Below are 131099 nucleotides of genomic sequence, written 5' to 3' on the forward strand. Positions count from 1 at the left end.
TATGATATATGCAGTTGAAATGAAAGTCACTTTCTTCTCTGATATATAAGAACACAATGACACATAATAAATACTAATATCTTTCTAAACTAATGAGGTTTTGAATTGGCATAGGTAACTAAGTGAATGGATTAATAAAATAGTGTTTATCGTTTCATATATATATATCCATGTATGTACGTATGTATGTATGTATGTATGTATGTGGGTGTGTGTTAGTGTGTACAAATGCATGTATGAGTTAGTGTACGTGTTTGATATTGTTCGATGCATTACTGTACCAACAACGCAAACAGTAGGGAAAGAATCAAATCAACATAATAACTATTTCTTAATTAGATCTTGACAATATACTATTATTATTATTATTATTATTATTATTAGTAGTAGTAGTAGTAGTAGTAGTAGTAGCACTAATCATAGTAATAAATATAATTATGATATTTGTTTATGATGTTTCACATTATTATTTATAATACCTAATTGATGAAGATAAATAATAGTAATGTGTTTAAATGTAAATCTGTCGTTTTAATGAAGTCACTAATAAGGGAGTAAGGGGGGATAGCGGGTGGATAAAATCAGAGAAATTCTACTGAAGAACTAGTTAAATTCAATGGGTGCATTTGAGGAGGTTGTATTTGAGGGAGGAGGGGGGCAGGGTGGAACAGACTAGTAAAAGACGATGATGATGATGATGATGATGAAGAAAATAAAAGTAAAAAAAGAGATGTATATATTTTTTAAACCGAGAAAAAAAGTGTATTATTATTATTATCATAAGAAAAATCTATAGTTCCTATGCACTGTATTTCAATACAATGTCCTGAATATCTCTCACTCTCGCTTTCGCTCTCTCTTTCCACACACACACACACACACACAGACACATAAACAATAATGGAAGAAATGGAAAACAGCCTATAAACCATAAATGACATGGTCGTAATTATTTTTGTTCACAAATTATATTCTATTGCAACTGGATTATGTTTGTTTGTTTGTTTGTTTTTTTGCTTTTTCTCTGTATACATTTAAATTATTTGTCAACAATATAACATCAAGTGTACTAAATAATGAATATACCTAATTAAATATACATTTATGAACTGGTGGTGGTGGTGGGGTGATAGATCTAACCATTTATTTCTTTTGAAAGATATGAGGTTTTTTTTACTAGAATGTTGAATGAATACACATCATAAAAATAAAATATAAGTCAGTAGTTAAGGCTACTTTCGTTGTTGTTGTTGTTTATCAGTATAGGAGTTGTGGAGATGATTAAGTTTTTGATTGAGATCATGAACCGATTGATGTTAGACCACGGTTGGAAACCTAGAAGCATTGGGCGGCCATTTCGTCTTATTGTGGGACTTCTCAACAATGCGCATCTACGATTCCGCTCGCAGGATTGAAACCCAGGACCCGTCGGTCTCGTGAGCGAACTGATTGGATTTGTAAACTAGAAATAGAAATATTCACTAGTATTAATGTTAATAATAACAGTTTTTTCTTTACGAAAGTCAAAATCATTTGCTAGATATTCACTCACTAAGCTAAATGTACCTGGACAAGATATGCCAATCACTTAATTGGTTTTCCACTTTGTTATAATATTTCATATTCAGGACATTATAGTAATATGAGAAATTTCGAAACAAATAATCTTATTTACTTACTTACTTACTTACTTAATTAATTAATTAATTAATTAATTAATTAATTAATTACTTACTTACTTACTTACTTACTTACTTACTTACTTACTTACTGTTATCCCTCGTGGAGTAACATAGGCCGCCCACTAGCATTCTCCATCCAAATTTATCCTGGGCAATCCTTTCCAGTTGTTTCCATTCATTACTTATCCTTTTCTTGCTATATAAAAGAATCGCCAACCAGAAACAAATAATCACCCTCCAATAAATAACCTTTTTACGATATGCACAACCGTGTGGAGTTTTATTGTCTGAGCATGACCAAATCATCCAGTTTAAAGAGAACAAAACTCCATCAGGCTAATTATACAAATAAACTAGTTTCTAACTAACTTCCATACTGATCGAAATTGTTTCTATCAATTCTCAGCATAAGTACTAGTTTAAGTGAATCAGTTCTTTCGATGTGAGGTGTTTGAATTCAATTCATAGTGTAGTGGACGACAACACCAGTGGAGACAATCGAATGTATGTGAATAAAACAATACAGAATCATTTAGTAAAATCCGAGAACCATAAATTAATTACCTCATTTGCTAAATGACAGTCAATCGTCTGAGACTTTATTGTTCTTTAATTTCCACACTAATCATTCTTTGTTCTCGTTCTTTTCAATCTTCTTAACCTTCTACCGCCATACATTTCACTTTCGACTGATGATACATACTACTTATATCTGTTGACATCAGTAGCATATACCACAATATGAGTTGATTAGTAACAATTTAGGGCTACTAACGTAGTAATAAACTTAATTGAAGATAGTATTTTGATATTCTTTTAATTACATTTTTGTTTACAAAAGAACAGTTTGTATCATTTTGTAAATCTCTTCTATTTAATCAAGATATTATTAAGCTTACCTAATATCAGTCAGTCAGTCAGTCAACTACAACGTAGGACTAGGCACATACATGCATCAGTCCAAGTTGCCATACCTCACTAGCACAGCAAGATGAACACCGGATTCATAGAAGTAGTCAATTAAATGGTGGTAATGTATAAAAGAAAGATTCCATATAAGGATATAGTACAGGAAGAAAGAATTAGTTCGTAGAAAGAAATATATAAAGCGATTTTAATCTCTTAGTTTAAGGGAAGACAAAGAGTGTGTACACACGCTCAAGCTATTGTGATCGATTCTGAACCATGTCATGCATAGTCTTTAACCATTGGTTACGATAGTCGGATAGACTGCAACCAAGTAGTCTGCATCTATCAACATAGCTAAGACCAGAATTTAGTGACTTCAAGCATTGATGCCACGTTTTGGTTTGGCCAACCCTAACTTTCTTTCAACCGTCCCCAACACTTAATGTAAATAAGATATATATATATACCACGTTAAGTAGCAATTAGAAGTGTGAAGAGAAGTCAATAAATTTATGATATTTTTCAAGTCTAGAATTTATTGTGTTTTGTAAGTCAATGTGAACATGTTCCAGAAAGTCTTAGAACAAAGGAAAGAAAGACTCTGAACAGTGCAATCACCAAACATCTCCTTGATACAGGACATCAGGTAGATACCTTACAATCCTTTAAGGTGATTAATAAGCAGCCAAACTCCAGTCTTCTGAAGTTTGCTGAAACCATTGCTATCAGGCGTCAAAAACCTGACCTATGTATTCAAAAGGAGACGGTGTTTAATCTTTTCTTACCCTGGTGACAAATAGTCCTTCACTGCACTTTAAAATTTTTTTCTTTTTTCTGTTGCATTTATTACATCATTGATTCTATTTTTTCAATTATCTTTCAACTGAACTCTACTCACTATGTTCCTATCAATGTTTATTCATTATGTAATCAATTGTTTCTAACCCACTTTTGAACTGTTGTCACAATTAATGTTGTAGAATATTCTTTCATATTAGGTATATATTTACAATATTCAGTAAGCAATTTAAACCCATTATGTAATTATGATGATTTTTAAATATCACAGGTTGTAAGCAGCTGACGAGACCCAGACGAAATAAAAATGAATTCATGCTATACTGGTAGAATGTTTGTTCTTGCTTTTTTCAATATGATCAATTCTGTTGTTTGTTTTTTTTAGTTAGAAGTACTCTGAACTAATCATGTGACATAAGAAAACTATCTAAATAATATTTTCTTTTTCCATATTTTTCTTTCTGTTCCCCTGGCTGTTTATCATTCCTACCGGGATTTTTTTTGCAACTGAGTCTATGTGAGTGCGTGTGTGTGCGTATGTATGTATGCATGTATGTATGTGTGTGCTTGAATATATACCTACTCATAAGATTTCATTATGTATTTTGATCATGCAAGATGGTGATAATTCTTTATAATATACATGAAGGCTCATCAACAGTAGATATAATAATAATTGACTGCAATACAATCACTAAATTGTAAGTTGTATCATTCCCACCATCATTATATGCATTACTTTCAAAAAAGTCATCCACATCCAATGTAGTCTAAAACATAACTACATACATACATACACACACAGACAGAGAGAGAAAGCAATGTATACGATCAACAAAACTGAATGGGGTTAACGAGTAGTACAAAATATATAAAGGTTTAAAAGAAAATACAAGCGACAGAAAACTATAGGTGTATAATAACAATAATCATAACTCAAAAAGGAATAAGGAACAATATTAGTCAAAAGACACTTAGGAACAATTGGTTATTGTTGTTGTTGTTGGCGGCAGTGGCGGTGGTGGTGGTGATGGTGGTTGAAATAAGACATGATTATGAAAACAAGAGAATGAATGAAGAATATGTGTATATAGCTTGATGAGAAGTAAAACTATGATTCTATCAATGTATAAGTATATACATATGTATATAGGTATATGACCAGATGAAAAATAGTCACGAACATAAAATTTAGACAAAACAAATATACACATTGAATAATCGAATATTAAAATCAAGATAATAAACTATAATAGGTAATCTACCGACAATTTAGAACCTATAACGAGTGAAGTTCAATTGTATGTGTTGTAAGGCAGTTACTCATAGAAGACAATAATGACTTACTTACTTACTTACGCCTGTTACTCCTTGTGAAGGAGCATAGGCCAATCACCAGTATTCTCCATCCAACCCTGTCCTGGGCAATGCTTCCCAGCTCCTTCCAGTTGTTATTCATCCTTTTCATATCTGCTTATATTATCCAACGTAATGTGTTCTTAGGCCTTCCTCTTTTCCGCTTCCCTTCAGGATTCCAAGTTAGGGCTTGCCTCGTGATGTAGTTTGATGATTTGCGTAATGTATATCCTATTCATTTCCATCGTCTTTTCCTAACTTCTTCAGCTGAAAGTTGGTTTGTTCTCTCCCAGGGAAGGTTGTTGCAAGACAATAGTGAACGGTTACACAATATTGTGGATTGATTGAAGTTAGACGTTAACACCGTTGGATGCCTATAGGTTGAGTGTTCACATACACGAGACCGAAGGTCATGGATTCGAATCACTTTAGTACATGATCATAGATGTTCACTGCTGAAGAGTTCTAAACTAGAACGAAATAGCCATCCAGTACTTCCAAGTGTTTCATGGTGTTCTAGCTTAAATCAACTCACGAATTCAACCATTAAATAATATTTAGTTTAGGGGTTGTGGAGATTGTTAAGTTTTTGATTGAGATCATGAACCGATTGATGTTAGACCACCATTGAAACTTGCAAGCTCTGGACGGCCGTTTCGTCCTATCGTGGGACTCCTCAGTAGTGCTCATCCACGATTCGAACCCAGGACCTATCAGTCTCTCGCGCAAACGCTTAAACTACTGGACCACTGAGCCAGCACCCAATGGTGTTAATGTCTAACCTCAACCAATTCACGAAGTTGCGCAACCATCTTCCATTCTACTGAGGTAGACACCTGTTTCTACCCGACACAGATGAGCTCCACTGGTCACGGCTCCTCACTAGAATTTTCTCACGAAGCTAGTCATTAGTGAACACATGGTAATTATCAGTTTAGGGATAGATTTAGATATTCAAATAAAATCAATCTTTCTATTTCTATATTATGTATATAATTTCTAAAAGATAATAAATGTTATTGTTTCGTGTTTGAAATTCTTAAACCTCATACTTAATTTGTCAAATGAAAATAATATTCCCAAAAGATATGGATACAACAACATCAACTTTTGTATCCCCGAATTCTTCATCAACCAGTAGTTGCCCATTTACACGTACACATACACACAATTCTGACTCAAACAAGATATATATATAGATATATGCACAGATATAACAAAATCTATTTTAAATACAGTCATGTTACAATTGTATGTTTGTTGTAGTAAACTGTTGTTTCATTTAATAAACAATGATTATAATTTATTATTATTATTAGCAATAGTGATAATGAATGATAACCATTTCGTTCCCCCCTCTCACCCCCTCACCCCCCCGAGTAAGTACATTTATGAACGATGTGTTATATAATTTGTATCTAAGAGAATAGAACAAACTATAATATTTATAAAGTGTGCTAGTGTTAGTTCATTTTATAATCTTGGATTATGTAATGATGATAAGATTAAATTAAATATTTAGAAAATGTATTATGTATTTACAATCGAATATGGATAGTGACAAACAGTGGAATCCAAATGATGTGTTTCGTTCTAGCATAGGACTCCTCAGCGGTGCACATTCACGATCCCGCTTCCGGTGAGATTCGAACCCAGGACCTATCAGTGGAGGCGCACTGCTGAGGAGTCTCACAATAGGACGAAACGGCCGTCCAGTACTCCCAGGATTTCCATCATGGTCTAGCTTCAATTGAGAATGTCTACATTTCGAAAAAATAATGTTGTTTCATCAAAGTTGTAATCATATTAGACGAATACTTATCTGTTTACCTTCATTCATGTTCATCTGTATACTAACCACGAGACATAAAACACTATTCATATTCAAACATAATTCATTGTTTAGACAGCAGTAATATTACACTTACATATTCATACATGGAATAGATACATCCGACTGAGTGAACCTGTGATTGTTTGTATTTGTACACTTGTGTGTGTGGGGGAGAGAGAAAGAGAATGAGTGAAAGAGGGAAACAGACCACCCATAATTGATATTCCCTATAATACATGTATCTCTTTGTTTATACATTACGAAACAGTATACTGTTTTCTCTTTTTTTTTCTCTTTTTGTTTCACTAATAGATTAATCTATTTACCTAATTCTATCTTTGACATATTCACTATTGTTCATCTAACCGATTCTAAATAAGAGAAAGGATTGGTCAATGTGATGACAATTAAATATAATTCTGGGTATTTGTTTCTTTGTATTTAAGCTTTTTTTTTTATAGTGTATGTTATTGTGTGTGGTCTTTAATACAAGTAAGTAATTATTTCTAACCTAAAGATATTTTACATTGTGCTTTGTGTTTCCCATAAGGTAACATTGATAGATAAGCGTAAACAAATAGATTACAGAAATGTTTATGCACATACAAACAAACGAAACAACGAAGGTAGATAGCGACAGATTGTATCTCCTTTCTTCTTCTTCTTCTTCTTCTTTGTTGTTGTTGTTTCTATTATTGTTATTATCAGAAGTAGTTGTGTAGTCATATTCCTACTATTATCATTCTTATTATGACTAAACTATACCTTCATCCCTAAACAATCAGTCAGTCAGTCAGTCAATCAATCCATTGAATGATTAAATATAAAAATACAACAAAGCTAAATTGTATGTATGTGTGGTTCTCTTTTAGTTGAAATGTGTTCATGATAAGAAACAATATTATGAATGTTTTTAATGATGATTATCATTGTAAATTGGTCTTTAGTTTGAATGAATTGAATTATCGACAATTTTCTTCTTCTTCTTCTTTTTATGTGGATAATTAAGATGAGAGTTATCTAAGTAAATATATTTTAAGATTAGATGGTGGTTGGAGGTAGTCAACAGGAAACCCTGGACCCAAGTTTCGCGCTACTTGGCACTCGTCAGTAAGGTGTACTTGTAATCTTGAGGGAACTGGTGCTCCCTGGCTGATTCGGTCTCGTGTCACCCAGCTTCACAGTCAGAGACGTTACCACTGAGCTATCCGAGCCGCGACCGACCTCCTGTAGGACTGAGATGTAATCACAATTGATTGATCACTGGGTGGCGATCAATGTCATGTGTCATAGTAGCCACATTGCAACATGATCGATAGCATTCGATCTGCACTAATAAGGACTAGACACGCATGACACTGATCGCCATCCAGTGATCAATCAATTATGAAATATATTTTAGTAATTTTAATAGTTGAGATCATGAGTTCATTGGAGGTAGACCATCATGGAAAATATGGATGTACTGGATGACCGTTTCGTCCTATTGTAGGACTTCCTAGCAATGTGTATCCATGATCTCAACTCACGAGATTCGAACCTATCGGTCTCAAATGCAAACGCTTAATCTCTAAACCACTTAGCTACCCCGCATCCAACGGTGTTAATGTCTGACTTTAACTAATCCACGAAATTGAGCGACACCCCCACCATTGTTTTTAGTGAGTTACTATCTCACAGCAGACTCGGTTTAACTCCACTGTTCACGGCTACTCACTAGAACTCCAGTAAATACCTCTTAATGCCAGTCACTAGTGAGCATATGTTGATTAAAATCACAAGAGATTTTGTGGATATTATATTATTTTTAATTGTTGAGATCCTGAGTTAATCGAAGCTAGACCATCATGTAAAACATGAGAGTAGTGGATGGCCGTTTTTTTCCTACTATGGGACGTAGTGCGTATACATGATCCCACCTCATAAGATTCAAATCCAAGACATATGATTATCTAAGTTTTCGATAATGATCTAGTTCCAATGGACTAATGATCTCAACTATTAAAATGACTATAATATTAAAAAAGAAAACAAACAAAGAAATTCTGGTGAAAAGTTTGATTTTCATTGATTTTTTTGTTCTATTGTTATTTGATTTGAACAATAACTGATACACACATATTCATTACACTGATGATAACAATAATAGTAGATTGGTTGAAGTTAGACATTAACACCGTTGGATGCCTGCTCAGTAGTCTAGTCGGTTGAGCGCCCGGCGCGAGACTGATATGTCCTTGGTTTGAATCCCGTGGGGTGCGGGATCGTGGATGCACACCACTGAGGAGTCCCATACTAGGACGAAACAGCCATCCAGTGTTTCCAGGTTTTCCATAGTGGTCTAATTTGAATTGACTCATGATTTAAACAAGTGAAATAATAGTAATATTAAATATGGATTTGTATAATCTACATTGGTTCCCTTTGTATATGATTAGGAAACTATAATGTTATATATGATTAACATGATAACTACTACTATATACATATTGTATATATATCTAACTCTCTCTCTCTTACTCCAATCTAATCTTTTGTATGGTTTATGCATAAAGCATAAAGTGTGCAGGTCACGTGTCCATGTCTACTAATCAGAACAAATATATAATCTTTAAAGGGTTTGTTTGTTGTTTTAATGATATATCATTGTTTATTATGAATACGCTATGTGTACAGAATTATGTTCAACATTCATCCCCATCTATATCCAATTGAAGAAACTAAAACAAACAATAGCAACAAGTATCCATTATTGATTGAGGTCAATCTACACAAATGATAATAATAACAATGCGAACAATTATTATTATTATTATTATTATTATTATTAGTAGTAGTAGTAGTAGTAGTAGTAGTAGTAGTCGTTGTAGTAGTAGTAGTAGTAGTAATTGGGCCCTGATATCAAATTAAGGTTTTTTTTATATTTTAGTGCAAAGGTTAATCATATTTATGTAATTGAATCATTTATCCATTTCTTTCTTTTGTTTGTTTAAATATACCACTCTCTTTCCCTCATTTCATTGTTCTTATTTGCTATCAGTTATAGACAGGTTGTTATATGAATGTGTGCAGGGTAAATTTGCACACTGGAAATAAAAAGTATTGATGAAAGGGAGAAATGGAGAGAGAGAGGGGGGTAGTGTAAAAGATGGTTGTGTTTATCACACACTATGTATCTATGTACACATGAATTTTCCTTTATTTTCTTTTAATTTTTTTTTGTGATGTCTGTCTACTGGTATTAGAGAAATAGAAACTTTTGTGTTTGATTTATACTCGTGTGTATGTGCTGTTTTATCGTTGGTTAATTCGTTATAAAAAGTGCAATTTGTTATACTCTCTAATTTCTAGTGTTGTGGTTAATTTCTTCTTCTTCTTCTTCTTCTAATGAATGATATGGTTTTTGTTAACTTATACAGTAGTTTATTCTCTAAACATTGACCTTGTAGATAAATCAGTCAAAGGGATGAAGTAATAAGAATATGAAAGTATAGAATGAATGAATGAATGGTCTATGAATGTGTATAAACTAAATGAAACCAATCTAATTTCACAATTATTCATGATTATTATCAACATTAGATTTCACTGGTGCTTCTTGTTGTTGCTGCTGTCGTTGTTGTTGTTGTTGTTCTAGAGGAATCAAATAGGTGTGTCCTCTTTGAACTATATTCATTATCCATAAGGATAACACTAGTTATCACATTACACCAGCTAGTTTATAATGTCTATTCATATGTATTATTATCATTATAGTTGATACAATGACAAGCATAATGAATCATAACAATACGAATAAATAGAACAATTAACATTCAATTGTTTCAAACTGTTTAAGAAAAAAACAAGTAAGTTACATGTTTATTTATTCTATTTTATATGAATGAAATAATCAGTCTAAACGAGATCATTTTTTGTATTGAATGATCATTTTGTCTATGGATGGATCAAAATTAAATATGGATACTATTGGATTCCAGTTGATTCAGTGGTTTAGAGGTTAAGTGTTCACACGCACGCGCGCGAAGATCTTATGTTTGAATCCCATGTGCAGAGTAGTAGATGAGCATTGTTAAGAAGTATCATACTAGGATTGAATGGTCGTCCATGATGGTCTAGCGTCAATGGATTCATGATCTTAACTATTGAAATAAGTTTTTGTTTTCATTTTAAATCAGTAATTCATTAGTTGTTTTTCATTCCTTACACCTCTTGTAATTATGTTAAATAAAAAAAATGAATTTAGTGTATGATTCAGTCAACGAATTACTTTCATTAGTTATAACATTTCTAATCTTACAACATTAGTAAATTGTTTACTGAACGGCTGTTTTGTCTCAGTATAGGACTCTTCAATAGTGCGCACCTATGATCCTGGGTTCGCCCCCCCCATGTGAGGGATTATGGATGAGTACTGTTGAGAATTTTCACAGTAGGACGAAATGTTTATCCAATGTTTCCAGGTTCTCAATAGTGTCCTAACATTAATCTATCCATGATACTTGCGTTAGTTACCAACTAAACGTATACAATATAAATATGCTTAAATTCTCATTTCTAGTAACATCTGATAATTTCAACAGATTGATGTTTAGGATTGTAATTGATCAGTCTCTATTACTGGCATATATGTATCCTGTACAGATTGCCTTGATATAGGATGAAAACACACATCCTGGATTCTATTACTAGCCATTATCCATTTTTACTTATAACATTATCATTATTAAAGTACTAATTTTAAGGTGACTAAATAGTTAATCAGATCAATTAAGTACTTAGAATCATAGTTACCCTTACACAAATAATCCTTGTTCGTTACTCCGAAGGTTTTAATTCCCGTTCATCTTGAACATCAGTCGTTGCTTCAGTTTAATTATGATCGATTTGTAAGAATAGTTATTAATTGTATTCAAAACAGACTCAAATATATCAGTTTGTTACTATGCAATTAATATAAGTATTCTTTCTTATTCAAACCTTACTCATCTGATCATCTTTAACATCATTACATAATATCATTCCTTTTAGATAGTAACAAATAGTTAGATTACTTTAATAATTGAATTCATGAGTCATTTGGAGCTAGACCATCATGAGGAACCTGAAAGCATTGGACGACTGTTTCATCATAATATAGGACTCCTCAGCAGTGTTCATCTACGATCCCGCCCAGCGGGATTTGAACCTTGGACCTATTAGTCTCGCACGTAAACGCTTAATCTCTAGATTACTATTATCAAATGTATATATGGTATGGATGATGTATGAATTTTATACTTATCTTGAACTAGACTTAAATGGAAATAATAACGAATAAAACTATCATTATGGAGTTGTGGAGATTATTAAGTTTTTGATTAAGATCATGAACCGATTGATGTTAGACCATCAATGAAAACCTTGAAACATTGGACGGTTGTAACCAGTGGAGCTAATCTGTGTTAGGTAGAGATAGGTATTTACCTCACACTGTGGATTGGTTGAAGTTAGAGATTAACACTATTGGATGCCGGCAGACTTAATGGTCTAGAGGTTAAGTGTTTATGTATGAGACCAAAGATTCTGAGTTTGAACCCCATATTTAAGATTATGGATAAACACTATTAAGGAGTCCCGTACTTGGATGAAACAGCCGTTCAATACTTTCGTATTTTCAATAGTAGTCTTACATTGACCTCAATCAAGAATAAAACTTTTAAATGAGATTAAGATAAACCTTTTTATGAATTCATTTTGATTCTTTGATATTTCTCTTATTATTCATTAATTGAATTGAACACATAGTTACATATATATTGAATAGATAATAAAAGAGAATTACAGATAGATACACTTAGGAGTTATTATGATTCCTTTGAACTCCTTTTAATAGTGACAACCATTGAGTAGAGAATCAATCAAACATATTACTTTGTATGTCTGCAATACAAGTATGTATGTGTGTATAGGTATTGAGACTAATGAATGAGGCTTATTTTGGTTCCACTTACTAGACTAGTCTCCAGGTTGTATCTTGTCATTTCTTCAGCAATTTCGATGACTCTCCCAGTCTGCCATATTATATAAGCATTCCATGTACTTCAATTAATGGTCGCTCTGGTTGTTAGAATGGGGTTGGGGCTTTTGAGTTCCGAGGGAACTCGGCTCTTTTTATCAGATGTCATAATTCTTCTGAATAAAAATCTAACATTCAGGGTAGAGTTTAAATGGTTTGAATTATTTTTTCTGGTTAATGCTGTTTTAGCTAGATAGTTTTCTACGGGATGGATTCGCTAACCCCATAACCAACCCTTCTCCTTTACTCAGGCTTCGAACCGGTATTAGTCCTAGAGGGGCTCCAGGCGGAGTTACTAGAATATTCTACCACTAATATCATTCATTTACTCCTTATTCGTTTATTATGTATACCATCCATATAATTCATTTTTCTTTTCACTTCATGGTTTATCATTTATGTTTTTTCATAACTAACATTGATTACCAACTATTAGTTACTTACGCCTGTTACTCCTCGTAGAGGAGCATAGGCCGCTCATCAGCATTCTCCATCCAACCCTGTCCTGGGAAATCGTTTCCAGCTCTTTCCAGTTTTTATTCATCCTTTTCATATCTGCTTCTATTTCCCAACGTAATGTGTTATTTGTCCTATGTATTACAAACTATGGGTGATTACTATTATTATTTAATAAGAAATCATAATTGTAAAACAAAACCGCCCTGAGTGTGACATAATCAATAGTTTTAATGTTTCGCCCAACAATCTGGTTCAAGCTTCTTCAAGAAGATTATTCTTAGATATAGTTTGTTCTCATTGATCATTGTATCATCATAACATAAAGCATAGATACATAGGTATATACAATATGATCAAATCATGTATAGTAGATATTGTTTAGTTTGTTTAAAGCTAGTTCATCTAAAGTAAATATTAAAAACAAAAAAACACCATCGTAGAATGGGGTGGGTGGGTGGGTGGTGATAGAAAGAAAACAAGAAAAGAGAAAAAAAGGGGGGTTTCTGAAAAAAAAGAAGATAAATCCGATCGAAATATTACAAAGAGAATAGGGGTAATTTAAACTTCTCAAATCACCCTACCAAACTTAGAAACAAACAAACAAACATTAGAATAAGGTTGATTATTGTTTACTTATTTATCCCTTTTATAAAACGGATGTTATACATTGACTGTATTATGTATTTAACCATGAGTTTAAAGTTATAGTAAAACACTATAGATTGAAATGAATGAGATCACTTATTTACCTTTCCTGTTCCCCCCCCATCCCAAAAGGATGAAAACCGGAATAAATAAGATAATCGAAAAAAAACTCAGTTGTCTTATCAATTTACTTTACCCAATACAACAAATATATGTGAAATAGTTGTTTAGTTGACTCTTTTATGGCGAATAATAATTCATCTATAAGGTCATTTATATCGCCGATCAGCATTCTTCAACACATTCACATTGTACTGGGCCTTCCTTTCTAGTTCTATCCAATTTTTATTCATTCTTCTCATGTCTGTTTTCATTTTTCAGTGAAATGTGTTCTTTGGTCTTTTTCTTTTACTTCAGCCTTGTGGATTCCAAGTGAAGGCTTGTCTTGTGACACCTAAAGCCCCTTTGGGGCTACTGCCGGTCCTAAGCGCGGACAAAAGAGGAAGGTTGGGCATAGAGTTAGCAACCCAATCCTTTAGAAAACTAACTCGCGAGAAAAACGCTAACGAGAAAAATAAGTATATACATATATACCATCGAAAACCTGGAAGTACTAGATAGCTGTTTTGTCATAGTATGAATCTCTTCAGTAGAGCTCGTTTATGATCTTCAGACAAAGGGAATCAAACCCAGAACCTTCGATTTGGCGCGCGAATGCTTACTCTTCACGATAATGCACGACCATTTTCCATTGCTTTGGGGGAGTAACTACCTCACACCCGACACGGCTTATATATACATATATTTCTGGTTAGCGTTTTTTTAGCGAGTTAGTGTTCTACGGGCTGAGGTCGCTAACCCCATGCCCAACCCTCCTCCTTTATCCGGGATTGGGACTAGCAGTAGCCCCCGGAGGGACTCCAGGCGGAGTTATATATATCATCAGGTCAAATGAATATTTGCTTTTTAGCGAAATAAACAATTTTCAAGTCCTTTAAATAGCTACTGTTTAAAATGTTTACCAAAGATGCACCAAAGAACTAATGAGCTTTAAGAATAACTCAACATATTCTAAGATTACACTTGTATTACTCATACTGTTATGAACGAGAAGATAGATGGGGACAATCAATGTATATCCATATAAAATTACATTCAATACTTTATCTGCAAATTCTCTATTTCATCGTTCCTACATTCCTATAACAATTACTCTCTGTACCCATTCTCGTCGATTTGATCTTTCTGTTAGGTGTTATATACTACTTATACTTGTTCATATAAGAAGTGCACATTACATTACTACTAGGTGATAACCTCTTATAATCAACAAACTTTTGGGCTTAGTTTCAATATGTAACTCATTGACTTGATTTAAACACGTATGGGAAAGCTGAGAAATTCTTTGATTCATTGGAAGGTTGTCTATGAATAGAAGTAATACAATTGATGAAACTGTATAACATTTTCAAAAGTTATCAAGGTTTTTCTCGAATTATTTAGTGAGATAAAAAAAAAACAAATATATATAGTTGTCTAGGGATTAGGTGTTTACGCGAGAGACCGAATGTCCTGGGTTCGAATCCCGCGAGCAAGATCATGGATGCACATTGTTAAGAAGTTCCATACTAGGACAAAACGATCGTCTAGTGCCTCCAGGTTTTCAATAATGACCTATCATTTTCCGATTCATCATCTTAATCAAGAATATATGTGTGTATGAATATATGAGTAATCTAAATGTGAGTACTTCTTTTTACCTCACACCTGTTACATATGAATAATTAATTATAAATAACAAAATGCCAATGAAATGATCCATCTTATTATAGTTTGTTTTTGTTGTTGAAAAGAAGCATCGGTGAGACTATAATTTATGGACGATCTTTGAACCGACGCTAGACTGACCTTGAGGGTGTTCACCTAATAACTAGTACCAAACGAGGATTATTAACCAATGTGAGGTATTAGAATTATGATTTACAATTAATGGTTAAGGCTAGGAATTAGATTTTGGGTTTTCGTGACGAACTGACATCAGCTATAATGCTGAAAAGCTATTTAGCCAAACGGATAAGTGAATTTCGCGCTAAGATCTGAAATCTGTTATCTTCAATCTGATTGGTTTGTCCATAAATTATAGTCTCCCCGAAGTCAAACTGAAGATCTGTAGTTTTTTATAAAAAAAGTACTGGTTATATTTTGAACCATTTGATCAGTTGTCAGCAGTTGTTTCTCTCCTCTCAATAAAATAGTTCACTGTCCGACATCATGAACTTTAACACTGTTGTAGTGAAGGTGAACACAAATGGGGACAATGGATTATATTTAGTACAAAATTAACGAGTCACATGATAAACCATACTTCAATACTTCATTTGTAATGTGTTCATTCATTGTCTTAGACTTCATTGTTCCTGCATTTTCATATCCATTACTTTCTGTTCCCGTTCTCTCCTCTTCGATCTTCCCAACCATCTGCTGTCAGTCATCCTATTACTGATTGGTATTATATACTACTTATGTCGACATAAGTAGTACACACACCACACTATCACCGTGATAAAACTTCGGAAAATATAATTTTTCAATTGAATGTTATTGTAAATTCTAAATCTAGTCTTTTCAGTTTGATGAATCATTTGTCAGTCAACACTGATATTCATATACAAATGGAAATTTCAATAGGTCCAGCATATGATTTAATTTTTGTTTATAATACTCAGCAGTCTACATTCATTAGTCGCTTTACAAATGTACCTGTTAAATCAAAAGATAGCAACAATAGATTGTCTTGGTTGAATTAGACCATATGTAACTAGGCTATAATAGTGGTAAAGCTCTTATATGATCTATCTCTCTAATCCAGTTATTGATTAGTTAACTGGTATTGTCAGTAAAATCAATGACCCTCTATTTACCAACTTACACATCAACCAATAAAGAACAACTTATAACAGAAAGGGTTTTGTGGATATTATGGTAGTTTCAAAGGTTGAAATCATGAGTCAGTTGAAGCTAGATCACCTTGGAAAACCTGGAAGCACTGGACGGGATTGTGGATGTGTATTGCTGATGAACTCACAATAGGACGAAGCAGTCACCAAGTGCTTCCAGGTTTTCCATGATGATCTAGCTTCAATTGATTCATGATCTCAACCATTGAAACAACTTATAAGTTAACTCTTTTGATCCTCAATTTTCTTCTAACATAATGGCTATTCAGAAGACTAAAATAGATAGTACATCAATTCTAATGTTGTATTTAATTTACTCATGATCTGATCACATATTAACATAATTAAGAAATTACAAATAACGGCATAACTATACCATAAAAGAAAAAGAACTCAATAATAGATCCGTAGTCAATGAACAATAATTTAGGGAAAGTACAATGTATAACAATAGGTTATAGAGACAGAGGAATACAAACAACAACTTCAGATAGAACATTTCTGAAAATCCAACCTTTTGCCAAATCGAAGGTTCTGGGTTTGATTCCCTTTGTCCGGAGATCATAAATTCGCTCTACTGAAGAGATTTATACTATGACAAAACAGCTGTCTAGTACTTCCAACCTTTCTAACACTCATCCTATCTCTTTATCAACTTTGGAAGTTATCCGGTATACTTATTCGATTAAATTGTAATGATCTATATATTATATATTGATGAATGGAACTTCTATATGTCATTTTCGTGCATACACAACTGAGTTATTCAGATTCTCATTACATAGAAGTATATATAAATAGATCATAATATACACTTGCATAATCATTTTTTGAATAATTTAGTTAACAGTATGCGTATGATGTGCGGCCTATGCTCAATTAGGAGTACACAGGCGTAAGTAAGTAAGTAAGTAAGTAAGTAAGTAAGTAATACGTATGATGTGTTCTACTGATGTCGACCGATATAAGTAGTATGTATCATCAATCAAAAGTGAAATACCTGACAACAGATGGCTGAAAAATCTAAGAGAACAGAACAAGAACAAAGAGTGATTGATAATGAAAATGAAAGAACAACATAGTCTAAGACAATTGATGATTATTTTGCAAATGAAGTAATTCATTTATGGTTCTCGGATTTGACTAAGTGATTCTGTATTGTTGTATTCATATACATTTGGTTATCTTCACCCTTGTTCTCGTTCAAAAATATACGGACTATTGAATATAAGAGAATAAAACTGACAATCTATTTAATTTTACTATTCACTTTATTGTATAAATAGAAATTAAAAGTAATTTATAAACAAAGATGGATAGGGGATAATAATGGAATCCAGTTTGACGCACGTTTCATCCTGTTTAAGACTCATCAGCTAGATGTACTTGTATCTCACAGTTGATATTCACTCCGGAACTCGAACCCAGTGCCATTTGCTTCAAACGCCATCACGTTATCCACTCAGCTACTGAATCCTAATAACCATTTGTTTGTGTAATGAGATGAAGTATAAATTCACTTGGTATCATTTTACTTGAATCTTCCCATTGATATTCAACACTGCAATTGATCAGTCTCTTATTGGCATATATGCATCTTTTACAGATTGCCTCGATATTGTCTTAAGTCGAAAGTATTATAAGCTTCAAGTAAACAATAACAAATGAATTTCAAAGTATTCTTGATCGAGATCATGAACCGATTAACGTTAGATCACTATTGAATATCTAGAAGTACTGATTGACCATTTCGTCCTATTGTGAGACCCCTCATCAGTGCGTATCAAAAATCTCGCTCACGAGATTCAAATCTAGGGCTTTCAGTCTCTCACGTGAACTCTAAAGAGTCCCACAATAAGACGAAACGACCATCCAATGCTTACATATTTCCAATGATCTCCATTAAAGAAAACAACAACAATAATAATAATAATAATCATAACTCTATACTGATAAAATTAATCTGTTTATGACTGAATTTCATATTACATTTTGATTAAGATCATGAACCAGCATTGAAAACCTGTAAGCACTGGATGGCTGTTTCGTCCTATTGTGGGACTTCTCAGCCGTGCGCATCCACAATCGCGCTCGCTGGATTCAAACCCAGGGCAATCAACACCAATCAATTCACGATCTCATCTTCCATTGTACTGAGGTAGATATCTGTATCTACCCGACACGGATTAGCTCCAATTTGAACATCAATCGATTCATGATCTCAATCAAAATTTAACAATCTCCACAACCCCTATACTGATCCTATTAGATTATCTTACCTTATTTTATCAAATAAATTATAGAGATTATTTCGAATCATTTCAAATTAAACAATTTCTTTTTCATTAGTAACCATAATATTTATTCTGAATGAAAAAAACAAACAAACAAACAAACAAACAAACATAGGATAAGTATTACGTAATTTCAGATTGTTACATTCAGATAAATTGTACTATAAACGGCCTGGTAACTAAATATATATATATTTAGTTACCAGGCCGTTTATATATATATAAGAGTACATTATTCATAAATGTAGGGAGATTAGTTATCCAATAATATACATATGATTGGTTGATTAGTATTGTTTAAATGAACAGTAGTATTATCATTGAAATTGATTTTATATTACCATTACCACTGAAATAAATCTCAAAATGGATAGACTATTAGAAGTACATTCGTTTAATCATTCGGTAATCTTTCCATCTATACATATACCTACACATATGCATGAATGCTTATGCAACAACAACAAAAAAAACAATCATAGAATTTATCCTGAAAATTGACCGACAACTTGATGTATATAAGCGGTATCATTTCTAATTGACAGCGGTAAAACTAATGATATTCATATATTATTATTAATATTGTTTTGATCGTCAATATACTACTTAAATTTCATAATTATCAGTAGTGGATATCACTATATATATATATATAGAGAGAGAGAGAGAGAGAATAAAAATAATATTTGATGCCTGTCATGAAATGAATTTACTTAGTGGTGGATTGTTTTTTCGTATTCGTCGTCGTTGTCGTCGTCGACGTCGTCATTGTTGTTGTTGTTGAACGCACAAAGGCATCGCATTTATTCTTTATCATTATGATTATTATAAATAGTTGGGAAAGTGATTTTTGTTTATGGTTTATTTTAATTATTATTTATACAGTGTGTACAACGGTGAAAACGTTTATGAATTGATTTCTTCATATTTTCTGACAATAATATTACTGATATTTTACATAAGTAGTTTATTGTCTATAAAGTAAATTATTTCGGAATTTTTGTTTAGAAACTTTGTATTACTCTAATATCAATCAATTGTAGTCCTAAATAAAAATGAGAAGATTCAAGTAAAACGATACCAAGTGGACTTAAAACTTCAATCCATTGCACAAGCAAGTGGTTGTCATGATTCAGTAGCTAAATGGACAACACTATGATGTTTGAAGTGAATGATATTGGGTCCGAGTACAAGAGTGAGCATCAATTCTGAGATGTAGGTACATCGAGTTGACGAAGCTTAAATAGGAAGAAATGCATGTCCTGGATTCCACTGCCAGCCACTATCCATCTTTGCTTACACTAATATATTCATAAATATTTAAGTATTTTCTATCTGCGATATGATACGATCTCTGAATATAATTCAGATAAATAAATTATATCTTTTATGTTGGTGGAAATTGAGGATTTTCTTTTAGTTTTAATATAAATTTCGACTGAAAGTTCTGGATTGGTTGAGGTTAGACATTAACACTATTGGATTCCGGCCGGCTCAATGGTTTAGAGTTTAAGTGCATGAGACTGACAGGTCCTGAGTCGGAATCGCTCGGCGCGGGATCGTAGATGCACACTGTTGAGGAGTCCCATCCTAGGACGAAACAGTCAACTCTGTCCTCCGCCTTCTTTTCTACTTTTATCCAATTGTTCCTCATTCTTCTTAATATCCGTCTTCATTTCTCTGTGTAATATTTTCTTTGCTCTTCCTCATCTCCTTTGACCTTCAGGATTCCATGTGGGAGCTTGTCTATTGACGCAGTTGTATGCTTTCCTCATTGTATATCCTATCCAATTACAGTTCTTCTTCCTGATTTCTTCCTCCGCACAGCAATCTGGTTTGTTCTCTCACACAGTACGTTGTTGATGATAGTGTAGTGTCTGGCAAACAAATCTGAATTATTTTGTGTAGAAATCTGTTAATAAATACTTGTACCTTCTGCATGATGGCTTTTGTAGTTCTTCAAGTTTCCGCCTCATGCAGTAGAACTGTCTTGACATTTGCATTGAAAATTGTGACTTTGATGTTGGTTCACAGTTGTTTTGATTTGCAGATGTTCTTCAGTTTTAGATATGCTGCTCTTGCTATGCCGATCCACGCCTTCATATCTGTATCAGATCCACCGTGTTCATCAATGATGCTGCTCAGATATGTAAACGTTTTTACATCTTCCAAATCCTCTCCATCAAGTGTGATTCAATTGTTGCATGCTGTATTCAACGATTACATCAGTGAATATGCAACTTGAGTGTATTTATTAAATTATAAATCTAACGTGTCATTAATGAATTAAACTGTTTAATGTAGTAAACTGAATACATTTTGAGAAGCGTAAAACAAGTCTAGCTTGAAGAAGAATACCAATCGTTGACATTTATTAAATACCTATTTAATAAGACAGGAAATAGAAACTTGCCAATTGTGATTAGATGATAAGGGAAACTAGATGAAGGGGGACTGCAGTTGTTATGAGTTACTTTAGACATATCTGATAAAATGATGGAAATGTTTCATTGACACTTAACTATAATCAAGATTATCGAATAAGAAAGAGATTTTTCGTATTCACAATTGATTGTTCACTGGATGGTGATCAATGTCATGTGTGTCAAGTCATTCTTAGTGCAGATGGAATCCTGTCGACCAGGTTGCAATGTGGCTACAATTTTAGGTGACTCGACATTGCGTGCACTATGTTGAAATAAGATGGTGGTTGGAGGTAGTCAACAGGAAACCCTGTACCCGGGTTTCGTGCTATTTGTCACTCATCAGCAATGTGTACTATAATCTTGAGAGGACTGGTGCTCCCTGACGGATTCGATCCCGTATCACCCAACTTCACAGTCAGAGACGTTACCATTGGGTTATCCAGGCCGTCACCGACCTCCTGTAGGACTGAGATGTATTCACACTTCTACACTCATTTACCTGTTGAAACTGGTCTCCAAATGTTTAGAAAATAAACTTTAAAAGATTGTATGCAAACTTCAGACTCTAATGGAAAATAGTGTTTTAGGAGACGAACAAAAACATTTTGTTCTATCTAATAGTCACCAGTGAATGCAAAATGGCGGAATGTTAACAAAACCTAGGAGTCGTAATCTTAGCGATTGTATTAAATATTGAACACAATGGAAAAAGTTAGTTTAAGGAAGAATGTCAGATATGAATTGGAATTGATAAGATTATGGTTGGAAATAGTCAACATGATTTCCTGTCAACAAGGTTCCTTGCTGACAAGTGCTAAATAGCATGAAACCCGGGTCCAGGATTTCTTGTCAACTACCTTCAACCACTATCTTTATAAAAGGATGATTTGATCATTCTTTGTTAATCAATACTTTGCTTTCATTCTTACTTACTCCTGGAGCCCCTCTTGGTACTACTGGCGGTCACAAACCTGGATAGAAGAGGAGGATTGATTATGGGGTTAGCGACTCTATCTCGTAGAAAACTAACTAGCTAAAACAGTATTAACCAGGGGAAAATATAGTTCAAACCATCTAAACTCTACCCTGAAAGTTAGAAGGTCTTGATTTAGAAGAATTATGGCACCTCATAATGAAAGCCTAGTTCGTTCGGAAGCTCCTTCTAACAACCATAGCAACCATTCATTTAAGTACATGAAATCCTCGTTGTTAATCAATATTATTATTAATTAATGTACCTGATTATAAATTCACTTGGTATTGTTTGGCTTGTATCTTCCCATTGAGTTTTAAGACCTCAATTTATCAGTCTCTTATTGGCATATGTGCATACTGTGCTTTGCCTCGATATTGCCTTAATTCACAAGCTTTATAGTGGCTAGCATTGGAATCTAGTTTGAAGCGCATCATTTCGTCCTATTTGGAACTCGTCAGTTAGATGTACCTACATCTTAGAGTTGATATCCACTCTGGGACTCGAACCCAGTACCGTTTGCTTCAAACATCATCTCGTTATCCACTTAGCTATTGAGTCTTGATAGCCACTTGCTTTTGCTAACGAGTCCCAAATAGAACGAAACGCTCGTCCTGGATTCCACTGCTAGTCACTAACCATCATTGCTTAGAAGTACCTGATTATAGTTATGAATTCAAGAAATATTCACACATTTCCATAGATATATACTTACATATATATATATATCTATATGAACATGCGAACAAAGCTTAGGTATATTAACGGAATTTGTTTTAGTACAGAAAAGATAGTATTCTAAGTACAAATGATGAATATACTGTGTACATTTTAGTAAAAAAAAAAAGAAAAGAACTAAGGTATGTATGGAATAGATTTGTATAAACTATGAATTGACAAGAACTTGTCTTTTGTTATAATAATAATAAGAAGGTTTCTCTTCAGTTCGTTTTTTTGGAGAGACATTGGTTATTCTATAAATAAATCTCCTACAATCCTTTCTTTCTTTCTTTCTCTTTCTCCCTCTCCCTCTCTCTCTTACTCTATCTCCCTATCTCTCTCTCTCTCACACACACACTCACCCTCTCTCTCTCTCTTTATGTATGTGTTTTGTTTGCACAGTATTGTTACTCGTAGTATTAAAATTTGGCATTTATATTAAAATGAAAAGAGATGAATTGTTTTCAGTAAGAAGGAATTCGTTTTCGGTATTCTGTTCTATCTATCTACCTACCTACCTACCTATCTATCTATCTATCTATCTATCTATCTATCTATCTATCTATCTATCTATCTATCTATCTATCTATCTATCTATCTATCTATCTATCTATCTATCTATCTATCTATCTATCTATCTATCTATCTATCTATCTATCTATCTATCTATCTATCTATCTATCTATCTATCTATCTATCTATCTATCTATCTATTCATCTATCCAGTTAACCATCTATCTCTATACATTCACGATCCTACAACAAAAGGATTCGAACCCAAGATATATCAGTCTCGCATGCAAACACTTAATCTCCAGATCACTGGTGTTAATGTCTAATTTTAGCCAGTTCGCAATATAGCACCACTATCCACCCTTATCTTCAGTGAGTGGGATCGTGGATTCATACTGCTAAGGAGTCTCATGCTAAAACGAAAGAAAGTCTATTACTTCCAGGTTTTCCATGATAGTCTAACTTTAATCGACTCATGAATTCAACTATTAAATCACTACAATCATCACAACCCCCCCTGTTTTTTAAAAAAAATTCTACTACTATTATTTTCATCAAGTAGTTTTCAATAATTTATTCCTATTATCTATACGAATTACCATTATTGTTAATTTCTATGCATTAACTAAATTCTTTTTCAACGGTTAAGATCATGGGTCAGTTGAAGCTAGACCGCCATGGGAAACCTGGAAGAACTGGACGGCCGTTTCGTCCTATTGTGGGACTCCTCAGTAGTAGTCTGGTGGTCTAGTGGTTAAGTGCTCGCGCGCGAAACCAGTAGGTCCTGGGTTCGAATCTCGTAGGCGGCGAGGTCGTAGATGCGCACTGCTGAGGAGTCTCACAGTAGGATGAAACGACTGTCCAGTGCTTCCAGGTTTTCCATGGTGGTCTAGCTTCAACTGACTCATGATCTTAACCATTGAAATTACTATAATATCCATAAAACCCATCTGATATTAAATTCTTTTTACTAATTGTTCAGCTATCCAATACATGTGCAATAGACTATACACAATATCAGCTCCTATCAGTCTGTCATTCATTAAATTTAAAACAGTGATTAACGATTATATAATTTATAAAGTAATTCATCATGAAAGCTGATCCATCATACATAGATCTTCTTTCACCATGTCCTATTTATCCTAATCCAATGTTAGCATTTAGTTCAAATATACAAAATTCAGGAAATTTATTTTCATCAGATATTTATAAAGATTTAAAACCAATTAGTTGTAATGGAGTTACCATAACAACAACAGCAACACAACCACCCCCACCCCCACTACCTCCACTACCATCCCTAACAACAACAACAACAAATTGTACATCAGTACTTGGTGAAATAACAACATCATCGACATATACATCATGTTTTCCTACTGGCTACTATTCGTCTTCTAATTCCTCCTTAATCTCATCAGTAGAGATATCGGCAACACCGGTAACATTCAATAATGATACATCATCAATAATTATGATAAAAATTTTTTATTTATTAGAAACTATATGTCGATCGAAACATTTAATATACGAAGAAAAATTAAAAATTCTTATGAATATAGCTGAATATGTAATAAAATTTTATGAATATTTAACAAATTCAAGTATCAATGATCCAGTTTCAGTAAGTTTCATTGTTGTATTGTTTGTTTGAATCTTTGCATTAATGTTCAAGATTATGATTGGTCAGTCTTTTATTGATATATGTGCATCCTGTATAGATTGCCTCGATATTGCTAGTGGGTGGCCTATGCTCCTCCACGAGGATAGTGGTTAACAACAATCGAATCCATGACACGCGACACTTCTTTCTACCTGGGGCTCATCAGCTGGATGTATCTACATCTCAGAGTTGATGTTCATTTCGAGACTTAAACCCAATACCGTTCAATTCAAATATAGGTACATCCGGCTGATGAGCTCCAGATAGAAAGAAGTGTCGCGCGCCCTGGATTTGATTGTTGTTAACCACTATCCTCGTGAAGGAGCATAGGCCGCCTACGAACAATATCGAGGCAATCCCGTTATCCACTGATCTACTGAGTTCTGATAGCCACTTGCTTGTGCAATAGGATGAAGTTTAAACTCATTTGGTATTCTTTACTTGAATCTTTCCATTGTAGTTTAGGAGTGAAATTGACCAGTCTCTTGTTGGCGTATATGTATCCTGTGTGGATTGTCTCGACATTGTCTTAGCTCACAAGCATCCTAAGCAAAGATGAATAGTTGCTAGCAGTAGAATTCAGATTGACAGACGAAACTTCTTCCTATTTGTGACTTGTCAGTTGGATGTGCCTGTATCCCAGAGTTGATGTTCACTTCGGGACTCGAACCCAATACCGTTAGCTTCATTATATGTTATAATTCTCCTAACAGCTCGTATTATTGAATCATTTCTATAAGCAAAAAATATTCATATGTTTTTAACAACAACAAAAAAGAAACAGTTCTACTGTGAATGAATTTTCTCAACGCCGATTGGAACGGTTGATAATGTTATCAACGGGCACACGACTTTCGTGACCTTAAATATGACTCCAATCATAATGTATGATGATTTGTCATCAAAATATACATCCCAGTTATCCTTGTATATAATCATCGAATTAAATCACATTAGAAAATGACAGAATTAAACAAGTCAAATAATAGAATGAAGTTTGAATACGTATGTTTCATATACTCATTCATGTGAATAGACAATCAGGAAAATGAAGCGAAACGTAAAGGGTGAATCGAAACAGATCGGAGAAGGCATGTAAGCCAACTCCATTTAACCAAGAGTGAATTGATATTTATAGTCAAGCAAAAACAAGTTACAGACACATGATGAATAGGATAAGTAATTAACATATGCGATCATATAACGAAATAGTCAAGATTAATAAGTGAATAAGTGACGGGGTAAAAACATGGCTTCAGAAGAATGAATAGATTGGTCTATATAGAGGCTAGAATAACCTCATATAACTTCATATGTGAATTTCCATCATTTATCCTTCATATTCTATATGATTCTTCCAATTCACGATTCCTTTCTATTTCCTTTTCTATTCTCTTTAACTCGATCTTCTTAACCTTCTGCTGCAAGGTTTTCCACTTCTGCTTGGTGTTGCACACTACTTATGTCTGTCGATATAAGTAGCGTACACCGCACTCATCCCCTTTTTAAACGGTAGCTCTTACGATTGTTCTGCTCGATGTGCCACCTTCTTTTCTGCAGTCTGTGCCACTCTCCATGTCGAAATGTCGAATTCGCTGACCTCCATAGCAATGACGACCTACCGGGTCATCTAAATACGATGTCCTTCGAGCAGATGTACGTTTCTCCCTCCTCTCTCCATCGACAACAATCGCTACAACCAACACCAATCCACCAGAACATTCTACTTGATGTCACTTCCTCCACAACAAATAGCGCCTCCTCTTGACCACAATGCTAGTTAGTTAGTAACAATAATAACTCGGAGTACACCATAGCCTTATCGGTACTCCACTGTAATTATTCGATGTTTTTTGTAAAACTAATAGTAAGTCTTCTACACCTCATAGACGGGCTAAAGTAGTTGCGTTTTCAATATCATTTTGAATCACCTGATATTTACACATATCAGAATCACTGATTTAATCCAATGATTTCATTGATCTGTATATCATTATGTTTTACCTAATCAACTTACATACACTTACTAAATTTACAATTTTCTTTGTAGCAGGATCATGAAACTCCACTGAATCTGACACAACCAAAACTATTGAATAAAGAGACAAATATCAATGTATCTCCTTTGTTTACATCATCTCAAACATCATCCTCATCATCATCATCATCATCTTCTTCGTCCATCCTTTATCATTTCAATCAACAGAATTCCCCTGATCAATCAGTGAAACCTGATAAACAATCAATTTCATTATCAACACCAAATAATAATACTTCAACTAATTTAGTAATTCCAATACCACAGCCTATACCTTGGTTACAAAAATCAGATCAATTATCAAATGGATCAAATAGCACTTCAAATAATAATAATAATAGTAGTAGTAATGTGACATTTCCTGAAACGAATTTAACTTCATCATTGAATTGGTTATCAACATTATCAGATGGTAAAGAATTACCAAATTGGTTATTAGAACAGATTACACCAACTAATGAAAAGGTAGGTATATAGGGAAAGTTAATCACTATACTCTATAAGTATATCATTTTTCCATTAATATCTATATCAATACTATTTGTCAGAAGGGGGTTTTGTGGAGATCTTCATAATTTAATAGTTGAATTCATGAATTAATTAAATCGAGATCATCATGAAAAACTTGCAAGCACTGGATAGTCGTTTCGTCCTAGTATGGGACTTCTCAGCGGTGGGCGTTTACGACCTCATTCATGGGACTTGAACCCAGGACCTGTTGGTCTTGAACGAAAACGCTTAACCCCTAAACCATTGAGAAGACATTCGATGGTGTTCATGTCTAATTTCAACCAATTTACTTATTGATCATACCATCTAGATACCTTGCTGAATTATACTGTCAATAGATATCTTTCACTGATTATCCTTACACTCCATGATTCCGCTCATGGGATTTGAAACCGTCCGTTCAGTACTTTCCAGGTTTTCAATGATGATCTAGCTTAACTTGTCTCATTAATTCAACTATTAAAAATTATCAGTGTGATTCTATTGAGAAGCCATGACCAGTGGAGTTAATCCGTGTCAAGTAGGGATAGGTATCTACCTCAGTACAATGGAAGATGGTCGCGCAATTTCACGGATTGGTTGAGGTCGGATATTAACACCTTTGAATGTGGGCGAGCTCAGTGGTCTAGAGGATAAGCATTCACACCCGAAACCGAAGGCCCTTGTTTGGAATCCCGCGAGCGAGATCGTGGATGCGCACTGCTGACGAGTCCCACAATGGTACGAAACGTCTGTCCAGTGCTTCCAGGTTTTCAATGATAGTCTAACATCAATCGGTTCATGATGTCAATCAAAAATATTAAAAAATTATTACAATCTCCACAAACACCACCCACCCACCCACCTTCATCTCAATTTATTTTTAATTTACTCTAGTTACTTCAATTGTACTTAATTACTTACGCCTGTTACTCCTCGTGAAGAAGCATAGGCCACTCACCAGCATTATTCATACAACCCTGTCCTGGGCAATCCTTTCCAGCTCCTTCCAGTTGTTATTCATCCTTTTCATATCTGCTTATACTATTAGACGCAATGTGTTCTTTGGCCTTCCACTTTTTCGCTTCCCTTCAGGATTCCAAGTTAAGGCTTGCCTCATGATGCAGTTTGACGATTTGCGTAATGTATGTCCTATCCATTCCCACCGTCTTTTCCTAATTTCCTCTTCAGTTAGAATCTGGTTTGTTCTCTCCCACAGAAGGCTATTGCTGATGGTATCCGGCCAATGGATGTTGGGTATCTTGCGTAGACAACTATTCATAAGTACTTGTACATTCTTCATGACGGTTGTAGTAGTTCTCCAAGTTTCAGCTCCATACAGTAGAACTGTCTTGACGTTCGTATTGAAGATTCTGACTTTAATATTGGTTGAAAGTTGTTTTGAGTTCCATATGTTCTTCAATTGTAGGAATGCTGTCCTTGCTTTGCCAATCCTTACCTTTACGTCTGCATCTGAACCTCCTTGTTCATCGATGATGCTTCCCAGGTATGTGAAGGATTCTACATCTTCCAGAGTTTCGCCATCAAGAGTGATTGGATTGCTGTTTTCCGCTTTGAATTTGAGGACCTTAGTTTTCCCCTCGTGTATGCTGAGGCCTACTGATGCAGAGACTGCTGCTACACTGGCTGTCTTTGTCTGCATCTGTTCGTGTGTATGCGATAGGAGGGCTAGGTCATCTGCGAAGTCCAAATCGTCTAATTGATTCTGAGCTGTCCATTGTATTCCGTGTTTTCCTTCAGATGTCGAGGTCTTCATAATCCAGTCGACCACCAGAAGAAAGAGGAATGGATCGAGTAGACAGCCTTGTCTGATTCTGGTCCTTACTTGAAATGCATCTGTTATCTGTCCTACATGCATGACTTTGCACTGTAGTCCGTCGTATGAGTTCCGGATAATATTGACAATCTTCCCAGGAACTCCGTAGTGTCGAAGAAGTTTCCATAACGTCCTCCTATCTACACTGTCAAATGCCTTTCCATAATCAATGAAGTTGATGCATAGTGATGAGTTCCACTCAACTGATTGTTCGACGATGATCCGTAGTGTTGCAATTTGGTCTGTACACGACCGATCCTTACGGAATCCAGCTTGATGATCTCGAAGCTGGGCGTCTACTTCATCTTTCATCCTGTTCAGCAACACTCTGTCGAAGACCTTCCCTGGTATTGACAGTAGTGTAATGCCTCTGTAGTTTTCACATTTGCTCAGATCTCCTTTCTTTGGAATCTTGACGAGGTGCCCTTCTTTCCAGTTCATCGGCACTTGTTCCTCCTCCCAAATCTTTTTGAATAAAAGGTAAAGCATGCTTGTGGCTATTTCGACGTCTGATTTCAGTGCTTCAGCAGGTATGTTGTCGGGTCCCGCTGCTTTCCCGGTCTTGATTTGTCTGACGGCCATTCTAATTTCTTCCGTAGTTGGTGGATTGACATCTATAGGAAGATCTATGTGTGCTGCTTCGATGTTCGGTGGATTCTTTGGAGCCGGCCTATTCAGGAGCTCTTCGAAGTATTCTACCCATCTGTTACGCTGTTGTTGAATTTCAGTGATTGGCTTGCCTTCTTTGTCTTTGACCGGCCTCTCCGGTTTACTGTATTTCCCTGATAGTTTCTTCGTTGTATCGTAAAGCTGTTTCATATTTCCTTCTCTAGCAGCTTTTTCTGCCGCCGTTGCTAGTTCTTCCACGTATTTCTTCTTATCGGCTCTAATGCTCCTCTTCATTTGCTTGTTTGTTTCTGTGTATTCAGCTTGTGCTTGGACTTTTTCTGCTCGTGTTCGGGTGTTATTAATTGCTGTCTTCTTGTTCTTCCTTTCTTTGATCTTGTTCAGAGTTTCTATAGAGATCCATTCCTTATGATGGTGTTTCTTTAGGCCCAGAACCTCTTGACACGTTGAAGTTAATGCTTCTTTGATACTTTTCCAGTTGTCATCCACAGTAGTTTCTTCTTCCTTCAGTAGATCCTATAAGGCTTGGAACCTGTTGTTGAGAGCTATCTTGAATTCATTGAGTCTGTCAGTATCTCGAAGGAATGCTGTATTGAACCTTTGTATTGCTGTTTGTCCACTTGTCCAGTTCCTTTTTAGCTTCAGTTTTAAATTGGCCACAACTAGGTGATGATCAGAATCTATGTCAGCTCCTCTCCTGGTTCTCACATCTTCCATTGTCTTTCGGAACATTTTACTGATGCAAATATGATCTATTTGGTTCTCTGCAGTGTGGTCCGGTGAGATCCTTGTAGCTTTGTGTATACGTTTGTGTAGAAATATTGTGCTGCCTATGATCAATTTGTTGAATGCACATAGATTTGCAAATCTTTCCCCATTTTCGTTTCTCTCTCCCAGTCCACGTCGCCCCATGATATCTTCATATCCGGTGTTGTCTATTCCGACTTTGGCATTTAGATCTCCCATTAGAATGGTGAGGTCCTTTCTTGGGCATTTCTCAATGATTGACTGCAGCCGCTCGTAGAATTGATCTTTAATTTCGTCGTTGCTATCATTGGTGGGTGCATAACATTGGGTAATACTCATTAAGATCCCCTCCTTCTTTGTTTTGAATGATGCTTTGATGATTCTGGATCCGTGAGATTCCCATCCTACAAGTGCATTTCGTGCTACTTTGGACAGCATTAGAGCGACTCTCTGAGTGTGTGGAGCATTGTCCTCTTCGTGACCGGAGTATAGCAGCATCTCTCCCGTAGCTAGCCTTTTCTGTCCAGCTTGGGTCCAGTGGGTTTCGCTGATTCCCAGTACTGCTAAGTTGTATCTCCTCATTTCCATTGCTATTTGACTGGTCTTCCCGGTTTCCCACATTGTTCGAACGTTCCATGTACCTATAAAAATTGTTGCTCTGGTTGTTAGAAGGGGCATTGGATTCGTGGCTTCTGAAGGAACTCGGCTTTCATCATGAAGCGTGATAATTCTTCTAAATGAAGATCTTCTGACTCCCAGGGCAGAGTTAAAATGGTTTGGATTATTTTTTCTGGTAAGCGTTTTTTTAGCGAGTCAGTTTTCTACGGGATGGGGACGCTAACCCCATGCCCAACCCTCCTCCTTTACCCAGGCTTGGGACCGGCAGTAACTCTAGAAGAGCTACAGGTGGAGTTTTACTTTAATTGTATTAAATATAATTATTATCTTTCACTATTATCTCCTTTAATTTATACTATAGATGAATATCAATTCAATTTCACAATCAAATAATGTAATTACTGAAACAATGTTAAATTATTTAAAATTTTATTATTCAAGACTTTCAACAAATGACAATCCATATGATCACCATGATCATCATCATGATCTTTATCATGATCATGATCATCAGCATTTATCCCAACAACAAATTCAATCACAAATGGAACATATCATTCAAATGAAAAAATTACTAAAATTATCTAATCATGAATATACTACTGATAATCAACTACTAATAAATAATAATAATAATAATAATATTGATTTTATTGATAAAACATCTACTATACAAAAATCAATTAATCAATTACATGAAATAATTGATCAAACTAAACTTAAATTTAATAAAGAATCAATAATGCCGGCAACAGTAACCATGCAAACATCATTATCAGAAAATAATTTAACTAATCATATTTCATTCAACGGATCAATAGTTAATCAGAATGATAATCATAATAATAACAACAATCATTCAATGTCATTTTTAAATGCTTCTCTTCCATCTTCAATGTATTTGTCGCCATCATCATCATCATCATCATCCTCATCAGCAGCAGCAACAGCGTCAGCATCAGCATCAGCGGCGGTAGCAGCAGCAGCAGCGGCAGCAACCGTATTGGGACTTTCATCGTCTTTGGAATATCCTTATTCAAATCAAGTTAATACAATCAATCATTCTTTTGATAATAATAACAATAATAATAGTATTCTATCATTCAATCAAAAATTAAAGTCTATTTCCGAAATCAATAATGATACTAATAATCAATTCGGTTTTTCATTACAATCGATTTATCATACTAATGATACTAATGGTTATAATATTGATTTATTTAGTAATAATAATAATCATAGTAATACTATTAATAGTATTAATAATAACCCAGCAACTACCATTGTCATGGATACCAAGTTGTCAATTACACAAACACCAATTACTAATCTATCATCATTGATTACTACTACTAATAATAATAATAATTCAATATTAAATGAGAACAATTCTAATTTATCATTATCTAATGGAATAACATATAATCAATCAATATTTTATAATCCTACCATCAATACTACTAATAATGATAATGATAGTAGTAGTAGTAGTAGTGCTACTACTACAAGTACTACTATTACTACTACTAGTAGTAGTGGTAGAAATCCAAAATATAATGATCCATATACATATACATTAACACAGAATTCAAATGATTTAACTAAACAACATATTACATCATCCTTATCAAAACTTACACCTTCCAATTTAATCAATAAATTAGATCCTATAAATGTAAATTTACATTTAATCAATACTATGATCCCATCAAATGATCCTAATCATCATCATCATCATCAGCATCATCATGATCATGATCATGGAATCAATCAAAATACGACTACTAATGATGAAGATGATATCATTAGTCATAGTAATAATAGTAGTATAAGTGAAAATGATCTCATTTCTAATAAATCATCTCTATCTATTAATTATGATAATAATAATAATAATATAGAAATGATTAAATATGAAAGAAATAATCAATATCCAATTAATCAATATCATCATTATATGAATCAATCAATAAAAAGAAAGAAAAAGTTAAATTATTCTAATCAAAATGATGAAATGATAGAAGAGAATGAATCCAATTATGAAATTTATCAAAAAACTCAATCGATTCAATCATATCAAGTAGGTAAAATATTGATACAAACATTGGTACAAAGGAGACAAAGGAGCAGGACTATGGATGCGCACTGCTGACGAGTCCCACACAATGGGACGAAATGGCTGTTCAGTGCTTCCAGATTTTCATTAGTGGTCTAACATCAATCGATTCGTGATTTCAATCAAAAACTTAACAATCCCCACAACCACTATACTGATAATTACCGTGTGCTCATTAGTGACTAGCTTCGTCAGAAAATTCTCGGAGTTCTAGTGAGAAGTTGTGACCAGTGGAGTTAATCCGTGTCGGGTAGAAACAAGTGTCTACCTCAGTAAAATGGAAGATGGTCGCGCAATTTCGTGGATTGGTTGAGGTTAGACATTAACACCATTGGATTCCGGCTCAGTGGTTCAGTAGGCTAAGCGTTCGCGCGCGAGACCGAAGGCCCTGGGTTCCAACCCCGTGGGCGGGATCGTAGATGAGCACTGCTGAGGAGTCCCACGATAGGACGAAACGGCCGTCCAGTGCTTCCAGGTTTCCAAGGTTGGTCTAACATTAATCGGTTCATGATCTCAATCAAAAAAATTAAATTTATACTTGATCTGGGATACTGCCCAAGTGTTTAAACTAAAGTAGATAGTTTACTAAAAGGAGTATCCTATGAGACTTGACTTGGAGATCGAATCGATAAAGGTCATGGAGATATGTCAGGAAATTCAGTTTAACAATAGTCAATGATTACAATAGATTGACATGTTATTCGATCCTTTCAAGATTTTGAAGTCTATATGTATCATTGGTTAAAAATCAAGGTTTTTCAATTCACCCCTCCCCCCCCTAAGTGAATTCTCTGTATACACTAACTTGGTGAAAGCTCAGAACTTTCAGTTTTTATCTTATTTTTTTTGTTTGTAAATAACACCTTAGCTGTGGAAATGTAATGAGTGGGATTTCCCTGACAGTTACTATATATACGTGAGAATATGAGAGAATTTTGAAAAGGAGCAGACTCTTCACAATCTCACTCACTCAAAACAGTGAAAAGTACTGTCTTATCTTCCTTAATATACAATTTAGGTAACATTAGGTAAACCTGAAAATATTTTTTTCATGAATTCTTTGAACATTTTGACAATTTGATACTGAATAGTCTTCCAAATTGAACACTATATTCGTTTCCCAAGCTATTCTGTAACCCCCAAGATAGAACGATACAGAGACTCGAACAACGCGGAAGAAGACGCAAAGTATGCGAAAAGTACTTTACCCTAAGGTTCATTTTAACACAGAAAATATAGGGTTTTTATAATATTTTTAAATGTTCTTGGGTTGCTCGAAGATTCTGGAGTGCTACTAAACATAGTAGCAGTATAGCAATCAGCCAATCAGAACTTCTACATGTGACGTTTCACTTCCTTGATATTTCTGGCTAAAACTTCAAGTGAACACTGATTGCTTGTCTTTGGCAAGAAATTTTTTGGACTACTCCAACAGATACCCAAAAGTCACTCACGGTCTGAAAATAAAAGGTTGGATCAATCAATATTTGTTTACTGAAGTTAGTCAATATCTTTTGGGATATATGCATCTTGAGATGATTGACCTAGGAAGTTTTCGCAATATTTAGCATGGATCCGAGACTTTAAACTCAGCAGGTCTTGTTTTCAAAAACACCAATCGCTTTATTCACTGAGTTGTTTGGACTCAGTAGTCAATACATTTAGACATTTACATCCTGTGTGGATTGTCTTGATATTACCTTAAGTCATGGATAATCGCTAGTAGTGGAATCCAGTTGGATGTGCTTGAATCACAGAATTGATGTTCACTCTAGATCTAGAAGCTCATTAAACTATTTATAGAACCTATTACATTTCATGATTAATTACCCTTATTTCTTTCACTAACGAAGAATAGTAGTATACTTTACTGGATTATCACTAATTGAAAATAAGTCAAAATGTAAATGGTGAAAATAACATCTAATTAATCAATGATCAAAGTATGAATCCAAAATCTGTCTGCCATAATGATCACAATTGAGAACTTTGAATATAGAGTAACTTCATTGTTCAGCATATTGCGACTCTCATAGTTGCTTAATTGTTGTCAGTTTATGTTGAGTATCACCATTAGGGGTCAATCAGTATCTATAACTATGTTGGATATAATTGACATACTTTGAGATGATAGAGAAGATTTGTAGTACAGGTGGATGATTTTGATAAAGTTTTGTTCTCTAAGCTGAATGGTTTGGTCGTGGAGCTTTCACCGTTCTCCTGAACGACGTCATCAGCTGAGGATGAAAGCTCCATGATCGAACAATCCAGCTTGGAGAAAAAACTCCATCAAACTAATTAACATCTATTCCGAAGGTAAAGACCGGTGACACGCAAGGTTGCTTACTCTCACCCTTACTCTTTCTCCTGCTGGTCGACTGGATCATGAAGACGTCAACATCTGATGGGAACCATGGGAAACAGTGGACATATAGGATGCAGCTGGACAATCTAGACCTCTCAGATGATCTGTCTCTCCTATCGCACACTCAACAACAAATGCAGAAGACGACTATTGTAGCAGCAGCCTCAGCAGCAGTAGGTCTCAACATACACAAAGGGAAAAGCAAGATTCTCCGATACAACACAGCATGCAACAATCGAATCACACTTGACAAAGAAGATTTGGAAGATGTAAAGACCTCTACATAACTGGGCAGCATCATTGATGAACACGCTGGGTCTGATACTGATGTGAAGGCGCGGATCGGCACAGCAAGAGCAGTATATCTACAACTGAAGAACATCTGCAACTCAAAACAACTGTAAACTAACATCAAAGTCACAATTTTCAATACTAATATCAAGACAGTTCTACTGTATGTGGCAGAAACTTGGAGAATCACAAAAACCATCATGCAGAAGATACAAGTATTTATTAACAGATTTCTACACAAAATAATTCGGATTTGTTTGCCAGACACTACACTATCAGCAACAACGTACTGTGTGAGAGAACAAACCAGATTGCTGTGCGGAGGAAGAAATCAGGAAGGAGCGTTGGAAGTGTATAGGACACAGATTGAGGAAAGCACCCAACTGCGTCAATAGACAAGCTCCCACATGGAATCCTGAAGGCCAAAGTAGGTGAAGAGGAAGACCAAAGAACACATTACGTCAAGAAATGGAAACATACATAAGAAAAATGAACAGCAATTGGATAGAACTAGAAAGGAATGCCTAGGACATATTGGGTCAGAGAATGCTGGTCGACGGCTTATTCTCCATTGGGTGTAACAATCGTAAATGAGTAAGTAAGTAAGTAAGTAAGTAAGTAAGTACTGAAGGACAAAGTTTATCTAACTTGATATTGGTATCTTCTTCATTCTATGTAATAATATTGAGTGTATTACTTTATTTCAGACACAAATTAAATCACAACGTACAATTAAATCAAATCCTAATCAACAGAATGATAAATCATCTTCTCATATTAAACGACCAATGAATGCTTTCATGATATGGGCAAGAGATGAAAGAAGAAAAATTTTAAAAGTAAGTATGCCTATTATCTAGAAATAATGGTAAGACTATAATCTATAAACAAACCAATCAGATTGAAGATAACAGATCTTGGATTTTGGCGCGAAATTCATCCATTCATTGATTTGGTTAAATATCATTTTGGCATTTTATCTGATGTCAGTTCGTAATGAAAACAATAAATCCTATTAAATGGTGGTTAGAGGTAGTCGACAAGGTTTCCTGTCAACAAGGTTTCCTGTTGACTACCACTAACCATCATCTTATCTCAATATACAGTGCACGTAGTGTCGAGTCACCTAGACTGGTGGCCACATTGTAACTTGGTCAATAGCATTCGATCTGCACTAAAGAAGGACTTGACACACATGACATTGATCACCACCCAGTGATCAATCAATTGTGATAGATCCTATTCTCCACCCTTACCATCAGTTGTAAATTCTGATCCTAATTTCTCGCACTAATCTATAACATTCATTTAGCCTTGATTAGTAGGCGGACATTTATATCGAATAGTAGAATAATTTAGCATGTATTCCAACAGTTAGATACCATCATCAATCTAATTTTAGAACACTTTGAAGCTGGTTTGTTGTGTTATAATAGGGTGAACCAGAAACTATCTGTTAGGTATAAATTAATTGACTTAGCTTAGGATATTAATGTACTGAAATCAATTCCTTTATGTAACCTAAATGATTGATGAGGTCATTTAAATAACTTCTAAGGTGCGTTTTAAATAATCAAGATAAAGTTATGAATTTACAAGTTCCATAGATCAAAATCAGATCCATACATGTAAGTAAAGTTTAATTGATAAATGACACTGTTTTCTTGCAGAGATCAGAATAATTGGATAACCAGGCGAGTCCTACTCAATGCCTTCTCGTACCAGACGTGTTGCTTACGAAATTGAGAGGACGAATAGCGAATGTTCGACGCTTTAATCAGGTTGGTGGATATGGAGGATCCACCTAGAAGAGTTGGAAAACCCTAATTCCAAACTAATGATGCACATGGTCTCCACGATCCTGAGGAAGAAAAAGGCGTATCAACCAATTGTTTGTTACCCGCTACCATGGAACTGAATCCCCTGACGTTGCTCCACTGCCTTGTGGATTAGATCTTTAGGTCAAACGCTCTGGGTGTGTTCCCTTAAGGAAATCACCTGCCTCTATTTGGGCACCCGAAAAGTATACCAGCCATATCTAGTTGGTGCCTCTTTGTACCAATGTTTATGTGCTTAAATAAATAAATTGGATAATCAATAATAATTTACAAGACATATCATAACTTTTGAAATATTAAGCACGATATTTAATAGTTAAATTCATGAGTCAATTAAAGCTAGACCACTATGGAAAACCTGGAAGCATTGAGCAGTTGTTTCGTCCTAATATACGATTCCTCAGCAGTTTGTATCCACGATCCCGTACCAAACGGATTCCAAACCCAAAATTTTCAGTCTCATATGCGAACACTTAACCTTTAGACCACTAAGTCGACCACAATCCAACAATTTTAATATCTCTCATTTCAACCAAATCATGATATCATTGTGAATTACATCAAATTTGTATTGTATATACCTCGATTCAACCCCACCCCTTTTTTTTCTTACATTGTTTAGTACATGTTTGATTGGAGCACAAATTAAAACTTGACATAAAGTTGTATTCATATTTCTTTTTGACATTACTGTTAAAATGAATGAATCAAAGAGATAATATCAGTAATAAGCAATTGTCAATCAAATTATACAATAAATATATGATCAAGTGTAAACATTCTAAGTATAAGCTTTTTGAGGTGAGGTGAGGTGGGGGGAGGAGAGAGGAGGGGAGGGGAGGGGAGGATCAAAATGTATTTGACATTTTGTTTCATAGTAATTCTATATACACATATGTCATTAATAAGTACATTAGTAGTAGTTATAGTAAGTTTTATTTTGGTTTATGATTTTCATGTATAAATGACACAATGTGTGACACAATGAATAGGTAACCGTTTTTTTTACATAAATGATGATATCAAACAAAAGATGGTTACATTTTGATGTGGGTTACTTATATCTACATAAGTAGTATATAACGGTGGTCAGGCATAGAATGTACTTCAGTAGAAGGTCGGTGACGGAAGAACGGGAACGGAACGCAATTAGTATTAAAACGTATGAACAATGAAATCTGAAATAATGGAATGATGTTTGCAACAGGAACAGTCAAGTTTGATATGATGGATTGATATTTTGCAAATTACTATGGTTCTCAGATTTTAGTGAGATTCTCTGTGATGATGAACTCAATTACATTTGAATGTCCCCACTGATGTTCTGTTCACTACAACATTACTATTGAATATGAAGTGACCATTAGAATAGTATGGTATATCGCCTGTATGTATACAAAAAATGAGACCGTAATCAAGAGAAGTTGCTTTCAGTTACCAAGATAATTTACAAAGTTATTATCTATTTATTTGAACATATAAATATTGGTACAAAGAGGCACTGATTACATCTGCAACACAAAGTCACTTGATTTGTGTGTGTGTGTGTAGGGGGCTGTGATACTGCCCGGATGCCCAAACCGAAGCATCTACTTTTCTTAGGGGGTCACACTTGGAGCCTTTGATCTATAGGTCTTATCCAGGAGGCAGTGGAGCAAAGTTAGGAGATGCAGTCCTATGGTAACCAGTGACCAACAATTGGTTCATACGCTATTTATTCCCTCAGGATCCTTGAGACCATGTGAACCATTTATTTGCAATCAGAGTCTTCCAACTTCCCTAGGTGGACCCTCTGTGTCCACTCGATCATAGGTGTCTTCGAAGCAGTGTTCGTATATCCTGGGATCACTGAGTATTGATAAGTCATATTAATTTGAAAACTTTATTTGGTTCCTAAGCTATTCTGGTAACCCGCAAGCTAGAACTACGCAGCGACCTGACTCGAGAGGAAAGGCGCAAAATAAGTGAAAAACACTTTACTCCAAAGGTTTATTTTTGTACAGAAAAACACGGGTATTTATAGATGTTAACAGTTGTTAAATCAACATCATATTTTGACCAATCCGCTAAAAGACATATTATGTTACTGACCAATAGTAGCACGCCAAGTTGGCATTCTAGAAAGCTCCACCATGTTCTGATTAGCTAGGGCTCTTCGGCTTCTTTAGGGCCTCTGGAGGCTCCGTTGCAGTTCTCGGAAAGCCGACTCAACAAGTATGTAATGCAGGTGTTAGGAAACGGGTACTCGGTAAGAATGGCAAATCACTTGATGAAGTAGCAAAACTTCAACAGTTCGGATGACTAAGACATGTGTTCCGTATGCCCAACCACCGACTGCTTCGACGAGCGATGTTTTATGCTGTAAGAGTAAGTTAGAAGAAAGCTGCCGAGGAGTCCCACAATAGAACGAAACAGCCGTCCAATTCTTCCAGGTTTCCAACGATGATCTAACATCAATCGATTCATGATCTCAATCAAAAACTAAAACTTTTAATTGTCTTTATTTTCTTCTTTCATTTCTATCTCTTCTTCTTAGGCTTATTTTTAACTAATTTCTCCTTTCTTTTTTGTGATATTCTATGAACAGTCGTTAGAACAGCTGATTAATTATGTATTCGATATAATCACAACAACAACAATGTGGGGGTGGGGGGTTTGTTTGTTTTCTTCTTCTTCTTCTTCTTCTTCTTCTTCCTCTTCTTTATATTCTTCTCATGTTATAACCAAATTGACTTGATAAACAATCATCATTAGAATAAACAAACACATTTCTATTTTGTATACCATTTACAACAACAGTACCATTTTCCTTTATTTTTTGTTTTGTTTTGTTTTCTTCCTCTTTTTTCTTTTCTTTGAAATTGACATGTACCATACGATGTGTAATAAATGTAAACTAAGGTTATCAGTTTCTGTTGTGTTTGATTACATGTTATTTATAAATAAAAACAAAATGTGTTTGTTTGTTTGTTTGTTTGTCTGTTTGTGTGTGTATGTGTTTATTTGTGCGTGTGTGTGTGTGTGTTTGTTTATTTTTTGTGCATTTTGTTTGTTTTGTTTTTCTCGTCAAATAAAAGAAAAGTATATATATATCCTTAATGGTTACATAGTTGTTTCATCTAGTTCTGTTGTTTACCAAAAAAAGAAGAGAGAAACAGCGAGAGAGAGAGAGAGGGGGGGGCGAAAAGAGAGAAAAAAAGAAGAAAAGAAAAACTCGACGGGATTATATTACACATAAAAAAAATAATAAAATAAACAGCATGAATCAGTTGTAATAAATAATCATAATAAAATAAATGAACAATAGGTCACCGATTATGTAGTTAACCTTCATGGAATTATGTATAAACTTATCCTTCTTCTTCTTCTTCATCATCATCATCATCATCATGATCACCATCCTCCTCATCAACACCATCTTCTTCTTCTTCTTCTTCTCCTTCTTTTTCTTGTGTCTATTAAGTTTGACCTTTACATAGATTATTTTTTCCTATTTTCGTATTTTGTTTTTGATTTTCTCTATTCAATTATGTACTAATGATAATAAACAGGCTACCAAGAGAGCAAGAGTGAAGAGGTAGGGGGGGAGGGAAAACTGATTATTATTTTGATTAATTGAGGTGAAAGTATTTAGTTAGTTTCATAGTTGTCTCCCTTCAAAAAACAAATAAACAAACAATGTCATGGAATAATTATAATGTAATGGACAGTTGTTTTATTTTTTTGTACTTTTGTACCCCCTTGGGTAAATACTCTTAAACTATTTTTTTAAAAAATGATAAATAAACCAAATTACTAATCTATATCACAGTTATGAATAATGTTTCAATTCAAGATGTCTTAGGTACTTACGCCTGTTACTCCTTGTGGAAAAGTATAGACCGCCTATTAGCACTCTCCATTGAATTCTATCTTGAGCAATCCTTTCCAGTTCTTTACAGTTGTTATTCATCTTTTTCATTTCGGCTTCCAATTGCCGATGTAGTGTGTTCTTTAATCTTCCTCTTTTTCGTTTCGGTTCAGGATTCCAAGATAGCACTTGCTTTGTGATGGAGTTTGGTCATTTCCGTAATGTATGTCTTATCCATTTCCAACGTCTTTTCTAATTTCCTCTTCAGATGTAAGCTGGTTTCCCTTGCCCACAGTAGGGGCTGTTGCTGATGGTTTCCAGCCTGCGGATATTGAGTATCTTGTATGGACAACTGTTTGTGAATACTTATACCTTCTTGTTGATGGTGGTGGTAGTTCTTCACGTTTCTGCTCCATATAGTAGAACTATCTTGATGCTTGTTTTGAGGATTCTTACTTTGATATTTGTTGACAGTTGTTTTGAATTCTATATGTTCTTCAATTGTAGGAATACGCCGTTACTTTGCCAATCCTCTCCTTTTAGTCAGCATCCGATCCTCTTTGTTCATCGATGATGCTTCTCAGGGACGTGAAGGACTCCACATCTGCTAGAGTTTCGCTATCAAGTGTGATTTGGTGGGCGTTCTCTGTTTTGTATTTGAAGATCTTGCTTTTTCCTTTGCGTATGTTGAGGCCTACTGATGCAGAGGCCGCAGCTACTCTAGTTGTCTTCATCTACATTTTTTCGCGTGTATGGGATAGGAGGGCCAGTTGATCTGCGAAGTTTGATTGATTCTGAGCTGTCCATTGTAGTCCGTGCTTTCCCTTCAGATGTCGAGGTCTTCATAATCCAGTCAACTACCAGAAAAAAGCGAAAGTGGGAGAGTAGACAGCCTTATCTGACACCTGTCTTTACTTGGAATGCATCTGTCAACTGACATATCACTAAATACTTCATCAAACAAGGTTTCAGTCTAGAAATCATTTTCATCTGAATAAAAAATTCCAAACACCGACTTAATTTAAAACTACTGTGACTGCTAGTTGACGTAACTGTTTGTGAAACTAATTCACTTCAACGGTTGTATCGTTCATCACCTTGACAGGTTACTAACGTACTTACTTATGCCTGTGACCCCGAATGAAGCATAAGCCGCTGATCAGTAATCTCCAAATCACTCTGTCCTGGGTTTTCCTTTCTAGTTCTTGACAGGTTACATTTTTCATTTAGTGACTGAAAAATTTTGTATTCATTCACTTCCATAGTTTTGTTTAATTGACAAGTGATAAGATTTTGTTTACTTCTAATCAAGTAACTGAGATATACTACTCACAGGTATTGTACTTTATCATTATAAAGATTCTTTCTCTTTATTTTAAACAGGCATGCCCTGATATGCATAATAGTAGTATATCTAAATTTCTCGGAGCCAAATGGAAATCTATGAGTGCCGAAGTGAAACAACCATATTATGAAGAACAAGCTCGATTAAGTCGTCAACATATGGAAGAACATCCAGCTTATCGTTATAGACCACGTCCAAAGCGTACATGTATTGTTGATGGTCGAAAATTACGTATATCTGAATATAAAGAATTAATGCGTTCAAGAGGTGATTCATCACGTAGACAATGGATTGGTTCAACAGATGAACAAGCTCAAAAAGTTGTAGAAGATATTTTAGGTAAGTGTATTTTTTTGAGTTAATACCATACACATGAGGACAACCGATTACATCTAGTACATGATTACAGAGTTGCTTGATAAACCATACTCCCAAACTTCACTTGTAAAATGTTCATTCATTGTCTTAGACTTCATTGTTTCTGCATTTCCATACCAATCATTCTTTGTTCCGATTCTTTTCTCCTCGATCTTCTCAACCTTCTACTACCGGGCATTCTACTACTGATTTGTGTTATATACTACTTATATCGATATAAGTAGCACACATCACACCATTACTAGAAATCGCAAAAACTTTCAAATTACTTCAGTGTTTAAACATAACTTTATGATTGTTGTTTACACATATAACAGTTTAAAGTTTTATTTAAAGTGTATTATATTATTAATTACACTGATAATTACCATATGCTCACGAGTGACTAGCTTCGTGAGGGAATTCTCGAAGTTCTAGTGAGAGGCTGTAATCAGTGGAGCGAATCCGTGTCAAGTAGAAACAGGTATCTATCTCAGTACAATGGAAAATGGTCGCGCAATTTCGTGAACTAGTTGAAGTTAGACATTAACACCATTGGATTACGGCCGACTCAGTGGTCTAGAGGTTAAGTGTTCGCACGTGAAACCGAAGGTTCTGGGTTGGATGTGCACTGGTGAGGAGTCACACAATAAGACGAAAGTGATGTCTAGTGCTTTCAGGAATTCAGTGATAGTCTAACATCAGTCGGTTCATGATTTCAATCAAAAAGTATTACGTTTGTTTTAACACATTTACATAACGTCTTTTATTCCCAATGAAATGTAATAATCAACATTTTATTCCATTTAGAAGTCATCGTTTGATTGTTTTTATTTCTCATTATAAATCTATGTTTGATAATATGATAACAAATAAAATCAAACGACCTACTAAGAGTTGAGAATAAACATCTATCATCCTCTATTGTCAAATACATAGTTGAAACCGGTCATAAAATGGGGCTTTTGTGATGTTGTGCACAAGAGTAAAATGGAGTATACTAAAGTTTATTGAAACCTTAGCCATACGAAAATGTGAACCTCCTTTGTGTATTCGTTGACTGATTGAAGCCAGACATTGAAACGGTTGGATGCCGGCTGGCTCATTGGTTTAGAGGTTAAGCATTCGTTCATAAGACCGAAAAGTTTGAGTTCGAATCCTGCGTGCAGGACCGTGGATGTACACCAGTAAGGAGTTCTATACTAAGACGAAACGGCTATCCAGCACTTTCAGGTTTCCAATTGTGATGTAGCTTAAATCAACCCATGAATTCAACTATTAAATATCGTTTCTTTGAATTATTTTGAATTATCTACAAACAATATTTAAAGAAATATTCTATTAACCACAACTATTCTCGTTAATAAATATAAAATGAATGATCCTCTTAAGCAAAGATAGATAGTGGCTAGCAGTGAAATTCAGTTTGACGCGCGTTTCGTCCTATTTGTGACTTGTCAGCTGGATGTACCTGCATCCCACAGTTGATAGTTACTCCTGAACTCCAACCCAGTACCGTTCGCTTCAAACGCCATCGTATTATCCACTTAACTACTGAGTCCTGATAACCACCTGCTTGTGTTGACAAGTCCGAAATAGGATAAAACGCGCCCCAAATTGAATTCCACTCCTAGCCATTATCCATCTTTGCTTTAAAAGCTTATGACTTAAGGCTATATCGAAACAATCCACACATATACCAACATGAGACTGATCAATTTCAATCTTAAATAACAATGGGAAGATATAAGTAAAAACAACACCAAGTGAATGATTCTCTTTGCTTGATTTTTATCTTTCTACCATTTCCCATTCCATTCTCTCTTTCTTTCTTTCTTTCTTTCTTTCTTTCTTTCTATCAAACTATCTCTCTCTCTCTCTTCTTTCAACTGTCTTTCTCTTAATCAGATAAACAAAAGCCTAATCATTACTGTAATTCATTAAAGTACACTACAGTTTCTTCAACATCTTCGTTTATTATTAATATGATAATGATTGTTATTGTTATTGCATTATTTGTTGTTTATGGTAATTGTGTGAAAAATAATGATCAAGAGTTTGTTTATTTATTTATTTATTTGTATGTTAGTATTATCTTCAGCGTTTCAGTATTTCGTTTATCTTAACTATAATGGGATTGTTTCTAAGAGGGTGGAGAAGATTTGTATATATACATGTCTTTGCCTAACAATAAGTGTATATATTGATAAGATGCACCATTGTAAAACCTTTGAAGTCTTTCATACTTAGTCATATTTAATTGAATCCATGATGTAATATAAGCAAACTTACCGTAACTTAAGGGATATGAAGGTGGGGGGAGGGAGGCAGGGAGGGAGGGAGGAGGTAAATGATTACTAAAGGTAAAACTAAGCTAACTATTTTTGTTTTCTAAATGTAAACGTCTATACAAATGGTATAGTTACAATGCTGTTTCACACTTTCTTTCTTTCTTTCTTTTTGAATATTTTTATTCTTAAATGTTGATCTCTAATCAATGAAATAATAAAGGAAATTATCTTATGTTGATAGGGGTAGCAACAATAGTATACCAGCTATAATAATCATAATAATAGTGATAATAGTAATGGTAATTATGTGTGTATATTATGTAACTAACATACAATTTTATTGAAATCATAAACCAACCTTTTTTCTATCATATCCATCTATGTAATCAACTGAAAAATGGTATACCATCTATTTGTTTATTTAAAAAGAATAAGATCAAATGTTCCGCTTCGTTTTTTTTTTGTGTGTTATTGTTGAAAATTCAGTACATCGGTAGTATTTTGAACAAAGGCCATGGGTGTGTATGTGTGTAACTGAGTGTGTGTGTGTGTGCATGAGTGTGTGTGTGCATGGGTGTGTGTGTGTGTAAATGTAAATGGATTAGTATTTGTATATGTAACTCTTATAGGATGAGTTGTTAGTGCATGAATATGTATCAATCTGGGACATGTATAGAGAAAAAACAAATAGGAATAGCAGGTTTTACAATGTAGTATACTTGACTATAATAATGTTAATTTGACCATTATATTGAAAAAAGATCATTATTGTATGTACCTCTTATCCTCCACCCACCCACCCCGATTATGTATATGTATTTTATTATTATTATTATTATATCTAATCGGTTCATTTAGTTCAATTGAATGTAAACATTAGCACTCAATGATATATTCATCTTTAGTTATATATACTTAGATACAATTACCATTATACATGTATACATACATGATATAGATAAATGAAGGATTATTTATATGCTCAAGTTTAATAGATTGTACAGAGTATTCTCTATCAAAACCCACTTTAAAGCATGACTCAGTTTGTCTTTCAAAGATTCTGAAGCATTTCAAATTATAGAGAAATAAGTAACCATCAGTATAGGTCCTGGGTTTGAATCCTGTGAACGGGATCATGGATGCATATTGCTGAGGAGTCCTACACAATAGGACATCACATCCATCTAGTGTTTCCAGGGTTTTCAATGGAGGTGTAATATCATCAATCGGTTCATGATCTCAATCAAATAAGCAATCCAATGATTTAAGCTTAAATTCTCTGTATTAAAGAGATATGTCAAATCTCCCATTATAACATAGTTTTAACATCCTTCCTATTTATTCTCATTAATCATCAGTTATTACTATTGTTCAATCATACATTAGAGAATAGAAGAGAAAATAAGTGCCAACATCTCAGAGTCTACTCCAAAGAAGCTCAGACTAAAATGACAGGAGTGCAATTGCATACCATGACCACTTGAAAGTGGTCATTTATTTCATGTTTTAAGGATCATAGAATTTTTTTGATCAAAATGTTAGACCACCATTGAATACCTGGAAGCACTGGAAGGCCATTTCGTCCTATTGTGGGACTCCTCACCAGTGTACACCTACGATCCCACTCGTGAGATTTGAACTCAGGACCTTCGGTTGTGGAGTTTGTTGAATGTCATTGAAATCATGAACTGGTCAAAGGTAGGCCAACAATGAAAACCTTGAACCACTGGACGGACGTTTTGTCTCATTATAAAACTCAGCTCAACAGTAATTAGCTTCGAGAGGAATTTTAGCGAGAAACCGTGATCAGTGGAGTTCAACTGTGTTGAGCGTAAAGTAGCTACCCACACACCCATCCACGACAATAAAAAGTGATTAATCAATATCTTGGATTGAGTAAAGCTAACCATTAACATTGTTGGATTCTAGATTCAATTCCTTTTTATGTAGTCTTCGATGAAGCCTACTGAGGACAAAACGGCCGTCCAATGCTTTCAGGTTTTTAATGGCGGCCTAACCTAGATCGGTTCATTTCTGAATAATTGTGTTTCTATCCACTTAGTTTTCATTCTAGAATATTCATCTATTCAACCTATAAATATGGACACGGTTTAACATATTAGTATCTCTTATAGTTATTTCACGCTTGTTACTTGTTTAGGTTGTAAGTAACTGATAAGAAACTGCGATATAAAACGAAGTTTTGCTATTCCACTACGTCCAATCTTCGTATTTCAGAACTTCTTAGTAAAATCTGAGAACCAATACTTCGTTTGAAAAATGCTAATCCATAATTCCTTCCCTTCCAAACTAGTCATTTTCTGTTGTCGTTCACTTTTCTTTGATCTTCTTAAGTTTCTGCCTCCAGGCATTTCATTTTCATTTGATGATACATGCTACTTATATCTATCGATATCAGTAGTACACACCACACTATCAATAATAATTATGAATTATGGAGTAGTTATCAGCTCAAATTCTTGTGTAGACTTTTTATAGGAATTTCCAGTCAGATAATCATGTTGTTTCTCTAGTCACAAACAAATAGATTGTCAATATCGAAAATTATGAGTTAAATAACTGGAGACAATCTGAAATGTGTACACTTATTGATCATTCCCACCAATACAGATCTATAATCATAAGTGATTCACACTTTTGTTTAGAGATTCTAACATGAATCATAAAACACACCATTAACTGATCTTTTCCTAGTCTTAAAGGGATTATAAATTATGAGTAAATAGTAAATGCCCTTTACCGGTAAGTACCAACTAAAAACAACAAATCATAAAATGGATTATTATTTGATTGGTTGAGATCATGAACCGATTGATGTTAGACCACCTTTGGAAACTTGGACGAACGTTTCATCCTGTTGTGGGACTCCTCAGCAGTGCGCATCCATGATCTCGCTCTCGGGATTCGAACCCGGGGTTTTCAGTCTCGCGCAATTTCGTGGATTGGTTGAGATTAGACATTAACACCATTGGAGTCCGGCCGGCCCAGTGGTCTAGAGGTCAAGCATTCGCACGCGAGACCGAAAGTCCTGGGTTCGAATTCTGAGGGAGTCCCACACAATAGGACGAAACATCCGCCCAGTACTTCCAGGTTTTCAATGAAGGTGTAATATCATCAATCGATTCATGATCTCAATCAAAAACTTAATCATCTTCATAACCCTATACTGACTTCTATTTGATTACCGCTTTATGTATAATAGCATCATGTTTCCTCCCTCTTGATGACTTGATTCCACTTAGATGAATTGTTTAATGAATAATGATAAATACATAGTACAAAACAAGAATTACTCTTGATAAAGATACAGTTCTGGTTTTTTTCTTTTCCATACATTCAATCACAGAATAGTCGTATGAATCTTGTTTAAACATTCTAACTATGAAATATGATAGATTGTATTATGCCATTCATCATCAATAGATTCCAGTACCAATGAAAGTAATAGATAGATAAGACAATATTTTAACGTAAACAATCTTCAACTAATATCGATTAGTAGTATAGTGTTAATGACAAAACTGATGTCACAAAGAACAGTATCATTCTCTTCTTTTTTGTCATATTTTATATTCTATTGTATACATAAAAGAATTCAGGTAGATGGTTATTAGTATATGGTTTGTGGAGATTATTAATTTCTTTTAATTGAGATCATGAACCGACTGATGTGAGACCACCTTTGGAAACCTGGAAGCACTGGACGACCGTTTCATCCTATTGTGGGACTCTTCAGCAGAATGCATCCACGATCCTGCTCGCGGGATTCGAACCCAGGGCCTTCGGCTTCGCGCGCGAACGCCTAACCTACTGAACCACTGAACCGGCATGCAATTATTATTATTATTAAAACATATAAACATTGGTACAATGAGGCGCCAAATAAATATGCACCATATAAATCGTTCGATTTGTATGAGGGCCGGGATACTGCCCGAGTGCCCAAACTGAATCAGGTTGTATTCTTAGGGGAGCAATCCCCAAACCTTTGACGTACAGGTATAATTCACAAGATAGTGTACCAACGTCAGGAGATTCAATCTCACTGTAGTCAGTCATCAACGATTGGTTCATATGCCATTTGTTGCTTTAGGATCCTGTATCACATGTGCATCATTGGTTTGGAATCAGGGTTTCCCAACTTCTCTAGATGAATCATCCATATCCACCAACTTGGTTAAATCGCCGAACATTCGCTTTTTGTCCTCTCAATTTTGTAAACGACACCCTCAACGCGAGAAGGTAGTGAATAGGACTTTCATGTCAGTGATTGTATGTAGGTGGCCAGGTGAGAGCATTTAGAGAGGGAGAGTGGACTCTTCCCACTGTCGGTCGTACCAAAACATTTGGAGGGGGAGGGGAGAATGAAATTTTAAACCAATCCAAATAGGTTGTTGAAACAATATTCTATAGATTATAAAGTAGACTAAGGTATTTCAGCATAGATATGATAAGGAGAGACTTTATTATGTTGGAAATTAAATTCTAAAAAAAATGTATCCAATATGAAATCAATATTTGGGTAATGTTTTATTGCCTGTCATTTCATATTGTTTACAGTACAAACATATATTGATTTATTTTTATAACTATGACCAGTTAACTACAAAATGAACACTTAAGTAATGTGAATGATTGATTATGTAATGATCATATGGATCTTCCTATTAATGTTTAAGACTACAATTGATCAGTCTCTTATTGGTATATATATATATATATAAATCTCGAAGTGAACATCAACTGTGAAATACAGATACATTCAGCTGACGAGTCTCAAATAGGACGAAATGTTACGCTCCCTGGATCCCACTACTAGCCACTAGCCACTTTTGCTTAGAATGCTTTACTTTGTACTCTTAATGTTCCGCAGTAGTAGTAGCAATAATAATAATAATAACGATATGAAGAACCTTACATTAAGTGAACACGAAAATTCATAAAACATATATTACCTATGTCTCTCTCTGTGTGTGTGTGTGTGCATGTATGCGTTTATCTCTGTGTGGTAATTTAGTTTAATGAGAAATAGGTGCATTTTGTGATATATTTTTGTTGTTGTTGTTTCTTCACCGATTAGAATGAGATTCTGTTTCTATCTGTCTTTATTGTTCTCCTTCTCTCTCTCTCTCTCTTTCTCTCACACAGACGCAGAGACACACACACACACTTTCTCGCTCCGTTTTTGTCTTTTGTTTCAAAATTTAACAAACCGATTAGAACTGACACTTAAACAACTTTTGTTTCTTCAATTTTTTTTCTTGCTGTTATTCTCTTTTTTCTCCTCCTCCTCCTCCTCCTCCTCCACCCCTTGTTCTTCTTCGTTCTCGTTTGCCTTCAGTCTGTATTATTCTCCTTTTTTGTTATATATATTTTCCAATGCTATTTCGACATTGAAATGATGTGAAGTAAAGGGTTTACTAAAAATACCATATAATACAAGTTAATTATTCTGTACATTACATGATAACCAAGTATATATGTATAAATAGTTTTTTTCTCTTACATATATATATATATATACTACTCATAATCCTAAGCTTATGTTTCTATGGTTAATGGGGTAATATGTAATGATGTATATAAGAGAAAAACAAAAAAAACAGAGTGAATACAAAGTTATAGATGATTTTGACATCGGCATCTAAAACAACAGTGGTGGCAAGTAATAAACGATTTAATGGTGATGATGATGATGATGATTACTATTATTATTATTATTATTATTATTATCATCTCTACATCAATTCCTTTCAACCTTTGTTCACAACAATCATCACAAGTAAAATTTAAACACGTACGCCCATCCACCCACCCACCCACATACACACACACACACGGACATATACACAGCAGGGTAACTTAGTCTTGTCATTTCACCACCTATTTACACAATATCATTCAGTTGTTCAATTCTTTCAGTCTATCTTTTTTCTTTCGTGTTTTTGCTTCTTTTTCTTCTTCTTTTTTTCCTTCTTGTTCTTACAACTTCACTTCTTTTGTTACTAAACATTGTCTTGTTTCTTCTCTTCATTGTTAGTTACTGTTGTATGTATATCAGCATAATAATTATGATTTTTGTTGTTGTTGTTGTTGTTGTTAACAGTAGTATAATGAAAATATATTTAAGTTTCTTTTCTTTTTTGTTTTTTGTTTTAACAAATTTACTTGTTGTTACATTTTCATTTACCTTTTCCTATCTTCTATAATCCATTTCAAACTATTAAAATATTATCGTTGATTAACACATTGAAAAGTTAAATAATAATAATAATAATAATAGTAAACCTTGTTCTTTCAGTTACCCTTTTCTTTTAGTTACTATGTCTATCACACTTGGTGCGTGCGTGTGTGTGCTTGTGTGTGCGTGTACATAGATGTGTGTACGCACACTTGTGTGTATGTTCTTCGTCTACTTTTTGGTTTTACTTTACTCTTCATAGTAATGATATGCTTTGTGTTGAGAGACTGAGAGTGTGTGTGGTGTGTGTGAGAGAGAGAGAGGGTGTGTGTGTGTATGTGTACATTGGTGAATAGTTTAAGTTTTTTACTAACAACAAACGCCAAACATGATGTTGTAAAATATTATAGATTACAACCTATCAATGTTAGAAAATATACAACAACAATGGAAAGAATTATTTTATGCAAATATTGATATCATTAATAACAATGGTGTTAATGCCACCAAGAGATTACAACATAAATTGTCAAAATAATAATAGTAATCATCATAATAATGATTGAAACAAAATAACAGATTATCATCATTACAACGGTGTAGTTTGTATTTCTCCCAGTTCTTGCAATGAATACATATTTGTACATGGATGTACGTATGTGTGTGTGTGTGTGAGTGTGTGTGAGGGTGTCTGTAAACATGTAATGTTCATATGTTATATGTACAATGATAGACTATTATCTGTTTCTAGGGTTACATTTCATTGAAGTTAAACTGAAGATGAAACATGAAAAGAGGAAACAAAAGACTTTAATTACTGTTACTATTCATAATAATCTATGGGCAATTTCATACGAACTGTACATGTAAATGAAACTATGAAAAAAAACAAAACAACTAACATATAAACCTTTGAAACATTGAGATGAAGAAAAAGAGCTATTGAATGAATGGAATCCCTAATAATCAGTAGTGTAAAGTTCTCTTTTTTTGTTCTTGTTGTTGTTGTTGTTGGTGGTGGTGGTGGGTGGTTAAAATGTCCTAGAAGATACCCTCTTCTTTATGTTTACAATCGATAAGCCCTTAGATATAACATGCTAATCGATGAGCACATAGATAGTAATAAGCAAATACATTCTGAGTACAAAATTGTAGATTGATTTAATAAAATATGAATACTATACGTTTCATACTTCATTTGGAATAATGTTCATCAATTGTCTGAGAATCGATTGTTCCTCCATTTCCACAGTAATCATTCTCTATTCCTATTCTCTTGTATTCGATCTTCTTAACCATCTGCTGATAGGCATTTCATTTCTGATTGGTGTTATATACTACTTATATCTGTCGATATGAGTAGCATATAACACAGTCGTATCTGTTAACCACTATCTGAACACATGAAATGGTATAAACACTAATGAGCTTTCCTTTCAGAAAATAATTTGATATACTAACTTAAGTACCACGAAAAAGAAAGTAAGAATGATTATTGTTATTTCATTAAAGACGTTTATAAAATGTTCATTATTTGACATAAACATGTACTGTCAGTGACTACGTTAAGCCCATATACCTTATCCCAGCTACTGGCTATATTAATTAATCTATTCTTCTTGAGTCACATTTTCACCTTGTTAATTATTTGATTGCCAATCTTGACTGTTTTTAAGTGAGCGTAAGTTGTTTGCCCTTCTTATCCCATTCATCACATATCTACAACTTATTACTTGCTTACTTACTTACACCTGTTACTCCCAGTGGAGAATAGGCCACCGACCAGCATTCCCCAACTCACTCATACTTTACTGAGCCTTCCCTCGTAGTTCTATCAACTTATTGTTCATTCTTCTCATATCTGTCTCCATTTCTCGGCGTAATTTGTTCTTCGAGATAGTAGAGAAGATTTGTAGCTCAGATGGTTGGTTTTGATGGAGTTTTATTCTCTGAGCTGGATGGTTTGATCGTGAAGCTTTTATCGATGAGAAAAACTTCATCAACGTAATGGTTTTCCTCTTCTCTTTTACTCTTGAGAATTCCAATTGAGAGCTTACCTTGTGACACAGCAAGGTGCTTTCCTCAATATGTGTCCTATCCACTTTAAACGCTTCTTCCTGATTTCTTCCTCCACTGGAATCTGGTTTGTTCTCTGTCACAGTAGGTTGTTACTGATAGTGTCTGGTCAACGGATTCGAGGATAAATGACATATATGTTTTTAATAACATCCATGTGATCTTAATGGAGTCAGATTAAGACCCCATAAAATAAACACACCATTTTTTTCATCATATGAATTTAAACTACTTATTTAACGATTATTTAGTAGTATTATATCAACTTCAACAAACTAAACCCAATAAAAACTGTTTCAACATTATTAAACATATTTATATATTCTTTTTCAATTATAGATAATACACTATCATCTATACCACAATTAAGTCCATCATTAAGTCCAATGAATGAATATGATAGAGAGTTATTATCTTCTAATAAAAATGATAATATCATTCAAACTATACCAATGATCTATTCAGAACAATCTATCATGACGAAAAATGAACAAATTAAAGAAGAAGAAGAAGAAGAGAAAGAAAAAGAAGAAAAAGAAAAAGAAAAACAACAACAAAAGATTAAAAAAGAAAATGATTCAATACAAACCAAACAAATATTCAATAATAAAACGGATTATGTGCTCATAACAGAAAATAAAGAAGAAAAAGAAAGCGAAAAAGAAAATAAAGAAAAAGAAAAACAAGAAGAAGAAGAAGAAATCGATATAGAAGAAGAATCAATCAAAACGTGTATAATTGAATTGGACACTGATAAAGATGATAATCATATGTGCCTTAATAATACATCAAATTCATGATCTCATCAATTGATTCATCAACACAGTCCCTGAAATCGTACAAAATATATTGAATAACCTTCTTTTTTCTTTCTTCTTCTTCTGAATACAAGATGATATTACTTATTATTATTAAAAATGAAAATTGATTTTTTTTCGTTTCTCTCTTGCAAACATAAACTTACGTTGAGATTCTCATTTATGAACGAACCAATCAGAGTGAAGAGAATAGGTCTTCAAATTTTCGGCGCGAAATTCATGGATTCATTTGGATAAAATAGAGTTTTGATATGATAGCTGATATACTATAGTTCATGGTCCAAAACACTAATTATTAACTGTAAATCATAATCTTTATTCTTTATAACAAGTTCATGATCTTCATTTAATTCTAGTGTGTTTAGGTGAGGTGAACATTCTCAAGGTCAGTCTAATGTCATTTAAAGAGCATTTATAAATTATAATCTCACTTAAATTTCTTCAAAATGATTATGTAATCAATTGATTAGAATGTGTCATTGTTTCTATAGTAACATTCTATTTCATTCTTTCTCTCTCTCTATATATATATGATGGATTGAATTGTTTTAAATCATAATTTCAAGATAAGTTGATCTGTTTTTCTTTTTTTTTATTGTAATAAAAAGCGTCCTTTCTTGTGTAAACTAGACAATCAAACTATCAATTGATTCACTAATTCAATTATGTTTTTCAATGTTGTACATAGTTTTGTATAGTTCAAGTTATATGCGTATAATGAATAGGAAAATATTGTTGTAAATTGACATACTATTACTGATTAATTATTGACTTATGAAATTTAACTACTTATTAAATTTATAGTAATATAAATATATAAACAAAAGTTTGTTTAATCATTGAATTGGTTAAGGTATTCTTATCATTATAATTGGTTTCTTTTCTTGCATTTACATTTTATACTTCTGTTTATGTATCTATATCTATATGCTTTTACATTTTTAACCCAATGAAACGTATATAAATGTATATATATACAAATATATATTGTGGTGTTTGAATGAACTCATGATTCCTTTGTACTTGTTGAATGCTTGATTTCGAATTATAAATACAGTACATTGGTTTGTGCTTATCTATCACTTCTTGATCCGATTACGTTATTTCTGGGATTCTTAGTTCATACTATAATTCAAGTACTCCTAATCATCATAATATATATATCCATCCATAATATTATATTTGTTTATATGACTGTTCTGTATGATTATGATTATGATTGACACTTTAAAAGAGTTGAACTCTTATGGAGCTTTAGTGAATGAGAGCACACAAGTGGGGATAATCGAATGTATTTGAATATAAAATTATAGAATTACTTAGTAAAATCTGAAAAGCATATAGTAAATACTTCATTTGCAAAATGTCTATTAATTGTCTCAGATTTTGTTGTTTCTTCATTTCCATACCAATTGCTTTCTGTTCTTGCTCTTTTTTTCTCGATCTTCTGCTGACAGACAGACTATTCCTGATTAAGGTGTAGTGTGGAGTCGAGTCGAGATTGACTATGAACACCACTACAGGAAGACTACGTGCCAGTTAACCGATAAAATCCCCAGTAAGCCAAATATCAGAAGGCAGTTGATGGCTGTAGTCGAAATGTATTTGTTGACGATCTCGTGGTATCGAAAGAACACCGAGATCGTGCCAAGGGAGTACAAGTATGACTACTGAGTGCGACCGAATCCGTACAAGGACACAATCTTGCGAAAAATACGATAACCAGAAGATACGATTTGAACCATTTAAAATCCGCTCTGAGAGTTGAAGGGTCTTCATTCAGAACAATTATGACGCCTTATGATGAAAGTTAAGATTATTCGAGAGTTACAAGGCTGATGTTCATTCTAGGAATCAGTGCAACAAATAATATAAGTAAGTTGAATGTCCGGATAATTTGAGAGACTGGGAGAACCGATCAAACAACTGTGGAAATAAGGAGATACAACTTGCGGTGTTCTTAATAAATAAAATTCATTGGGTCCAAGCTGAATAGGAAAAGGTAAATTCGAGAAAGACACCAACGTACTCTGTTGATGATGAAAAAGTTGCTACACACGCACAAAGAGTTCCATTGATGCCATCTAAAGGAGCACAAAAAGCACCTGTAGGATGGGAATGAGATGGATTCAGGACCATCAAAGAATTCTTTAAAACAAAGAAGAAGGGGATTACAATGAATATTATTCAAAGTTACCACTCACCGAAGATGATAATGATCAGTTTTATGAGGTGGTAAAGTCGGTCGTATAGAAGTGCACGGGGAAGGGCCTGACGATCCTGATGGAAGGTTTAATAGTCAAAGTCAAAGTGGACAACAACGGTTATAAAGATATTACTGGACGACATGTACCGCGTCCGATTATAGAAAAAAACACAGAAGATATGGCAGAATGAATTCGGTCAGCATTCCACGTATCACATTAAGTAAACTTCGACTAAAACGTCCTACCCGAGCACGACGTTGAAACCCATTTGATGAAAGGTTCCAAGCGGAAACTTTAATTTTATTTTAGATTAGGCCATAAATATAGACGTGAGTTCAATCAACATCATATCATAACATCAACATTACACTTTACGGGGAGATTCATGACAAATCACTAAAAAAAGAGCTCACATGTAAGGACGATAAAGGTAAATCCCACCTCGAACGACCTTTCATCCAACGTGACCACGACTCCCTCAGTGGATAGATTTAAGGGTGGATTCAACAACACGTGTTTTATGGACTGGAACTGTTGTGTTGGCGTGATTTGCACTCGCCAAAATTTCAGTTTCCAGATACAACAAAATATTATTTATCATTCAAAGAACCTATCTTGGGCCTAATGTTCGATAGGTTATTCTTTCTTTGAGTTTTATTTGAATTAATGTTGAACTAGGGTTTTTCCTCAGATTGCCATGAAGTGTTCGCAGCTTTTCACAATAAAACCCTATTTCTAGTACTTCTTGAGCATGAAAGACACCAGTTTTTGTCCATATTAATTACTTTTCTTCCCACTTGTGAACTTTCTATCCTATTTCTATATACAATTTTACTAGCAGGTTTTACTTAACCGTGATCACCAAAAACACATGTAAGCGGCCAAGCTCCCGACTTTCTATTAACTACAGTATGCAATGTGGGAAAGTCAAAGTATGCATAATGAAAAAAGCATATATCTCACCACAACTACTTGAAACAGATTCAGTAATTCAGATTGAAACTGGTCGGGTGGAAAATGTGATACAAATATTGACGAGATTTCGAGTAATATCATTAATTCTCCGGCAAGAATACGCAAAAGCTGTCAATCACTTTGAGAGAAACAGTCTCAAAATGGATAACTAACCGGAAATGCACCAGGAGGTAAAACGAGGACCACCTTTACACAAGTATTGGTGGACCAGGGGTTACCATCAATAAATGTATGCTGAAATCAGCACTGCCATAAAATCAAGAATCGCATATTCTCTCTGCGAAATGGTGTCTCTAAGCCTCTTTAAACGTAAATGTGGTCTCCAAAGTTTGCCATTGTAGGGGACTGAGCTCCTGTGAACGGAGCTAAAAGAACAAAAGATCGTTATCCGAAGTGTTCAACGGTTTATTTCTCTTAAAAACTTAGTTAATACACTGGAAGGGGAATCTGCTCTCAAGGTTGACAAACCGGCTAATAAAAGTTTAGGATATCTGAACTAAAACCCAACTTTCCGAATAAAATACACCTCAACACTGGCGTATCTAAAAACTTGAGCAACTGATTAAGGTTCATGACGATTCCATAGCAGTCATGAGTCTAAAATACTTCTCCGACTCCTCAATCATTCTGCAGTACAATAACGACAGGGAGCTTTAATATTTATGAGCTAAAATGCTTAAACTTCTCAAAACTGAAATATAAACGGTCATGCCAGCTACTCGAGAGAAGCGTATCAAGATTGTATAACGTCCACTAATGCTAGTGACACAGAGGATATTTTTCTGACCAGTCATTTATTGGAATCTGAGAGTAATCTGCGGATTTAGTCAGATAAACCATATTTAGAGCTCATTTCAGTCAAGAGTATCCTAAAGAAGTCTAGCAAAAGAAACATCATGGTGCTAGTTATGCCAGAATACACGGACTTAGAGTATGAAGTCTATGATATCCAAAGGTGGAGGTTTAATAAGGCAGCTTCTGAAGCTTAAAGGTATATTTTCTCAATAAGTAGTAAAACTGTCCAAGAAGAACAAGGGTACTAGAATCAGATTAATAAAGATAATCTTCACCCCTTCCAGAAAGGTCTGAAAATTCAGTTTTAATTCAATGTGATAATTACTCAGTATGGTATTTGTTTTCTTACCAAAGCACGACATCTTATTCTGTATAACATACGATATTATTGCCTTAAATTTACACGAACTATACTCAGCATATGATTTGTTACATCTAAGCATTTTTCATATATGTGATTTATTCTAATTATTAGTCAAACATGGGTGTATGAATCAATATACAAATGAGTGTATTTCCGATTAGACTCGTCGTGGTTGTTCGTACTTCTGGGTGCCTGTGGAATATATTTCCCTCTTCTGAACTTGGATTTATTTCTCTAGTTAGCGGAGGTGGGACGCGTCTGAGTAGCTAGCTTATCTGTTGTTGTGTCACAGGGTCTTCGTCGCGTTATCAGACTAGGTGAACTTGTAACAGCTCAGGTTGGTTGGTTAAGAGTTGACCCCAAACAACCAAGCTTATGCCGAAACAGTATTGTTCAAGTATTCATTCACTTCCTTATTTTTTATAAGCGTTATATTCCCTATTATCTTGAATGTTGAGAGCCTTTGTTTGTCTGAACAGATAATCCCACGCTCCACTGTGACTGCGCGAAGATCGAAATAAAGACATATTCACTACTTCTCTGGTTTCTTCTATCAATAGCACGAGGGTTACCTTAAGGCACGAAATTGGTGAGCCCTTTTGAACACAAATTTAACCTCATTTCTGTTATTAACATTTTTTTTTACTCAATCGTAAAAGTAGACCTGATTATCCGTAAACTAATTTGAGTATATAACTAGTTTATTCCGTATTATCTTAAGTTATTCGTGTCATAGTAACCACTTTTTATGCTAACTTTATTGCTATATTTGTCACATACCTCATGTCAGACTCAATAGAAACCCATAATCTGGAGGATTTGTCACCAGTGGAGATAGACACTGTTATGACTACGAAATCCCGACTTCCAGAATTTGATCGTAGTGATCCTGAGTTGTGGTTTGCTCAACTAGAGCATTATTTTACGAGACACAATATCAAATCTGAAGGGATTCGCTATAGAGACTTGTGTTCTATCCTTCCTCCTTCAGTCGCCAAAGAAGTCCGTGACTTGATTTTAAGTCCACCATCACCACAACCATACACCATCTTAAGACGAGAGATAATGAACCGTTTATCATTATCAGATAGTCAAAGAATCCAAAGACTTTTTCAAGGTGAAACACTAGGTGATCGGTCGCCGTCACAGTTTTTACGTCACCTCCAAGTCTTAGTGGGTGATAACACAGTGGGTGAAGCAGTCCTAAAACAAGGATGGATACAAGCTCTCCCATGCTACGTCCAACACTGTTTGGATGCACAAGATCCTGAAACCTCATTATCTCACTTAGCGCGTATAGCCGACAGAATAATGGAAAGAGGTCCTCCAACTGGATCAGGCACAATAAATCACACACAAAAAGTAGAATCAGCAAAAGACCCCGTAATAGAAGGACTCATTGCGAGTGTTAAGAGTCTCACTGAGGCTGTCACCAGAATGCAAATGGGTCATAGAAACAGGAGCAGGTCACCACAACGACCACGATCCAAGTCACAAAACAGGTCACAAATGTCCAGACAATCTGGGCAGTTTTGTTGGTACCACTGGAAGTTTGGTGTCAACTCAACCAAGTGCATGCAACCATGCGCCTGGCCTAAGCATAATTCTAAGGCAGCGGGAAACGAGTAACCCCTCCCCAGGTCGCGACGACTGAGGAGGGGCGCCTAAACAGTCGCTTGTTTTATGTTAGAGACAGAAACTCGGGCTTGAATTTCTTGGTGGATACTGGCGCTGCTCTTAGCATCATCCCTCGAAATAAAACTGAGATTAGTCGAGAAACATCATCAATTACACTTCAAGCTGCAAATAAAACTAAAATTGCGACATTTGGGCAGAAAACTTTAACCCTAGATTTGGGGTTCAGGAGGCAATTCCCTTGGGTTTTCACGGTAGCCGACTTAGATCTGGCAATACTGGGGATGGACTTTCTAGAGAGATACGAATTTCTAGTTGACACCAAGAAACGGCGATTAACACTAAAAGAAACTTCGTATTACACAAAAGGCAAAGAAAGTCACATCAGCTCTCTTAACTTGATTCAAACTCCCCCAGTAACAACAGCGAAATTCCAAGATATACTCGCGGAATTTCCAAACTTAACTAAACCAAACCCACAGCCTTCTAAAGACAAACTAAAAGTAAGTCACACTATCAAAACCGAAGGTGCACCGGTTTTTGCAAAACCCAGGAGACTAGCACCAGATAAGCTCAAAATCGCTAGGGCCGAGTTTGATTATATGCTACAACTGGGTATTATCCGTCCCTCTGATAGTCAATGGGCATCCCCTTTGCATATGGTCCCAAAGAAGAATGAAGGTGACTGGCGACCGTGCGGGGATTACAGAGCCCTAAACCGTCAAACCGTACCTGATAGGTACCCAATACCTCATATCCAAGATTTCACCAACGGTTTACAGGGTATGAACATATTCACTAAAATTGATTTAGTCAGGGCATATCACAATATCCCGGTGGCTGATGAAGATATTCCCAAGACAGCTATTACTACACCCTTTGGCTTATTCGAGTTTGTACGCATGCCATTCGGCCTGAGAAATGCGGCACAGACATTTCAAAGATTCATAGATAACCTACTTCGAGATATGCCATTTGCGCAGGGGTATATAGACGACTTGTTAATTGCCAGCCCCGATTTGCAATCACACGAACAGCATGTACAAGCAGTGTTGAAAAGACTGGATGAACATGGAATAAACATACATCAAAGTAAGTGTGTTTTCGGTGTTCAAACTTTAGAATTTCTCGGTCACACAATAAGCCCAGAAGGGATTAAACCTATAAAAAAAGAAGTGGATACTATCAAACAATACCCCGTACCTAGTTCTCTAACACAACTGAGAAGTTTTCTAGGCCTAATTAACTTTTATCGCAGATTCATACCAGGTTGTGCACAATTAATGCAACCTTTGACAGATTCACTTAAAGGAAAACCAAAAGAATTCAAACTGTCTTCTGACGCCATCGAAGCTATTAAACAGCTTAAAGATAAACTGGCTCAAGCAACTACGTTGATATATCCGAATTCTCTTTCCCCACTTGCTTTGATGGTGGATGCTTCAGATAAAGCAGTAGGCGGTACCCTTAACCAACTGGTTAAAAACGCCTGGAAACCAATTGCTTTCTTCTCGAAAAGACTCGCTCCAGCCGAAACAAGGTATTCTACCTTCGGGCGAGAACTTCTTGCAATCTACCTGACCATTAAACACTTCCGACACATGTTAGAAGGTAGGGAATTTATAGTCTTTACGGATCACAAACCTCTGACGAATGCTTTAAAAGCGAGAGCCGATAAATACTCACCTCGAGAAGTCCGACACCTTGACTATATATCACAGTTCACAAGCGATATCCGACATGTCAAAGGTCAGGACAATCAGGCGGCAGATGCTTTATCCAGACTAGAAATGAACGTGCTACAGCAGTCTACAGTAAACTTCGAGACGTTAAGACACGAACAAGAGCAGGACCTAGAATTGCAAAACCTACTTAAAACAAACAATTCAAGTCTTAATTTAAAACAATTCCCATCACCTATCGATGGTATTCTAATTTATTGTGACACGACCAAGGCAATGCCGCGACCTTTCGTTCCCAAAAATATGCGAAAGTTGATATATAATAACTTTCATTCTTTGTCTCATCCTGGCGCGAAAGCTTCAACAAAACTAATCAATGCCAGATATATATGGCCGAATTTACAGAAGGATGTACACAAATGGGTTAGAGAGTGTTCAGCATGTCAACAATCAAAGATTAATCGTCACACAAATTCACCCATAGGTGTTTTCTCGCAACCAGATGCACGTTTTGCCCATGTGCATATCGACTTGGTAGGTCCTTTACCACGTTCAAACGGTTTCAATTATCTTTTTACATGCATAGATCGATTTACCAGATTCCCTATAGCCATCCCGATAGCGGACATCACAGCGGAAACAGTAGCCAAAGTTTTCATGCAGAACTGGGTAACCATTTTTGGTACACCCATAACAATAACGACGGATAGAGGAGCGCAATTCGAATCCGAACTATTTAATAACTTGGCTAAACTTCTAGGCTCCAATAGGATACGCTGCACTGCATATCATCCTCAGGCTAATGGGATGGTAGAACGTTTTCACCGTCAGCTAAAAACCGCCCTTATATCTCACTCAAACCCCAATCAGTGGACAGAATTCCTACCATTAGTTATGTTGGGAATACGAACATCTGTCAAAACTGACGCACAGTGTTCAGCTGCGGAACTGGTTTTCGGAACAACTCTGAGACTACCAGGTGAATTTATTAACCCTAATACTAACAGTCAAAAACTTAATTTAGAAAATTATGTAGATCAACTACGGGACCACATGTCTAAAATTAAGCCGATTAATACTCGTGAACAATCGCGTGCCGTATATGTACCTAAAGACCTAAGCAATTGCACGCACGTCTGGATAAGATGTGACAAAATAAAAGCACCACTTAGCCCTCCATTTGAAGGTCCTTTCAAAGTCGTCTCAAGAAAATCTAAATATTTCGTGATAGAAAAACACGGAAACATCGACACAGTAAGTATTGATAGGCTAAAGCCGGCTTATCTAGATCATGAACCACCATACGTGTCGTTAGATCGTTTAACTGACAAATCCATTACGGAATCGAAATGCAAAAACGATAAATCTTTACAAATGACTAAAATGGTTCGCTGGGCACATCCGATTAGCCAATCAAGGATGTTGACAGTTTCAGCTGCAGGATAAAATCTAACCACGTAGCTAATCAGACCCTGCATCTACTTAAAAATAACTTTTCTCCTCATTCCGCCTCACCTACAACTCCCCAGACCTTTTGCCTTTGATATATAAGTGTTATGTTAAATTTTTTTTAAATACTGGACACAAGCTAGGTATTCCGAAACGATGGCTGCGGATTTTAATCAAATTCATACAACTAACACTGGCAAATACAACGAATTCAAAAAGCAACCCAGGCGAGTTTTATAATTTCTTTTTCTGGTTAATTAACTATGTTGGCTGTACTTCTTATATATCTATATACATTTTTCACGTAGACTGGCTATACATATATACCATATGAACTAATTCTAAAAGTTTTCGGTCGAAGATGTGTTCAGTAGCTTGATACGCTTAATACTACTATTATTAAGTGGTTTTCTAGACAAAACATTTTGGATTAAACCATGGTCAAATACTTATTAAAGTTCTCATCATTTTTTTCATGTTTAGGAAACTTACATAATGACTTAACCAGTTTTCCTACAGCATGCTTTTTAGTGTGATCATATAACCCATCATTATTGGCAATATTCAAATTTTTTTAAATTTCTGACATTTAAGAATCAATAACCGTGAAGATATAGTACAGTGCGTTATTGTAAGGTTACTATGTTAGCCGCATTGATTCCACATACCTAATTTTAAACACAACTTATAAGGGAACTGTTAAGTAATCACAACATTGAACTAATATGAATATCACAGCTATGCTAACGTTAAACCAATTATTATTAGTGGTCCATACAAAATCCTGGAACTTAACACTAGCGTTATAAAAAAACATGTTATTTCAATAACTTATATATATATATATATATATATACCTTTTTTTTCTCGTTGGTTTAATTATAACGTAAAATGGAAATCTACCACACTTGTAGTTTTTTTTCTATAGCATTATTATTAATAAAAACAAAGAACTTGTACTATTCCAATATGGCACTTTGACATATCAATCCGTCCTCCTGTTATCTTTCTCTCATATCTGAGCAACATATGGCCAACAAACATCGTATTGAAGGGGTTTTGGTGAGCGAAAACACTAGCCCCACACGCACTCGAACCTCTGCCCTCCTGGATGCTAGACCGTGTGCCTAGCCATTAGACCACATCAAACCACGGGCGAATGACTGCAATCTTTCCTTTTACCGATTAATCATATATAATACTAACGAGTAATAGGACTTACACATTTCTAAGGTGCAGACAAAGTCGTTACTTGGATGAATTGACGAAATATTGCTTCAATATATCATACATACTTAGATCAAACCAGAAAAGAGTATTTGACACAATTGTACTTAATCCTCATAATCTACACAATTTTTCTCCTCCTTAACCGTATATTCTTTTCCGTTTTGTGGAGTACAACTATGCACCCTTGGTTACGTACCTGGTTATAAAAGGCGGTCGTCATAGGCCCAAGGTCATACATTTGATCGGGTTTGACAATGAGTCCAACTTCTAGCAAGTTTACACTTTTACATATATGCATTATAAAAAATTTTTTTTGTGTTCATACCTTTTCGTACATAAGATGGCTACACTATGTCTATTTTCTTCCAGAATACCAATCCTTTCTGGAGACCAATCACTTACGTGGAACCGAACAATTATAAATTATATTTTTGTATTTCCATTTTGTATCTTATTATTTTTATGCAGGCAGTGGAGCAGTTCTTCAGGTGTGATTGGTTTTCACCATTACCTTTGAAGTAGATTCTTCTTTACTTTTTACTTGAGGGCGACTAAAGAGGCAGGTGAGTAAACACCTGATAGCCGGTCTGAGCATGGAAAAATCGTACCTCACCAACATGGTGTTGGGTAGCCCGCTCGCGGCACTTCCTCAGATATTCTTATTCCACATTCTCACACTCTTTCTCTTGAAAGCACGCAGTAAACCGTCAGCGATAGTTGTAGAATAGATCACATGCTACAAAATAAGATGACAAGCTAGTAAATTAGGAGACATCCATGGACTATCGTTGACAGCGTTAGTCGTCACTGATTGTAAGTCAAATAGTGAGCGAGTTGATAATTTTCCCTTGGGATGAGAAATAGAACTAAGGTGTTTTCGATAGATAGGTTAATCGAACCGACGTTCCTACGGAAGTCGATTCTAGGGGGAAGCTAATGTAACAGCTCAGGTTGGTTGGTTAAGAGTTGACCCCAAACAACCAAGCTTATGCCGAAACAGTATTGTTCAAGTATTCATTCACTTCCTTATTTTTTATAAGCGTTATATTCCCTATTATCTTGAATGTTGAGAGCCTTTGTTTGTCTGAACAGATAATCCCACGCTCCACTGTGACTGCGCGAAGATCGAAATAAAGACATATTCACTACTTCTCTGGTTTCTTCTATCAATAGCACGAGGGTTACCTTAAGGCACGAAAAACTCTTAATCTCTTTAAACACAGTAATGATATACTAGAACCCATATGAATCCCGGCGGGCTACACCATGTCGACTGTCAAGGGTAAAACTGCATGGAAAGGCCTTGGGTCAACCATTCCGAAAACCCTGTCTAGGCAGGTTCCTGATCCACTCATAAATGGTCACTGGGAAAACAGATCAAGGGAACGCACGCGTTTAAGATCAAAAGCATCAAATGTTTATATATTGGCTCTTCCAATTTAGGGAACAAAGTGTATGAATTTTATGAACTATGTAGTGTAAATAATACTCTTTTGATAATAATATCCTGAAAATGGTAACCTCAAATCACGAACAAAGCACTAATAGTAGTTGGAAGGTCTTCGTTTTACAATAGCAAAGGGAAAGTGGAATGGGACGTAGTGTTGTGCAGTACATACTTTACTGCATTGTGGCACATTTAAACAGTAAAACCATAACGTACGACCCACAATGACAAGGGCGTCACTTGTAACTCAGTAGGTGTCTCAGTGATGAACATAAGCACGCGACCAGTGTTTCAGAAACTTCAGCGACTAAACAAGGATACAGCTTTTGGCCCGGACGTAGTTCCCTCGCTCATGCTAAAAGATACGTCTTCAAACTTAGCAACACTCTTTAGAGCAATGCTTTCACATTCGCCGAGCTAGGGAGTGATTTCGGAACATTAGGAGCCAACAACCATTGAAATAACTGTAAAAGGAGCCAACACTAAGAACCTTCAAACTAACATCAGATAGTGTTCCTTACAATACCCTCATGGGTTATGGAATCTTTGTTACGTGATGACAGATGTTACTACCAATTATCTGCATGTTTCTCGTCACCCAGCAAGGTTTCAGGAAGTGTCATTCCTGCATTGCCGGTCTTATAGCTAAGGTAGACAGATGGGACACCATTTTCGACTGCCAGCGGAAGATGGATGTGTTATACATCAATTTCTCAGAAGTTTTTGATATGTTCTATCATAGATGTCTTATAGATAAGCTCAAGCTGATAGGAATCAAATAACCACTGATAAACTGACCTTAGTTAAACTTAGATAGTCAACGTTTTAAGGTTCGTATAAACTGCACATTGTTTCAGTCTACGGAATATCTCGCCGGAGTCCCCCAGGGTTCAGTGCTAGGACCTCTGCTCTTATTTGCCTAAACAAATAGTTTTTTCTTAGCAAGTATTCGCCGGGCTATTACTTCTGATCGATGAAGTCAAACCTCGGAAGGTAGTTTGCAACCGGGACATTGAGTTAGGACTTCAGGAGGACCTAACTGAACTTCAAGGCTAGGCGACTCGCAACTGACCTACTTTCAATGCTACATTGTAAAGTGGTTCATGTGAGGCATGTTATCAAGTACAAATACGGCTTTGGTAAGTCCTTTGCAGAAGCACCTCGGGCTAAAAAACATCATAGAGTTTTGACACCCTAAAATTCAAAGTCTTCTGCTAACTGTGATAAAAAGCCTCTAGAACCAACCTCACACTGACAACTATGAAGCTCATTTTCGTCCATTTTCACAATGAAACTTTCCATCTGATATTATTTTCCCCTTCGCTTAATAAGAACAAGGATACTCTGGCACATACCTAAAGGCGATGCCTGAAATTTTCTGCCAACCGAAGCAGTTCGAGCAACTCCATTGTAGTCCTTCAAGAAAGAACTTGACATATTCTTGAGGACTTTGGATATCATTTCACCATAGCTTTCTAATATTTCTCTTTACTTTACCAAGCAAATCTAGGTTCCAAACTAGAGGGCAGGTTGTCATCTGAAACTAGATGCAGAAGTCCACCAAGCCAGAGCTTGTTCTCTTCCTTCCACAACCATTTGAACCATCTGAACCACTTGAACCACGTACGTACCCATGGCTTGCCGTCCCTCGAATACCTGTAATAGGTGCATTTTTTGTACATTTCCATTACCACTACTATCATTCTTATTATTGCCGGCCTAGCTCTGCTCACCCCACCATTTGTAACCTACGACTGTCTGTTATTCTTAGATTTCTTTCTGTTCACGTTGCTTGCATAAACTGTCCATACATCACTTCAGACAGTCATTTTCCCTTTCCTACTCGATATTCTGGATTCATCATCTTTTACTGTGCAGTGTTTGCAACTAACTAATCTCCCGTCTGAAAATATGATAGCTGTAGATCCTAGTGATCCTACAGCCCCAGAACAAACACATTTATTTATACTCAAGGAATATGAACTTCCTAATAACAACAGAATTCACAGGAGCTAGTGAAATCGAATGTCGAGACTGCCCATATTCGAAGTTAATTAGGACCATGCACAGTACCATAACATTTATTTATTCCCCGAAACAATCGTCTTCTTCTGGCACATAAACTTTGATTTTATTAGTCTTCAGATTGTAATTAACCAACCTCTTGCCTGGTATTATGATAGCTTCTGGTAACCAGAAACTCAGTGCTTTGAGACAAACGCACTTGAATTATGAGATGGATGGGCCTACAAGTAACTGCTAAACCGACTAGAATGAGTCCAATCGAGTGGTTAGACTACTGTACCCATTGGACATTTTCAAACATCTAGCAATGTACAGACAAGAAACAAGCGCGTGACAAAGATATTGGATATTGGAAATGGGTCGTTTGTATGGTACGTTGCATCTTGCAAATTTAGTGCACTATCCTCCTTCACTGTATTTGAGGTTCATTAATTCTTTGGTCAATCCTAATTTAGGCTCAGTAATATCTTGCACTGGGTATTGTTTTCTCGACTTAGTGAAGTAGCAATGGTTTTTATCAATCGTGATTTGTAAAACTTCAGATCTTGTCTATAGTATATACTATAGATCCATTCCAGTTGGCCTAAATTATATGGACGACTTTGGTCAATTCATAAATATCTTTGCAAGCTCACAACCACTCGTACGGTTCAAAACCAGGTTAGGGATTACGATTAATAGTTAACTAATACCAGGGTCTGGTTGACACTGGTAATGGTTTCCAAAGCTAAAGTGACACTAAATAAGCTATTTGTTAGCGAAAAGTGTTGGTTTACCTAGTTATTCCCTTATATTCACATCTGTTGACGTTTAAGTTGCACAGGTTATGAATTCCCAGTTTATGGAAAGATCACTTACGACAATATCGAATCTGCTATCTTTCCTACTGATTTTCTAGCTATGCTCTGAGAACTTATAAACAAAATGAAGTTTGGATTTGCGACTCATCATTAACAGATACTTCATGCCATTTTAGTAAAGGTCACTATCCGTCTTTATTATTACACTAACCTATGCTATCCCAAACAACCAAAAGGGGAAATAAAGCGGACGAAGGCGTAAATAAAGGGAAAATGTCGCTTTTTCGCCTTCGCGTTGGTTATTTAGGGGAAATGTCGCTTTCCCCCTCTTACGTCGTGTATTTGGGAGAAATTTGTCGACAATTAGACGTTACGTACAGTGTTTGAATAAACCGCATTCAGAACTTAAGTTTTCATACACGTCGACAAATTAAGGCACCGCTTAATAAAAAAACAATACTATTGTCACAAAAATAAGGTACAAAATACTGAACCAGGCATAGCCAGCTGCCTATGATTTTCATGACTTTTCATCTTCGTTTCCCCTCGTATCATTCACCTTTAAGGATTTAAATTAAATCCATAAAATATTACTAAGACATATGGAGTTTTGACTGAATACGAGTATGAACGGATCCATTAAAAATAACCGATTTCTGAAACACCAGAAATAGATAGAAACAGCACCAATTTCAAAAATAGTGAACCCTTTTACTAGTAATATTTTCGGAATTTTCATTAATTCAGAAAAAGGTATACTTCTCAATTCACATTATTTTTTTACCATTATTCTCACAATTACCCTGGAGGAATTTTGCACAATATATATTATTTTCATGTGACTTATTATCATTAATATTGTGATTACCATTCTTGATACCACTTTAATTAACCCAACGCTATTCTACATTATGTTCACAGGGTTCGTTGCATTATATGCATTATAACCAACGCCTTTTAGCCGATCTTCTTATCCCTTTTTTAAATGACCTATAAGACTTACAAATGACATTCTAGACATGCTTAAGTCGTGATCGATGTAAAAGTTCACCATTTTAGCGTAGAACATCATTTCATGCAGTCACAACTGATACGTACATGTCTTATTTCAATCACCGTAATATAGCATTTATGGATCTATAACTGTACAGTTTGACGAAATTACTGAAAACAACTATTACCTCAAACATTCCTTGTTTTCAATACTCTGTGGGGACTTTTGAACCCATACAAATTGTTAAAGTATGTTTCATTTGTGAATGGATCATGTATCGTTAATTATTCAACAACTGTCAATTTTGATTGGTGTTCTGTGTTTTAATATCCCTCTGAACTATCAATTACGTTGTAACTTATCACTTGCAATTTTTATCATTTTATTTATAGAAGCATGCTTCAGAAACATTCCAATCCACCTCTTGGTTTAGAACGGATTCATCGATATTTTTGTTACGTTTGTGGAACTCTTCTTCCACACAAGTTGGAAGTTCATGATTTATTAGTATGCCGAAAATGTAAAACATCTACGTGTATGCATTGGTTCAGTAATATGGATGCAACTTTCAATACTGAAGCTAAATCTGGCAAAATAAACCAATTTAATGATGATGAGTATGAATCCACATCTTTATTCTTTCCATCAATGATTAGAGGGGCTAAAAAGATCTTAAGATCAGAAATTGCTTTAAAGGAGGCTTTGGAGTCACAATTTGAAAACGGTACATCACAACCAACATTTGATGGACCAACTATTAGAAAAGAATGTGCTTATTGCGGCAATGATAGAATGACTTATGTTACACTTCAAACTCGTTCAGCAGATGAAGGACAAACTGTAATATATACTTGTACCCAATGTTCTAAAAAAGAAATTGAAAATACTTGATTAAGTGTTTTGATTTTACCCATTAGTATTCATAATAGTTTAGTTTTGTCGGCTAAATCTTAAGGTTAGTACTTTTATCATGACCCACTAATACGTTTAAAATACAAAGTTGAACACAAACACCTCTTGCTAAATAATTTATTATCAAACTGTACAACTGTTTTTTTTGCGAATGAAAATTTGAGGCTGTATTCCTTGAGGAAATCTAAGCACTGAATAAACACAATGTCATAGAAAAATAATCGTATTACTGGGCTATTAATTGTACGTGATAACAAGACAAGGTTAGATAACTTCTTCAGGATGTGTAAACAGAAAAGGGGTATCAAAGTAAAATTTAATATTAGATTAGGTTATGGATGGATTAAGGTAGTTAAATGTGTCAGTGCTTAAATGAAATGATATTGGAAACAATTACAAGCGTAAATCGGGGAGTTGTAAAAACGTTTAAGCAGAAGGATTCATTTACAAACACAAAAAGTATGTGAGAAAACAATAATGATGGTGATAATAGATACGATAAGGATAGGATACACTTCTCTTGTAAACAATGGATAGCTAAAGCTGGTGTTTTACAGAGTTGACGATGAAATGTGCATAGATTCATATGGATTATGTAACTAACCTCAAAATTAACTTGTGCGTTAGTCGAATGAACACAGTCAATTAAATATCCAAGGATAGAACTCCTAGCTGCTTTCATCTCACTGTTGCAAAACTAGGCTGCAATAGGTTCTCGTATATATGTTGAAGGTGAGCTCTGTCTTTGGTCTATATGGTTTGCTTGATAAAAGTAGGTGGACCGGTAGATTCAAACAGAGGTGACCAGACAGGGGACCCTAACTCTCACAGATACGCAAAACCTTTTTGTTAATAAGATTTTATTGTAGTTTTACTGAGTAAATTGTCTTATCCCTGCCATCGAGTCGCTCGATTATTCATTAAAATATTAAGATAAGAAAAATGCAATTAATTACACCGATATATTCGTAGTATAGTTCAGTCGGTTGAAAGTTGGTACTTCTGGGGACATTGTATTCTCACTTGATGTTCTTTGTTCACCAGTGTATTTCTAACATAATTTATGTTAAATCTGTAACTAAGTTGAGTCACACGTCAATGATATTGGTTTGCTTACTATTTGGCTACATGGACTGTTATTACGTTGCATTTTGAACCTTCAGTTTATTTTTGGTCTAGAAATCTGCAAATAAAAGGTCGAGATAATCTTAGGTGCTTTTTTTTACAGATTGCTTCATGCCTAAATTTGAAAAACCCGACACAATGTAGTCATTAAGCGTCTCAACTTCTACGGAAAACATAAAACTATCATATCTATAAATTTCTATGAAGAAGTTGGCCTGATTAACGGTCAACATCCTTTCAATGCTTGTAAAGCACGATAGGGAATTAGCTCTACCTATCTCATTTCTCGACGTGCCAACTTATTCACGAATATCTTGTGTAAGTTGCTCAAACTTGCATTGTTATCCTTTACAATAAATTATAATATTAAAGTTTTATTTTTGTTATATCATCTTGTTCATCATAAAATGAAGTCTCAATTTCATGTAAATACGGCTGTGCCCCCAAATGGCCGAGAGTGGGAAGGGTCCGCTCACCCTCTCGAAATGCTCTCATGTGGCCACGCGTATATAGCCCCTGACAGGGAAGTCCTACTCACTGACATCTCGCCGTGGGGGGTGTTGTTTACGAAATTGAGAGGACGAAAAGTGAATGTCCGGCACTTTAACCGGGTTGGTGGATATGGAGGATCGACATAGAAGAGTTAGTTGGGAAACCCTGATTTCAAACCAATGGTGCACATGGGCTCAAGTATCCTGAGGGAACAAACGGTGTATGAACCAATCGTTGATCACCGGCTACCATGGGACTGCATCTCCTTACGATGCTCGGCTGCCTTGTGGGTCAGACCTTCAAGTCGAAAGCTCCAGGTGTGGCCCCCTAAGAAAACCACCTGGTTCGGTTTGGTCACCCGAGCAGTATTACAGCTCTCACACATATCAAATGAGATTTGTGTGGTGCATATGTATTTGGTACCTCCTTGTATCAATATCTTTGTGTTAAAATAAATAAATACGGTTGTACAGCTTGATAATAAGTTATTTGTTTCACTTCGTACTTATCTAATGTACTTATGAGTTTGATAATTCCTCGTAAAATACTCTTTATCACACTTATAATTCCTGTCATTGGGACGCAACCCTAAATAAATCCAAACACGTGTAACCCTTCAGTAAATTAGTATATAGAGCAGAGTTCGAGTGTTTGTATATTCTTAAGTATTCATACCCAATTTCAAACTAGTAAACTGTTAATCAAAGATATCACTCTGTGTCCGAGAAACGATGTCAGTCCTGTGACGTGTTATGACGAGTTGAGTATCGGAAAAGTTGTAACTTTTGGAACTATCCTTCGGATTATCATTATTTATATTTTTAATGTATAGTTAGCTAATAGATACTCGTATCATTATATTTATATATTATCACTGTAAGCTTCCAGTTGACCCATTAACTGTCTTTATATGTTTTACTATCCTTTAATTATTGGTAACTAATTGTGTACTGTTCTCTTCACTCCCTACCACATGCGGCCTAATTGTATTTGAAGTATGATTTATTATTTGGTGTTCTGTACAGTCTAATCTGTGTATATAAGTTAATAGGTGTTTGAGGTAGTTGTTGGCTGAGCTGGGTAATTGAAATATAGCTATAGTAGGACCCGGCTGCTAATTTCCCTTCGGACTCAATGCAGAGGACAGAAAAAAAGCTTTTGGATAACAAATCAATAAAAGTGTAGCTTGAAATGGCTCAAGGTTAACTGTGCAGGTCAAAACGTATAGTTGGTCAGCTCTGCGATTTTAGATTTTAATCAGAATAGTAGACTAGAGAGAGAAAAAAATATATTGTAATCAGGATTTTGACTGGTAACTTTAGCACATGATACCGATTAGTGTCTCAAGTCATGACGAAATTGTTGACGGGAATTTCGAGCAGAGAGAGCGAAAAGAAATAATAGCAATAGATTAAATTTCTGATATTGGGCACCAAGGAATCTTAGTTAATGAAGCAGTAAGAAGGAGAATAATCCTGCATTCAGTAGATAGCTCCAATGAATAAAGAGATTTGAAACGACTATTTTGAATTCGCTTCAGTTCTATGAGAATTTAAGAAAAGTTCAGCAGAAGAAAGTGATCTCTATTACCGCAGAGAGGATGCATATATTGTTACAGAAGTAAGAGATGTTCATTAAGCATCATTTGGAATTTACAGAAAAGCTAAATTCAGGGTTGATGAAACCTTCAATTTCTTTAATAATGGTGAAAATTGATAAAGAAATTTATCAATTTCGTACAAATGTCTCTATAATAAATAAATGCATGCGTTAATAGCTACACAAACCGTTGATGAGCAGTAGTTTAACTGATTTAATAGTTATATCTAATCCTTCCAGTGATTCAGTAGAGGCTGTTCCAGAAACGAATCCTAAAGTGAGTTCAAATCTCGTTATGTCTGAGGCAGAATGTACAACTACTGAGTTGTCAAGTGCAAAGCAGGAACATCATTTATAAGTTTTCGTTCAAAACAGATATATATATGATAGATTTCTGCTTCTACACCTTTGGGAGTTATTTATTTAAGTAAATACATAAAAATTGATACAAAAGAGCACAGAATATATACGCAACACACAAGTCACTCGATATAATTTACGGGTGCCCAGACCGTAGCAGGTGATTTTCTTAGGTAGCCACACCCGGAGCCTTCAACCTGAAGTTCTGATCCACAAGACAGTGGAGCAACGTTAGGGGATGCAGTCCAACGATAGTCAGTCACCAATAATAGGTTCATACACTATTTTTCCCTTCAGGATCCTGGAGCTCATATGCACCATTGGTTTGGAATCAGGGTTTCCTAACTAACTCCTCTATGTCAATCCTCCATATCCACCAAGCCGGTTAAAGTGCCAGATATTCACTTATTGTCCTTTCAATTTCGTAAACGAAACCCTCAACGGGTTAAGGTAATGAGTAGGACTTCCCTGACAGTGACTGTATACGAGTGGTCATGTGAAAGCATTTCAAGAGGGAGAGCTGACTCTCCCCACCCTCAACCGTACCAGGAGTATTCGGGTACTGATAGTTCCATACCTAAATGTAACTCATAAACTAAAAATTGATATAATAATTAAAATGTACCTCATAATTTATGAAAACCAAGTAAGAAAAACAAAATTCCTATAAAAATTGAATAGAATTAAACAAATGTTTTCCTTTCATAAATAAACAAACATGGATGAATATTGATATGAATTATATTCCAAAAATACCAGCTTGGATAAAACTGTATCCCATGGAAACAATCAATTTGAAGAATTTGTTTGAAAGATGACAATTCCCGATTGATTATTTCTATTGATAGTTCTGATATAAGATGTGTAAAATTTGAAGAGTTTAATACATTAAAATTAGTTTCTAAACCTTCTGTTTTATTGTAACTAAAGAAAAAAAAAGGAATAGATTCAATGAATAGAAAAGTGTTATATCCGAGCGAAGATTAAATCACGAGTAACTTCTGAGACAAAATGTTTTTGGTGGAAATCATGAGTGAATTGAAGCTAGACCATCATGAAAAACCTGAAAGCACTGAATGGCCGTTTCATCCTAGTATGGGACTCCTCGGCAGTGCACATCTACGATCCCACACCCCGCGAGATTCGAACTCAGGACCTATCAGTCTCGCGCCAGGCGCTTAACCAATTAGACCACTGTATATTTATATTCCTCCTATTATAAGCTTCATTTTGACCTATATATTATTATTGTACGATTTACTGTTCTTAAGCTATGTTCAGTTTATTACCTACTGCCTCCCATGTTCACAGCCACTTTCTGGCTTTATTGTGTACAAATATTATTTCCTATTTTATGGTGCGTTGCGATCTGTTTGACTGATATATAAACACAGTATGTCTGAAATAAATGATTCGATTCGCATATTGGAAGCTGGTATTTGGTGTTCTGGACTCAAGTGGACGGGCTAGACGGACATAGGACCAATAAGGACGTTAGGCTGCTCATACCGGTCGAACGTCATTGGTTTGGCACAGTGCTAAGATTGTATAAGTTATATTTTGATTGATGGGTAAATCATGTGATAAAAAGCCGGACATAAAGTCATAACAAAAAGGAGTTGTGATTTAGAATAATAAGATTAATATTAATAAAATCTATCTTATTCTATTGCATTCTAAACAGTACTCATCATTATAAAATGATAAACCAATAGAGTAAGTTACTTATTTTGTTGAAAGTCATAGATAAACTGAATAAATCCCAAAATAAGAAACTATAGTTCTAAGGAAAGATGGATAATAGTCTAACAGTGAAATCTAGTTTGCCGCACAACATTTTGTCCTATTTGGGACTCATCAACTGGATGTACCTATATCTCAGAGTTCATATTCACTACAGGACTCGAATCCAGTATCGTTCACATTTCTAACACCTTCATGTTATTCACTTAGCTACTGAGTCTTGGATAACCATTTGGTTGTGCAATGGAGTGAAGTTTAGGACTCCAATTGATCAATCTCAAATAGAATGAAACGCGCGTCCTAGATTCCACTATCCATCTTTGCTTAGAATGCTTGTAAATTAAGGTAATACGCACAGTATGTACATATTGCCAACAAGAGACTGATCAATTGCAGTCCTAAATAACAATGGGAAGATTCAAGTAAACAATACCAAGTGAATTTGACCTAATGATAATTATAATATGATATGGCGAATTGTTCATATTTAACACAGGGCGTACAAAAATATCTTTCTTTCGTGATTATAAACTGATTTATTGATTCTGTAGAATGAAACAAATCGGTGTTTCAATCAAACCATAGTAAAAGAAATGATTAGATGTAGAAAAAAAGGTGTAGAGTAATTTCATCACTCAGGTTCTAAGCGGAGAAAAAAGTGATTGCGCCTGTTTCACCATGAATGATTCTAAGCCATATCATTTAGAGTCTCTAAGCATTTGGTTACGTTAATTATATGGACTTGAATCAAATAGTCTGTACCTGATAAGTCTTGTCGATTGAACGCTATATTCGTTCCTAAGCTATTCTGATAACCCGGACGCTAGAACTATACAGCGACCCGAACAAAAGAAAGAAGAGGCAAAGTATGGGAGAGACACTTTACTCCAAGGTTCCTTTTTGTACAGAAAACATGGGTATTTATAGATGTTAACGTTTGTTAAATCAACATCATATTTCGGCCAATCCGTTAACGACATATTATGCTATTGACCAATAGTAGCACGGCACTTTGACATTCTAGAATGCTCCATCATTTTCTGATTGGCTAGGACTCTTCAGCTCCTTTTGGGCCTCTAGAGGCTCCGTTGAAGTTCTCCGAAAGCCGACTCAACAGTACCTAGCTACATAACTCAGTCTAATTGTCGATGACTTCATGGGAAACTAGTGTCACACTCCTTAGATCTCAAGCTTTCTTCCAACCTTCCTCTACACTATACAACATCGACTGTCGAGGTATTCGGTAGTTTAGCATATGTAACATAAGTCATAACCACTTCAGCTGATAAAGATTTATCACCTCATCAACAATATTTACCTAGTACAGTATGCCTGAACCTCAGCAGTTTACATTTATAAAACTGATTATTGAATCCATCACTAAATACTGGGCCAAAAAAACCCAACAAATAAATAAACTGATCGATATATATATCCAGTTTCAACGTACATCCATTGATTGTTTTCTTCTAAAAAGCGTGTTACACCGGTTTGTGCAGCCAAATTACAAATATGAACATGAACATCTATAAAAGAAAATACAACACATAGAGGTGATTCCTCCTTTAAGGATACAGACAATAATAATTAGAGCTATGAAAGGAATTCATTGTAAATGTACATTTGAATGAAGATAAACTATACTCTTATTCGGAATTTCGACCTTAAGCCTGGGAATTAACCAAAATGAAAAGGGGGCATTATTGTTTTTACACTATCGTAATCTGTGATGAAGGATATGTTTCATTCTTTGTTATTTTTACTGACTCTTCCCACCCTCGGCCGTATTAGGGGCATTTTGGGTGGGTAGGGGGGCAGATTGATTTAATAATCACTCAATGATAAGATTCCATATAAATGTGACATATTCAAAACTTACCGATAGAATGATACTAATTAAAATTTCATGTTTATTAGCAGATTATATTTACGATTCTGAATAAACAATAAAAAAATCATGCAATCACTAATCTATCCTTTTGGTTCTATCATTCTAACAATGAACACAATATAGATCAGAATACTGAGTAAGAGGATATTCTATCTACATAATGCATGAAAAGACTTAATATCATGATCTTCTAATGCTCCCGAACGCCCTGGTACGGCCAAGGGTGGAGAGAGTCCACTTTCCCTCTCCAAATGCTCTCACATGACTACGCGTATACAGCCATTGACAGGGAAGTCCTACTCATTGCGAAGAAAAATGTTCTCTTCTTGACGAAATCATCTAATTATTCTACACATTCGTATTTATAGTTATATGAAAAATATATATGCCAATATATAATCATTGGGTCGGGATTATGTGGAAATCCTACGCATTGCCTTCTTGCGTTGAGGGTGTCGTATACGAAATTGAAAGGACGATAAGTGAATATCTGGCACTTTAACCGGCTTGGTGAATATGGAGGATTGACATAGAGGAGTTAGTTGGGAAACCCTGATTCCAAACCAATGATGCATATGAGCTCCAGGATCCTGAAGGGACAAATAGTGTATGAACCTATTATTGGTGACTGACTATCGTTGGACTGCATCCCCTAACGTTGCTCCACTGTCTTGTGGATCAGACCTATAGGTAAAAGATTCGGGGTGCCCCCCCCTAAGGAAACCACCTGCTTCGATCTGGGCACCCGAATAGTATCATAACCCACACACAAATCAAGTGACTTTATTATTATTATTACTATTATTATTAGCAGTTGTTAACATAGAAATATGCTTATATTCTAGTCAAGTCAGTCATGCGTTCTTAATCAAAGTTATGTTGATATCCTATAGACCACTAACAGGATAACTATTCACCTCAGTTAAATTTTAACATCTCATTGATGTCAAGAAGAAAACTAGGCTGGTGGAGAGCATTTGTAGATCAGGTGGATGATTTTGATAAGGTTTTGTTCTCTGACCTGGATAGTTTGGTTGTGGAGCTTTCATCTTTCTTCTGAACGATATCATTAGCACAAACTTCAGATAGAAGTAAAAAGTTCGAACCAATCAGGAAAATTATGCACAAACATAGGAACAAAAATCAAACCAATGGAAGATACAACCAAAACAAAGAAGTAAACAATGACAGGTTGAAGGTAAACAACAACTAATCAACATCGAAATGTACGAGATAAGCTTTGAATCACATATGGAGAAATTCGAACACTTCATTTCTACCTGAAGTTTGTATTGATCATGTCGTTCAGAAGAACAACGAGTAAGCTCCACGACCAAATCATCCAGCTCAGAGAACAAAATTCCATCAAAAAAGAAAACTAAGCGTTATTACAAATATTGTATAAGAAGTAACTTACCAGTTCGATGAATTAAATGATCCATATGATTAAGTTTAGTTAATGCTTCACCACCAGGATAGTTTTTTCTTGCAATCATTATCAATATAATGGAACATAGTATATTCACAAGAAGATGCATATAACAATAGGAAATGAATAAAATACGAAATTTTGTTATTCTATTTAATTTGTGATGATTTTTAATTAAATCCATATATGTTCCTTTCAACTTAAGCATTGGATTCTCTCTATAATAAAAGAAAACAAGAAGAAGAAGAGAAAAACTAGATTTAATATAAATTAGAAACAGAGGGGTTTTGTGGAGATTATAGTAATCTGATAATTGAATACATGAGTCAATTGAAGTTAGACCATCATGGAGAAACGTAGAAGCACTGGACGACCGTTTCGTCCTAGTATGGAACTCCTCAGAAGCGCGCATCTACGATCCCAATACGCGAGACTCGAACCCAGGACATATCAGTCTCATGAATTCAACTATAAAATGACTAAAATCCCCACACACACCCCCATCTGATAATAATCATTGTATGCTCACTAATGACTGGCTTTCTATTCAATACTCAATTTATTTGAATCTATTTAAATGTTGGCTTATAATTATTATTATATTATCATTATTTGAACACGTAGATATTGGTACAAGGAGGCACCAAATACATATGCACCACACGAATCTCATTTAATTTGTGCGAGGGTTATGATAGTGCTCAGGTGCCCAGACTGAAGCAAGTGGTTTTCTTAGGAGGCCACATCTGGAACCCTCGACCTAAAGATCTGATCCACAAGGCAGTGGGGCATCGTAAGGAGATGCAGTCCCATGGTAGCCGGTGATCAACGATTGGTTCATACACCGTTTGTTCCCTCAGGATACTTGAGCCCATGTGCACCACTGGTTTGGAATCAGGGTTTCCTAACTAACTCCTCTATGTCGATCCTCCATATCCACCAACCCGGTTAAAGTGCCGGACATTCACTTTCCGCCCTCTCAATTTCGTAAACAACACCCCCGCCACGAAAAGGCAGTGAGTAGGACTTCCCTGGCAGAGGCTATATACGCGTGGCCACATGAGAGCATTTCGAGAGGGTGAGTGGACTCTCCACACTCTCAGCCGTACCAGGGCATTGGGAGGCTTTATAATTACAGGAAAAATACTTAAGTAATATACAAAAATGATAAACAACTTACAAATAAGCCCAAATATCTGCTACCACTAAATTGAATATAGGCAATATATAAATAATGAAACGTAATTCTTTATGAGGTAAGAAAGAGTATAAACCAACGAATATAAGACCAACTAATAATAAGCCATTACATTGTAAATAGATTATGCTATGCTGGTAACCAAAATACTTTTGTAAAGGTATTGAGAGAATGATTATAATAATCCATGTAAATAATAATATATAAGTGGATAAAAGTGATTTCGGTAATGCAGATGTGAAATACCAATGAAATGGATATATCTAAAGAATACATGTTTAGAATATAGCATGTGATTTATAACAATCTACAAACACACACACAACTTATGTACGTTATCCAGTCAGAAACACCTGACATTGCTGAGGAGTGCCTTTGCGTGTGGTTAGTTCTTTACTTTGTCTACGTACAATTAAGGCTTATTTATTATTATTTATTTTAACACATAGATATTGGTATAAAGAGGCACTAAATACATATGCACCACACAAATCTCATTCGATATGTGTGAGGGATGTGATACTGCCCGGGTGCCCAAACCGAACCAGGTGGTTATCTTAGGGGGCCACTCTCCGAGCCTTCGACCTGAAGGTCTGATCCACAAGGCAGTGGAGCAAAGTACGGAGATGCAGTCCCATGGTAGCCGGTGACCAACAATTGGTTCATACACCATTTGTTCCCTCAGGATACTGGATCCCATGTGCACCATTGATTTGGCTTGGGATCCGGTTAAAGCGCCGAACATTCTCTTTTCGTCCTCTCATTTTCGTGAACAACACCCCCGCCACGAAAAGGCAGTGAGTAGGACTTCCCTGGCAGAGGCTATATACGCGTGGCCATGTGAGAGCATTTGGAGAGGGGGAGCGGACTCTCCCCACTCTCGGCCGTACCAGGGTATTCGGGAGCTAGAAAAGGGTCGAAGTGAATAAATACGCATTATGACTAGAAAAAGGTATGATTGTGATCTATTTAACCATTAAGTTTAACCTTGTAGTATCTTAATAACTCAACTTCGCAGTCGTGTTATTATCATTGTTACTGAGGATCTTTAGAAAACTAAACCTTACAAAATGGAGGAGTCAACTACGTGCTTCAACCCGATAAATCTCTTCAGGTAAGAGATCAATATCAGTCAAAGTGTTATTTTCAGTTTTCTTATGGATAACCAAATTAATTAAATTTGGGATAGTAGTACAGCATTAGGCTATCTAACTGTCGTAGATGATTCAGATTACTTAGCATGCAGGGTGGCAACAATAAGAACATACTGGAAGAGGTGCCAAAACTAAAATGTTGTACCAATCTATGACTGTTGATGTGAGTAGTATTGTTAGCTGGAGTCCGTGAGATAATTGAGATCAAAGGTTGAATGATTGATCAAGCAAGGCTTAAAATCGGCTATAGTGCTACAATTGTATCCATTTCCGATCTAACATTACTGTCATAGACTTTCGACTCCTAGATTCCAGTCGTTTTTTTTTCAAACATTTAATATCTAATTTTTACGATCATTGATACTATTATAACATCCATTTTGCTTCCCTTTGAATGCACTGATACAAAGTACAGCAACTTGGATTGTTGCATACTTGTACCAAGTGCTACATTCTTAATGACTGACTAAACCTATTCACACAACAATTTGATAGATTTTATCTTAATAATCACCTTATTGAAATAGGATATTACGTGGTTGTCAAATCAGAACTTTTAATCTTAAAAACGAAAATGGTCAATAGCTGAGAACAATCAGATACAAATAAACTATAGTAAACCTCGAAATAAGCGGAAGTTCACTATCGGTCCTCTCGAAAGTTAATTGACAATATGATCGGTCTGTACCTTACGTTATTCGAACAGACTATACTTACAGAGTACTTGTCATTCATTGTTAGTCTATTTTAAAGCCACTGTTGATGACAATTTTCAACAAAATCGAATTATGTGCGTAGTGATTTAGGGTTGGTCGACTGAAATATATAATTCTGCTTTGCATAGTCAACTCATTTAGACACAATTATTTCGACGATAAGCGATTCCAAATTAATATCAAAAACGAGATGATGGAGATTTACAGCTCATGTGGATGATTTTGATGGAGTTTTGTTCTCTGAGCTGGATGGTTCGATCGTGGAGCTTTCATCGTTCTTCTGAACGACGTCATCACCTGATGATGAAAACTCCACGACCGAACCATCCAGCTCAGAGAACAAAACTCCATCATAATATCAAAAACCAATTTTAACATATTTCGACGGATTTTTGAACACCCTACCTTTTAGTACTTAAAATGTTGAAAATTCAGTAGTTTAGCTAGTGACAATTAAGAGTTCAAATCAATCAATCCTGTAGTTATTGAATACACCGATGCTTATCGAGAGACAACGGTATTCAATGAACCACACAAAAAAAAATAAAGAAAATATATCAATTTTGATTTTAAAAATGGTCAACATTATAGATAAAAGCTAAAACTAGATCAACACAAAAGGATACTCCCCATTGTCCACTTTTATTTAAAATTGTATTGAAATAAAATACTTCAAATTCTGGCCAGATTAATCTACCCCATAACAGAGAATCAATTAAAACACTGGACCCTGTACGGAAAGTTTAAGAAGCATTGATTAATTATAATTCAAATACATACCGATACTGATGATAGTAGTTGCAATGATTGTTTTCAACAGTTTCAGTCGAAGTTTAACAGATCCAGTAAATAGACCATATAAAAGACATGGGCCAAATAGCAAAATTAATTCACTACGAAATACAAGAATTGCAATTCCAGCTGATGTAACAAATTTGGTTTCATTGCGAGTGATCAAATGACCCAACGAATACAAGACTACAATAGAAAGGAGAATTCATAAACATATGTACTTTTAGTTACTACTAATATTTTAACCAAATAACCCATTAGCAATGGAATGTGCGCTACATTAATTATGTGACAGTTATTTATCCTAACCGACTGCTGTAAGGAAAATGGACTGGGAATGTTTCAAGTTATTGCTCTAATGATTTAAGTCTAATGCTAAAACCAGTTAAATACAGCTCTATATGATGAACAAAGTAGAAATCTCAATGACTAACATACATTCTGCTAAACTACATTTAATAATAAGCGAACACAATATCCATGAAACCAAACAAATGCCATTGGAGGAAGGTGACAAAAGTACACCATGAAGCATCTGGAACTGGAAGGTGCTAACTATTAAATTGAAAATAAAAGTTTGACATGGTCTCAATGTTTTGGATATAACTTTATCAAATGAGCGGTGCTGAAGAGTCATAGAATAAATTGATACAGTAGTTTGATGCTCCTTTTCTTTCATTAATCCCATGGACATTATTTCATTTTGAAATAATCTAATTTTCTAATTAACCACATTAACTGTAAAAACTAGACCACAAGAATCATAAAGTTCCAGGTTATACCGAGAAGTTTGAACTGAAAATTGGTTTAAAAAACTCATATTCACCTTTTACCAAATCAGTAAAGAAAAAACTCTCGCAGCTTTTCTGATAATAACAAATTGGATTTCTAAACCATTGCACAAGCAAAAAAAGTAATCATAGGCACAGATGAGTGGCAATTAGCCCCGAGTTCGAGTCCCGAAGAGAACATTTAGTCTAGGATGCAGGTACATCCGGCTGACGAGTCCCAAATGAGACGGAACGCACGTCAAACTGAATTTCACTGCTAGCCACCATATATCTCTGCTTAAAACGATTGTGACTTAAGACAATATCGAGGCAATCCGCACAGGATGCACATATGTCAATAAGAGACTGATAAATTTCAGTCCTAAACATCAATAGAAATATTCAAATTAACCAATACAAATAAACTAAAACAATCATTTTTAGAAAAATGTTCAGCATCATGAAGATTAACTAATTCAATCCTTATTAAGCACAAGATAGAAATGTGATTAGTAATTTGTACGTAACCTCAGGGTGTTAAATTTTGCTGATTTAGACGGGGATAAACGGACCACAAACATGCTCGCATGGCTACGCAATGCAATAGAAATGAGTGTTTTCAATATTCAATAAGCAAAACTATGGTGTATATGCATCCCAAGTTAACTAGTGAATCTCCTGGTATATTATTCTCTGAAAATAATAAATGAGAGCGTTATTTCTGAAAGAATGTGTATGACAAATTTATATGAAAATGAGGAAAGTGGACAACGCTGAAAAATATCATTTGACTTTATTAGTTTTGACAAAAGTTCACCATAAACTCATTCAGCAGGTACTTGAGGTTGAGTAACGTTCTAAATGTGGAGGGTAATGATACTATTGGGTTGCCCGAACCAAAATAGGTAGAGGGGGATTCGAATGGTAGCCGGAAGTCAAATGCTTCAACTAAAAAGCTACCACCAAACGTTTTGATCCGAAAAGTAATGTTCGATTACAGAAACTCGACAACATTTTTGTACATCTTTGCGACGTCTATCAATGGCAGACATTACCATTAAACCTGCCAAGGAGGTCGAATCCTGCCTTAAGGTTAGGAAATATCATCATAGTTGGGCATCAGTATGTGTGTTTCCATCCCAGGATCTGGTGATAATTAATTAATTCATCAGTACATATTGTTCTGGAAGTGATTAGACTATTGATCATTTAAGATAGGGAAAATGATTTTGAAAGGTTGTTTAATCATTTAGTATTAAAATACCCTATCTTATCCATTAAATTTTTTTTAGAAGCAGTGAGTAGGCAAGACACTGAAAACATTTCAGAATAATTACCCAGCAACTGAATATAACTAGATTTTGAGAAGAGAGAAACAGAAACACACAAACATTGTAAGCTTCATACAGTCTGCTTTTTAAGACAGACAGGACTAAAATCTGGTCAGCTTTGAAATGAGTATACTACCCGCTACTTAGAACTTGATTATGAGTACTTGTCTAGAGAGAAGAGCCAACTTAAAATTGACATTTAGGATCGTTTCTATTAACATTACAGACGACTGATTTAGAAACCCGCCAGCGAAAGGATTTGAAATAAGCAAGAGGATTAACTTGTTCCGACTAGACCACGCTTATGGGAGGATTTTGATTAATTAAATAAGCTTTTGCTTGGCACACCTTTGTAGTTTCCTTATAAACACCAGGGAGACAGTTTTATGATTATGTATGCTATTTGTTTATTGGATTGAGATGATACACAGAACAAATTTTGATATTTTGGAATAATAAATAGGTTAAAACCTACTTGTACTTTTAAATGATAATAGCAATTCTTATTAAATTGAAAGACCTCAGATACGCTCTTAATAAAAAAGGAGAAAGTTTATGCGAGATAGCTAACTATGCTTCTTGAAAATATATACTAAGATTAGGTGAAATAGGTTCCCCTCAAGAATCTTCACACAACCCAGGTACCACAGTAGCCCGCTTCGGGTATCAAAGCGACAATGTATCTATAGAACCATCGTGATCATATTTAGATAGCAAAAAACAGTATCCCAAAGTTTAAAATAAAGAAACAATAGTTAGAAAAGTTCTTTCATTAACTACATATAGAACGCTAATGTGCAAGAATATCCAGGATACGCTTAAATGGGCAGTTAGACTGAATCGCTAGAAAGACAAAAGAATAAATTGGGGGATTTAACGACTTCGTCCGAGTACTTTCGGTGTGGAATTTGAACATTGGCACAAGAATGGACCCCAATAGTAGTCCTAGTCTCCTGTACTTCGGCTAGTATTCAAGTATGACTGGTAATATTCAACTTAGAAAATCAGGATGATACTCAAATACTTGTTTCAGCATCCGAAAAAGTGGTACATATAGGTACGACCGAGGGTACGAAGCGTTCTTCACTCGCGAAATGTTCTCATATGGTCACACATCTACATATATATATACCCATTGGCACGGAAGTCCTAATAACTACCTTGTTGATTACGAAATAAAAAGGATGAAAAGAGAATGTCTAGTGCTTAAGCCAGGTTGGTGAAGATAGAGCATACAACTAATAAAGTTGGAAAACTCTGATTCCAAACCATCGGTTCATATGCAATTCAAGATCCTGAGAAATCGAATGGAGTATGAACCTATTTTCGAATCCTCACTACCATGAAAATCCACCTCTGAACATTTCCCCACTACCTGGTGGATTAAACCTCTGGTTCAGAGATTCGACATCGGCCTCCTAAGAAAACCATTTGATTTGGTTTAAGCACTCCAGTTGGGCATGGGGTTAGCGTCCCCATCCCGTAGAAAACTAACTCGCTAAAAAAACGCTAACCAGAAAAAATTATTCAAACCTTTTAAACTCTGCCCTGGGAGTCAGAAGATCTTCATTTAGAAGAATTATGACGCCTCATGATGAAAGCCGAATTCCTTCGGAGGTTACGAGGCCGATGCCCCTTCTGACAACCAGAGCCACCATTTATTTAGGTACATGGAATGTTCGTACAATGTGGGACACCGGAAGAGCCTTCCAGATTGCTGCAGAAATGAGAAGATACAACCTAGAGGTACTTGGGATCAGTGAAACACATTGGACACAAGTTGGACAACAACGACTAACTACAGGAGAGCTCCTGTTATACTCCGGCCATGAAGAAGAAAATGCACCACATACACAAGGAGTTGCATTGATGCTGTCCAAACAAGCGCAAAATGCACTTATAGGATGGGAATCTCATGGACCAAGGATCATCAAAGCCTCGTTTAAAACAAAGAAAGAGGGCATTTCAATGAACATCATCCAATGCTATGCGCCTACCAACGACTACAATGAAGACGCTAAAGATCAATTCTACAATAGGCTGCAGTCAATAGTCGAGAAGTGCCCAACAAAGGACCTGACCATTCTGATGGGAGATTTCATCGCCAAGGTTGGAACGGACAACACTGGATATGAAGACATCATGGGACGACACGGACTGGGAGAAAGAAACGAAAATGGTGAGAGATTTGCAAACCTATGTGCCTTCAATAAGCTGGTCATAGGCGGCACCATATTCCCACATAAACGCATACACAAAACCACATGGACTTCACCGGATCACTCTACACAAAACCAAATCGACCATATTTGCATCAACAAAACGTTCAGGAGGACTATAGAGGACGTGAGAACCAAGAGAGGAGCTGATATAGCATCAGATCATCACTTACTGGTCGCCAAGATGAAATTGAAACTCAAGAAGCACTGGACAACGGGGCAGACAATATCACAAGAGTTCAATACGGCCTTTCTTCAGGATACTAACAAACTCAACAAATTCAAGATAGTTCTCAGCAACAAGTTCCAGGCCTCTCATGATCTACTCAATGGAGAAGGAACTACTGTGGAGAGCAACTGGAAGGGGATCAAAGAGGCAATCACTTCAACATGTCATGAGGTCCTGGGTCACAAGAAGCACCACCACAAGGAATGGATCACTGTTGGTACACTGGATAAGATTCAAGAAAGGAGGAACAAGAAGGCAGCGATCAATACCAGCCGAACAAGAGCAGAAAAAGCCAAGGCACAAGCTGAATGCACGGAAATAAACAAACAAGTGAAGAGGAGCATCAGAACCGACAAACGTAAATATGTGGAAGATTTAGCAACGACGGCGGAAAAGGCTGCAAGAGAAGGAAACATGAGACAACTCTCTGGAAATCGCCACAAACCAGAACGACCAGTGAAAAGCAAGGAAGGCAAGGTAATCACCAACATTGAAGAGCAACAAAACAGGTGGGTAGAACACTTCAAAGAACTGTTGAATCGACCAGCTCCACTGAACCCACCCAACATCGAAGCAGCACCCACGGACCTCCCAATCAATGTTGGCCCACCAACAATTGAAGAAACCAGCATGGCCATCAGACAAATCAAGAGTGGCAAAGCAGCAGGACCGGACAACATCCCAGCAGAGGCACTAAAAGCAGACGTAGCGGTAACTGCACGGATACTCCACATTCTCTTCAATAAGATTTGGGATGAGGAACAAGTACCAACAGACTGGAAAGAAGGACTACTGATCAAAATACCGAAGAAAGGCGATCTCAGCAAGTGTGATAACTACAGGGGCATCACTCTTCTCTCAATACCGGGAAAAGTCTTCAACAGGGTATTGTTAAACAGGATGAAGGACTGCGTAGACTCCCAACTTCGTGACCAACAGGCAGGATTCCGTAAGGATAGATCGTGTACAGACCAAATCGCAACTCTACGGATCATTGTGGAACAATCAATTGAATGGAATTCATCACTCTACATCAACTTCATTGACTACGAAAAGGCATTTGATAGCGTGGACAGAACAACACTATGGAAACTTCTTCGACACTACGGCGTGCCTCAGAAGATAGTCAATATCATACAGAACTCATATGATGGATTACACTGCAAAATCGTGCATGGAGGACAGTTGACAAAGTCGTTCAAAGTGAAGACCGGTGTTAGGCAAGGTTGCTTACTCTCACCCTTTCTCTTTCTCCTGGTGATCGACTGGATCATGAAAACGTCAACGTCCGAAGGAAAGCGCGGGATACAATGGACATCTAAGATGCAGTTGGATGATCTAGACTTCGCAGACGATCTGGCCCTTCTATCCCAAACGCAACGACAGATGCAGGAGAAGACGAACAGTGTGGCAGCAGTCTCAGCAGCAATAGGTCTCAATATACACAAAGGGAAAAGCAGGATTCTCCGATACAACACAGAATGCACCAATCCAATCAAAATTGACGGAGAAGATTTGGAAGATGTAAAAACCTTTACGTATTTGGGCAGCATCATTGATGAATGCGGTGGATCTGATGCAGATGTGAAGGCGCGGATCGGCAAAGCAAGAGCAGCATATTTACAACTGAGGAACATCTGGAACTCAAAGCAACTGTCAACCAACACCAAGGTCAGGATTCTCAATACAAATGTCAAGACAGTTCTACTGTATGGGGCAGAAACCTGGAGAACTACAAAAGCCATCATCCAGAAAATACAGGTGTTTATTAACAATTGTCTACGCAAAATACTTCAGATCCATTGGCCGGACACTATTAGCAACAACGTACTGTGGGAGAGAACAAACCAGATCCCAGTGGAGGAAGAAATCAGGAAGAAGCGCTGGAAGTGGATAGGACACACATTGAGGAAAGCACCCAACTGTGTCACAAGACAAGCTCTCACATGGAATCCTGAAGGTCAAAGGAAAAGAGGAAGACCAAAGAACACATTACGCCGGGAAATGGAGATAGACATGAGAAAAATGAACAAGAATTGGATGGAACTAGAAAAGAAGGCCCAGGATAGAGTGGGTTGGAGAATGCTGGTCAGCGGCCTATGCTCCATTGGGAGTAACAGGCGTAAGTAAGTAAGTAAGTAAGCACTCGAACAGTATTCTACCCCGCACATAGGTTCAACGATTTGTGTGGCACATACATATTTTAGTGCCCGATTGTACCAGTGTTTGTCTTCCAATAAACAAATAAATACAGCATTGTTACTTGGATAACACACACTGCTACATAAACCACAGTTCGGACACATTTTACACTAAACGATTCACATTACAAATCGGTCTCAATATTTGAATATGATTGGACAATTGTTTGGTAATGGGTTGTTTTCCTGACCTAATACATTTCCCGTAATTTTAATTTCAATTACTTATCTGACCAAAAGAATCCTTTATGATTGTATTTTTCTCTACTGAACAGCTCCTCTCACTATATATAAGTCTCGTTTACTTATTTTCAGCAATTTGTCGCTTTTGATTATACTCACCCTCCATCTTATAACTTCTTTAGTCTTATTTCCTTATTATGTGGTGCATATTTGTTTTGGTCATTTGTACCAATACTTATGTATTCAAATAAATGAAATAGCACAGAGAGGGATGACTTGTACGGCTAATCGATTGGGCTACAGCTAAAATCCATTAGCAGGAGTGATTTTGTAAGATGGCTAAACTACAGAGTTGGTTGCACACTGACTAATACCTGAGTAAACATGCGAAAAGACTTATTAGGCATGCGTATTGTATAAGAAATGCTTCCTGCTTTGATTACGGTGAATTGTTTTTAAGAAAAATGAACTTAAAAACGCGTTGAGCGAAAGAATATTTCTTTTCTATTAGTTCCTTGCTAAGGCTCTACATTAACATATGCTTTATACTTAAGAATGAAGACAATATAAAATAAATGGTCGTTGGTCGATCTGAAAATGTATCAGTATTTTCTCTAGAAGCAACAATTATATAAAAACTCAACAGATGCAAAATCAAACCTAAGGTTTACGTAGTTAGTAATCTTAACTTTAGATTTAATTTTCCATTAATTGTGTTTTTAAATGATTGGCGTTTCTAGAGAAAATACCGGCACATTCTTAAACTGACCGACGACCACTTATTTATTATTGATTTTATTCTTAATCATAAAACTTACACAGTGTAGTCTTGATGAGGAACTAACTGAAAAGAAATTATTCTCCACACTTGTCTTAGACATATGAATGAGAGACAAATTTAACAATGAAACGTACCAAGTATGAAAGCATATGTGTTCGGTAGCGTTCGTGAGGCATAAAACGCCAAGTGGAACTGACTGCAGCAGATTATAAGAAGACGTATGCATACATGTTTACCGAAGACTTTCTTCACGCAATGTGAGAAATTGATCAAACTCAGGGCCATTACTAATCCTAAGCACATTCTAACTAAGCAATAAGGTTAGCAATATGTACTACCAATGTACTGGGAAATGAACTTCTGCATTCCTAACAAGGTGTTTACGGAGACTAGCGGCGATACAATCCAGGCAACAGACAGGCAACCCAGGAACGACCTCGGTACAACACCTGGAAAATAGTTATGATCGTACTGTAGTTTCAACGTAAAACAATATCTTGTAAACACACCATAGTTATGTTAGTTCGCAAATAGAGCAAGTCGTGTAAGGCTTGCATCCCGAAGCTTTCTTCAACTTTTGTGTAAGGACAGATGAGAACCACAGTAATGACATATACAGCAAAGAGAATTCCGATCTTTTCCATCTTGAAAAGTGATATTCAATTGTTGATGAGTACGGTATTGTTAGGACAGCAGTGACTGAAAATTAAACCTGCAATAAAATATAGGAGAACAAAAGCATAAGCTGAAGTCTGACTCAATACGTGAATTCTACTCATGTTTAATAACTTCGGAGGTAAATCCCGCACACATTATGAGTACACTCGAATCGTAATTACCTGTCGACCATAACGACCTTGAAGATCAGAACACGCCCTTCATACACGGAACAACCGCCGTTTATCGGGAACTCAAGGTCACGGAGGCAAGGAGGGACATTTGAACTACCTACTGTGCCGAAGGTAAGCTGGCTAAAACATTTGCTTTGGAAATTGCTCATTATATGCATCAATATGTGTAAGTCGGGTTCCGATGCTTGTTGGTTGTTTGTAGAGCTGGATAATTTGTTAGCATTTCATTCATCTCTCACTGAATCATAAACGAATGGAACCCTTTATCTCAGCACATGATCAAAGCTCCATCTGTCTACAGTTTCAGCAGAAATCTAGATCAACTGACAGACCACCATCGCTAAGACCAATGCAAGCCACCTATCCTACTGTGCTCCCCAAACCGGATCTTTTCAATTTTCCGACCTCGAGGTCTGGTCTTGATCATGGTCTGCAAATCCCAAGCTCCCAATTTTTGGGGAAAATTTGACCCATTTTTTGGAAATTTTGGGGAAACCGCCATAGTAAGCTTTGGGGAAATGGCACAAAAATCCCAAATTGTTGGAGTTTTTCCCCAGAGTTGGGAGCTTGGGATTCTTCTCTTCCTGGAGAGATTTTGCCTAAATAGTCGACACCATGGGCAAAAGACCGATTTTTAGCCTTTATTTCCTCCAAAATCTAAGTTCTAAAATTCGCCTTAATTTTACCATTGTTGGTTTGCTGTGCAGTGATAAGGTCTGTTGACGCGGGTTAATCCTTGCAGCATTTATTCTATTGGAAATCTAGTTGTTTTTGAAAGTGTTCACTGGTGTACTGATGGCATGTATCCGGTTGGGGTGTTCTAGCAGTTGGCCACACACAAACAAACAATGAAATCTTCGTCTTTTTAAAGACGGAATCGCACTCTGAGTTTATTTGTCCTCGGTTTTTAAACCCTAATTAGGATTCAAATACCGAGAACTCTCAAGAAGCTTCAAAATCTGGGGAAACTTCATGATATTTCCCGAGCCAGGGGAAATTCTAGGGGTTTTAGTCCCATTCCCTCAAGATTTCTCAATCGTTCTCCCCAAAAACTAATGAAGTTTTCCTTAAAATTGGGAGAGCTTCATAAGACCTAACTGAAACACCTTATCCAATGTCTTTCCGAAATCCATAAATATCATATCGACAGTTGAACCACTATCTTGTGCTGCTGTCGAACCCTTTCTCAGACTTTGTAAGTTAATTAAGCATGAATTTTCTAAAGCACGAGTTTATCAGGTGTTAAAATGTGTGATACTACATGGTTTAATAACTTCGCCCGATTTTTCTTCAAATACATTAGCTACCCTACTAGTTATACTAACAGGTCAGTAGTTAAACACAATCTGTTGCTTTCCATACCTAAATACAGTGTTCTGAAGTCGTGTCCCGGAGGGATGATACCAATCATAAATATAACCTATCAGGGTCTGGGGACTTGTCAGTTTTAAGGCTACTAAGTAAAAACGACTATCTTAGTTACAAGCAACGGCCCTTTAGTTGCCTCAACATTGAGGATATAAGAAGTATTGATAACTATCTTCGGAGTAGTCCTCATTGAAGCAGTTTGATAAACTAACTGTGATCATATCTGGTTCAGTTAGTGTGTCTTCATTCTCGTGCAACTGTAATAAATGAATCCTGTCACTGCTTTGTCCTCCTGTCAATATGTGAGGAAGAATGTTTCGCACTAGTACGGCTACCTTGTCCCAACTGCCTTTCATAAGAAGTGAGAGTTCTAGAGATAGTCGTTTTACACATACTCCAGACCTTTCGGTACCCACACTTAAGTGATTCGTCACCTTCTTGTTAAAAATGAGTCACAAAAGTGTTTTCTACGCCACAGTAACTATTGGATTTCCTTATCAATCCATGGAGGTAGATGTAATAGCTTATATGGAGTTTAAGATGTGGTAAATGATTTTGCCGCATCTTATAGTATGGCTTTAAACTTACCTCTTCCTGTTCAGTCAAATTATCTATACTGATTAACCAATTTTTTGAGATAGCACAATCTCTGATCCTTTGGATGTTTGCCCACCAGATATTGGGACTGGGTAGAACAGATTCATATGTATACTGTTTTTTAAACCTAAAATACAATGCAATTCGATCACTGTTCTCCACTGAGGACAGTAGGTAAATTTTAGTTACACCATAATGGTGAGTGGGCCCCTAAATGCCATGGTACGGCCGAGGGTAAGGAGAGTCAGCTCACCCCCTCGAAATGCTCTCACACGACCACGCTTACAGAGCGATTGACAGGGAAGTCCCACTCACTACCTTCCCGTGAATGTGTTGTTTGCGAACTTGAGAGGACGAAAAGCGAATGTTCGGCACCTTAACTTGGTTGGTGGATATAGAAGATTGATCTAGGGGAGTTGGAAAACCCTGATTCCAAACCAACAATGCATATGGGCTCCAGGATTCTGAGGAAACAAATGGCGTATGAACCAATCGTTGATGACCGGCTTCTGTGAAACTGCATCTCCTGACGTTGCTCCACTACCTTGTAGATTAGATCTGTAGGTCAAAAATTCCGAGTGTGACCCCTTAAGCAAACTACCGGCTCTGATCTAGGCACTCGGGTAGTATCACAGTCCTCACACAAATTAATGATAACTGCTACTGGCCTCATTGTTATTGTGTGGCGCATATGTATTTGGTGCCTCCCTTTACCAATGTTTATGTGTTCAAATAAATAATGAGTGGAGACAATGTCCAGCACTAGTGGCTCATTTTTTTAAGTTTAAATATGCTGGTTTTGTGATACATTGTACTAATGCACATTGTTGACTAATTGATAGTAGGTTGCCGTCAAAACATCCACTTGAATTTGCTAGTTCTGATAAATTGATTTGCAACCTTGAAATTCCTGATGCTGAAACAGCAATTAAGCTAATTATAAATACATAAATGTGAACCAAAATCAAACTTCAGCTAGTGATTGTTGAGGTAACCGACGTATAAACAACCATTTTACAAATATCTCTAAAAGCGTTAACTGTGGGTTTGGATCTAAGCTTTTGGTAAGATAAGCGTAACAGAAAATAAATAATTTAAAACATGGGATAGTTTATTGCTTTTTGAACTGGTGCCATTTTGAGTAGAGCGTTTACGTTATAGTAAAAGGATAAAGGGCTCATTATTGTTCTCTGGAGGTTTCACTGTTCACAGTTTTGCATGATGTCAAAGTGGTGTCCACTCTCAGTGGTTAAGTCGTTCAACTTCCAGCCACTATGTTGTGGCTTCGAACTCCTCGCCTTTCATTTTGGTTTGGGCAACTGGGTAGTTTCTCTGACTCACACTTAAAGTGTGGCTCAAAGCCGTGTTCACGAATCTGTATATGGTCATTTGAAATTATCGATCAACGCCTTCACATGTTGTTTCCAGTCACTGGGAAAGTGGTTGGTCCAATCCATAACAGTCAACTCTGGAGTCTCGCTGGTCCACTCTAAGACGCATCTGAGATGCCTTATCGGAGACTGTACTAAAATCGTTCATAGTTGAATTCACCGGAATACCTTTTACACTAGCCTGTAGAGATGTTCAGTCTACTGATATTATCAATCCGTTTTCATCATTGACAGTATTATCGCATCGCTAATTCTTCCTTAACCCTATTATTTTCACTTTAATTATCCTCTCAAGAATTATGAATCAGCTTGAGCAAGATCTGCGGACTAAACCGATTTGCCTGATTGTCCTTGGTATGGCAGGTTCAGGCAAAACGACATTTGTGAAGAAGCTAACTGAGTATTTAACAGTTTCATCAAATTCGTCGTATACAATTAATTTAGACCCAGCAGTTTATCATATTCCGTACAATCCTAACATTGGTAAGCCTCAGTTTACTGGTAATGTTTAAAGATATTCGCGATACTGTCAAGTTTAAAGAGGTTATGAAACAATATGGTTATGGACCAAATGGAGCTATTATGACATCGTTGAATTTCTTCGCCTCACAATTTCATAAAGTTGTGGATATAATTAACAGCAACTCCGGAAAGGTTTCCTATGTAATAATCGATACACCTGGACAGATTGAAGTGTTCACATGGTCTGCTTCAGGAACTATTATTACAGAACTATTAGTAAGTTGAATTTTATATTTGTTAGTAAAGGTTTATATTTAGGGCAATTCTTTTCCTACTCTAATTATATACGTAATGGATACTCCACGAAGCCACAATCCTATCACATTCATGTCTAATATGCTCTATGCTTGCAGTGTGTTGTATAAAATGCGACTTCCGTTTATATTAGTTCTCAATAAAGTAAGTACTGTATAATTGCTGTTGGATTTTTTAAATCTTTATTTGACCTACCTTATGTATCTATTACTATGATTCTTTGTTTATCAAATATTACTTTGATTTTGTTTGTTAACTATAAGATGCTTCGCAAAACTTCTATCTTCGCTTCTAATCATTTAAACTGAATATTTTATTCAAGTGATGCATCTAGCTAGACAATAAGATAATGTTAGCGCCGTAAAGCTTAATGTTCTCCAATTCTATTGGGCACATATAACACAACTTTCTGTATAGAGTTCTCAATGCAACTCCATAAGGTATAAGTTGATGAATGTTAACGATGAATTCGATTATTATTTATGTTCCTTTGGCTGTTCTGTTAATTGGAGATATAGTTCAGTGGTTTTAACACTCAATTACTAATCATGATACTATCTGTTCAGACTGTCCTCCCTTATTTTAGTCCCGATCGTTGCTGCTACCTTGATGTGGTGGTCGGGCCTGCCTATCGTGCTGAACCATTCGGGTTATACTGGCTGGAACGATCATCCCTCAAGGCTCTATCATGCCAAGCAAGTCGGTTGAAGAGTGGTAAGACTAAAAGCAGCAAACCCAAGGTCCGAGGGCGAGGTCGTACTGCTGACTGTACAGATGTATGACGGCGGTAAGGTGTTTCCTTCAGACAAACAGCATAGCAGCAATGCTGTATTCTCAAAAAGGAGGGGTGGGGTTAGAAGTGGTCGATTTTAAAAATGCACACCCCACCTTATCCCACGGATTTCCGTCTCCGGCGGTTAGGTCTCAATATATACTAAGCTAACACAAAAACTACCTACAAAATGGTCGTGTGTGACCGGCCTCAAGCAGCTGTTCCTTGAGCATTACGGTTACGCTCTCAAATCACTAAGATGAACTCTAACCGAATTTCCTTTTCTGGTATTTATAGAAGAACCCTTTTACGATGTGGGTAATCAGGATGTGGTAACCACTCTCATACCTCCAACAACACTCAAGACCAATTCCCTCCTCCTTTAGTATAAATGTTTGAATGATGTCATCATCTCTCACTTAGGTAGGTTCATATCAAAGTCTAGTAAATAAGTTCCTAAAAAGCTGCAAACTTAGTTTATTGGGATATTACTCACTGCTAATGATCTAACACTGTAAACATGCATTGAGTAATTTAGGTGAACTACAAAAAATACGTAATAGTCATTTTTCTTTCTAACAGTACGAATACTGGTTATCTTGTATCGCTCAGAAAATTGCTTCCTCATCTTCAAATAAAATAACTCTGTCGTCTATGTCCTACACATATCGAATTTCCGTAGTATATCAGTTCCTGAAAAACGAAGTGTAAGAGAATTCTTTATAACACTTTCTAAATGCAGAAGTGAATCGTTGGAGATTTAGTCCGTTCACTTGGGAAAATGCTCCGTTCTCCTCATCGAAACTAACATGATGAAAAAATGCTTTCTTGTTTCGTAACAGAAGTGCACGATAAATAGAATGTACAAGTCTTCTGTCATTATTTATGTGCTCTTTAGCTGACAATGTTAAAAATTGCTCCTACTTAATATAACAATAAAGCAAATTTAAGTAAAACAGAACTAAGCATTTATAGATGTATTTGCCACTTAATTTTAGACATAAGAGTGTCGTGTGACTGGTTCAGATTGCATAAAAAATTGCATAGTTTATTGTCAGATGATAACCAGGGCATTGGTCTAATTCTTAGATTTAGCTAATGAGAATCATTTTATCACGGAATCCAATATAATTGTTAATCTCGTGAATGACAATACAACATTCAACTATTTGATCGTTATATTTTCGAAAGAGAATAATGTAGCCAGTAATTCACCCTTCTTGCTTGTGCAAATACTTCAGAACCTTATATACCTACTAGTTCTATGGAGAAATAACAACGGACTTAAATGTATCAATGCCGAGGATGGACTTGATAGTCTCAAATACATTAAGCATTTGGTAGAAAGTTAATTATATATATTTCAACAGTAACATCTTTTACTATAACGTTCAGCGATACAGATTTAAGTATCTAAGTGAATACGTATTTGATGTAGGAGGTTCCTATTTGTCTTGTTGATGGGTGTCCATACTTATGAAATGTGATTCTATCAAATACTGTTCACTCTCTACAAAATCAAGTGTAATTAAGTCACATTTCTGTCCACCCCTATTTCCGAATGTAAATGGGATTGTGTATTTTATGGGTTTACCAGTGGTTACCGTTGTAATTGCTATTTCCGTAAAATATTCGTACGAACTGAGGTATAAATAAGGGACTAAAATTTTTTTGCATTTCACCTTTTTCACTTTTTTTTGTAAGACTGACATTATAGACTGTGATTTCGCCATTCAATGGATGAGGGACTTTGAAACATTTCAAGATGCTCTAGCTGGTCATCAATCAACTGATGGACCATCTGAAATGGAAGGTGATAATCCTTGTCCTGGGACATCACCATACATGAATAGTCTGGTTCATTCTATGTCATTAGTGTTAGATGAATTCTATAGTACTTTGCGTTGTTGTGGTATCTCGTCGATAACTGGTGAAGGCATGAGAAAGTTTGTGGAAGAGATTGATGAAGCGAAAGAAGAATACTTTAAGGTTTGTGATAGTTTCTTACATGAATAATTTTGTGTTTATAGGTAATAATTAAATGTTTCAAAGTATTATCACGCTGTTACTTTGTAAAATGACTACTGATCAGTGTTGAGGACAGGCTTTGATCTATTATCATTACCCGAAGTCTCAAAATGGAAGAGAGCACCTTTAATTTTGCCTTTTTATCACAAATTAGTTATATGGGCAACGGGGAAGTGACAGCAATGCTTATAACAACGCCCAAACTCTCCTTGTTCGCGATCTAATCCCCTCTTCGTTTCGTAGTATTTTTCCTTTCCTTACTATCATCCCTTCTGCAACTTCATCTTTTTTCTGTGCGACACCAGTTCTGACGATCCAAACCCACGAAATCCTCTTCTTGGTCTCAAAACTACATATCCGAGCTTTCAGTGTGCGAGCCCCATGTCAAATCAAACAGGCTTCATAAGCTTGAAATCTGGAATCTCGCGCCACTGACAAATACGGTATCTCCCAAGCTTAGATATAGAATCTCAGTGTGGCCATTCATTTGACCCATCTTGGTAGGTAAACTCCAGGAGTTTTTAAGGATGTTGGTCCATTCTCAGCAGCTAAACTGTCTGGGATACTAGCTAGAGTTTGGGAGCCGGACACAATCTAACTGGATTGAACTCAACCACGGATTGTCCCAGTCCACGAGAGATAATAGAAATTATTTCATGGTAACCACAGATCAATCAGTTTTACTAATAGATCATCTACAGTATTACGCTTGATAACCATCCGACGCTTTTCTGAGTCTCTGTAATCACATGCTTCTGGAGACTAGTCTGTTTTTCGGCCTGAGCGTAAATGTATCAATCGAATTTTCAATCCTACTTCCCAACTCCAGACTATAATTATATCCGTTGATCTTAAGATTACATTCGACTTCGTCGAGTGTATGATTTCATCTGTGTTCATTATTAAAATTTGTAACTAAAAAAATACCTAGACTTTTTAATTGCTTTCTAACTAAACACTTGATCGAGTCAGCGCCTATAGCAAACTATCATCGGAATCGCCAACCTCAAACGGTGTTCGTCAGTATTATCCACTATTTACCTATTCACTTAATTTTGTCGTAAATTTCCTTCCAGAACTAAAACCTTATTCATATATTTTTTTCAGGAATTGATCTCTCTCCTCTAAACTCACTAATCCACCTGGAGTACAGAGCTAACATAGTATTTTTTAATGAAAACGTTACCATAATGCAAAATCTCTTGTATGCCTTGAATAGCGACGCAAGTATGATTTTAATGCTTTTCTCTCCATTTAAATGCAAAATTGTTGATTCAAGACTGGTCTGTGTCGTCACCAACATTTGATCCATAAGAGATAAATTAGTTAGGTGCATTGATCACTACACTTATTGCATCAACCTTTATTGCTCGCATCATGATTCACTAACTTTCAACGGATATAGAGGGAAATCATTTGCTTATGTGATGTTATTTAAAATATTGCAGCTTTTATTTGATCCGCTCAAGATCATCTACCGTTGGCTTCAAATTCTAGTTTTTCTGACAAAGATTATTGTTATTTGATGGATCATTGATGCTACATTGTTTCAATCTCTTCTATTCATATTGTTATTTTCACTCCATAGTGCTAATGTGATATGCCAAGTTGGGCCAATTCACATCTGTCCCAGGTTCTAAGTTGGTATTTGTTTCTGTTTGAATGAAGTGTCATTGCAGTAGTCTTCTTTGCATTTACTTATTTATATTCTGAAGATAGCAAAATTGATATCTCACTATTCTGAATATATTAGTAATAGAACCTCTTGGATTTTATGCAGCATTTTTCTTGTGTGTTCGTATTTTCACCCGAATTCCATAGTGTTCGCTATATACTATATTGTAGTCTTCCTTATTACTCTTCCAAAACCTCTATTCACTTTTCTATGGAAACGACAAAACAAACAGTTTATAACTGTGATGAGACGGCTTTTGTGCCTGTCGGAGATGATAAGGTTTAAGTTGTTTTGGTATCTAAAATCTAACTTGATAGTGTATGCTGAAAATGGTTATTTTTTTATATGCATCACAGCTAGGCATCATAATTTTCAAGAGTTTGTCACTACATCATAGGTCTTATTATCTTGTATTCATTCACAGATAAATCTTCCGAGTTTGTATGCTAAACAAGAAAAAAACAAGCAAAATTCAAGTGGTAAGTTAGTATTATATATATATCTTATGCAGTAAACTGTGGACTATACATACCGTATAAGATTTGAACACGCGACTCAACGTACTAATCAATTCCAGTGAAACATGATTCGACACCGTAACTTAGGGATCTAAACTGACGTTATAGTTGTACTATTCAAATAATGTGATAAAGATCTATAAAATCTAATCAATATTATCCATTTTTCTTGAGGGTTGTATCACTAAGTTAGTGTGTAAGACTATTCACTCCTTATTATGGAACTGCCATTCGATTTGGACTAATAAGGACTTGACACACATGACATTGATCACCACCCAGTGATCAATCAATTGTGAATGCATCTCAGTCCTACAGGAGGTCGGTCGCGGCCCGAATAGCCTAGTAGTAACTCCTCTGACTGTGAAGCTGGGTGACACGGGGACGAATCCGTTCCAGTCCCCTCAAGATTACAGGTACACCTTGCTGACCGACGAGTGACAAATAGCACTAAACCCGGGTCCAGGGTTTCCTGTTGACTACCTCCAACCACCATCTTATCTCAACATAGTGCACGCAATGTTGAGTCACCTAAACTAGTGGCTACATTGCAACTTGGTTGATAACATTCGATCTGCACTAATAAGGACTTGACACACATGAGATTGGTCACCACCCAGTGATCAATCAATTGTGAATACTAGTACCCTGCTTCAATTATTAATATTTCAAATCTATTTAACAAAAATTGTTTTTGAGTTATTACTTATCGGATTTTTATGTTTGTTTTGCATTCAGATAAATCTAGTAAGTGTCATTCATCCAAACATGGATCAATGCTTTTGGATTTGGCTGGTAATGATGACGAAGCTGAAAATGATCCGCTACCTGATGTTGATGGTATAGAAATTCGTCCACACAGTGATTCAGATGATAACGATGATGATGATGAATTTTTAGAATCAAAAGATCTCACATCTATTCAAAGTAGGTTTCAGTTAACTAATCAAAATTTTAAATGATAACAAAGCGCTTAATCTTAAAAAAGTTCATTCTGAGGAGATTGTCTATCAAGTTATGAGATTTCATATTATGCCACTTATTTACTCTCATATTTGTTATAATCCATTGTTTTACGTTAATCGAAGCGCCCCCAAATGCCTTGGTACGACCGAGAGTGGGGAGAGTCCGTTCTCCCTCTCGAAATACTCTCACACGGCCACGCGTATATAGCCTCTGCCAGGGAAGTCCCACTCATTGCCTTCTCGTGGCGGGGGTGTTGTTTACGAAAATGAGAGAACGAAAAGCAAATGTCCGGCGCTTTAACCGGATCCCAAACCAAATTAATGGTGCACATGGGCTCCAGTATCCTGAGGGAACAAATGGCGTACGAACCAATTGTTGGTCACCGGCTACCATCGGACTGCATCTCCGTACTTTGCTCTACTGCCTTGTGGATCAGACCTTCAGGTTAAAGGCTCGGAGAGTGTCCCCCTAAGATAACCACCTGTTCCGGTTCGGGCACCCGGGCAATATCACATCCCTCACACATATCGAATGAGATTTGTGTGGTGCATATGTATTTGGTGCCTCCTTGTACCAATATCTGTGTTTTAAAATAAAATAATGATCGAAGCTATTCTACAGTACTACTGTGTTGTTATCTGAAAATTTTAATATGGAATTTATCGTCAACAAGCTTCCTTCTATAATACACATAGATTTTAATTAGTTGTAATATGTGTAATCTCATGATCGGATAGATTTTCTGCTTATTTAGAGATTGTTTCTTTGAGATATTTCAATCTCATATATAGAAACATCTTAATCCCTTGCCAAATTTCCTTATGAATTCACATTTTTCAACTGCTTGTTTCTTCTTCTACTTGGTTGTATGTTGTTGAATAAATAATAAATCAAGAGTAAGGCAAATATAATACATGACACTAAGTGATAAAGCACATACTAGAGTTGAGAATGTAAGACGGTGTGCCTGGACTGTAGTTTAGAAATTGATGTCTTTATCAGTAATCACTCCTTAGTTCTATTATATTCAAATGTAACAAATAGGACAACCGGTGTGATGTTCAGTTGTGCCTACCTATTTGGAAATTTTTGTTTACTTATTTAAACATATAAATATTGGTATAAATACACACCAAAATGTATATGCACCACACAAATCATTGAATTTATGTGTGGGCTGGAATACTGCTCAAGTGTCTAAACCAAAATAGGAGGTTTTCTTAGGGGACCATCACTCAGCCTCTAACCCAGGGATCTGATCCACAGGTTAGTGAAGCGATGTTAAGAGGTGCAGTTTCATGACACCCAGGGACCAACAATCAGCATTCGATCTCTCAGGATCCTGAAGTTCATGTGAACCGTTAGTTTGGAATCAGAGTATTCCAACTCCCTTAGGTGTACGCTCCATATCCACCAACCCGGTTTAAGTATTGGATATTCGCTTTTCTTCCTCTTAATCTCGTAAACAACAACTCCATGAGAAGATAGTGAGTAGGACTCCCATTTCAGTGGTTTTCTATATATGCGTTGCCACATGTGGGCATTTCAAGAGGGAGCAGACACTCTCCTCCCTCAGCCGTACCAGGGCATTCGGAAAACTCGGAGGCCTCAGTACTAGCGTTTCACTGAATATTAAAGTGTGTTTTTACCCCTCTGTAATAGAAAACCCACCACAAAATGTGTGAGTTCTGTTTCCAAGTTGATAACTAAATCGTCAACCTTAAATTTGAAAATCATAATTTTGAAGTGTAGTATGAAAAACAAACAACATCACATACAAGAATAACGGAGATTAGACTCTACTAAAAGCTGGGCGTGTGAAACGTCTGAAATCATGTTATAACAACTTTCCTCATCAGTATGTGGTTGTGAAGATTATTATGTTTTTGATTGAGATCATAAACCGATTGATGCTAGACCACCACTGAAAACCTGGAAGCACTTGACAGCCGTCTCATCCTTTCGTGGGAATCCTCATCAGTGCGCAACCACGATACCGCTCGCTGGATTCGAACCCAGGGCCTTCACTCTCGCGCTCAAATACTTAACGATTAGACCATTGAGCCGGCATTCAACGGTGTTAATGTCTAATTTCAACCAATCCACGAAATCGCGCGACCATCTTCCATTGTTCAATATCAATCGGTTCATGATCTCAATCACAATTTTCTTAGCGTACGTTAAGCTGTAGATTTCAAGTTTACTGCTTCAAATGGTGATCTTAGTTGCACGTTTGCTTTGTTCCAGAGTTCATACCACTTAATTTTTTTCTGGTTAACGTTTTTTTAACGAGTTAGTTTTCTACGGGATAGGGTCGCTTACTGTATGCCCAACCCTCCTCCTTTAACCGGACTTGAGAACCGGCACTAATCCTAGAGGGGCTTCAGGCGGAGTTATACCATTTACTAGCAATATCTCTAACATAAAACTTCAAATAGTAGTATTTATCATCATCATCATACTGATATGTTTGTTTATTTTGTTTAAATCTAGATAAATTTCAACAATCATGCTCTGTTGATCCTGTTCCTTCTATGAATTGTGAAAACTAACTCCTTCTATAAATGGAAACAATTATTTTGTACAAAATATAAATATTTTTTGTTGCTGAGATTCTAGCATTTTTGTTATGATGAATATTATTGAATAGAAAATGAAGAGAATTCAGCGAAGAAAAATTTTCTCTTCTCGACGAAAACATTCAGTTAATCTATACATTCGTATTTATGTCAATATATAATCATTGAGCCGGGATTATATGGAAGTCCTACTCACTACTTTTTCACGGTGAGAGTGTTGTTCACGAAATCAAGAGGACGAAAAGAGAATGTCCAGTGCTTTAACCGGGTTGGTGGATATGGAGGGTTCACTTAGAGGAGTTGAAAACCCTAAAACCAAATCAATGGTGCATATGGGTTCCACAATCTTGAAGAAATAAATGGCGTATGAACCAATTGTTGGTTACCGGCTACCATGGGACTACATCTCCGTACGTTGCTCTACTGTCTTGTGGATCAAACCTTTAGGTCGAGGGCTCCAAGTATGGCCCCCTAAAAAAACTACCTGTTTCGGTTTGGGCACCCGGGCAGTATTGTAGCCCTCATACAAATCGAATGATTTATGTGGCGCATATGTATTTGGTGCCTCCTTGTACCAATGTTTATGTGCTTAAATAATCGGATATACGACGTTTACTGGTTAAATCTGTAAATTTTCTGGGCCTATGAAATCATCAGAGAATGTTTTCACGTAGATCAAAACATTTTTTTCACATTAATCAAAATTTCATGAAAATATTACTGAATAACAGAATATATCATAATCAACATACTTAAGAACTTCCGGAGTTTACCTTCCAAGTTCTGCTCCCCCCGTCGCTTTAAATTAGGCAACGCATTTTTAACCTAGCCAACAGTTTATGGTCTTGTGTAGAGTTTCCATTCAGGTTGGAAGGAAATAGGAAGTAATTGAAGATTAGCTGGAAGCCAGCTGAGGTTTCTTGAAGTGTTTTTTTCATTGTTCCAGTTTCCTAGACTGAGGTCGGGTCATAACTTTGTGTTTACCCCGGATAGTTCCACTAACAGTTGACTTATCAATACCTGACATTTCCGATGAATTAGAACAACTGTCTTGTGTGACCTGTAGTCTGTCTTATTTATCTCTCTTGGTTCCATCCCCAACTAATGCGCACAGTCATAGTACAGATATTTTGTCAATTTATGTTTAAGTTTTCACTTCTTATCATTATCCAAGCATCGTTAGATATATTCGAGCAGCTGACAACATAGTAGAAATTCGCGAAATCCATTGGTCGTTCATAACTTTTCGATTTAAGTCATTGAGAGATATCACTGCTATTTTTACAACTGTTTGAATATCATGTCAAGCTATTTTGGGATGAGCACTAGTTTTGTGTTCGACTAAGTGCTGTTTTTCTGAAATATACTCGAACTTTTGATCGTTGAGGTGAATAAACAGCTATCTAAGCATAGCTGTAGTAGACGGTTATCGTATTAAAAATTATTCTGACTTGTTACTGTTCTTTAGACCTAATGTACATTCATTATGAGCTTCCATGTAATAGAGTTCTTTTTAAAAAATTTCATATTTCTAAAGATAGTTGTCATGTCATAATAATATCATCTGAATAAATATCTATAATCAGGATGTACAACACAGACATTTCACTAAGTATACTGATAGCCTATCACAAATCTTATCTGTAATCTATGCAACTCTCTGTAATCCAGGTTCTAGTTGAAAATCATCAACCAATATGGTAAATAAATTATCCTAAAATTGTATTTACAAACCTAACCAAATAATGCCAAGTGTCCTGAGGAACTACTGCAAGTCTGACACTCTCATCAGGAATGGTTATCCGTCGATAATAAATTAACATTTAGACATCATCTGGAAGAGGCACCGACAGTACAAAAGAAAATTTTTTATGAACATGGAAGTTAAAGGAGATACGATTGCTAAAATCTTGAATAAACGGATTTCAAAATCGTTGAATAAAACATTCTAGCTAGCTAAGCTCCGAATTGTTTTCTCATTACCTTTATGTTTGTTGCTTTTTTCATATCTGTCATTTGGACAATTATCTGACCCGTAAATTATTTCCATACTTTTACTTTTCTCTAACCCTATGATTATTATGCAACCCCATCTGATACTTAGTTTCGAATCACTTTCTGATGCAATCGTTTCTATCCTTCTATAGACATATATAACTATAAATACGAATGTACAGCTTCAGTAAATGATTTTGTCAAAAAGGGAATTTTCTTTGCCGAATTCTCTTTATTTTTATTCAATGATACAATGGGTTATTTCGATTAATGTCACCTTTTTTTTATGAGTTTCAATAACACTTTGTCAAGAAATCTATACACGATAGTAACCCGGGTGAATTGCACACAACTAACGCCTAGTTAATTAATAGGAGCATATATCTGCGATATGATCACTAATTACTCGTCGAGGTTGTATTGGATATGGTATGCATATCATTGATAATAACGACCCTTAACGATAGGAAAACGTCATTGCACCGAAGTAATTATGTAGAAGAAACTGTGCTGAAGAGTATTTTATCCAATATACACGGACCTAAATAAACTAACCACTTTTTGGTCGCAATTTTCCTTATCAGATCGGTTAAATGTATTTGTTTACTAGTGAAAACACAATGGTAATAAATAACGTAGCCGCATTCACCTTACAATCGAAAAAGTCAGGTCGGGAAACAGCAGGTGATATTTTGTTTACTCGTGACCGGCTGTCAAGTACTAGGTTAGTTGAAAGTTGTTTATCAGTTCGGCAATTTCCAAAAGTTCGTCTGATGCAATATAACTAAACTTAAGTTGATTTCCCGATGAAAAATCTCCATAAAAGCTTATTTCAAAGTCAACACACTAAATCAACAAGTGGATGTAAAGTTTTGCGTACTAAACAACCATTGTCTGAACATCGTACATTTAGATGACTTACCGTATTCATAGCATTATGTTCGGTGTGTGTAATGCTACCTGTATTCTAAACGAAAGTAGGAGTTGACCAGTCACACACTCGTATTGGACAATTTTTGAAGACACCTTAAAGTCCCTTCCAAATTTGTTTATTAGACTGTACGAACACACATATTGGTTTACTTTTCGATAATGTACAGTATTAATTTCTTGTTTAGAGATAATTTTACATTTATGGTTTGACCTTAGCTCCAAAGGTAGAGATTTAGTCAATTTCTAGTATCTAGACAGTTCGATTATACGTACAACTGCTTTTTATTGATCACGCCCTGAGCAATAGGGTATTGATGAAAGAAGTTAAAACGAATTACGCACCATTGTTCGCAAAAATTTACTCGAACGAATGTCAACTACGTACCGCTAACTATAGGTGTGGACTGTTTTTTTTCTTCTGCAACCCACTAATTAACACCATTAGATGACTTTAAGAAAAAAACTTTTATTTCATATTCTATTCACACAACAAAAACATATGATTTACAAGTCTCGATTGTAAGAAGGAAGAACATCTGAGATCACGAATCCTGTAAGAATTGATACTGCTTATTGTAGACCTAAAATAGAGTTAAGCACGTGAACTACACCCAGAATCACAGGTTGCCATGCGACCAAATACCGTACCCAATCTAAGAGATTTCCGTATAGTAAATGTGGTTTATCCCATCTAATATTACAGAAATGTTAAGAAAGTTAATCACGTAAAGTTTTACTAGTACATTGTTGTTTAATCGTATAGACAAAATACTCACAGTATTATTCATAATTTTACTATGAACGAATACTTTAAAAGCTACTAGTACGAAGTGGGAAATTCTTCCCTTTAAGCCAGTTTTAATTTGCTATGTAATATCAGTACCTCCCATGTAGATAAACATAAAAAACGAACTCGTACATTTATTACAATGTCTTAGACAAGAGTTATGAAATAAGCCTGCGTTTAATACCATTCACATGAGTGATAATTTATCATGTTACGAGAGGATAAATATTAATCCATGCGTTTATAATAAACCCTGATAAGCATATACTTGTCATATATGATTACAATTACAACTTTACTGAAATTATAAATTTTTTTAAAAAAGTTAGTCCTTTTGATAAATCTGGATAGTGCAATAGCTAGGGGTGGCCAGACCAAAACACGACACAAATAAATGAAGTCATTGACAAGCGGACTGATTCATGTTGGTAGATGTAGACTACCTGGTTGGGATCTGCGAGATTACAGCAACCGATGGTTAGAGACGTTGAATGACATGGCTGAGAATCGTTTGCAATGGCGCAGGTGCATCCACTCTTTGTGTTCTCCCAAATTTTAATCACCTGAATGCTTCATGTCCCTTTGTTTTTTCTCTTTCCAAATTCATTCCAATGGATTATACTCCTTGAATAACATCTCCAAATCCTAATTTTTTCGATTACTGCTTATACTTTTACTACCTCTACCACTATGGGATTTGAATGGACAATTGTATCTCTGTGCTAATGTGGTATGACAGCTTGAAGTTCTATGTTGTTGCTGACTGACTGAAGACAAAGATTAACAAAACTATGTGATTTATCAACGCAACACATTTCAAACAATCTAATTACATATACACTTGTTAAGAATATTCATATATGAGAAGAAAATCCAAGGTTAACTAGATAAATGGAAGGTAAGCGGAAACAAAGATAATGATCAAGAATAATAATATGAAAAACAACGCGGAACTCATCATCCTGAATAATAAACTAATATTACCAAATTAGAGTAAATTAGGGGTGAAAACAAGCTGTTTTTGCATAAAGGGACTTCAATAAACTTTAATACAACACCACAAAAGTCAAGTTAAGATCAATCTTTTGTCCTGTTTCAATGATGTATATCGTAATAGAGGATGATGGATATTTATCGTCTACTCAAACTTAGTTGAACTGCTAAACACGAATTTAATTATCTGGAGCTTTAATGTAATTAAATATCTTCACTTATATAGTGTACCTGAAATTCATAAAACTAAACATGGAGAGAAGGCTCAAATCAATTGTTACGAAAATTAAGACCTTATTTATGCAAAAACAGCTTGTTTTCACCCCTAACCTACTCTAATTTGGTAATATTAGTTTATTATTCAGGGTGATGAATTCCGTATTTTTTTTCTTTGATCATCATTTTTGTTTCCACTTACCTTCCATTTATCTAGTTGACCTTAGATCTTTTTTTCATATATGAATATTCTTAATAAGTGTATATGTAATTAGATTGTTTGAAATGTCAGTCAGCTACAATGTAGGACCAGGCACATATATGCATCGGTACAAGTTGCCATACCTCATTAACACAACAAGATGGACACCGGATTCATAAAAGTAGTTAATTCAGAGGTGGTAATATATAGGAGAAAGATTGCATATAAGGATATAGTATAGGAAGAAAGAATTAGTTAGCAGAAAGATATGAAGTGATTTTAATCTCTTAGTTTGAGGGAAGACAGGGAGTGTACACACCGACTCCATTGTGATCTATTCTAAGCCATGTCACCCAGAGTCTCCAATCGTTGGTTACGATAGTCACGCGGACCCCAACCAAGTGGACCGTTGTTGCTACCTTGACGTGGTGGTTGAGCTTGCCTATCGTGATGAAGCAACCGAGCTATACTGGCTGGAACAACCATTCCTCAAGGTCCTACCATGTCAGACAGGTCGGTTGAAGAGCGGTAAGACTAAAAGCAACAAACCCAAGGTCCGAAGGCGAAGTCGTACTGCTGACTGTACAGAGGCGTGACAACAGTAAGGTGTTTCCTTTAGACAACCAGCATGACAGCGATGCTGCCTTCCCACAAGGAGGGGTGGGGTTAGAAAAGGTGGGCCCTAAAAATGCACACCTCGCCTTATCCCACGAATATCCGACTCCGGCGGTAAGGTCTCAAGAAGTACGGAGCTAACACAAAAATTACTCGTAAAAAGGTCGCGTGTGACCGACCTCAAGCAGTTGTCTCTTGGGCACTGCGGTCACGCTCTCAGGTCACCAAGACCACCTCTAATCCAATTTCCTTTTTAGGTACCTGCAGAAGAACCTTTCCACGGTGTGGGCAACCGGGAAGTGATAACCGCCCTCATACCCCTAACAACAATCAAGACCACTGTTTGAAATGTATTGCATTAATGTATTAAATAATTTTGATAATGTTTCATCTTCTTATTATACTATCTAAACTTATAAATTCTGTTGATTGCGATAATATAAGACTATTTTTGATTGATTCCCTGAATTGATTTATCGTTATACTGGGAACATTTTCAACAAGTCAATATTAACGACTGTTATTTTGCGTGAATTATAGGAAAATACAACTTGACAACCCAACTGATGCAAAAAAACAACAACAAAGGATACGGATTTGTAAATGTCTGTTTCAAGTTGACTTTTTCATTGCAATACGGACAAGTATCTTTCTTTCCAATAATGCACCAACCTCGAATACAAAAGTCATGAAAGCTATAATACGTAAACCAATAATAAGGAGTCAAGCAATATTATATATATTTGATTATATATTATTTTAAAGGGATAATACTGTATTTAAAAGAAAAAGAACCATTCCATGGTGATAAAATGTTACTATTAGCAAATGAACCTACATAAACAGAGATAATTACAAACAATTTACAACAAATTACACTAATAGAACAATTTGACAGTCTATTGAAAAACCAATTGAGAAAAAAAAGAAGAATTACGATCGATTCGTATCGATTTTCACATTTAAAAAAATGAAACTATATAACTAGTTCATACTGATAAAATGCAGAATGTTTTGGTAGCACTGAGCAACAATGCCAGGATGTTTGGGATGCGCTTTTCCCTCTCTAAATGCAAGTTGTTGCTTCAGGACTGGCCTGTGTCAACATCTGAACTAAGGATAGGGAGTAACGTAGTCGAACTCGTCGACAACTTCACTTATCTTGGAAATCTGATCAGTCCTAATGAGTTGGTGTCGGACGAAACCTCTGCACGGATCCGAAAGGCTCGTCTGGTCTTTGCCAACTTACGTTACCTATGGCGAAGGCGAGATATCCGTCTATCAATAAAAGGACGAGTATACTGCGCGGCAGTCCGTTCTGTTTTACTTTACGGCAGCGAAACATGGCCATTAAGAGTAGAAGACACTCGTAAGCTACTAGTATTTGACCACAGATACCTTAGAAATATTGCTGGCGTCTGCTGGGATCATCGGGTAAGTAATAGTGAGGTTACATGCCAGGGTATTAGGGAATGATCGTAAGTCAGTTGGTGAGGTTATGAATCTTCATCAACTGAGATGGCTGGGCCACGTGTTACGTATGCATGAACACCGATTACCACGACGTGCAATGCTAACCGGTGTTGGAGATGGTTGGAAGAAAGTTAGGGGTGGCCAAACCGAAACGTGGCATCAGTGCTTGAAGTCACTAGCTTCTAGTCTGAGCCATGTTGGTAGATGCAGACTACTTGGTTGGGGTCCGTATGACTATCGTAACCGATGGTTGTGAAGACTGAGTGATTTGGTTCAGAATCGATCACAATGGCGTCGGTGTATACACTCTCTGTCTTCCCTTAAACTATGAGATTAAGATCGTTCTATATCTTTTTTTTCTACGAACTGATTCTTTCTTCCTGTACTATATCCTTATATACAATCTTTCTTTTATATATTACCACCATTGAATTAATTGCTTCTATGAATCCGGTGTTCATCTTGTTGTGTTAATGAGGTATGGCAACTTGTACCGATGCATATATGTGCCTGGTCCTACGTTTTAGCTTACTAATACCCATGATTCATATACATTACAATCATGTAAGACAACATCTATGAGTTAGGTAGCAATTTCAGTAATTCTCAGCTATTATTATGCGCAAATTATATAATCTATGTCAAATCAGAAAAACGAACTGCATATAATGCGTAGAACAGTCATAATATTGTGCTTATTTTATTTAGCATCAGCAAACTTAGGTAAACAATACAAACAAAAACAACAGAGTCAAAATCAATTCATCTATCTAAGGAATACGTTTAAATAAGTGAATATCGGAAACAACGGAACATAAAACCAAACAATCCTTTGTTTTACGAAAACAAAGTTGTATCCGCGCATCAAATATTCTAAGAAAGCGCATAACATTTACATTAGAGCTACACATGCTTATGCATGATAAGCGGCTCCAATAGTATTCGTTCCTGTTAACTTATGACTCAGATAGTGAGAATCAGTAATACAAACGTCTAAGGTCAAAATGATCATGGTGCAAACTGTTTCGCATACTTGGTGAAATGAGATTTACTAATACTACTAGTAGTGATTAGATTTACTAATCCTTTTTCATTATGGATTCTTTATCTTCTATATCGAAATACAATCGCTCACAATGTCCACATTGTCGTATTAGATTTAGAAGTGGATGTGGTTCGTTTTTTATTTTTGACACTGTTAATTTTTATAAAATTTATGATTTTAGTGAATTTATGGCACCTATACAGCCTATGCACTCATTGACAGATATTTTTGCTCACTAACAATAATAATAAGTCGTGACCAATAGAGTCTAATCCTTGTCGGATGAAGACAGTTATCAACCTCAAGATAATGGATGAACGGTTGCGCAAGATCATACATTGATCAAAGTTAGACATTAACACCGTTGGGTGCCGGCTCAGTAGTCTAAAGGTTAGGCGTTCGTACGCGAGACCGAAGGTCTTGGGTTTGAGTCCCTCTGGTGCGGGATTGTGGACGAGCAATGGTGGTCTAGCTTAGATTGACTCATGAATTCAACTATTAAAATAATATATTAATTCGACTTACTGGATTTCCTAAAGTACTTCTTGTGAAAGATAAATATTGGAATGAAGATAAGCTCAAATATATACATATATATAACGAAAATCTTCACAAAAAAGGATACACATGAGTACAATTGAGTCGATGGACTTTTTCACTACTATCTGCTGTTAAATCACTTTTACATATTGAACAGACTGATGGATCAATTCGACGAACTGGCATACCTTGAGGAATTTGATACTTCAAAATGAATGACAAAGAATGATTAGAAGTTTTTACCTTATCAATGATACGCCAAACAAAATCATAAATACTATGAAATGTTAGCTGGTTGAAAACAATATCAACATTCAAATTACATAGACAAAGGAATATGTAAATTATCATTAATATTGATTGGATAAATAGATAGTACTCTGTTAAGAGCATATTAATGCTCCTTATTAAGGCTAAGTATTTAGAGAAAACCGAAATCTCCCAGATTACTAATAATGAATTTATGAATAAATCATAGTGAATTGTGCACAAGGTAAGTGCACTGTTCCTATCAATGGAATCGAATGACTAATCACACTTTAATTTCTACAGTAATCACAGAAGCATTAACACAATGAGGACGAGAGTAATGACAGCACTTGAATTGTATTCCGGTCACTAATCCTAAAAACCAAGCAGACAATACAACCATATAACTAAGTACCGGTCTCGATTGCTGACAGCCCCAGTTTATGAGAAAGGACAAAAATTCTTATGTGACAATTAGAGAGGATAATAATGATAATGATAATACGTATAGCCAGACTGCTTTACTCACGTAACTGAGAAGCAATGTGCGAGTTTTGACGTTTTTTTTGTAGGGTTGGAGATGTCCCATAACATCACCCAGAAAGTTACAACAGCACATATATATTCATTCTTCACCTTTCTCCAGATCAAGAGTTCCAGTATTGTTTTACATACACCTTTTCATATTATCTTTGGGTCTCGAATTCTCAACCTCCAATTTATTCACTATAATGGTTGACACATTACTTCGACTTTTGGTATTTATCTCGTCATGTTAATGAGGTATAGCAACTTCGGGCGACCCACGTTTGTGTCAGGCCTTATGCTGATGATTTCTGTGTGTCCCATAACCAAGTTTTTAAAAATACATTGCGTAACTTACTGATATTTGTGCAGCCAATTTATTTGTGCAAACTTCAGCAAAATCTCGTGCAATAACTCCATAATAAAGACCGTAAAACAATGCCAATAAAGATAAATCCACTGAAACCTTTGTAGGCAGAAGGAATAGCAGATTGACTTGGAAAAATGTTAACACTAAAAGAACATAGCCACCAACTCCAAGTATATAGGAAACTGTATGAACAAATAAGAACCACCGATAAACTCGTCTATAAGATAAAACAACACAGACAACCTTTTGTAAGAAATGATACCACTTGTATTTATTATATTCTAGCAATTTAGAAATATAGTAGTGATATTATCAAAGGTTGTCAATTACCGACTTACATTCACTTTATTTAGATGCGCAACGCAGAAAGGCAGTTTACTTTTATAAAAAAATATGTATAGTTTACAATCTTATGGAAGCACACTCTAGAATCTTTTTATATAAAAATCATAAATATTGTGGTTCTTACTTCCATTCAATCGTGTTCTGACTTGGGGACTTATTGAGTGAAGTAGTGCCGAAGAATACTAAGCAATGAGTAGCTGGGTCGTAAAAAAAGAACTTATGACACTATTTATCAGAACTATAACTATTATGTAGGTCTTATAATTTACACACCTATATAATGAAATTATTATGTGTCGAAACGACCGTACAAGAACCTAACTCGTTCCTGTCTGATCCTTACTTTGCAGTCAGTGATAGTAAAAATATACAGCCTAGGACAAATACGGACTGCTTGGATTTGCTATTTTAAAGCCCGAATTTTATTCATTCCTTATCTAGTTAAAACCTAAGTTTAATTCAGTTAATAGTAGTAGATAGGTTAGTTTGATCTAATTTAGACGCTTCATGTTTGACGTTAGAACACCTAATCACTGGATAATGGTTAATTTTTTGACTTCTCCAATAAAGAAGTCGGTAGGTCGCTATTTTATTTATTTGAACACATAAATATTGGTACGAGAGGGCACCAAATATATATGCGCCACACAAAACAATGGGAATTTGAAGAGAAGGAAAAGAGGTGAGGAGCGTTAAAAAAAGAATAATAACGAGCAGAATAAGGTAAGGTAGCGTAATAATAATAATGGGGGAAACGAAAAGGTACAACCAGTAGAAATCCTTCAGTTAAGGAAGAAGCAACCACTTTTTATGAAGAAAGTAAAAGGTTAGAGCAGGATCGCCATTGGCTTCTATTCTGAGCCATATCTGATAACGTCTCTAGCCACTGTGTTGCACCATCTCTCGGACCCCAGCCAGGCAGTCGTGAAGGTCCAACACAAGCCAGCCCTTTGCAGATTTCTTTCATACCACGACACCATGTCATGCACTGACCCCATGTCATACACAAAAAATAATGAACTGTCTATTTATGGTAGATCGCTAACCGTGTACATCTCTAAGGACTGACTACGAGTCATCATATTAGGTTTATTTAAATACATAAACATTAGTACAGAAAGGCGCCATATATATATATATATATATATATATATATATATATATATATATATGCCACACAAATCAATCGATATGTGAGGGCTGGAATACTCTTTGAGTACTCAAACCGAAGCAGGTAGTTTCCTTAGTGGAGCACTCCACGAGCATCTGACCTAGAGTTCCAATGCGTAGGGTGGTGGAGCAACGTCAGGAGATGCAGTCCCATGGTAGCCGGTCACCAACAATTGTTTCATACGTCACTTGCCCCCTCAAAATTCTGGAACCCATATGCACCGCTAGTTTGGAGTCAGGGCTTTCCAACTCCCCTAGGTCGACTCTTCATATCCACCAACCCAGTTAAAGCGCGATATTCGCTTTTCGTCCTCTGAATTTCGTAAACGAAACCCCGTGACGAGGTAATGAATAGGACTTCCCGGGCAGTGGACGTATATGCGCGGCCATGTGAGAGCGGATTTCCCCCACTAGAGGATTTGAGGAGCTGGATTGATGGTAGTTAGTGGTGGAACCCAGGACGTGAGTTTCGTCCTATTTAAGACCCATCAGGTGGATATGCCTGCATCCCCGAGTTGATGTTCATTTGGGGAATCGGACCCAGTCCCGCCCACTTTAGTCTATTTTTAAAAACAATTAAAAATTTTATCAATTACAGTACCACCCACTACAGTATCACAAAGAAAATAATGCACAATAGCAATGAAAAGACACGCAAGCGGATCATAAGTTGCAGTCGGTCGGACCGAAGCTGCTACCTTGACGCGGTGGTCTGGCTTGCCTATCGTGCTATATTGGCTGGAACATATGTTCCTGTAGATTCTACCATGCCAGGCAGGTCGATTGGAGAACGGTAAGACTAAAAGCAGCAACTCAAGGTCTGAGGGCGAAGTCATACTGCCGACTGTAGAGGGGTATAACAGCAGTAAGGTGTTTCCCTCGGACAACCAGCATCTACGGCGATGCTGCCTTCTCACAAGGAAGGAAGGGTTAGAAAAGGTCGACCCTAAAAATGTCACACCTCACCTTACCTCACGAATTTCCGTCTCTGTCGGTAAGATTCTTTGAAGAACGGAGCTAACACGTCAAAAACCTCCCACAAAAAGGCCGTGCGCGACCGGCCTCAAGCAGTTGTCCCCTGGGCTCTGCGGTCACACTCCCAGGCCGTTAAGGCCGACATTAATCCGAATTCCTTTTCAGGTTTCTCAAGAAATACTCTTCCACAGTGTGGGCAGCCGGGAAGTGACACCAGCCCTCATACCCGTAATAGCACACGAGACCAAGTTGGTCACATCCAAATCCTATCCGTTGGTCGGTCCCAAACAACGCAGAACCCGGCATAAATGTGAGTTACTCCAATACTAAATTGGTGAGATGAGGTGAAATTGACGGAATGATTAGCGAAATCGTCAAAATAACAGTATCAACGATATTGAGAAAGGCAGCCTTGGACAATACGGTATAGACTGAAAGGATGAATTGGAGGAAAGTTTTAAGTGATACTAAAACAAAAGACTAAAATGGTGGATGGGGACGATTAAGAGCATTGACTGGGGATGACACAAAGCGATTACCCAACCCCAGTCCAAAAATCTGGAACGATGGAAAAAAAACTATTCAGATGGCTTTCAGCTAATCTTTGACTACCTACTATTTCCTTCCAAAATGAATAGAAACTCGACAAAGGACCACCAACTATTAACCAGGCTGGAAATTTGACCTAAGGCGACAGGGATAAGAAGAACTTGATAGGTAAACTCCAGAGGTTTTCGAGGACGTTGGCCCATTTTTGCAGCAGTCAGACTGCCTGAGATACTAGCTAGAGTTTGAAAATCGGACATCAGCCAGTCAAACGCAAAGTAGAGACTGATACATACGCACATCGGTCACCATAACCCAAGAGCACAGAGACGAGATTTCTAGTCAGAAACATTACTAGTAGTACTAGAAAGGACTATGCATTAAGGGTACGACTCGAGATAGCGTAAGCCAATGAAAAAAGATAGGAAATTAAGTGACTCAGGACCTAAGGAAAGACAGAATGGATGGCCTAGATATCTAGGTCATTGTAAGCGATTTCGAGCCATATCATTTAGAATGCTTCGTGTTTCTTAATGAACTACAAATAACCCGAGCAAGTCCCTAAAAACATTACCAAATATGAGTGAATATGAATAAATTATCAGGTTAACTACACCACAAAAGGTGGGGAAAAATAATTGTTTAATATTGCTATTACCTTGGTGTAGTTGTACTTATGCGTCTCTTAGAGGCTAAGTAAACCATAACTCCAGTGGTTAATGAAAACAAAACCCAAACAAAAATGAATCTTGGGAACTCTGCTAGCACGCTGTATATAAACGGTACCAACCACATAGCAATCAAAGTTACAAGCTGGTACGAGCGGAAGTGTCGCTTTTTCCAAAACATAAGCACTAATTGGCAGAAAAGTAAACTAACAAGTGCAACCAAAAACATCTCGAGGTGCATTTTTTCATGACCCTTGTGATCTTCATGGTACTTCAAGTGTTCTATCCTAAAAATCTTAAGTAACTTGTAGAACAGAAGACAAACCGAAATTTCTCTTCAGCAGAAAGTTCCGATAAATGATATGTCTAAGAGATTATCATTATTTTGAAATAAGTGATATCCATACAACATTATTGAGCACAACCACATCAGGATTACCTCCCATCCAAACGGATTCAATTAATTGGGCTACATATGAAGGTTGAGGGTTTTACTACATCTCTTGACACAGCTTAAGTTTCTAAGGAATAACTCAGCATTTAATATGAACTTTCCGATAAAAAATGTAAGAGAACAGATGGTGTTTACTAATTTCTTCTTGTCTTCAATACCCAATGTGTTTATGGCTAGCTTATGTTAACCAATAGTTTTCTTCGAGCTCACTTCAAATTTTTTCTGAACGATTCCAGGTCTCTAATGTGGTCCAATGAGGGTAATTTAGCTGTCTGAACCCACAAACACTAGTCACTCAAGTAGTTGCTTGTGGGTTCATGCATCCTGTAATGTGAGTGGGTGAGTTTGTCTCATGGTGGTTATTGTTTCTATGGCCGGTAATGATCACATCAGCAAGTAGGTGGTTGGTTGGTTGCAATATGGAAGATCAAAAAGGATAATCAGAATCCAGATAATAACGACATGATTTATTAATGAAACCTGCACCTGGCATCAAGACTCCAATAATTGGTCCAGATAGTTGTGGATGGAATAAAAGAAGCTTTCCCTTAACTAGCATCTGTGTCTAATAGCAATACCTATCAGTATAAGTTTGTGAGGACTAACGAGTTTAAATTCACATTACGAATGGATCAATGTCAGATCACCATTGAAAACCTGCAATTACTGGACGGCCGTTTCGTCCACCGATCACTGCTTCTCACTAGAACTCCAGGAAATCCACCCTGAGGCTAGTCACTAGTGAACACATGATAATTGTCATTACAGGGTTGTTCAATTGTGTCTGTTATGAGGCAGTCACTCACTAAAGATGATGGTGGACGGTCGCGCAATATCGTGGATTGGTGGAATGTGGACATTAACACCGTTGGATGCCTGTTCAGTGGTTTGCATGTTAAGCGTTCTCCTGCGAAATCAAAGGCCCTGGGTTCGAGTCCCACGTGTGCGATTGTGGGTGCGCACTTCTGAGAAGTCCCATGCCAGGAAGAAATGGCCGTCTAGTACTTCGAGAGTTTCAGTGGTGGTTTAACATTGATCCACTCAAAGTATCAATATAATAGCATTAGGTCGTTATTTCACCTATGTAGAAAAGTAAGTATGTGATACAAACAGAAGTATTGGCAAACTAGTATGAAATAGTGTCTCAAGTTATTACAAGTGTGCAAAGTTTCTCCTTGAGGCACCCCAGTGAATCTGTTTGCTTCTCGTCAGTTGGTAATGTCTTTCATGACTCGACTATTCATAACAAATAAAAAGTGTATCTACAGTCTAGTTGACCGAGTTGTTCCCCTTAAGTTTCTACTGTTTTTCCTCAAGTTCATGTTGGCAATGAACGTAAGTAAGCGTTTCAGATGATGTCAAAGGGTGTTCAGGATTCCGAAAGCCTTTAGAAAATGGCCTCCGAGTCCCCTATATTCTAAAACATAAAGATTCAGAGATTTCAAGAGCTACGCGTAAAGCGTGAGTTTCAGCTCACAGCTCGACTGTGGATATGCTCCAGAATATTGTCGCACCATTTTATCAAATTTCGAGTGGGGTCGAACAAAACCTTCGAACCAAATAGATGGTTTTCACCTTAGGTCAAGGATGCGCTCCACAGTTATTTAAGACAGCTCTGCTCTAAAAGTATTTTTGTCACTGCTAGCGGGAGATTTTAGATAATAGCTTATCAGAAAATGTATTTTTTCCAACTGACGACCTTTCTAGAAGGACATTACCCAACTGTCCGTACAGTTCGTGATATGCTGCAGATGAAGCACATTCCACGTTTAAGTGTTCTTAGCTGAACACTGGAACTCATGTATGACTGATTCTGTTGGAAACTTTTGACAAGATGACCAATACCGCATTCACCTTTCCCTTCAAATTGAGATTTACAATGTATCTGTCAACCGTAGCCAGCAGACTGATTAGGTAGGAATGTCCCTTTCTGAAGCCATGTCGTTTAGGTTAAAAGGTGTTTGCATCTAGTAAACAGTCACGTAGGCCAATGTAAACTAGAGGCTCCACAAATTGCTAAGGTTTTAGATAAAAGCTTATTGACCAATAGTCGTAGGGATTGTCGCTTTGATCTCCTTTGATGGTCGGAGTGATTTTGACTATTTTACAGTTGTCAGGATCGACGCCTTGGTGAATATGATAACAGTAAACTAATAAATGTTTCAGTGATTGTTTCTGTTTCTCTAAATATAACAGACTGCTTCGTGTCTGGGCTGAGACGTTTTTACTTACTTAAACATTCCATTTTCCAGAAAGATAGCACTATGCTTAGGTCCGGGTGTTTTGGTTCTGGCTGAGCTTCAAGTTGAACTCCCGTCAATGTGGTCTGTAGATGATACCCAGAATGTTTGAAAATGATGTTTTGCTGTGAGATTTGTGGCATTGTTGTAAATCAAACACAAGCGATAATAACCAAATGTATTTGAATACAAAATTGCAGAATATCTTGATAAAATCTGGGAACCATACGGTAATACTTCATCTGTAAAGTATCCATCAATTGTCTTGGACTTTGTTGTTCTTTTGTTTTCTTACACTCTACTTTCGATTGTTGATACAAATCAATTGTATCTGTGACATCAGTAGCACACACCACAGTATCCCTATCTTTGTCGCTTAGGTTATTGGGACCTAACGACTGGGAAACTTCATTTTGTTATGTCAAAAAGAAGAACGATGGCGGAATAACCTTTTCCGACTGGTGAAAAAACTATCAATAATATATGGCTAGTGCTGGTATCTGTCTTCACCTATTCCGGTTTATACGTTGTTGTGAAATCACATATCCGAGATTTTCCTTCCGGTCATTGATTCAAGATCTGAGTGTTTCAGTTATTCTTACCGCATGAACCTTATTTATGTCAAATAGTCCACGTAACTAGTCCATTTTATCTGGAAACTCAAGAGATCGTGACTCTATATTTCGTATCAGTTTTAATTTGGAATGGGCTGTAGGATGAGTGATGTGATTCACTCAGTCATTTTAGTGTGTCGTCGAATCTGTTGGCAACCGGAACTTTATGAGTTCATTGGAGTAAAGGTTTTTTTGATGATTTAATGGGAATGACAGTAATCAGCTGAAAAGCAATTGGTTCTGAAACTGAGAACACTTTTGATATATTGTTGTAATTTCTCGATTCAAAGGACAAGGAAGATGAAGGTATGGAAGTGTTTTTAATTAATTTAGAGATTTTAACCAAGTCACCCCTAGCCCTGTATTGCAAGCGAAATAAGTTTAGTTTGAATAATTTCTCATCTCATTACACCATATCACTTGCTCGTAATTTACAAGCGTAGGCCAAATGAACACTATGTAAAAATTAAAACGTATCTCTGTGCAATGGCCAGAGGCTTCCAATACTTTGATCTGTTATTTCACGACAATTCGCCATCGTTTTCAGTCTTTAGCTGACTGACCCCTATATCAGTAATCATGAACAACTGGTAGCCAAAAATGTTCACGAAGTAGCTGTACGCTGGTGGTCAAAATGTATGATGGTTCACTTGGAGGCGATTGCCAGAAGATACTGAACTCCAGACTATTCATAAAATTGCTGTAGGTAGTCCCGAAGCTCGAAAATTACCCGCCCATTTCAAAGCACTCAACATATATTAGGGTTATCAGCATAAAACATGGAGTCAAGAAATACCATTCTCATACATGCGGAACTAAATCGGTTACGAAAATGTACTGTGTCACTCCGCTAAACACAGATTTCCGGCTGAATGACCCGGAGTTCACCTGTACTCTTTATCGGGCTGTGACTAGGAAACCGAAGCTGTCTATTATAACGACACCGCTTAACACAACAGCATCCTGCAGTATGTGACTTTGTAAAACGTCTTGTTGGAGTCAGTAAAGACCACGACTTTAGGTGGCTTTAGACCTCTAAAAACAAGCCAGGTCGTTTACGCTACTAATAAGTTAATATGACACGAGTAACGTGTTTCGAAGCCTTGCTGCTTTTCGGAGAGGATCATATTTTCTTCTTAATGCTTGAATAACTCCATGCAAATCTTCATTTCTAAAATTCTAATAACTGCGCTGTCTAAACTTATCGAACAATAGTTTTCACGGTTATATACTATAACAACGACATCTTTCCTATCGCTAAGTAATATACCCTAGGTTTCTGACACAGAACGAAATACTTAAAGGACTTGTGTTGGAGAAGAGATCCTCTTAGCATCCGATCGGACTCACTGATTTTTATCAATCGCGTTTATCAAACAGATCAAACACATCAAATTTTTTAATTACCAAATGTTCAAATCATTAGCATCAGGACTAGCGTTTCTACCGTATGTGCACTGTTAAGGTAATATGAGAATGCCTGTGCTCTATGTTACTTTTATTGCGCCACATTAGCGACTTCGTGCTGCCACTTCTTCACAACAAATCACAGTGTACAACGCTTCATACCAAAACTGTCTAGGTATTTTTGTCATCTGCATATTTTACGTGCATTTCTACATTCATATTTTACAACCTCTGTATTCAGAATGATGTCTTTGTATTCAACGGTATTACGTTGGCGCTTCACCAATAGGGTATAGAAGGTGCCCTGGAATTCTAGAAATTTCTAATTCATTGTTACATGCGTACACCGCTCTGGCTCATTCTGATAAACTTGTAATTTATGACTCAAACAGCAGGAAAACCAAGTTCTTATTCCTGTAGCAAACTTTATCAACAACTTGCAAGTAACAAATTCAACTATATTGTCCTGTTAATAATCATAGCTCATTTCACAACCAGTCTTCAGGTTTCGGGTTTCTGGAATACAGTATCCAAAACACCTAGGCAAACAGTGGAAAACTGAGTGTTCAAGGTCGAGAATCTTAGTAACTGGGTTCAAAGCTTGGATAGTACGAATATATACATACACAGTGAAAATAATGATGTTTGATACAACAGTTGATAATCATGTTGAGTTGGTGAAATGTCACTGTCTCCTGGTCAAACTATCCGAGTTCCAAGCCACGGAACATCAAACGCCTTACCGACCCTCATCGAAGTAAAAACCAACCAGGGCACTCTTGTCAATCCCAAGCCGTGGACAGGAACTTGCAGCAGTTGTCGTACTTTGTTCCTCGTACCTTGTGTTACTTATATTCCCCCGTGGCGACGTTATGCTTGTACCATACGGTTGCTAAAGCAGCCATACTACCTGGATAATGAGGGAAGGCAACCCATCGCTAGATGTGACTGCGACACAAGCTTGTAGGCTAAGTCATCCAAATCCAAATCGAGAAGACCTGAGATCCCCCACATTGACCTCACGCATTGGCGACGCATAGACAAATATATGCTTTGAATTGCTCCTATGAAACATATTATCTCAACAGTTTATCTGTACGTTAATCACAATAGGGATGTAGTAAAGCAATGTAAAGGGCATTTTCTGTCACTTTTGCCTTCGGTAACAATTGGTGTGAACAAAAGCCAATGGTGTTGCTCAAGGAATCAGATACTCGTTTTGTCTTTTTTATGTAGATCTACGACAGTTGAGTGTCAGAAAGGATAGTTATCGCACCTATTCAAAGCCTCTACGTTGCGCTGCTGAGCAATGAGAGTAACCTTACTAACTAGTTGTGGCTGTCGGCGGACATCGGACCAACCCATTTCTCGTATGCTAAAATTTGATTACTCAGAGTTTACTCTTTTAGGCTTTAAAAATCGTGGCGGCCTCCTCGGTCTCTAAGCTTACGTACATGAATTACACGAGTTTCGAATTGCGTAGTTGTGTCTGTAGGTAAATGCAAAAGGTACGTACGTGAGTTAGCACAACGAACATTAGCTGAATTAATGTTTGTCATACGTCTAATGAAGTCACTGGCATAAACTATTAGAGCGAAGACATAACAAAACAGTACGATAGCAAATGTCAGAGGATCAATACCACAAACCCTCCTCAAAAGAGAGTATTTATGCTTGAGTATGTTATAAGTTGCAAGAGAGAATGCCTTCGTACAAGTGATATGCATAAATGACAGTCATCTGTAGCAATTACGTTTGAAGGAAACCACAACAACCTATCGTATCTCGTGAATATACATGTATGTTACCTATGAGATGCATGAGTGAAAAAGCATTTTATCCGCATGCATGTAGATTGTACTTGTTTTTGCTGAAACGTCCGTGCGCCAAAACACGGGGATCTCAACGATTACTATGTAACAATTCGGGTTGATTACTTTATAGTTATATAGTAGTTCATAAATAGTTTTCAGAAGTTACCTATTATTTGATCTTGAGATACAACAGACGGGGAGCTTTTTGTGTAGGTAAAAAGATAGAATTTCTGTACCGATTATTTGAAAATTATGAGTAAAAGACTTAGAGTCAACAAAGTTTTGGGATTTTATTTAGATTACTAACAGAATTTTCTCAAAATCACTGGAGATTTGTGGTAAATTTGGAATTTGTTTTGAGGAAAAATCCCAGATATGAGAAAAGTGTGAACTTTTGATCGTGTCTGCTCCGAAATAAGTTAGTTTTTCCTTAGAGTTAGAAGTTTGGGTATCAAAGAGCTGGAGTTGGAAGCTAATACGTTTCTTATGGAATACGAAAATGACGAACATTGTGCTGCAAAAGAAACTTCAGCAAAATAATCGGGAAGAATATTATATGCCTGCAATATTCAGAGGCTACATTCTTCCATGTAAGTGGTCTTCAAACATTGGCTAAACGTTCACAGAAAATCAGTGCCAGATCCATGATTCACAGAAATAATATTGATGATTAGATTATGAATAAATGTTATGCTAGTAATATACAGTTAAAATAACTGAGTCCACTCTGTTTCTGAATGGAAATTTTAAAACGAAGGGGACTATATGAAGTAAATATTTAGTACATAATTGTATATTATTGTAATTACTATACAGTACCTGCAGGTGTTGCAGTCACTTAGTCACTACATAGAACGTGGTACGTATGTACATCGGTTTAAGTCGCCATACCTCATTAACACAGAAAGGTGAAGTTGTCAGGCCTGATCCCACCAAAGCAGAGATCGTAATAATACGAGTGGTGAATGGAAAGATCACGTATCGAAGATGAAAATGTAAATTGGTGAAATAGAAGCACGAAAAAAAGTGATGAGGAATTCTGAAGTTCAGAATTTAGGGGAAGACAGAGAATGGATGCACCTGGGTCATTGCAAACAATTTCGAGCCATTTCACTCAAATTCTCTAACTATTGGTAATGAGAATGAGGCGGTGGTTTACATCTATTAACGTAGCTCATTCCAGTACTCATTGACTTTGTATACTGATGCTATGTCTTGGTTTGGCCACATCTAGCTTTCTTTCAACTTAAATCTACGCCAGTCAACATCACAAGTGTGCCCACTGTTTTTCTTACTCTTGTAATGGTCATTTCGTAACTACTAGATGTACGTTTTGAACTGATCTGGGGATTGATAATACGTACATTACACTCAGTGTTATTGTTCATCGAAATTGGCATCGTAATAGAAAGAGACATCATATAAACGTAAAAGAACACTGGAAATGCTCCCTTGACATTTCCAGTGAACATAATTATGAATAAAAAACCAAAACCACTAATAATGACAATCTGAAGTACAGAAGACCAAAAGAGATAGATAAAAAAACATGGAAAGTGAAATGCCTCCAGAACACGAGCAGACACAAGAAGTAAATCATATTCCATGAAAAATGAGTGGTACGACTTCATAAAAACCCCTTGACAGCGTCTTTAGAAGCCAGGTAAAGGCTAGGAAAATTTCGTCCAATTAGTACGTGTCACAAAATCATCCACAAAATGAATGGACTATGTGCCATACTGTAACTGAATGATTCCTAACTTTAGGTCCAGAGGCAAACGGTTACTAACAAACTCATAATTACAGTTGTTTTATGTACATAAACGGATTGTGAAGTGAGGCCTCTTTCTTTACTTTGAGCCCTTTTTTCTACCACAAGTGTAAGATGATTCAGAAGATCCAGAATGCGGTTAGGAAGCCAGTGTCAAGCTTTAAAGTTGCACACTTGTCAAACAAAAACTCCCTTTCTTGAAAATTTTGACTAATTTGCAAGATTCTAGAGTTTCGTTACTTTGAACATACATCTTAGGTATCTCAGTCCACATTTCACCTTCTATCGAATCTGGTTAATACTTGAATTATTAATTAACCATAATTCCAAATATGACGATTTTTAATAGCTATTTAGATAAAGATTCACAGTAAACAGTGAACATTTATCAGGACTTTAATAAACAGTTGCTCAGAAATTGAGAGCGAAGCATAGATAAAGACATTATGTGTACAATTGTATTTTAATAGTTGAATTTAGGAGTCAATTGAATCTAGGTCACTATGGAAAACCTGGAATCACTGGATGGCCGTTTCGTCCTAGCATGGGACTCCTCAGCAGAGCGTATCCACGATCACGCCTCGCTGGACCCCAACCCAGGACCTATCAGCCTTTCGCGCGAGCAATTAACCACCAGACCACTGAGCTGACCGGCATCCAACGGTGTTATTGTCTAACTTCCATCAGTCCACAAAGTTGCGCCACTGTCTACCTTTGTCATTGGTGTGTTACTATCTCACAACAGACCCGATTGAATTCCACTGGTCACGGTCAAACCTCCCGAGGCGGGGTTGGGGATGCACACTGCTGATGAATTCAACTATTAAATTACCATAATATCCACAAAATCGTTTTCTGATTTGAACTGTATTTGTTATAAACTCGTCAACCTAATAGTTTACCGAACGAAAGGTTAAATTTTTCTGAATTTCACTCTCTGAGATAATTACTCTTCATAGCATTTAAGTGCTATTTAGAAGTAAATTAGCAGGTTTCAAGTAAGCATTTTAAAAATAACATTTTCCTTTTCATTGTCTTGATAGGTTCATTCCTTTATAAATAGCCTTCTTAAAAGTTCGCACCCTATGTATTATTTATAAAAAGATGAATAGTTTGGGTTTATCGTCTAAAGTTTGGCTTGTTTTTACAGTTTGATCTAAGTCGTCGGAATAGCTCATTTGGGAGAGCGTTAAACTGAAGATCTAAATGTCCACGGTTCGTTCCAGGGTTCTGGCAGGCGACTGGCTCTCAAGCTTTGCCCCCAAATGGCCTGGTACGGCCGAGAGTGGGGAGAGTCAGCTCACTCTCTCGAAATGCTCTCACATGGCCATGCGTATATAGCCTCTGCCAGGGAGGTCCTACTCATTGCCTCCCCGCACCACGGGTGTTCTTTACAAAATTGAGAGGACGAAAAGAGAATGTCCGGCACTTTGATCAGGTTAGTGGACATGGAGAGTTCACCTAGGGGAGTTGGAAAACCCTGACCCTAAACCAGTGGTGCACATAGGCTCCAATATTCTAAAAGAACAAATGGCGTATGAACCAATTGTTGGTCACCGGCTTCCATGGGATTGCATCTCCTTACGATGCTCCACTGTTTTGTGGATCAGACCTTCAGGTCGAAGGTTCCGGGTGTGGCCCCCTAAGAAAACCACCTGCTTCGGTTTGGGCGCCCGGGCAGTATCACAGCCCTCACACATATCGAATGAGATTCGTGTGGTGCATATGTATTTGGTGCCTCCTTGTACCAATATCTATGTGTTCAAATAAATAATAATAAATTGGTTCAAGAGCCAATACTAAATATTTGAATCTTCATGAATATTCCGAACTTAAATCACTTGTGAATATTTCATTGGAATTCACAAGTTGTAGTGTGGTTTTCGTTTACAAACCGACAGTTCTAACATATGACCAGTGACATATACTGATTAACAACAATATAACTTGAACAATGACCAAGATAATTGGTAACATATATTGGTACAGGAAGCAAGATTTTCTCTAGCCTAGTTTCAGTCTGAAGCAAGTACACGGTAACCAAATAAAGCATATTTTATTGTATTTCCAACAAACACTAATTGTTTTGTATACATAAATTATCAGACAAGACTATACTTCAAATTACTTATTACTTACTTACGCCTCTTACTCTTCGTGAAGGAGCATAGGCCGCTCATCACCATTATCCATACAAACCTGTCCTGAGCAATCCTTTCCGGCTTTTATTCATTCTTTTCATATCTGCTACTATTTCCCGACGAAATGTGTTCTTTGGCCTACCTCTTTTCCGCTTCCCCTTAGGATTCCGTGTTAGGGCTCGCCTTGTGATGGAGTATGATGATTTGCATAATGTTTGTCCTATCGATTTCCATTGTCTTTTCCTAATTCCTCACACTTCAAATAAGAAACCATAATATATGAGTAACCAAGCCATAAATAATATTTCCGATTAAAATCATGAACCGATTGATGTTAGACCAACATTGAAAACCTGGAAGCACTAGATGGCCGTTTCATTCTATTGCGTGACTCCTGTGACGGATCCCAGCAAAAGAGCTTACTCTAGATACATCAATACGCAAGGTTATTAATAATATACCAAAAGAGTTAACAGTAAAATCCTAGGTGTCTGTCTATGAGTAAAACCAAAAGTTAACAAATTTCAGTTAGAATACAATTGGTATATTAAACAACAAGGTAATAACAGTTATTATGAAATGAATGTTACTTGTAAGCTGCTCTCTGAGATAAAAACCACAAATGAGTTCACTTGATTAATGAAGGTTCCTCTGCACGAGATGGTACCAACGGCGTAATGAGAAAGACCGGATCCAATAGTATTATTTAATAATAATCCGGGCCAAAAATCCAACTTAGTGTAGGAAGGTCTAAAAGAACACTATTATAGTCTTCAATCAAAGGCCGTGGCCAATATTTCAACCAACGCGGTAGAAAATTCGTACATAAGTGTCCAAACAATTATAATCGTTTTTAACAAGTGATACAGAAAAAACAATAGATATTGAATAAAAATGTGGTTACATATAAAATGTGACAAATTAGAGAGACAATATAGTTTTTATTTTGTCGTTACAAAAATCACTGAGTATACATCAGCATACTCCTCAGTAGTGTGCATCCACAATCCCGCTCATAAGATCAGTGAATAGTAGTTAGGAGACACTAGACCATATAACAACAGTTAGTGAGTCTCATCTTTAGGCAACAGTATAGATTAATGCAATACATTAATTTATGTTTAGGTAAGCGTGTATTGACAGATACAATTTACTAATCTCATTATTTTCTCAACTTGATTTATCCTACTTACAAGTAGGTAAAATCTTTTTTCAAATAAATGTTTGAAGTATAAACTGTCAATTGAACTAGTTGATTCATTTGAAGAACTTCAACTAGGAAAAGGAACTATTCAACCTTTAATTATTCTAACATATCTGAATAGTTCTTATTTAAAAAAAAACTCTTGGACAATAGGTCAAGTATGAGAGTAAATACTGCCTAATGAGATTAGACTGTAACATGTGAATCAATGATTTATCACTGATCGATCGATCGATCGATCGATGACTATACTTCTGTCTCTTGATAGAATTTCTCTTGTTTCAGTCATAAAACTAGCGAAACACTTGTTCATATCTTCTTCTTCTTCTCCTGAAATAATTTAAGTACATAATGGGAAGTGT

At 36.2% G+C, this 131099-nt stretch overlaps 5 protein-coding genes across 8 annotated transcripts; 3 read left to right on the forward strand and 2 right to left on the reverse strand.

The window, feature by feature from the left end:
• Positions 1-10364: 10364 nt before the first annotated feature.
• SOX5 (Transcription factor SOX-5) lies at positions 10365-60607 on the forward strand. Its single transcript, XM_051212747.1, has 7 exons — positions 10365-10427; positions 24607-25251; positions 27341-27793; positions 32008-33726; positions 37126-37257; positions 43490-43790; positions 54717-60607. The coding sequence occupies exons 2-7, from the start codon at positions 24718-24720 to the stop codon at positions 55175-55177; spliced, it is 3600 nt and encodes a 1199-aa protein (XP_051068660.1). The 5' UTR covers positions 10365-10427; positions 24607-24717; the 3' UTR covers positions 55178-60607.
• Positions 60608-70724: 10117 nt separating this feature from the next.
• On the forward strand, positions 70725-71689 carry ZNRD1 (DNA-directed RNA polymerase I subunit RPA12; the record flags this gene model as incomplete). Its single annotated transcript, XM_051212748.1, has 2 exons — positions 70725-71046; positions 71191-71689. Exon 2 carries the CDS (start codon positions 71195-71197, stop codon positions 71687-71689), a length of 495 nt encoding a protein of 164 aa, XP_051068661.1. The 5' UTR covers positions 70725-71046; positions 71191-71194.
• ALG12_1 (dolichyl-P-Man:Man(7)GlcNAc(2)-PP-dolichol alpha-1,6-mannosyltransferase) lies at positions 71467-92818 on the reverse strand. 2 transcript variants are annotated; one of them, XM_051212750.1, is made up of 11 exons: positions 92763-92818; positions 92433-92635; positions 92262-92394; positions 92058-92231; positions 84198-84395; positions 84044-84147; positions 81530-81810; positions 80338-80567; positions 78480-78555; positions 76043-76210; positions 71467-71663 (listed from the first exon to the last, which is right to left on the reverse strand). In XM_051212750.1, coding segments are annotated over exons 2-11 (1500 nt in total). In that variant the 5' UTR covers positions 92568-92635; positions 92763-92818; the 3' UTR covers positions 71467-71662. The 2 variants fall into 2 exon arrangements, with proteins under 2 accessions (XP_051068662.1, XP_051068663.1); XM_051212751.1 differs by lacking the exon at positions 71467-71663 and having other exon boundaries at positions 75901-76210; positions 92058-92394.
• Positions 92819-92860: 42 nt separating this feature from the next.
• On the forward strand, positions 92861-105846 carry GPN1_1 (GPN-loop GTPase 1). Of its 2 annotated transcripts, XM_051212753.1 has the most exons (7): positions 92861-92885; positions 96426-96868; positions 96911-97051; positions 99384-99668; positions 101807-101861; positions 102639-102827; positions 105360-105846. In XM_051212753.1, the coding sequence occupies exons 2-7, from the start codon at positions 96635-96637 to the stop codon at positions 105416-105418; spliced, it is 963 nt and encodes a 320-aa protein (XP_051068664.1). In that variant the 5' UTR covers positions 92861-92885; positions 96426-96634; the 3' UTR covers positions 105419-105846. The 2 variants fall into 2 exon arrangements, with proteins under 2 accessions (XP_051068664.1, XP_051068665.1); XM_051212752.1 differs by lacking the exon at positions 92861-92885 and having other exon boundaries at positions 96426-96613; positions 96645-96868; positions 96899-105846.
• A 1863-nt stretch (positions 105847-107709) lies between these two features.
• Positions 107710-119989, reverse strand: MS3_00004782 (uncharacterized protein). 2 transcript variants are annotated; one of them, XM_051212755.1, is made up of 8 exons: positions 119757-119989; positions 119500-119719; positions 119418-119458; positions 119083-119379; positions 115377-115605; positions 114330-114448; positions 111780-111881; positions 107710-109064 (listed from the first exon to the last, which is right to left on the reverse strand). In XM_051212755.1, exons 2-8 carry the CDS (start codon positions 119536-119538, stop codon positions 108944-108946), a joined length of 948 nt encoding a protein of 315 aa, XP_051068667.1. In that variant the 5' UTR covers positions 119539-119719; positions 119757-119989; the 3' UTR covers positions 107710-108943. The 2 variants fall into 2 exon arrangements, with proteins under 2 accessions (XP_051068667.1, XP_051068666.1); XM_051212754.1 differs by having other exon boundaries at positions 107710-115605; positions 119083-119989.
• Positions 119990-131099: the final 11110 nt, after the last annotated feature.

The sequence above is a fragment of the Schistosoma haematobium genome, chromosome 3 (genome assembly GCF_000699445.3).
Source record: "Schistosoma haematobium chromosome 3, whole genome shotgun sequence".
NCBI classification, from domain to species: domain Eukaryota; kingdom Metazoa; phylum Platyhelminthes; class Trematoda; order Strigeidida; family Schistosomatidae; genus Schistosoma; species Schistosoma haematobium.

Bases quoted from the DNA above. Each gene is read 5' to 3' on its own strand.
- MS3_00004782 (XM_051212755.1), bottom strand. From the start codon at position 119,538: ATGGGAGGTAATCCTGATGTGGTTGTGCTCAATAATGTT. The intron at 119,380-119,417 runs GTTTGTCTTCTG...TAAGATTTTTAG, and splicing joins TCTGCTGAAGAGAAATTTCG to GATAGAACACTTGAAGTACC. The intron at 111,882-114,329 runs GTATCCTTTTTT...TACGTATTATAG, and splicing joins CGACTCAATTGTACTCATGT to CTTTCATGACTTTTGTATTC.
- SOX5 (XM_051212747.1), top strand. From the start codon at position 24,718: ATGAAAGCTGATCCATCATACATAGATCTTCTTTCACCATGTCCTATT. The intron at 33,727-37,125 runs GTAGGTAAAATA...ACTTTATTTCAG, and splicing joins AATCGATTCAATCATATCAA to ACACAAATTAAATCACAACG. The intron at 43,791-54,716 runs GTAAGTGTATTT...TTTCAATTATAG, and splicing joins AGTTGTAGAAGATATTTTAG to ATAATACACTATCATCTATA.
- GPN1_1 (XM_051212753.1), top strand. From the start codon at position 96,635: ATGTTTAAAGATATTCGCGATACTGTCAAGTTTAAAGAGGTTATGAAA. The intron at 96,869-96,910 runs GTAAGTTGAATT...GTTTATATTTAG, and splicing joins CTATTATTACAGAACTATTA to GGCAATTCTTTTCCTACTCT. The intron at 97,052-99,383 runs GTAAGTACTGTA...TTTTTTTGTAAG, and splicing joins TTATATTAGTTCTCAATAAA to ACTGACATTATAGACTGTGA.
- ALG12_1 (XM_051212750.1), bottom strand. From the start codon at position 92,567: ATGGAAAAGATCGGAATTCTCTTTGCTGTATATGTCATTACTGTGGTT. The intron at 92,395-92,432 runs GTGTGTTTACAA...TTGAAACTACAG, and splicing joins TGCGAACTAACATAACTATG to TACGATCATAACTATTTTCC. The intron at 78,556-80,337 runs GTAAGTTACTTC...TTTCTTTTATAG, and splicing joins TCATTTAATTCATCGAACTG to ATGTTCATGTTCATATTTGT.